Source organism: Epargyreus clarus, unplaced genomic scaffold, assembly GCF_041222505.1.
Source record: "Epargyreus clarus isolate Ecla_fem2 unplaced genomic scaffold, WU_Ecla_fem_2.2 ptg000017l, whole genome shotgun sequence".
In the NCBI taxonomy this organism is placed as follows: Eukaryota; Metazoa; Arthropoda; class Insecta; order Lepidoptera; family Hesperiidae; genus Epargyreus; species Epargyreus clarus.
The window spans coordinates 1,706,739-1,850,917 of NW_027332225.1; the positions used below are offsets into that span (position 1 = coordinate 1,706,739).

At 36.6% G+C, this 144,179-nt stretch overlaps 11 protein-coding genes across 17 annotated transcripts in view; 9 read left to right on the forward strand and 2 right to left on the reverse strand.

Moving 5' to 3' along the window:
* The first annotated feature begins 2,241 nt into the window (after positions 1 to 2,241).
* Daao2 (D-amino acid oxidase 2) lies at positions 2,242 to 5,547 on the forward strand. Its single transcript, XM_073082057.1, has 8 exons — positions 2,242 to 2,408; positions 2,857 to 2,960; positions 3,147 to 3,347; positions 3,633 to 3,858; positions 4,055 to 4,119; positions 4,234 to 4,351; positions 4,555 to 4,663; positions 5,108 to 5,547. Exons 1-8 carry the CDS (start codon positions 2,319 to 2,321, stop codon positions 5,209 to 5,211), a joined length of 1,017 nt encoding a protein of 338 aa, XP_072938158.1. The 5' UTR covers positions 2,242 to 2,318; the 3' UTR covers positions 5,212 to 5,547.
* A 557-nt stretch (positions 5,548 to 6,104) lies between these two features.
* LOC140749046 (omega-amidase NIT2) lies at positions 6,105 to 12,587 on the reverse strand. 3 transcript variants are annotated; one of them, XM_073082061.1, is made up of 6 exons: positions 12,328 to 12,587; positions 10,962 to 11,108; positions 10,275 to 10,459; positions 9,853 to 10,021; positions 9,109 to 9,342; positions 6,105 to 6,271 (listed from the first exon to the last, which is right to left on the reverse strand). In XM_073082061.1, the coding sequence occupies exons 1-6, from the start codon at positions 12,392 to 12,394 to the stop codon at positions 6,180 to 6,182; spliced, it is 894 nt and encodes a 297-aa protein (XP_072938162.1). In that variant the 5' UTR covers positions 12,395 to 12,587; the 3' UTR covers positions 6,105 to 6,179. The 3 variants fall into 3 exon arrangements, with proteins under 3 accessions (XP_072938162.1, XP_072938161.1, XP_072938159.1); XM_073082060.1 differs by lacking the exon at positions 6,105 to 6,271 and having other exon boundaries at positions 8,969 to 9,342; positions 12,429 to 12,587; XM_073082058.1 differs by lacking the exon at positions 6,105 to 6,271 and having other exon boundaries at positions 8,969 to 9,342.
* Positions 12,588 to 15,261: 2,674 nt separating this feature from the next.
* On the reverse strand, positions 15,262 to 26,596 carry LOC140748972 (uncharacterized). Its single transcript, XM_073081958.1, has 13 exons — positions 26,180 to 26,596; positions 25,543 to 25,677; positions 24,788 to 25,195; positions 24,204 to 24,383; positions 23,516 to 23,653; positions 23,028 to 23,155; positions 22,435 to 22,509; positions 21,473 to 21,605; positions 20,705 to 20,829; positions 18,828 to 18,969; positions 18,060 to 18,179; positions 16,204 to 16,401; positions 15,262 to 15,622 (listed from the first exon to the last, which is right to left on the reverse strand). The coding sequence occupies exons 1-13, from the start codon at positions 26,285 to 26,287 to the stop codon at positions 15,434 to 15,436; spliced, it is 2,079 nt and encodes a 692-aa protein (XP_072938059.1). The 5' UTR covers positions 26,288 to 26,596; the 3' UTR covers positions 15,262 to 15,433.
* Positions 26,597 to 32,305: 5,709 nt separating this feature from the next.
* On the forward strand, positions 32,306 to 66,180 carry LOC140749269 (uncharacterized). The gene is made up of 7 exons (XM_073082311.1): positions 32,306 to 33,870; positions 48,886 to 49,148; positions 53,146 to 53,262; positions 55,183 to 55,268; positions 60,171 to 60,291; positions 60,788 to 60,966; positions 61,467 to 66,180. Exons 1-7 carry the CDS (start codon positions 32,919 to 32,921, stop codon positions 61,699 to 61,701), a joined length of 1,953 nt encoding a protein of 650 aa, XP_072938412.1. The 5' UTR covers positions 32,306 to 32,918; the 3' UTR covers positions 61,702 to 66,180.
* On the forward strand, positions 39,572 to 41,768 carry LOC140749270 (uncharacterized). The gene is made up of 2 exons (XM_073082312.1): positions 39,572 to 40,692; positions 41,205 to 41,768. The coding sequence occupies exons 1-2, from the start codon at positions 40,641 to 40,643 to the stop codon at positions 41,660 to 41,662; spliced, it is 510 nt and encodes a 169-aa protein (XP_072938413.1). The 5' UTR covers positions 39,572 to 40,640; the 3' UTR covers positions 41,663 to 41,768.
* Positions 66,181 to 67,120: 940 nt separating the features above from the next.
* On the forward strand, positions 67,121 to 75,412 carry Xe7 (A-kinase anchor protein 17A). 4 transcript variants are annotated; one of them, XM_073081870.1, is made up of 9 exons: positions 67,121 to 67,310; positions 67,517 to 68,413; positions 68,804 to 69,053; positions 69,781 to 69,931; positions 70,788 to 70,937; positions 71,882 to 71,971; positions 72,794 to 72,923; positions 74,565 to 74,774; positions 75,194 to 75,412. In XM_073081870.1, exons 2-9 carry the CDS (start codon positions 67,647 to 67,649, stop codon positions 75,333 to 75,335), a joined length of 1,890 nt encoding a protein of 629 aa, XP_072937971.1. In that variant the 5' UTR covers positions 67,121 to 67,310; positions 67,517 to 67,646; the 3' UTR covers positions 75,336 to 75,412. The 4 variants fall into 4 exon arrangements, with proteins under 4 accessions (XP_072937971.1, XP_072937972.1, XP_072937969.1 ...); XM_073081871.1 differs by having other exon boundaries at positions 67,599 to 68,413; XM_073081868.1 differs by having other exon boundaries at positions 67,121 to 68,413.
* An 8,935-nt stretch (positions 75,413 to 84,347) lies between these two features.
* On the forward strand, positions 84,348 to 91,701 carry LOC140748915 (serine protease 1-like). Its single transcript, XM_073081874.1, has 8 exons — positions 84,348 to 84,494; positions 85,180 to 85,201; positions 86,036 to 86,147; positions 87,135 to 87,298; positions 88,124 to 88,219; positions 88,870 to 88,964; positions 89,999 to 90,086; positions 91,308 to 91,701. Exons 1-8 carry the CDS (start codon positions 84,450 to 84,452, stop codon positions 91,361 to 91,363), a joined length of 678 nt encoding a protein of 225 aa, XP_072937975.1. The 5' UTR covers positions 84,348 to 84,449; the 3' UTR covers positions 91,364 to 91,701.
* Positions 91,702 to 93,831: 2,130 nt separating this feature from the next.
* LOC140748914 (mast cell protease 3-like) lies at positions 93,832 to 104,885 on the forward strand. Its single transcript, XM_073081872.1, has 8 exons — positions 93,832 to 93,986; positions 97,441 to 97,462; positions 98,218 to 98,359; positions 98,893 to 99,056; positions 103,075 to 103,167; positions 103,512 to 103,603; positions 104,214 to 104,301; positions 104,710 to 104,885. Exons 1-8 carry the CDS (start codon positions 93,939 to 93,941, stop codon positions 104,808 to 104,810), a joined length of 750 nt encoding a protein of 249 aa, XP_072937973.1. The 5' UTR covers positions 93,832 to 93,938; the 3' UTR covers positions 104,811 to 104,885.
* Positions 104,886 to 111,800: 6,915 nt separating this feature from the next.
* Positions 111,801 to 127,892, forward strand: LOC140749017 (cytochrome P450 6j1). Its single transcript, XM_073082017.1, has 10 exons — positions 111,801 to 111,932; positions 113,021 to 113,352; positions 115,736 to 115,934; positions 116,266 to 116,595; positions 116,962 to 117,080; positions 118,557 to 118,658; positions 121,753 to 121,968; positions 122,344 to 122,483; positions 122,889 to 122,997; positions 126,681 to 127,892. The coding sequence occupies exons 2-10, from the start codon at positions 113,064 to 113,066 to the stop codon at positions 126,848 to 126,850; spliced, it is 1,674 nt and encodes a 557-aa protein (XP_072938118.1). The 5' UTR covers positions 111,801 to 111,932; positions 113,021 to 113,063; the 3' UTR covers positions 126,851 to 127,892.
* Positions 127,893 to 128,902: 1,010 nt separating this feature from the next.
* LOC140749159 (uncharacterized) lies at positions 128,903 to 139,317 on the forward strand. Of its 2 annotated transcripts, none has more exons than XM_073082200.1 (3): positions 128,903 to 129,033; positions 134,484 to 134,592; positions 135,309 to 139,317. In XM_073082200.1, exons 1-3 carry the CDS (start codon positions 129,031 to 129,033, stop codon positions 137,699 to 137,701), a joined length of 2,505 nt encoding a protein of 834 aa, XP_072938301.1. In that variant the 5' UTR covers positions 128,903 to 129,030; the 3' UTR covers positions 137,702 to 139,317. The 2 variants fall into 2 exon arrangements, with proteins under 2 accessions (XP_072938301.1, XP_072938302.1); XM_073082201.1 differs by lacking the exon at positions 128,903 to 129,033 and adding an exon at positions 133,337 to 133,424.
* A 4,645-nt stretch (positions 139,318 to 143,962) lies between these two features.
* The window catches only part of Or-17 (olfactory receptor 17), a 12,407-nt gene continuing 12,190 nt past the window's right edge, over positions 143,963 to 144,179 (forward strand). Inside the window, exon 1 of the mRNA XM_073082132.1 lies at positions 143,963 to 144,179. This exon is cut by the window's right edge and continues 264 nt beyond it. Coding sequence (XP_072938233.1) covers positions 143,963 to 144,179 — 217 coding nt within the window.

A 144,179-nucleotide genomic window follows, 5' to 3' on the forward strand; every position in this document is an offset into this window, starting at 1 on the left:
GGACATGATTATAAAAATATATTTGTCGAAAATCCATCCAATTTTTGTTATTCTAGTATGCTCTGCTGGCACTTTAGTGTGAGTTCTGGGATTGGTTGTATTTTTAAATTGTAGCTATATTACTTGTCTACATAAAATAGATGAGTTCTCGTCATCTGGTTACGTGGACATGATTATAAAAATATATTTGTCGAAAATCCATCTAATTTTTGTTATTCTAGTATGCTCTGCTGGCACTTTAGTGTGAGTTCTGGGCTTGGTTATATTTTTAAATTGTAGTTATGTTACTAGTCTACATAAAACCGATGAGTTCCCACTATCTGGTTATGTGGACATGATTGAAAAAAAATACTTGTCGAAAATCCATCCGATTTTTGCTATTCTAGTATGCTCTGCTGGCACTTTAGTGTGAGTTCTGGGCTTGGTTATATTTTAAAATTGTTGTTATGTTACTAGTCTATATAAAACCGATGAGTTCCCACTATCTGGTTATGTGGACATGATTGAAAAAAAATATTTGTCGAAAATCCATCCAATTTTTGTTATTCTAGTATGCTCTGCTGGCACTTTAGTGTGAGTTCTGGGATTGGTTATATTTTGAAATTGTAGCTTTGTTACTAGTCTACATAAAACCGATGAGTTCCCACTATTTTGTTACGTGGACATGATTGAAAAAAAATACTTGTCGAAAATCCATCCGATTTTTGCTATTCTAGTATGCTCTGCTGGCACTTTAGTGTGAGTTCTGGGCTTGGTTATATTTTTAAATTGTTGTTATGTTACTAGTCTACATAAAACCGATGAGTTTCCACTATCTGGTTATGTGGACATGATTGAAAAAAAATATTTGTCGAAAATCCATCCGATTTTTGTTATTCTAGTATGCTCTGCTGGCACTTTAGTGTGAGTTCTGGGATTGGTTGTATTTTTAAATTGTAGCTATGTTACTTGTCTACATAAAACGGATGAGTTCCCGCCATCTGGCTACGTGGACATGATTGAAAAAAAATATTTGTCGAAAATCCATCCGATTTTTGTTATTCTAGCATGCTCTGCTGGCACTTTAGTGTGAGTTCTGGGATTAGTTATATTTTTTAATTGTAGCTATGTTACTATTCTATATAAAACCGATGAGTTCCCGCCATCTGGTAACGTGGACATGATTGAAAAAAAAATATTTGTCGAAAATCCATCCGATTTTTGTTATTCTAGTATGCTCTGCTGGCACTTTAGTGAGAGTTCTGGGATTGGTTATATTTTTAAATTGTAGCTATGTTACTAGTCTATATAAAACCGATGAGTTCCCACTATCTGGTTACGTGGAAATAATTTAAAAAAAATATTTGTCGAAACTCCATCCGATTTTTGTTATTCTAGTATGCTCTGCTGGCACTTTAGTGTGAGTTCTAGGATTGGTTATATTTTTAAATTATAGCCATATTACTAGCCTATGTAAAACCGCTGAGTTCCTTTCCCCTGGTTACGTGAAAATAATATTAAAAAAAAATTTTTGTCGAAAATCTTTCCGATTTGTACTATTCTAGTATGCTGTGCTGGCACTTTAGTGTGAGTTCCTGGGTCAGTTATTGTACAAATGTATCATTTTATTACTAGGCTTTGCAAAATCGACGAGTTTCCACTTTTAAATAACCTTTTTGCAGATTTTTGTTGGTTACATTTTTGTCAATTTATTTTATCAATAAATTATTTTTTAAGTTTATTTCGCGAGAACTATCACTGAAAACTATTAGGAACTCCAGATATTAGCTAATTACACTAATCAATAGCTTTTTTTTCAATTTTGTAGAAAATGCTCTGCTGTGTGAAGTTAGCAGAGCATTATTCCATTCTGCTTTATCTCCGTGAAATCGCCAGAACTATTCCTGAAAACTATCAGGAACTATAGAACTCATGTGCATGCGAATAGAACTCTCATTTTTTAGTGCTCTGCTGGCAAATGCTGTGCTAAGTTCACCAACATCATTTAATCCTGGCAGAATGAAATAAGCCTAAATAATCATTGAATATAATAATAATCCAATAAATTATTCTGTCTGCCTGTTTGAATGTACACAGTTCGAATACAATTTTCTTCCATACAATTAATAATTCATGCTTTGTATGCTATATACTAGTCGGTACGTAAAACATAAGATGACAATGAATACACAATGGATATTGGATAAGACAATTAAATTGTTTACATGACCTCTGGATACTTGATAAGAAATAACATTAAATTTCCACACAGTAGACGTTCTACGACTAACGAACAATTACACCCAAATAAATAGATAGTTAAATTTAACCACCCTTAAATGAAAATGACGAAAGTGGCTGTTTTAGGTGCTGGTATTAACGGCCTGGCTTGTGCTGTAAAAATTAAGGAGAAATATCCTGATGTTGATGTAAGTTTTATCTTAAAATATAATTTGCAAATTTTAAAACCTTTTTTCTTTAATATAAAATTTAATTATAACACATTCGTCGTAATAATCTCCTAAGTACAATATGCGAAATTTCATCATCATCGTCAAATCAGCTTCTGCTGCATGCAGAATACGTGTATTTGACTACATAAACCTTTATGTTAACTTGAAAGTTCCCAAAAATAATTTCTCCATCTCGATACTTCAGTACTCATTTCGCACTTTCCGCCTTACATCTTTATTCAACGTAAATGACACAGAGGCGTTTTATTTTGTTTTATTATTAATTAATTGCACTTTTTTCGAAGTCCGAACTTTTAATATTATGTACATTTACATGTTACATAAAAAAACACGGTATTTTATAAAAAGCCCCAGCACTTTCATTATAGCACAACTGAAAATATTAATTATAACGATATTGCAGGTGACGATATTTTCGAATGATTTTACGCCTAATACAACTGGAGATGGATCTGGGGGTCTTTGGAACCCTTATTTATGCGGGAATACCCCAAAGGATCTTCTCACGTTAGTACTTCTTGGTCCTTCTTAAGCTTTTGTCATAACTTCTTCGTTTTTATTTTACTAAATTCGGTTTGGTCCTTCGAACAGGATATGTTTCAACAGGCAAAGTACTATGGCAGTTACAACCATTGTAGTTGATATATGTATTATTTATAGGCAAAATATGTATAATTTGACTAAATTTTACAGAAAGTGGGGCATCGAAACTTTCCAATACCTTCACAAGTTGTGGAAAGAAGGAGGATATGACATCTGCCTCATGCCGATGTACGAGTTGATTAGAAAGGAGAGGGAATTGCCTCAACACAGCTGGGCGAATCAGGTGTTTGGCTATAGAACAATGGGACAGAAGCAACTGGATTTCCTTAGCCGATTCGGAGTCAAATATGTGTAAGTTTAATCTTTACTTGGATTAAGAAAGTAGTATGTATATGTAAAGTGCTTAAATGAAATGTGTCCGTCGTTATAAAGTTTTCTATTAATCTATTCTGTCTTTAAGGTTAATGTCACTGTAGTACGCTTAGAATATATCAATTGCTTCTGTCATTATGAAAAGGTTTTTTAAAGGTTACTACCCCACGCAAGGGTTATGTGGCGAATTATAGCTCAATTCCTTTTTCTTATAAATAAAGGCATTTATTATAGGACATGCATTAATAACTCTTCTCATTGCAGGGCAGGTCGAACGTTCACAACTTTTGTTGTCTACCCGCCGACAATACTAGCTCATCTTTACGATAGATTTAACAAAGCTAACGGCAATGTTGTCCAAGCTAAACTATCTTCATTAGAAGATCCCAGACTGCAAGATTACGACGTGGTCATCAATTGTACAGGTCTTGGGGCAAGAGATCTTGTGCCAGATACTAATGTATTCCCAATCCGAGGACATATCATGAGGGTAAAGTAGTAAAAAACATTTCATGTATAGGTATTATCTACCAATAAGGAAGTATAAATACGATATTAAGAATGTAGGTACTACTGTTTTAGATATACCAAATGGCTCCATATTATTCAAAATAACTGTTATTAATAAGGGAGTGTTACGAGGCGCTTTCTTGCACCAATTCTATTAATTTTTATTTTATTTTTAGATGAATGCTTCCTGGATTAATTACAGCGTTGTTGATGAAGATACGGGGCATTACATTATACCAAAGTAAGTATTGCGTACGATCTTAATGTTATGAAATAGCATAGTAATCCGGTATTTTATTTTCCATCAAAAAAAACTCTTTTTAATTTTAATTTAATGATATTAACATTATTTTAGTGTAAACAATTGCGTTATTGGCGGGACTCATCAAGAAAATGATTACAGTTACAATCTCAATGAAGAAGACACTAAATTTATTACAAATGGATGCCAGGAGTTGATTCCAGGGCTGAAGGTAATCGGAAGTTTGATCTCTATAATGTGATTATTTATTTTTGAGCTCATGATAAGTGCAATGGACATCTGCATCCGCCCATGGATATCTGCAATATACCACAGATAAGATTCCTATCTAACATGTCATGGAAGCAACAAATTAGCAGAGCTCAGTTTGTAGTGTTTGCTATTTTAACTGCCAAACCTATTTTTTGTTTTCAGAACGCTGAACTTCTAAGACACTGGGTAGGTCTACGTCCAGGCAGGAATGAAATCAGGCTGGAGGCCGAGAATAAGGACGGGAAGCTCTATATTCACAACTATGGTCACGGTAAGTGTAAATTCATTGTGTAATTTCAATAGTATGCTATAAGATATACCGTAGAATTGCTATATAGCGACTAATTGGGCGCTGTGTTAGTTAACAATTATGACTTTCTTTATAACTTTCTAAGTCTTAAAAGTATATGATTTAGGCGGTTGCAGTTGTGATGAGAAAACTTAATAACCATGCCTAGAAAGCGGCCGACTTCCATTTATTAAATTATTTCAGAACTTGTATTTTACAAGACTTTTCAGCGTGATTTAGAATATTCGTGGCGCCAGCTATTGGTAAATAACGGGAAATTGATTTTCTGCTTTAATGCATAGTTCACGCGCTAGTATGAATTCTGGTTAAGTGTCTTCAAGTATGAATATAACGATAATATTATTTGTTAATGTGTAAATGCATTATTCCAAATTATTACAATATTTTTAACTTATTTTTTTCCAGGTGGTAGTGGTTTGACTTTATTCTGGGGCTGCAGTTCAGACGTGCTTGAAATTTTCGAAAAACACATGAAGGTAGAAAAACAACATGTAAAATCAAAACTTTAATAGGAAATAACAAAATATCGTCTCATATTGCTATCTGACATGCATATGTTGAGTATATAAATATCAACGTCTTATTACATAAACATTATTAAAAAAAATACAAACATATTTTATATGTAAGTGCAAATGAGAATGTTAACGATATAAATATAATTAAACCAATAAAATTAATATCAACTTTATATCTTGTAAGTCTTAACTTTTAAAGTAATAAAGATTGAAGTATGTACAAACAAAATATATTATAATATTTTAACGAAATATACGTTTGTTTTCAATTTTTGGTTTAGTTCAATTAATTGCAATAATATTTTTGTATTACCGATTTATAAGTACTAGAATGCTGAAAGGAGTTACGAGGCCGATTTTGATAAAAACCAAGACTGCATCATTCTTGGAAGTAATGTTATGTGACAAATTAAAGGAAAAAGATTTTTTTTAAAGAAAATACATATTTTTTATACATTACAAACAAAACTAATGATGCAGTTTTAGTTTTTATCAAAATCGGCCTCTTAACTTTCAGCATTTTTTGCTAATCCTTATAGTTTAAGATTTGGCCCTGAAGGCCTATTTAAAAATTCACCCTGTATATAGAAAAACACTTTCTCTTCTCACTCTAATGACGCAGACCTGCGTTCTACAGCACATATCCCAATGATGAATACATCCTACAAATCTGCATTATATTACAAAAACAACCATATGGTTGTGTATACTCGCCGTTCGTGAAAGATTTTTTTTAACAAACGTACGACACGGCGAGTGTACTAATATATATACAATGTAACACCATTTCCCACAATAATTAAGCAAGGCTTCATCATTTTGCCTTCTATTGAAAAACATGATTTTTACATCTGAAATTTAATAAATTTTACAAACAATACAGATATGTGATAAATGTTTACATTTATAATGTATAAAATATATTTGTGTACTTATAAAAATGGATATTTGGTTCGTACTTATGTGGATTTAAGTACGGTGTCGTAAATATCTGTTCTCCTCTGTCGTCTGATTGGTATTTGGCTGCGGACTTCTTCCACGGTCGAAAGTTCTGAAACATTTATAATTTATAGGAGTTTTTTATTTATATCAATTTAGTGTGTCATTATGTTTAGTAGGTAGGTGTATGTCGTGAAGTTTTTTCCACTTAATTCAGTCTATTTAAATAAGGTTCTGTTGCGACATAGATTAATGGAAATTAATAATTTACTTATACAAATAAATAACTATGAAGGTTTTTTTTTGGAAATTTAATTTATGGGAGTGTGGTAAAGGAAAGATATAGTGTGGTAGAGAGATTTTTTAATTTAATTCCGAGGGCTAGCAATGCCTGTATCGCTAACCCCAGGGAGATTTCTAATAATAGACTGATTGCAGACGTTATAGACTGGCAGCACTGACAGCCTATGTAATAAAATCATCATTATCAGTTCCCTCACAGAGTGAGTCATCCTAGCGACACCCTCACCTATATCCCCGTAGAGCGTGCCGGGCTTCTCGTCCAGCTGGTGCACGACGGCCCCCCAGGGGTCGACGAGCGCGGAGTGTCCCCAGGCCACGTAGCCGCGCTGACGTCACGGAACCCTCACCTATATCCCCGTAGAGCGTGCCGGGCTTCTCGTCCAGCTGGTGCACGACGGCCCCCCAGGGGTCGACGAGCGCGGAGTGTCCCCAGGCCACGTAGCCGCGCTGACGTCACGGAACCCTCACCTAAACCCCCGTAGAGCGTGCCGGGCTTCTCGTCCAGCTGGTGCACGACGGCCCCCCAGGGGTCGACGAGCGCGGAGTGTCCCCAGGCCACGTAGCCGCGCTGACGTCACGGAACCCTCACCTAAACCCCCGTAGAGCGTGCCGGGCTTCTCGTCCAGCTGGTGCACGACGGCCCCCCAGGGGTCGACGAGCGCGGAGTGTCCCCAGGCCACGTAGCCGCGCTGACGTCACGGAACCCTCACCTATATCCCCGTAGAGCGTGCCGGGCTTCTCGTCCAGCTGGTGCACGACGGCCCCCCAGGGGTCGACGAGCGCGGAGTGTCCCCAGGCCACGTAGCCGCGCTGACGTCACGGAACCCTCACCTATATCCCCGTAGAGCGTGCCGGGCTTCTCGTCCAGCTGGTGCACGACGGCCCCCCAGGGGTCGACGAGCGCGGAGTGTCCCCAGGCCACGTAGCCGCGCTGACGTCACGGAACCCTCACCTATATCCCCGTAGAGCGTGCCGGGCTTCTCGTCCAGCTGGTGCACGACGGCCCCCCAGGGGTCGACGAGCGCGGAGTGTCCCCAGGCCACGTAGCCGTGCTGACGTCACGGAACCCTCACCTATATCCCCGTAGAGCGTGCCGGGCTTCTCGTCCAGCTGGTGCACGACGGCCCCCCAGGGGTCGACGAGCGCGGAGTGTCCCCAGGCCACGTAGCCGCGCTGACGTCACGGAACCCTCACCTATATCCCCGTAGAGCGTGCCGGGCTTCTCGTCCAGCTGGTGCACGACGGCCCCCCAGGGGTCGACGAGCGCGGAGTGTCCCCAGGCCACGTAGCCGCGCTGACGTCACGGAACCCTCACCTATATCCCCGTAGAGCGTGCCGGGCTTCTCGTCCAGCTGGTGCACGACGGCCCCCCAGGGGTCGACGAGCGCGGAGTGTCCCCAGGCCACGTAGCCGCGCTGACGTCATGGAACCCTCACCTATATCCCCGTAGAGCGTGCCGGGCTTCTCGTCCAGCTGGTGCACGACGGCCCCCCAGGGGTCGACGAGCGCGGAGTGTCCCCAGGCCACGTAGCCGCGCTGACGTCATGGAACCCTCACCTATATCCCCGTAGAGCGTGCCGGGCTTCTCGTCCAGCTGGTGCACGACGGCCCCCCAGGGGTCGACGAGCGCGGAGTGTCCCCAGGCCACGTAGCCGCGCTGACGTCATGGAACCCTCACCTATATCCCCGTAGAGCGTGCCGGGCTTCTCGTCCAGCTGGTGCACGACGGCCCCCCAGGGGTCGACGAGCGCGGAGTGTCCCCAGGCCACGTAGCCGCGCTGACGTCACGGAACCCTCACCTATATCCCCGTAGAGCGTGCCGGGCTTCTCGTCCAGCTGGTGCACGACGGCCCCCCAGGGGTCGACGAGCGCGGAGTGTCCCCAGGCCACGTAGCCGCGCTGACGTCACGGAACCCTCACCTATATCCCCGTAGAGCGTGCCGGGCTTCTCGTCCAGCTGGTGCACGACGGCCCCCCAGGGGTCGACGAGCGCGGAGTGTCCCCAGGCCACGTAGCCGCGCTGACGTCACGGAACCCTCACCTATATCCCCGTAGAGCGTGCCGGGCTTCTCGTCCAGCTGGTGCACGACGGCCCCCCAGGGGTCGACGAGCGCGGAGTGTCCCCAGGCCACGTAGCCGCGCTGACGTCACGGAACCCTCACCTATATCCCCGTAGAGCGTGCCGGGCTTCTCGTCCAGCTGGTGCACGACGGCCCCCCAGGGGTCGACGAGCGCGGAGTGTCCCCAGGCCACGTAGCCGCGCTGACGTCACGGAACCCTCACCTATATCCCCGTAGAGCGTGCCGGGCTTCTCGTCCAGCTGGTGCACGACGGCCCCCCAGGGGTCGACGAGCGCGGAGTGTCCCCAGGCCACGTAGCCGCGCTGACGTCACGGAACCCTCACCTATATCCCCGTAGAGCGTGCCGGGCTTCTCGTCCAGCTGGTGCACGACGGCCCCCCAGGGGTCGACGAGCGCGGAGTGTCCCCAGGCCACGTAGCCGCGCTGACGTCACGGAACCCTCACCTATATCCCCGTAGAGCGTGCCGGGCTTCTCGTCCAGCTGGTGCACGACGGCCCCCCAGGGGTCGACGAGCGCGGAGTGTCCCCAGGCCACGTAGCCGCGCTGACGTCACGGAACCCTCACCTATATCCCCGTAGAGCGTGCCGGGCTTCTCGTCCAGCTGGTGCACGACGGCCCCCCAGGGGTCGACGAGCGCGGAGTGTCCCCAGGCCACGTAGCCGGCGCTGACGTCACGCGCGGGGCTCACGAGCGCCACCCACAGCTGCTGGTCCGTGGCCCGCGCTCGCGCCAGCAGCTCCCAGTGCTTAGGACCGGTCGTCATGTTGAACGCGCCCGGGTAGATCAGCAGGGAACAACCTGGTAAACTCATACGGAGTAAGGATGATGTCCACTAACTTCTTAGTCATTCGCATAGTGCCGTAGATGTCCGTAGCGTACCGAAAAAATCTTATTCTATGGCTATATTACCTATATAGATGGGAAAGACGTCATTTATATTCATTGTTTGCGCCCATTCCTTTGATTGCTTTCAAAATATTGCATTTACGAAAACTATAACTATTTTTATAAAAAAAATTGCCTCTAGACAATTTAAATAATATAACAATAAAATAATCAAATAGCTCCAATCACTTCTTTATAATACCTAAAAGCGAAATATACTTAGAAATATAATTATTTATTAATTACTCTCCTATTCTACTGTTGAGTTGAAGTTGAATAACCTTCCACAATAAGAAACATTTCGATTATACAAAATTAGTGCTAAAACTGATTTAATTTAATTTGACAATTATTGATCCTAATTTACTGTGTGGAATCCATTATGGGCTGATAACTGGTATATCATCGATGTGTTTTGCCTACCTTTCTGCGCCATGAGATGCGCCATCTCTGGAAAGCGCAGGTCGTAACAGATGCCCAGCCCGACCTTGAAACCTTCGAATTCGAACATGGTCAGCTGGTTGCCAGCGCTTAGCACCTCAGACTCCTTGAATGTTATCTTGTTCGGGATGTCGATGTCGAATAGATGCATCTGTGGTAAGACATGATAGTGAGAGATATGTATTTATTGTATTTTTTATCTGAACACTTCATGAATGCAGTTTGTGCCTTGTTTTTTTATGTTCCTTGTCTTAAGTTATGTTTACTTTTCAAAAATAATTATAACCACGCTACATATGAATACGTAAAAGAAACATTAAACATTTCTCTTCCAAAATAAACCTTTTATTCACCAAACCTAACTGTTCGTAAAATCGACATGTAACAATAGTCAATCAAGCAACCTTCCGATGTTGCGCGAGCAGCTTCCCGGAACCGTCCCAGACGGTGCATGTGTTGTAGAGGCGCTCCCCGCAGCGCTCGGGCACGGTGCCGCCCACCACGCACACGCCCGCCTCGGCCGCCGCGCGGGACAGCGCGCGGCTCGTGTCCCCCGCCGGCACCTCCTCCGCGTACTCCTCGAAGTATTCTAACACCAAATATTAAGCGCTTCTTAAAAAGGTATTGGTATTTGACGTTCAGAATTTCGTTCACACCTGGTAACCCGCCACCTTCGAAAACCTTTGACAAAGATTGACTTCAAACAGAGCACAGTGCGCACATTATTTACATCAAGTAAACAACCTCCAGGGACCAGCAACATTGGTGAAAGGGTTATTGAAATTAGGTCACCAAAGCTGACCGAATAGTCAAAGGTTGATTTCGACTGTACATTAAGACATCAAATTCCTCGATGTTTACACCAAGTTGATTGGCAATTTGAGCGGCCTAACAAATTTACCTGACGCCCTGATATAAATATATTAGAGCGTCAGGCGTATTTGTTGACTGCATATCTGGGGCCAATCTAAGATAGGACACTGATCTTATCGTATATGTGGTTAATGCTATGTCGGTGGGCGGCAGTGGCTCCCTGTCCTGCCTATTTCCATATTAAGAAACAATATTTAAATCTCATAGAGAAAACATACTGGTCCCATAGGGTGAGTTGAAGCACTCGGGCAATGCCACCAAGTGTGCTCCATTCTGCTTGGCTTTGTGGATTTCATTAACTGCCGCTGCTATATTTTTGGCCTTGTCTGGTCCCACCGACAGCTGCACCAAGGCTATCTTGATACCTGTAATTATGAAATTACTTTCCTTTATTGATTCAAATGATTAATAATAAATTACTAAAAAATTAACTATAATTCAATTATCTTACACTGATGATAATGATGAAATTAATTTTTTAAACTGTTAGTAAACATTGTATAATCATGTTATTTTGAAAGGCAATTTTTGCAATGTTTATAGTATAGAGATGGTTAGCATGTTAAAATTACTAATAACTAGCTGACACAGCAATCGGTCCAGTAGTTTTTGAGCCTATTCATTACAATCCAACAAACAAACAAAGTTTTCCTCTTTATAATATTAAGTATAGATAACATAATTAGTGGTAGTGTGTAATTAGATTAATAATGGGAAGGAACCTTACTATGCTATTACTTAATATTATTATTGCTATTATTTAATATTTCATACAAGTTATAATTACTAATATTTCTTTAGGGACCTGCTTAGCAGCATTGTAGTTATGAATAATTATTAATCATCCAGCCATTTTTGACTTACTGCTGGATATGGTTCCTCTCTCAAAGTGAAAAAAAATATTACCACCAGTCCTAATAAGAACCCACCACACTGGTCAAGTGCAGATTGTTTGATTCCAAACACTATAAAGATTTTTTAAAGAACTATCATTGATAATTAATCTATGATAATCAATTTTGAATATACATATAACTGAAAAATCTGATGTGGGTGTCTAGTTTTTAAATCTCGGACTCCAGAAATTTCATACCACTAAGCCATCACTTTATGCCTTATACAATTTTATGAGTTGAAACTGGTTGAAAGTTAAAACAACATATTATTATACACATGGATCTTAAATTATAATTTCATGATAAGATACACAATGCTAACCAGTTATCTTTCCAATTATCATCTCGCTTAAAGACACAGTTATAAGGCTACTAGACAATAATAAGGCTAAAGTTAGTAATATAGTAACACATTATGCAATAACTACAGATAAGAATACTATTTTCTGGTAGAAAATTAGGATATTATAAAATATATTGCCATGTCACTAATATATACATGAATATAAATAACTTTATAGAGATAGTGCTGTAAAAAAAAAAACAATATTTAAATAAGACTACAAAGTTTATCTATTAAATGTTAGCATAGATAAAATGTTGTTATAAGAAGTCAGTAAATAGTTATAAAGTATATATTTAAAGCATAGGCATTTTAGTATTTATCAAAGTAACCCAAATACTATACCGCTACGGAATTTCACCGGCGTTGTTGAAAATCGCGGGTGCACCGCATCTGTGAAGGTTTCAGCCATTTCAAATAATTCTTCTCAAATCAAACACAATTACCTCTTTTTAACATTCTCGCTTAGTTCTTCCTTTTCACGAGTTTTGTTGCTAACCGAAATTCGACGGAAATGTTACCTCAACCACATCAACAAAAACAAAGTTTGCTCAATTGATAATTGATAAGACCGACCGCGACCGATTCAGTTCAAATAATGTCAAATGTCATTGTCAAGCAGCTGACATTGTTTGACGTAGTTGGCATGTATGTTTTTTAAATAGCAGTCACTTTGAAGGCGGAAATATAATCAGATATGGGTACATAATACAATAATATTATTATATTTTATTATTTTTCTATAAACAATGAATGCCTGAAAATAGGTTTTATAGATGATAATTGTTGAAAATTATAGGTAATGTTTCTTTTACGTGGTATAAGTATACTCTTTGAATTTTTATATTTAATTAAAAAACCACAGACCTGTATTTATTTGTGTTCTAAACCCACATAATAAAGCTGACTTGCATGGTGTTATTGCTCGATTTTTTCTAGCATGATATTATTATTTTTCATTAATTTTAGTTCTCTGGAAACAATTATTTAAAAAAAACATATTTTTCTATAATATAATTTATTTTTAGCCTTACATAATCTTACACGTATCTAATAAATTTACATTAAGGTGCATATAAACTGAAGTACGTACTTGATACAAAGTATGTGTTAGCTACTTACATCGCGTAACATAGTTATAATAATAGTACCCACATATTTATTAGTTATAGTTTTAATAAGGCCACTATAGACGAACATCATCCAAATGTGCAGTATACAGGGTGAATTTTTCAAATAGGCCTTCAGTGCCAACTCTGAAAGTATTAGGATTAGGGAAAAATGAAAAGGAGTTATGAGGTGGTTATGAGGCCCATTTTTTTTTCAAAATAAACTCATTCGATTCTCGGCTAGTGAAAAATATATTTAAAAAAACTAATGATGCAGTTTTAGTTTTTATCAAGATCGGCCTCGTAATTTCTTTCAGCATTTTGCCGCTAATCCTCATAGTTTCGAATTTGATCCTGAAGGCCCGTTTGAAAAATTCACCCTGTATACCCACCTTGATCCGATCTTCACGCATTGAAGGCTTAGCAGACGAGCGTTATCTGTAACTGATTATACAGTTACAGATAACTATTATTAACTGAATTATTAACTGAAGCCAATTACAGATGCATTGCCCCTTTTGAGGTCTATGATGGTCGCTTATTCTTACTTCATTTAGTTCCTCTATGCCTATGATACCTAAAGGCTTATATGCTTACATATGTTACAATTAAACCTCATATGAAGTGTTCTACTTTATATGCACCCTTACTTATCACTACTTATATTATAAAATACTGTATGTTCGTTAATGTCTAAAATATTCCAAGCTAATCTAATATTAACTTATATTTATATCTAGCTAAAATATAAATAAGAAATATTATCTATCAGATTTCATTTACAATTGCACTGGACACTCATTAATTTACCTTAAACATCAACAATATAACATCGTCTCAAATTAAAACTTATTTTTTTAATTGATCTAGTCATTGTCAAAATTATATAAAACATAGAATATAAAGATATTTGTTATTGAAATTGATTTTAATTAATATCTACATTTACACACAATTGAATTAATTATAAAACTACAAGTATTGTCATTAATATTTCCATGACATCTTAGAATTATTATTAACATAATATTCGAGAATAACTCATTAGGTATAATCAGATCATACAAAAGGCAATGTAACATGATATTTACTCCTTCAGATTGTCCATGCCAGGAAACTGCATTATTTATATTCACATTTATTCTAAAACTCTACTGATACCTCAATGGCAACCACAAGACCATTCAAATTAGTTACATCATTCATGCCGTAAATACTTCAAATTAAATTATCTTACACTAAAGATTCATATTTATAATGAATAAAAGGCAATTTGGGCAGTGAGGAAATTATTAATATTGTAACAGGCAGCCAATAATGGTGAATTTTTCTACTTACACATCAAAGTTCAATAAAATGTATAATCAGTGTGAAATCAAACCTTACCTTCATATTACATGATTTAATTAAGATTATCCTCTCTGGACACCTTAATATTAGAACGTCGCCAGCAGATCATCCAGGGATGGTGGAACAATGGCTTTAATAAATAAAGAGGAACCTGCAGCCATTCACCAATAGCCTCAGTTCGAAGCTTGTATGAGCACAAGATGTTGAGAAAACCTCGACAGCGTCATTCAGGATCACATGGCGCCATCTCTCGATAATGGGCATGATGAAACATTTTGAAATCGTCTTCTATATTGTAGGTACATTGTGTCTACTGATTCCAAAAATCGTATTATTCCGGCAATAAATTCAGTATTAACGAAAATAATGGCATTTTTAAAACACATTTTGAATTAAGAGCGAAAACGTTCGCGGGTGTCATGGCGTACGCAAGTGACGTCACGCTTCGATATCCATAGAAAAGATCAAGGAATACGGTGAAACGCCAAAAAACAACGTCATTTCGCCCCGATTAGCCCTTCAGACAAGATGGCCGACTGCAGTATTTTATACTTTTATTTTATTGAAAATATAATAAATCTTATAGTTTATACATAGATTAGTAAGGATTACTCACTAACAAGAATATGTAACCAGTTTTGACAATTGAAATTGTCACTGTAATCTATTTTCGTGTTTGAACAATGTAGTTTTTTGAGCATTTACAATATTTCCCCGCACTTTTTCTTCGATTTCGTGTTTATGCACCAGTTGACTGCACATGTCGGCATTGTTTCGCGTAAATTACGCCATGACAGTCATTAAACGGCTGACACATTGTCAGCCGTTTGGCTTCCTTCAATTACAAGGCGGTGAGATATCTATACTTATCTATGAGTTTATATTAAAACTGGCTCATTATAGAGAATTGTCAACATATTGTTACTACTTAAATCAGTTATTCTTTGATTTTTGAATACTGTCTTTATGCCCATTCTTGGAAGTCTGCCCACTCAGTACAGGAAGTCAGCGGTGGGTTCCTTCTGCGCGAGCGCCTTGTTCCGCTTCTCGAGGCGGCTGCGGCTGATGTAGGGCGAGGGCTGCTTGAGGTGCACCGTGCGCACGTGCAGCTTGCGGCTGTTGGACTGCGCGAACGCCTTGCCGCACACCTCGCACTCGTACGGCTTCACGCCCGTGTGGCTCTGTGGGGTGAACATACACTTAGCATTTCGAACATGATTTTGAATTATATGACAGCCGGTCAGTTTTTATAGTAGATACGAATAGGGTCAAAGTAATTGCGTAGTATTTCCATACTTACAAAGAAACACATTTATAAAAAAAATACATATAGCCGAATATGAAACCTTCTCCTTTTCAAAGTTGGTTAAAAATGTCGCTGTTATTGTACGTGTAAGATTGGCGACTGTGATTCTTCAAACAAAAAAAGAATTTTGTGGGTACAATTTAAAACATTTACAATAACACCTTACAAGTAATGAGCAGTGCCTCTTGAGGTATATCCGGAGCGCTATGACATGAGACGCTTCAAAAAAGGTGCAAAAGCTCTCTCACCCAAATATGTCCGGCATTGACTATGTACTTTCCATCAGGTAGCATGTCTGCTTAATCTTTAGGTTAAACAATAAAAAAAAGTGCCGTATCGTCGATTCACACACCCCAGGGTAAAAATTGAATATGCCAACTTCTTTAGGAATATATGAAGAGACAATAAATTTTGCCGCCCCTTATCTTTGCCGCTCGGCATACCGGCGGTACCCACCCGGAAGTGTCGGTCCAGCGCGCCCTTGCCCTTGAACGCCTTGCAGCAGACGGAGCAGGCGTGCGGGCGCTCGTCGGAGTGCGTGCGGCGGTGCACGTGCAGGTTGGTGCGGTTGTGGAACGCCTTGCCGCACGTGCCGCACGCGTACTCCTTCTGCTCAGAGTGCGTGCGACGGTGGTACACCAGGAACGCGTTGCCCTGCAACACGTAATATTACATAATATACGCTAGCAATCCGCCGAGTAAAGACGAGTGTGTAAACACCCCGCATGAATATAGAACCTCATCCTACACATAATGAAAAACCAACAAGCATTGTACTGTGTTCTGAATAGAGATGGGCAGAGGGTTTAAACCCAATGGGTGGATACGGGTTTAAACCGGGTATTTTGGGTGAAATAGGGTTTAAACCCAAATAAACACCCAAACAGCGGGTGTAAACTATTGTCATTCATATTTTTATTTTCTTCGTGTAATATCATTTTTAAAATAATATTGTAAACAATTCACTAAATATGCACTCTAAAAGCACATATTTCATTTAACTACGCTGTTATAGTCGTTATAGTCCATTCGGATGTGTTACATTTGGGTTGCAATTTTCGAAGACCCAATTTTATTTTATAGATGTCAATGATTAGTGTACAGTTAAATCCTAATTTGTGGAGTCCCAACTGTTGTCCCTCGGCCGCCATCTTGAAAAAAGGGTCACAAAGCGTTTTTACGCTCTAACAGGCATACTATTTGTCGCACAGAAATTTAGTAAAAACAATTATGGTTTCAAATTGATTTATCTATAATTTTAGTTCTATAACTTTTTGTCGTCAAACCAAAAATAACAAAGATAATAACAATAATAGGTTACACTTTGGGAAGACTTTTTTAACTTTTTTCTACTTAATTTACAGAAAATGACATTGAAACATTTTGATAAAGGAGTTTTTATAGTCCGGTCAATTTAGACATAAAAATAGTAATCAAATAACATAAAGCTAAATTTCCGTAAAGACCTGGGGTTTACCATCACAAGTAAAGTTCCAAAAGTCCTCATCGATGTGTGTGTCGGCACTTATTCCGGGTCAAACGTCAAAATTTTCGGGTTTCTGGATTTTTCTCGAAAACGGTAAATTTTATCGAAAAGTACCTACCTTGGACCAAAGTTGTAGCACTTAAAATTTTCTATAAAATAATGTTTATATTTTTTTCTTAAAGCTATAATTATTAAGATGTTACGTAAGAATTACATTTTACATTATATGCCCATATTCCCACACCACCTGTGCAATAGTATACGAGAGGTATATTTATTTGTTTTAGTTGTGCGCTATTTGTTTCGTCAAACAAATAATAATTAAAAAGGTAATAAAAATAGATGAACCCCTAAAAATGTAATATTTAAAAATGTAAAAACATTAGAAATACAGTAAAAACCTATAGTATATCTATTAAATAAACATTTGAACTATTTTAAAAGTTTTGTGTAGATTTTATTAACTCATTTTATAAACACCCAGATAAATACCCAGTGGGAGGAAATAAACGGGTATTTATTGGGTTTAAACCCTGCACAGGGTTTAAACCGGGTTCTTTGCCCATCTCTAGTTCTGAATACTTGATTGTTTACGCAAGTATTTGAACATTGAACTATAAGTATAATTATAAAAGATCATTGATCATTGATATTGTTAGGAAATATAGCATTTGTCAATGATCAGAGATATTTATTTTTAAATTCCTGACACAAAAAGCTCATATAAGTGTAATTACTTATGTCGGTGTGTCGTTATTCCCACCCTTATTAAATCTAATGTAGGATTATACTGAGTCTAATTAAGAATTAACAATTTCTTACTTACCCGGAAGCTCTTCCCGCATATATCGCACACATAGTTCTTCTCGATGGGATAGTGCTTGTCAGGGTGCACGCGTCGGAAGTGCGTCCAGTACTCGCGGGCGTTGGCTATCACCTCCGAACACTGCGAACATTTGGAGATTGATTGTCACAAATTATTTTAATTTTAACTCATTGGCCATAGATTAACTAAGTATAATAGTCCTTTATCTGTTTTACTACTCCAATGCAACATTTAGATACTAACAATACACTAAATGACTTGGCGAATAATTACGAGTATGTAAACGCTGACGACGAATATAAACGCATATTTTGTTTAGTTAAAGTGAACCGACATTGCGCCGAAAACGAACTCTCGTGTTCAAGTTCTCGTGGGCCGTACCAAATACACCCAGGTATGTATTTCGTATCGTCGTATTCGAGATTATTTGGCTGTATTCGACGAGTTTTAAACGTTGCACAGATTAAATATTTACTGATATTTTTTGTGATCGTTTTTTATTTGCCATTCAATTGTTAGTAGGCAGTTTTTCTCATCATGTTAACTTGGAACATTTTTTTTTTCTTTTTCAATAATAACATTGGACAATTTGTGAAAGTGACCTAATCCTTAAACTTTACCAACATTGCTAAAGATTTTTACATGTGTAATGCTTTTTTTCAATAGTATACAGCGTTTGTCAAGATTTCTTCAATAGTAAAGTAACTCACGTCTTCGTCAAGGGTATATATTTTTTTCTAAATCTATTAATCTAGGCATTATACGTACATGTTCGCAGGGCGCCGGCCAGGTGGTGTTGGAGGGCGTCTTGCCGTAGTTCTTGGGCCGCTTCCTGGCGTGCGCGGTCCTGTGGTGCACCCGCAGGGCCTCCGCACTCGTGAAGGATTCGCCGCACACTCTGCACCCGTTCCTGTTATGAAACAATTATATATTTTTTAAACTTTAAGAAAATTGTACAATGAAAGGTTTTCTAAATAATAAATAAAATGCTTGATCCTCTAAGTCCTTGGTTAGATGAGTATCTTTTCAAAAAGAGGTCTATGTTCAGTGGTGGACTAATACGATTCAGATGAAGATGTCTTATAAGAATTTTAAACGTCACAATATTTGAGTGTGCCTCTAATATTGAAATAATAATATATGAGTAAAACTGCAATTTACGATGTAAAAATATTTCTTTCTCTTCATTTTAGAACTAGATTTATTATTGTGTTGATTTTTTAAAATAATTAATGTGATCATTAGTATAGTCCGCGCCAAACTTCTAGTCCGCTCTGAAGTTGTTGTGTAGTCAGAGAACCAACGGAGTCGAACACAACTACAAGCATACAGGGTGAATTTTTAAAACTGGCCTTCAGGGCCAAATCCGAAACTATAAGGATTAGCGAAAAATGCTGAAAGGAGTTACGAGGCCGATTTTGATAAAAACTAAAACTGCATCATTAGTTTTTTAAAATATCTTTTTCCCTAGCCGGGAATCGAACGAGTTCATTTAAAAAAAAATACACCCTCTATATTATTCCACCATCTGATAGTGTCGCTTATAAGGATCAAATTCTGGGAAGTAATGTTATGTGACAAATTAAAGGAAAAGGAAAATTTTGAAGAAAATACATATTTTTCCATACATTGCCATACTAATCCTTAAGGATTATACATAACAAATGATTTATGTGTAATTCTTTAGAAACATACGTAAGTCATACCATTGAAGAATTTGTTGGTTAATCAACTAATTATTCGATGTTATAACCGTGACATACGGCTTAGTATGAGTAAGTAATAGTTTGGCAAGTAAATTACCGCCGTTTTTAGGATTTATTTTTTAATAAATATAGATAAGTGATTAAATAGTAAATTGTTATTGTTTGTTGGTTATAACTACGTTTCAACAGTTAATATAATTTTCTATATCTCTTTGTTTAGTTATCACTCGGATTTGACTCGAAAAAGACATTCTCGCAAATTGTCAATTTTACATCTGTATTAAACGAAACTCCGCCCATAGCAAGATAAATCTATTATAATGGTCCTAAAAGTAACCTTAACTAATTCGGACATAAAAATATAAATTCTTGAAGAACAAAACGTCCATTTCGAATGATTTTAAACATTGAGCCAAAAAATTGTTAATACGCGAAATGTTTAAATTGATGAATGGCGGGAACTTAACTGCCAAATTAATATAAAAAAATATGTATTTTCTTAAAATTGAGGCTTTTCCTTTAGTTTGTCATTTATCATTACTTCCCAGATTTTGATCCTTATAAGCAACACTATCAGATAGTGGAATAATATAGAGGGTGTATTTTTTTCAAATTGAACTCGTTCGATTCCCGGCTAGGGAAAAAGATATTTAAAAAAAGTAATGATGCAGTTTTAGTTTTTATCAAAATCGGCCTCGTAACTCCTCTCAGAATTTTTTGCTAATCCTTATAGTTTCAGATTTGGCCCTGAAGGCCCGTTTTAAAAATTCACCCTGTATACTCCGTAGCAATGTAAGGGCACACTAACTGCGCATGTACCCGTGAGCGAAAGCGGACAGCGGAGGGTGTCGGGGGGTCCCGCGCTGTCGACTTATTTCTATATTCGGAGCGGACTAGCAGTTTGGCTTGAAGTCTATTATGTTATCTCAAAATGCTCACATGTTCTTCCCCTTAGTGTGCTTCACGGAGGTGACCATGTGCCGCTTCCACGCCTCCTCCGATATAAACTTGACGTCACACTGCTCGCAGTACGGACCCGTGTCTTGTCCTTCCTCAGTTTTCTCCTACAGATATCAAGAGTTAAATAATGTAAGTTTCTATTAAGCCATTCATGTACAAAATTAGTGGTTAATATGTCGGGATTATTGTTTCAGAGTCGCTATCGTATCGTCACATCTATTTAACGTATAATATTTATAAACAATAAATAAAAGTTCTTCTATTATATTTTCGCCATTGGTTTGTATTGTGTGATCGGTTTGTATTTCAAAAGGTAGTAGAATCCTTTCTGGTACGACTTTGACGACCTAATTCTACCTAATAACAGTAGCGTTAAGTGCTGTCGTGCTTTGGTTTGAAGGAGGTGTGGTAAGGAATACAATACTTTACCGAAGCATTCGAACTTAGATCTTAGGCGTAGCAACTAACAACGTATCTGTGGTCAACTATCATAGTCATATAAATGAGTTTTATCTGAGGTTGAATTCAAAAGTTCTTGGGTGGAAATAGCCATCTGCTGGAATATTGACAGTAATGGCGTCGCAAGGGTACAACAAGTGTTTTTCTTTTGTGTTTTTCTTTTCAACAATTCACCTCTTATTCAGTTATCAGACCACAAGTTGAATCGAAGAATAAAGTATAAGTATAAAGTAAGAGTAGGAGAACAGAAGTAGTGGAGAGAAGAGAAAAGAAGTATTGTGTACTGACAACAACGTCCTTGTGCATCATTGTCTTGTGCATGGTGAGGCCGAGCTTGCTGACGAAGGAGTAGCCGCACACGCCGCAGATGAACTCCGACGGGTGCTTGATGCGCACGTGGCTCAGGTACGACGTCCACTTGCTGCACACAACATTAACGGTACATTAACAGTTGATTGATCAACAACACAATTAAGAAAATGTTAAAGGGTAGCGTATCTTGCCGAACTAACTTCTTTTTTAGATAAATGTAAAGGAAGATACTGGAGCTAGTGCTTTGTTTATTCAGTTTCTTACCGGAATTTCTCAGTTGAGGTTGCGTTCCGATCCGGTCGTACTTTTGAAAAAAATATTGCAATTGACAATTTGTAAGTGCCACCGTAGGCCTTTACAAAATCTACATACTTCATTTAATTTCAGTTATGGCATTTTTTTATATTTGATCTAAGGATACCTAATAAAACAAAAAAGGCGCGGACTATAGGTACATTTATATTGGCACACCTATGTACCTACAAACAGGTAATAATTAAATACTATAATTGTAACGTTAAGATCCATCGTAACCATTACCGTTACAAAAATCGTTTCACCGATACTTATTCTTCTTTTACTCTTAGTATTTTTACTTTTACTATTAAAGTAATAATGAAGTAAACAAAACACGAAGTATTCTACAGTTTTAGGGCATTTGTATGAAATCTCAGAAATTACATTTTCAATCGACACTTAATTATTTTATAAAGATTTAAATGGTGAGATATATAACAAAAAATCTTAACATTTCATTGACGCATTGGTTAAATTATTATTAATAACCATTAAGTAATGCTATAATAATCGCTAGTAGGTACAATTACATAAGTCCAAAGGATGTAGAAGATAAGGCTTATTATCAATTTTTAAACATTATTGCTGTTTAGTGCTTTTATCAACATTAACTATTTTTTAATAAATCATATTATACTTACGTTGAAATCTCATCACAGTATTGACATTTGTATGTAACACCCTCGTGCCATCTTTGATGCTGCTTCGCTTGGGTTCTGTAAAAATAATCAATGGAAAAATCCTTTTTGAAAACGAATATTGCCAAAAGCAAATATAAACTCAAGTACCTACATATAATATACATATTTGAATATTTAATATTATTGTATGGTATGATCTCCGAATATTATCACTCTCTCTCCCTAAATGGGTGTATTAGAATGCGACTAAGATCACATCCAGAAGATGGACAACAGTTTTTTCCTGGCGGTTTGTTCATAATGTTACTCCGCATACTCAACTGCAATAGGTACATACATATGATAAAATCTTCTCTTTCTGGTGCGAGCTTATGCCTGCTGTCCAGCAAGTTTTCTAACTTGTTGATTGAAATGATCCTATAGGTACTATTAACATAGTAGTATTAACGTTCACAACGATAATGATATGACATGGTCACCATATCGACATACTAAATACTTTTCATCTATTGAAGAAAATTAGCTGTAGAAAGTCACTGCTCACAAGCTTAAATAAGAATTGAGAACAAGTAGGTAAAAGAAAGAATATTTACGTGGTCGTCGATACATAGGAACATGATTTGCAGGCGTATTTCTTCCCGTGGTTCGATGAATGTTTTTGCAAAGATCGTTTACTCTTGAACCGGAACTTGCATATAGGACATTCCATCTCGCCCGCTTTCTGAAACAAATGTTTGTAGTGTATGTGGGTAGGTATAACTTCTGTCATAATGTGAGTACTGGCTGTCAGTCTGTGTTCGACCGTCGGCCTGAGTGGACGTGGTGATGCGTTACGAGCCAAATAGTATGTGAGACACTAGGTCAACAAGCATTTTTTATGCTACCCAGGACCAGAGGCCTGAGGCGCACCCTACTCTGCAACCACAGACCTATATCTAAAAGGTCTGTGTCTGCAACCCTAAATCTGAAGCGAGTAAAAGTTTCCTATCAAATTCTCAAAGATGTGTCTTATTCTCGCCAAGAAGTCTGTACTTAGTAGTTTGACGTGTTGTCGATGTTAAATATAGATGTAGTCACTTACCACATCATGCTTGCCGACATGGTGGTTCCACGCATCGGTGTCTATGAAGCCTTTGTAACAGAGATTGCACTTAAACGGAGCGTTACGATAGTTGGAAGACAGCTGCCTTTTCAATATCTCCTCCTTTTGTTCTTCGATCTGGTAGAATGAGATGGGCAATATGAGCAATGAGCATAAAAATATTTTTTTCACAAAATTTATCAAACGTTATGCAACTTTCATAAATCAAAGATCTCCAGCGTCAGCGCTTGGCACTTGCCGCGAACTCCAAACATCTACTTTACGACTCTAAACTCTACAACGGTTTACCTGCACAGGTTTGCCTGTACAGGTCAACCGCACGTCGGTAGCGTGTGTAGTCCCTGACGTTCCGGTATGCCGTATGGTGTTCAATTCTGTTTGCGATGAAATCGATTAAAATCTATGACGCACCCTACGGTGGCAACCGAATAACTGTTTTTTGTCGCTTGCACAGGATCAAAAACCTGCACAGGTGTATAACTGTATACCCACAATCAGTACAGTGTACCTGAACACGTAGGCTCTCTTCGGTGTACCGTAGTGTGTATAGCAGGTATTAGACTTGTCCGGCTTTCGTTGCTAGTGAACAACTGCTAGATTTCTTATAAAGCACCTGCTTTATAAGAAATCTATGTCATAGGTATGAAGAATATTTCATTCGACTTACCGAGAGCGTGATAACAGTAACAAACTGCGATAAATCCACGTCCTCATCTACGACGCCGCCCGTGTTCTGCGTGCGGCGCGACCGCGGCTCGCGCGGCGCCGCCGCCTTGCGCGGACGACCGCGCTTCGACTTCTCCGGCTTTGATGCTAATGAACCACTGCTGGATTTTTTCTGGGACGCCTAAGAAAAATACGGAGTTGGAAATATTCTTAAAAAATATATATATTACGTCGGCCACATATTGCTATTTAAACTATTATTAATTGTTAGACAAAAATTGTCGTATATATCTTTATGAGAGCCTCGCATAACACTTGAAATTTCCTGTTCCCTTGGGAACTTCAGAATAAAGTGTATAACAAAGAATCTGAATTTTCTGCCTCCGCGCGGCATAGATTTGAAAATCTATAACCAACCACTTCATACTCTAGGTGTGCTCTTAAAAAATCTAATTGAAAAGAACTATAGAGCTCGACTATGCGGAGGTGTTACAAGGTTGTTGTTGTACCATAACAAATTCTATCATGAAACAAAATACTTTATGTTATTATTTTCTGTAAATCTACTTTATGTACTCTACTTACAATAGAACTTGTCTTTGTTTTCGTATCCCGTGAACTGTCATCTAATTTCTCAATTTTATGCACTTTATTATAAGTCTCTTTCTTGTCCTTATTACTCTTATGTATTGAAAGTGGGGCATCTTCATTATCACTGGACAATCCTCCGAAATCGTCACCGTCGTCCTCCTGCTTAATATTGTCTAAATCTTGATCACAAGAGTCAATATTTCCTGTTTTCTCAAATATACTATCTAATATTATATTACTACTAATTCCAATCTTGTCGCCTTTCTCGTGTGGTTCAGCTTTGATGTCAAAGTCCTCATGTGTGTAACAGTGTATGCTCTCCTCAGTTACCTTATGTATTACAAAGTTAGTGGACAGAAGGAAACTTTGTCTATCTATATTTTTTATGTCGTCTGTTGTAAGCTGGAAAGAAACTATGTATTAATTTCAGACATTTTCTGCGGAGGTTTTTAATTTAAAAACTTTTAAACTAAACTGTTAAAAGTTCTTGTTAGATTAAAAATTTAATTAAACAAAAATGATATTTAATTAATACTTTCATAAAAATACCTTAAATAAACATATATTTTTTTAAATTGTATAAAACTTTTCAATCATTAACAGAAACTTATAGACAACTTTAAGACTATTTTATTCAAACTGAGATTAATTTATAAATATTACACTTCACATTTTCGCATTCTTATTAATTTAACACAATTTTACATTTTTTAATGAACTATGTAACAATTGAATGAAACAATACAAACCTTGTCATTAAATTGCATTAATGCATATAAAGTGGCTTGTCCTCTTAGGCATTTCTCTCTAAAGAAGTAAAACTTCTTTATCAATATAGCACATTCATAGCAAGCATATGTGGGCAGGTTGATCTCACTTAAGGGCTAAAATAAAATAGAATTATAAGCACAATTTTGCAGTTTTTATTTACTGCAACAAAGTATATTAAGGATACATCCTTAGAAGAAAACATACATTTATATAAGAATCCTTAATAATACATTATTAAGGATTCTTATATAAATGTATGTTTTAATGATTTTTTTTAATGTGTACTTTTTACTTTTATGTAAGTAGTAGATCAGATCTGTAGACATTATTTTGAGAAAATAAATAAAAAATATATGTATTTTTCAATAATAATGGACTTTCAGAAATACTTGGACGATTATATATGAATATACAAAAGATAAATTTTTGGATTATAATATTTTTCTAAATTTCGACATTTAACTAAAAATTAAAAAGTTATTATTTTCATTTTAAACAATAAAATTAAAAACACTAAATATGCTTTATTAGATTTACATGCAATATATTAAGTAATCAACATTTAATAGTTGCATTTCATTTATTTCTATTAAACTTAAACCAAAATAAACGTACATTAGCACCAGGAATGGGTTCGTAATAAATGCTCAGTGGGTACGATCGCAAATCGTACATCCTGACATCCGTAATGAGGCATATCCTGCACACTCTTAGCTCCTCCATCGTTAAACAAATACAATAACAAACTTTTCAACTATTTTAAACCATAACAAACGGTACAAGTTCATACATTCGCGGTAAATAAAAGCACGATAGAGTTAGAAAATGTTAGAACTTCTATTTACGATGTGTAATTAAAAACACTATGTACGCGGCATCTTACAATTATTTTAACCCCACTATAATAACTACAAAAAAATTAAAATTATTCTTTCATAATATAATAAACACAAAACTATGTTACAAATAAAAATAAAGCAATAAATACGGCAAGTATGTCTAGTTTTACACAAGACGCCAACTGGCTGCCATTTTTTTACTTTTGTTGTTGACATGACATCAAAATGACAGTACGTTTAGAAAGTGGAAAAATGTATATAAACAAGAAGTTATTAACTTAAATAAATACTTTATTTAATCAACATAAAAAATAAGAAGTAATTTACAACAATTACAGATGGTTCATCTTTTTGTTTACATTACCAGTATAATAATATTATGTTGTCGTTTAGTTGCCACATCATTAAAATAGATGGCGTACATGATACTCGTAAAAAGCTCGTCTAGGATACTGTTTTGTGGCGCCAAGGTCAACACCTAAGATTCTAATTTCTAAGAAACTATTATAAATCTTAGCAGCCAATAGTTTTAGATGGATGGATTAATTTATTGCAAAAAATATATGGAAAAAGAAGGTTAATAAATTATTAAATGTTTATTTTTATCCATCCTTCACAAATTCAAGGTAGAAATAAAGATGGTAAAACCAACGGTAGAACCCTCTGTGGTTCCGCCACCACCACACCTATTTCTGCATAATAACAGAAATATACAACGCTCCTGTGTTCTGCTTTAAGAGAGACTTTTCCGAGGCATTCCAGCTCAGTCCTCAGAGGTAGCACCACATCTATGGTCGATCTCAGGGAGAAATCTAATCATTTCTGGGACTGATTACAAATGTCCATGGGCGACAGAACCTACTTACTACCTGGAAGAGAAACTCCTTTTTTAGAAAAAAAAACTAAAAGAGGCCCAAACATATAAAGGAATTAGGTGCTGAAGATGGATTCTGTTTATTTATTTTTTACTTGATTTGTTATCTGATACCTATAATATAATTCACTACTTTTAATTAATAATGGTAATGTAGCTCTTGCAACTCCATTACCGATTCTATTTTCGTTTTGACATTACATCCGCACGCTATACCTACGTAAATAAAAAAATTAGAAAAAAAAATATCTCCTTCAACCATAGATTAGTAAAGATTCAAGACTCACTCTTAACAAAAAAATGTACCCAGTTTTGAGAATTGAAATAGTTGCGTAAAAAAGTTTTGCCACGTCTCCGTGCTAAAATGTCCCTAAAATATTTGAAATTATTATTATAAATCATTTATTTATTATGTAAATTACGCAGTATTCGTTATTTATTCGTAAATTTTCTCTAAAAATGTTTTTATTTGTCAAGAATTCAAAAAAAGAACTTACTATAATAAGCCGTTTGTGGCTTCATTCAATTTCAAGGCGGCGAAGTATCTTTACTAATCTATGCCTTCAACTTTAAAGTAAAACACCGTGAAAGATTGTCTCTAAGCCAAGCAGGTGTCATAGCTACCATCCTGCATGAAGTAACAATTGGACGCGTATGTTGCTACATGCATGCAGCTTTTTTTTCATCATTTGGTACCTTCAAAAGGTACCCGATGCCGTGGGAGCGACACAGGGTTATGTGGGACTCTTACCGCACTAAAAATCCCCCGGTGGCCGTCCTCGACGCTGCGTAGAGGACTCCGGGATCTCCAAAGAACTGGAGTCCTCTTAGCGCGTTGCTCCGTCGGTCTCCGCCCAGGTGAGCTTGACGCTCGCCACACCGTCTGTTGCGTACGACGGTACGCGACCGCACATACCGCCGTCCCTCCCGGGGCAGTTGACCTGGCGGTTCGAGGTCCCGCACTTGCCACCCGCGACCCCAGATCCCCCTTTTAGACGCCTCTTGCGACAGGCAGGGTATACCGTAGCCCTATTATTGTCCCGGAACTACAGGGACCCATGCATGCAGCCTACTCATGAATAAAAAAAAATCTCAAACTTGATCCGAAGCAATAGGAATGTGAAACGGTACTATCCTACTCTACTGGAGTCCGGTGTATCTGGCTGCACATTACACGGTCAATCAGATTCCAGGTTCGAACCCAGCCAGGGTCGCCATTTAAGGGCAGGACTAGGCAAATGATAGATGTTTGCAGATTGAAGATCCATTTATTAGTGAAGTACATTCATCATCATCATCAACCCATTAGTGTCCTACTGCTGGGCACGAATCTCCTCTCAGAATGAGAAGGTTTAGACCACATAACTTTGTGAACTTTGAGATATCTCAGGTATTCTGGTTTCTTCACCCAGTTTTACTTGACCGTTAAAGCAAGTGATAATCAATTTCATACGCACGTTACTGAAAAATCAGCGGTGTCTGGGATTCGAACCGCGGACCTCTCGATCGAGTGGCCAAGTTTCAAGAAATAGGCTCACATTTGAAGGTATCTTTTAATACAGCCATGGGCTGTATACTTTCTTTGGAGCCTTCCCGGCAACAAAGCTATAGCTACGCCCACAAATACGGTCACGCCCACGAAGTCAGCAATGCAACCATTTAGAAATCTACAAATCAACCTAATCTTCGGTGGCTCATAGTGTAGGTTTATCTTGAGAATAACAACATATTGGATAGGAATATCAAACAAACGCCAAACTGAAAACAGCTTGCGGAAATCTATAGGCAGCATGGGTGAATGAGGGTGAAAGAAGGAAGGAAGATGAAGAAAAGAGAAGAGGAGAGAAGAAGAAGTGTTTTTAAACGATTCATGTAGCTGATGAGCTTGCAGATCACCTAATGGTAAGTGTCGTGCCGTCCATGGACATCTATGAACAACTTCATATATAACAGGTTCTACCTGAAGTGTTTTCATAGATGCGTTGCCACTCTTGAAGACTATTGATCTGTTTTACGCTAGGGATGAGGGTGGCGGTGGTGTCCCTCCGGAGGAACTATACTGGCGCTACCACCTGACCAGTGGCGGATTTATCAGCGGGCTGAGTAGGCTTCAGCCTAGGGCGGCAGATTTTTGGGGCGGCAAATTTGGGGACCGAATTTTTTTTTGCTAATTAGGAAATTAGTTCGTTCATGCCTTAAACGTGTCATGAACTGGCGTGACGAGCAAAAAAAAACGGGAAGCGTATCATGAGCCGGCGCGGCGAGCAAACAAAAAAGGGAACCGTGTGACGAGCCGGCGTGACGAGCAAAAAAAAAAAAAACAACGGGAACCGTATCATGAGCCGGCAGTTCAGTAAACTACCTAGTCCGATATACTACCTAGTCCGATAAACTACCTAGTCCAGAAACTACCTAGTCCGGGAAACTACCTAGTCCCTGAACCTGTTCCAGTATATACGCCTCACCTCTAGTAAGACATGATAATTGTAGAAGCAGGGGCGGCAAAAAGTGTACAGCCTAGACCTTCATTTTTTTTTAATCCGCCACTGCACCTGACCCCAAATACTGATGCGTTGCGTTATAAGCGATAGTGAGCTACTAAAGAGATAGACAGATGAGAATAATTATTAATTAGGAATGTTTGTCTGATCACCGACTTCTACGTGTACACCGAAGAAAACTTAATTACCTCAAGCTTACACCAAAAAAATTAGAAGGTGTAAAAAACTTGTGTGCTGATTTTATTTTTTAATCAGTTTCGCTAATGGCAGTTGGCTCTCTACGTCTGATAAATTAAAAGTTTTTGAACGTCCAACTTTTACAAAGCAGGCTGGCTCGCCCGGTAGCGAAACCTATCAACTTAATTAAAGAAAAAAGTTCGATAAATGGTGCTCTGTATTATGTTCATACGATTTTTTTAAATATAGTGATGTAAACATCTCGAATTTTGGAATAACCAAGATACTTAGTTCTATTAGTTATGTCTAGTATGAATAAATTGTCAAATTCGTTTTTTGTGAGCAAAACATTGGATAGATCCCTTCTGCCATCAGTTCAATCGTTGAAATCAATTTTCATGAGTAGGTTTTTATAAAAAACAAAATCACGGGCTGTTTTTGATCTCCTGGTCATATGGTTTGATTTTAGTCTATACTGAATATATTTCCAGGAGAAGAAAAAATATCAAAGAATACAATACTGACAGTATGTTCCCTTTTTCTAGAGTATTTTATCGTTGTGTAAAAGTTCTATCGAAATCGATTCAGCTGATCTTAAGATTGATCATTAGATTATATGGTTATATTCCGGTTCAAAACGGATTAGTATGTTTGTTTGTATCGTATAATATTATATATAAATTCATCTATTATATCAATTATATATCTCGTGTCACAATGCAAATTTTATACGCATATTCAGTAGGTCTGAGAATCGGCTACTATCTATTTTTCATACCCCTAAGTGATAAGGGTTGTTCACCCTTAGAATTTTTTTTATTTATATGGCAACACAACGTTTGCCGGGTAGCTAGTAGGTATATATGTATAATATTAACATAATTAATAAAATAAAATACTTTAATTAAGTAACGTTTTTGTCTTAAATGAAAGTAATTGCCTTTTTATCATTTCATTTAAGTGGTAATTAGCAGAACATGTAATTTTGTCTATACGCCCTAATCTAAATTACTAAACCAATTTTGATAGAACTTTTATAAAAATATAAGATTTTACAGATATACACAAAAATAATAATAAACTTAATACTTATGTAGAAAACTTGTAGTAATAGTAAAATATAAAATCGCTATATAAAAAAAATGAACACTAAAAAGTATGAAATGCCTGCTTTGGCTTCGAACCCGGGCTTCCAACCCATTAGGAGTATTAGGACAGAACTGCTTCAATAAAATTATGATAAGAGAATTGATAAATACCTATTATAAATCTAAATAGATTAATTGCCGGGTAATAAATGTACCTATTGTGTTTTCGAATTTCTTGAACGTTCTAAAAATTCTTATCATTCTTATGTTATCTTAATATTTCCAAGAAAAATGATATGAGAGAACTTCTCGGTACCTCGAGTTATTTTTGTTGTACATGTCTTATAATTATTATTATAGATATTCACATTTTATTTTTATTATCTTTGTTTAGATTTATATTTAGTTTCAATCATAGTAAATAAAAAATAGGAACTACTGAAAACATGATTTTTAAAGATTTTCAGAAAGAAACTACATATTTACCTACTTGTTGATAAACAACTTCTAACGAGTTTCTAATTCGTAAATTGTAATGATAATGAATGGTAATATTTAATTCGATGATAACTTATATAATTAGACAAATATAATTATTATATACTATCTATATTTCGAGTCGATGTGGAAGATAATTTAGACCAAAAACCGCTATAGGTACCTACCTACTTCTTTATAAAGTAGGTTAAAGGTGCTTACGTAAGCTCGTAATTGCATTATATACCTACCTATACGTTCTCTGTACATGTTCATAGTAAAATACCTAAACATTTGACATCTACTTTTTACATACTGCTATCTCGTTCTCTCCTGCAGGGGATTATTGTTCGTGGAATGCGCGCGTCGGCTAGTCTCGCTACACCGGCTACTAAGACCACAATTCTTATATCTTATACACTTGCGTGCACTCTACTTCGTCGCGATAAGATTCATTTTACTTCAATTGGTAACTTATGTATCCCTTAACAACGACGGCATAGTGTTACGAGACTAGCCATAGTGACTACCTACTTTGTAAAAGTACATTCATAAATCTTATTTATATTGTAACTTCGTTACGATATTTGGGTAAATTGAGCATATCTGGCAGGTGTTTTGGTGGATTTTAGGGTTTTATAGAAAATTCTGTTTCATGTTTTTGCTTCAGAAGTTTAAAAATAGATTGATAGTTTGGGAACTAAAAATGAAAAGTCCTTGAGAACTAGTCTCGTGGGGAGTGCGCATACGTCACAGACGGGATTTTTGTAGGCATGTATAGCGTTTGCAATGGCCCGATTGGCCAACAAAGCCTTGTCGGCGGCCATTTTGTTCGATGCTGAGTCACCAAAAAGTGAAAAATGTACATGAATTAACGCGCACTCCCCACGAGACTACACAACGGTATTGGGCATTTCCCTCGCGAACACAAAATTTGGGTTTCATGTTCTCTCAACCACACCGTGAAACCGAAAATATTTTAAAAATATAGTGCGAGCTGTAAACTATTTTTTGGAAGTTTAAAGTTGCCGGAAAATAGTTTTTCAAAAGTTTCTAACACTGAGCAAGACGGAAGTTTACGTCTCAGTAGAGCCGGAGGATACCCTCGGAGGAACACGCCGGAGCGATACAAAATTTGGCGGCAGTACCCGTGTGCGCTGAATGAAAATAATATTTTTATCAACAAAGTGACTCGAAAACATCGCTAATCTGTCAAATAGTGAAGTGATAATTCAGTGTCGTGTCGGTGTCGGTTTGAATGTTTACATCCCGCGTAAACTGACCGATCGAGTGCAATCAGTGACAGACAGGATGTAGCCGTGAGGCCTACCATGAGCTGCAGTTACCATAAGGACGCGAAGTGATTTTTATTTTACGAGACCAGTTCCGAACGGCAGAATGACGGAAACGCTGGTGAAGGTGAAGACGGAGCGGCCCGACGAGGCGGAGATCAGGGAGCTAGCCGCCAAGATGGTGGAGGCCAACAAGGCCAAGGCGTTGGCGGCGTCGGTGGCGGCCGCGCGGCCTCCGCCCGGCGCCATGGTGAGCACGGCACCACCCGGCGTCGGTGGTCAGATGGGCATCCTTAACTTCCTGACGCGGAAGCCGGGCGGGCCGGCCACCGAGCAGCGCCCCACCGGCGAGGACAAGAAAACGCCGGCGCCGGACGAGGCCAGCTGGAAGGGCCACTTCGGTTGGGACATGCTGGGCAAGTGCCACATCCCGTACATCTACCGGTCGGGGGAGAAGTACGTGGCGGTGCGCATGGTGGAGATCAAGCTACTCAACAAGTACCTGAACTACCTGCACGCGGACATCTACTCGTGCACGTGCATCCGCAGCTACTACATCACGGAGATCGAGGCGCGGCTGCTCAACGAGATCAACAACCGGCACTGCGACGGCCAGTTCGGCCGGGAGCCCTTCACGCAGAAGGACCTGGTCGTGCGGCTGTCGGACGCCTACGAGTTCTATAACTTCTTGGACGTGTGTTACAATAAGTTATTGCGGGGCACCACCAACAACAAGGACAAGTGTGGTTTCATTAGGATCAACAAGGAGTCGGTGGTGCCCTACACGGTGCGCGATAGTCAAAAGTTTGTACCTTTGTTCTATTTCGAGGGTGAAACGGACAACTTGAAGTTGAAGGCGGACCAGCTGAAGGGCTGGGACTTATCGTACCTGAAGTTTTGTTGCAAAGTGCAGGGCATTAGGAATGAACTGTTTGCCAGTGAGACCTGTTCAGTGATAAGTTTATCAGACATTAAAAGTTACTTTCCTCCCGGGACGGAGTTTGAGGAGTACTGGCCTAACAAAGTTGTGGAGTCACAGTTGCTGATATCTGCTAAAGGTAAGATTTTAATTGTAATTGATATATTTCCTCTCAATCATAAGTTAGAAATGGTACTATTTGTTTACATGTCCAAATGGTTCGGATTATTTAATAAGATCGAAGGTAAATCTGATACTTTGTGGGTATCACCGTCTGTATACTATTGCAACTCCATAAGATTCGCTTAAAATGTCAACTGGGTTAATCTACGCAGTCATTCTTTTTTTTTAAAATCCTTATTGTATACCTTTCTGCGTTCTATTGAAAACATTATTGTATTTCCAAAAAATTTTGAGTTTAAACTATTCCATACAAGTCGTCCACCCAAGAGATTACTATAATTTTTTTTTAATTATTGTACATTGGGATTTATATTTTCCTTTAAATATCTAACTCAATACCCTATAATCACTTGTTCGCTCGGTAAATAATTATTCTTTGATCTTATAATTTATTGTATCTGTCCGATGATTTATTCATAGATGATAAAATTAAATTTCTAATAACAATTCATAGCAAAAAAATTTGCATTACAAAAGCATTTTTTGGTTTGTATTACAAAAGAGTTAAATAATTGTAATTTTACTATTAGATACATATTTATTTAACTAATTTGAAAGAACAAAAAATATTTCTGATTAAAACTAATCTTAATTCATGTTAAAATATTCCTACTTAAAAAGTTACTTATTGCACACTTAAATTGAAATAATTGCAAAATGTACATTGCAAATCAGAATTGCATCAGTTAATTTAATGGTCTTTGCAAAAAGGTTTAAATTATTAGATGGTATAAAGTTGTTAAAATCACTTGTATTCATTGACATCAATACATAAATCATTTGGGTGATCTATTATCTACTGCTCAGTATAAGCTCCTCGTAGCAGTTCTGAAAATGTTTAGCATGATAAAATATATCGTCCTTGTAAAGTTTAAAAGGCTAACATGCAAAGGGGACTGGACTATTAGCCTTTCTAGTGACAATATTATACTCCATTGTCAATCCCAATATATCCCGCTGTTGGGCACGGGTCTTCCTTTAGTGAGATTCCTTTAGTTAGATTTGTCATATGCACATAATTTCAAAACAAGAGCTGGGAGTTGAACCACCATCCTGATTGAAAGGGTAAATTTCAATACCTTAGGACTAAGCTCAATCTAATGTTAGCTAATCATTCTTATTAAACTCATTGCAAAGTTTTTATCTTCGCAATATTATGGTACTTTCTTAATGTGTAAAAGTGTTTTCTATCGGCTTTCATCAATAAGTAAAAGTTGTAGAAATCAGTTTTTACGTTTGGTGTAATAAACAAAGCAATTTTATTATATCAAACTTCAAATTTAATTTATAAATTCAAGTGTCAGTTTATCAATATTGACACATCACAATATATCACAAATGAATCTAATGCAAAAATTATAAAAAAATCAAATGAAGAAAGTATTGTATTGCATCTAAACACATGTTGTTCTCTCAACAAGAATACTAATTATGGTTTTATTAGAATAAAAATCCTGACTGCTTAAAAATATAGCCTATGTTACTCCAACAATTTAGATGAATAAGCTAAGCTGCCTAATCTGGGCTGTAGAGCATGCCAAAGAATGAGACAGGCATACATACATGCGATAAAAAAAAAAATCCCACTGACTGTAGTGGGATTTTCTTTTATCCCATGTATGTATGCGATAAAAAAAAATGTAAAATAAAATGTTATATTTTACATGTGCTAAAAAAATCCCACTACAGTCAGATAAAATAAAATGTTATATTTTACTTATAGTAAATTGTTCCACCATTCATTATTTATTTAAGCATTTCTAAGCTATAACCATTATTTTGCTTATGTTTACCGCTAAAAAACCCCATTCGTCATAGCGCCACGGTTCCAAGGTATCCCGCTCACCATTGGTAAAAGTGTGGGGATCCTGGGAGTTGACATATCGTGTGACGTGCAGTACCGGGGCCATTTGGATGTTAAGGCGAAGTTGGCATCAAGAAAACTGGGCGTCTTGAACAGAGCGAAGCGGTACTTCAGCGCGGGGCAACTCCTTTCTGCTTTATAAGGCGCAAGTGAGACCCCACATGGAGTACTGCTCACATCTCTGGGCAGGGGCGCCTCAATACCAACTTAACCCACTTGACTCCGTGCAGAAACGCGCGGTCCGAATCGTCAACGACCCGGTGATCTCCGATCGGTTAGAACCTTTGAGTTTGCGGAGGAACATAGGTTCCATCTGTGTGTTCTACCGGCTTTACAATGGTAGGTGTTCCGAGGAACTATTTGACCTGGTGCCTACGTCACCATTCCTCCATCGTAGGATGAAGTTCCATCCACACCAACTGGACTCGCCACGAGTCCAGTTGGTGTGGATGGAACTTCATCCTTCGGCATTTGGTGCGAGGTATCCTCCTGAGGTATTCCCGGAGCGCTATGACATGGGGCTCTTCAAAAAAAGGTGCAAAAAGAGCTCTCATACAAAGCCGGCGATGCATTGGCGACTCCTCTGGTGTTGCAAATGTCCATAGGCGGCGTTGACTACTTTCCATCAGGTAGCACGTCTGCCTAATCGTTAGGTTAAACGATAAAAAAAAAAATGTAAGTGTAGAGCCCATCGATAGAATTGAATGTCATATGAATTTCCCACACTTGTTATTTTGCTTTGAAAGCAGTTCCAGTTATTTATTATTACCAGGAAATTAATACAAAACATATTAATCGGTAATTTTTCGAATTATATTTAGACGTCATGTAATTAAGTTGTTTACTGTAGTTATTTTAATACAGTGTATTTAAATAGTTTTTATTGATTTGTGTTGTATTAAGGAACAAAAGCATATAAAACTTGAAATATTTTTAAATTACTTAAGTAATTATTTTTATCTATCAACCCTTTTGACAATGAGAAGGATTTAGTTTGTTTAGGTTAGTTTACCATGCTAACCAAGTGCAGATTGGTAGAGTTAACACTTTACTTTTGGGAAGTTTAAGAGGTTTCCTTGCGACGTTTTCCTTGTCTAAGTGTGCCCGATTTTGTCTAATCATCCTTTCCGTCGTCGTCGTCGTATAAGTTAGAGTTCCTATTAGTATTTTTGTTTACCTCATCTATGGGTGGTGGATTTTCCTCTGATAGACTTGCCTATTAACTAATTCTAAGCTAAGTAATAAAAGTCTTTGTACGCCTTGTGACAGGAATATGTTTTTGTGTTACTTGTGTTTATGGCATGGGGAAAATTATATTACTATGTTGCTTACGTATATTACAATATTTTCGTAGTAAAATCGCCGTTGCAGATATAAAGTAGCCGCAAGTATTGACGCAAGACGGTTGACTCAACTGTCGACGCAAAAACTCAAGTCGTAAAATCTTCATGTTATTGCACGAGTATTTAGCAAAACTCTTTATATAGTACAGGATAATTCGGACTTCATAGAGTAAGGATAAAACTAAAACTAATTCTAATTAAAACAGCCCTGAAATATAAAAAAAAAAAATTGTAGGACAGATCTGGGAGCTGCGTTATTCAAAACAGATCATGCACGTTGTAATGTAGAGACCAAAGTTTTATCTTCCATTTTTTACTATGAAATAGTGACGTCCGATTATGTAAATAATGGACGTTTTTGTACGACATCCTGACGTTATTGTTGACGCGTGTTAATTACGATTATGTAGCACGAATGGTACTGACATCCGCGGAGGTGGTTACAGAGGACCAAATGTCGCGATAGGACGTTGATGTTATGGTTAATATAATATTTTTATGTTTTCATATTTTCTAAGATGCTCCTACCTATATAAAAAACAAAAAAAATCGAATTTCCCTGTACAATTTTCAAAAGTGATTATCGTCGATTCATGAATATGACGTTTTAAACCACTTCATGACGATATTATTTTAACTTTTTAGCATCGCTAAATTTAGGGATTTACTTATCATAGATTGCTTGAAAATATGTCATATATTTTATTAAATAACCAAAAATCTCTGAAAATCTTTGTAATGTGATCCTGGATTCCATATTTCTGATCCCTTAGGTAAAAGTCCCAATAAGGAATTCCATTGTCACATTTTGAAAAAAAAAAGACTTATTAGTTCTACTTGAATCAAATACATAGTATTGTGTGTAGTGAAAAAATGTATCAATGAGATTACGCTGCTGCGTACGTGTATGATTAACGTGTACAGATTTGCAGAGATGCGGTCACTAATGCAAACACATACCGCATATCACAAATGCCGTCACTCGACGCTTCTTACGTTTACAAACGTCAGGTCACTTGTAACAAGTTGGCTGGCTGATGAATGACACATGGAAATGAATGAGCTTTCTTACTAAGGCCCTTTAAAATTGGTTTGTGTTAAGCTTCTTGGGTTCCGTGTAATAATTAGAAAACAGTGTTCGAGACACCTGAAGAGGGGGATGTTGAGAATCGATTGTATCAGGTTTATAAATGCAAATAAGCAGTATTTATAGATGCAGTATCTATAACTTTCTCTGCGACTTATAAATTTGCATTCTTGACATTTTTTCTTATATACATTTGGTTATTTTGCAAAATCGACAGAATTTGACGGTTTCGGTTCTCAGAACCTAAGATTCTGATTTTTTTATTTACGGTGGAAAGTAATTTCTTTGAAATAGGTTTTAAAAAGTAGCATTAAAAAGTTTTTACAGACATCTTCTCTTCGTATTTTCCCAAGAAAATCCTTTCATGTGATACCCATACCATGGGGGTGCATAAAACAATGTACCGCCATCTTAGCGCGTGTGCCATATTGAATTAAGTATATCGCCGCTAATCTAATCATACATTGTCATCCAGACGAAACGTGTATGCAAAGTTTCATCTCCATCGGTTGGGGTAAACTGGTTTAAAATTCAGTTGCGACATTTGAACCTCAGCTAACGAAGTAACAAGGCGAGAACTGGTAAAAATAAATGAAAATATATTTTGACTATTTTTGAAACTCTGAAAACCGATTCTTTAGATACGGATGCAGTGCAAATGCAGTTTGCAGTTGGTAGGGTCCTTTGTGGTTTGACTCCGGCGGCACCACCGCTACACCTATTTCTACCTAATAACAGCAGTGTTAGGTGCTGCTGTGTTCCGGTTTGAAGGGTGTGGTAAGGGAGACAGACTTTTCCGAGGCGTTCCAGCTTAGTCCTCAGGGGTAGCGGCGCATCTGTGGCCGACCTCAGCTAGGAATATCCTATCTGGGGTTGATTACAGATGTCCATGGGCGGTAGTAGCCACTTACCATCAGGTGGACTGCATGCTCGTCTGCTACTCCTGTATCATAAAAAAGGTGGACTGCATGCTCGTCTGCTACTCCTATATAATATAAAAAAAGCTTAAATGCTTATTAACCATTCGCGCTCATAGATACTGGATTTAATTCTAACAACTCGCGGATTATATCTACTTGATAGTATTCCGGTTCCGGTATTGACCATTGATAAGGCAACTCGTTCTATTCTGTTATCGACATTTAGTGTCCTTAGTTTCTTAGTTTATTTCAAATGTTAACTTGTTTACTATCTGTATATCTAATTTTTGAGACAAAATAACTGCCCACTTATTTTGTTATTATTATTACTTTGGTTTTATTGATTGGTGTAAGGATAAATCCTGCTACTTTAATAATAATAATAATATAATAATAATAATTTTTAATTCACGGAATACATAGCACACACACATGACTAAAAAAACAAGAATCAAAACAAAACATAAACATAAAAAAAAACGAGTTCTTACAATATTAAAAAATAAGGAAGGTACCGCGCTGCGACATAATAAACCCTCAGCCCATGCCATGGTAGTGTAACCAAGGCGCTGATTTTCAGGGTACTGGGTACTAATGGTTATGTTTAACCTTTAATTTTTGGAAATCGTTGTAGCTTGTCGGTGCTACCAGCGTATTGTCTTACGACAGTCTCTTATGCTCCCTTGATCTGGTTTTAAGAACGTGAAACATAAATTAGGACGGAGGCTGCTTGAATTCTAATTTATCCCCAAGTGTAAAATTTTTAACGACTTCAGACTATCGAAACATGGTATGGTTATGGAACAACCGACGTCCATGGTTTTCGTTTCTTAATCATGTGGGCTGCTTTGTTTTTTAGGGTTCCGTACCCAAAGGGTGAAAACGGAACCCTATTACTAAGACTTCGCTGTCTGTCCGTCTGTCACAGGGCTATATCTCCGGAACCGTAATAGATAGAGACATGAAATTGGTACAGATGATGCATAACGATGGCCGCTATAACAACAAACACTAAAAATAAAATATAGTTGAACATTAAAAGGGTTGTCTCCATACAACAAACCGGTATTTTTCGGCATTTTTCGATCTAATTCTTAAACTGTACTAAGAAGACGGTTGAAATTTTTACAATCCGTTAACTAATAACTGGTATTATAATAAATACAAATAAGAACCATAAAACATATTTTAATGTAGTTATTGACGTGACAACGTCTTAAATTAGGTTGCGGCTGGGAGTCACTTATGAAAAAGTGTAACGCCCGGTAACGTTACGATGAGTCACCGAACGAGAGAGAGGCCCGCCGAATGCCTTGCGTCTCTCTCCCACTCAACTATGATCGGTCTGCCGCGCGCGCAGCACTAGAGAATTAGGCGCATTGAATCGGCGCATGCTTGTGTCTCTGTCTTTGTCTTTCTCGAACGTTCTTGGCGTTGGAAAAACAAGAAAGCGTCACAATACAAGTTCACACGTGTGGTTAAAGTATCGTCAGCTGTGTCTGTAGTGAAAATATGGAGTGCTTAGATTCGTCATTTATCATTTACAACAACTACAACAATAAAGGTAAATAATTGTACACTGATATTTCATTATCGTAAACTATGATTGATTGATTAATTGTTAGATTGACACAAAAGTTGAGAAACTGAGTTTATAGGTTATGTCATACTATTGATAAATGTTGATAGTGTTAAGTAAATTATTAGTTTAAAATTAATTAATTAATTAATTATTATTTTACAAATTTTCATTAATTTCAAATTTATTTAGCAAAAATTTGAACCTTCGATCTGAATAAATGTTTTGATTTTCGAATTGATTCTTTAAAATTACAAATATTAAGAAAAAGTGGCAGATATAAGAAAACTTGATTTAAACTGTGTTGAGCAAGAATTTTAACATCTAATTTAAGTAAATGTTTTAATTTTCAACTTCATCATTTACAATTACAAATTTTAATTAATTTCAAATTTATTTAGCAAAAATTTGAACCTTCGATCTGAATAAGTGTTTTGATTTTCAAATTGATTCTTTAAAATTAAAAATTCATCCATTCAATTTCAAATGTTCAACAGGAATCACCACTCTCAAAACAATGGAAACGGACGAGCAAATGCCTTCAACTTCCAGTACATCAATGGAGACGGAGGATATCGTGCCGTCAACGTCTGCAGTACCTTTCGTTGTTCCACACACCACCTCTACCGCCAGAACGAATGCTCAGCGACAACGTGAGTACAGACTACGTCAAGCATTGACCAAAACTCCTGAACAAGTAAGAGCCTTTGCAAAAGCGGCTGCGGAGAGGCAACGCAGGTTCAAGCTACGTAAATCTGCTAACATAGCCCTCACCAGCGGTACGTCAGAGTCACCTGCTTCAACGTCTTGTTCTGTGGTGGAGAGAACAAGCGTTCCTGTCGTGGCGGAGAGAACGAGCGTTCCCCTAACTAACGCTCAACGGCAACGTGCATTCCGACAACGTAGAGCAGCATCTTCTCGGACTGATGTACAACCGAAACAACTATCGACTTGACTTTCGCAAGACACATTACAGCAGAAACACTTCCTTTCATTTCATATTTCTCCTATCATCGTCCTATCCTCAACAAAATCACTCAAATAGGAATTAGTTAAGTTTAAGTTTATATGTACAATGTTTTAGTAAACAAAATATATTTCTATAGTTAAAATTTGTGCAATTCTTATTTTCATTCAATTCCTTGTTCCTATTGTGCAATTTAATTATATTCATATCAATAAATATTCTACCGAGAAAAAGACGTTGTCACGTAAAATCTTCGCCCGTAAAACCGACTTTACAGGCAACCATTTTTTTAAATTTTATTTTACGTTGTTTACGTATTATTCATCATCACCCCAACGCTATCTATTGTTGTATCATATAAAAGTATTGTTGAAAATAATAAAATGAATAAACATTACTAAAGTACGGAAGCCTCCATGTGCGAGTTCGACTCGTATTTGGCGAATTATTGCTAATTGTTTGCAATGTTTACATCATGAAACTTATAAAATCGCTGTTGGATAAAATTACAAACAGACAACAGTTTTATCCTTTTACAGCGGTAATCTATAGTGATAGATTACGCACTTTGGTCTCTTGACTTTTGTATACGCATTCTATTATATAACAGTTATATAAATACTTGACTTTAAACATTTCTTTGGAGTGTACGTGATAGCATATCACGATAACATTTCCATCCACTATTTTTTTGAACAAGGTTCTGCTCGCGATTTAGCATTTGTGCTTAATAATAATAATAATAATAATAATAAACGTTTATTGCCATAATAACACAGTTACAGAAAGAATAAATGTACATTTTACAGTAATACATACATGTATTAATATGACAAAAGGAATTCGGCTCAGCATTGCTGTCTCAGAATCAGGGATTCGAGTAGCGCTGTTTTTCAGCCGCTCCTATAATCCCTGTGGTGTTAGGTGGGATAAGAAGATAGTCAGCCGTCAGTGGGGCATCTCCTGGGTTTTAAAATCCAAGCGTGTATGTGTATGTGTGTGTGTGTGTGTGTGTGTGTGTGTGAGTGTGTATGTACGTATTTGGAGGTTAAATAATGCGTTTAATTAGCATTAAAGAACTTTTTTATTGGTAGATATTGCATGCAGGCAGGTTTCAAATTTTCACCAGCAAGTTGTCTTTTTAACAAAGCAGATTTATATTTGTGTTTAAAGCATTCCGTTCTCATTCTTCTCCTCAAAGGGGGAGGTAAGTCGTTCCAAATTTTTGCTGCTTCAAATTTGAAACAACGCCTGTATCTTGCCGATTTATGAGCTGGAATTTTTAGGAGACCTTGAGAATTTGAGCGAAGGCTCCGGTGGGTAAAGTCGTCGACCCAGTGCAATTTCTCAAATAGGTATTCAGGCTTCTTATTCCAAATTACTCGATGCACTGTACAAGCATAGTGTAGGCTCCTCCTCGCACTCATGTTAAGTATGCCTTTGCTATTTAAGTATGGTGTTATAAATGTTCGCCTAGGGACATCAAAACAAAAGCGAATACAGGCATTTTGTACTCTTTGTATAGCATTTTCTAACTTAACATTTAACCTAGGTCCAAAGATGGAGCTGCAGTAATTAAATTGAGAGAGCACTAATGACTCACAAAGTTGTACGCGTAAATCTGGTTTGATATAGGGCCTAATCTTATATAAGGTTTTAAGTTTATAAAATGCGGATTTAATTTTGCTGTTTGTATGCTCTGAAAATTTGAGCTCTCCATCTAAAATTAGGCCAAGATTGCGTGCGGTGCTTACTTTTTCTAGGGCTACGTCATTAATCTTTATTTTATCTTCACAATCCAGTACATTTTCAATTTGTTTCTTGGTGCCAATTACAATGGTTTGTGATTTTGTTGGGTTTAGGACAAGCGAGTTCTCCATTTACTCCTTTGCAAAGATGTTTAATTGTCACGTAGGTATCGGGGATAGCTCATTTCACTAATGTTAAGTAATTCTCTTAAATAAAATTAAAAGAATAATCCAAAATGATGAAATAGTTTATTAGAACTTTCTGTGGATCATCTCATAATACACTTTAAATTTATGACAATAAAACTGTTTAAACATTATTTTATTAAATTAGCAATAATTATATTACAGTCCAATTGGAAATGTATAATATTCTTTGTAATGTAATTCATATTATGTATGTAAATAATATGTAATGACTACAGTCAGAATACTTAGTTACGCGATAAAACTTCAAATTGCCTACAATCTAACTGGTAACTAACTAACCAAATCTGTGGACAGCGGACTTTTATTTATCTTCGCACTAAACAATATTTGAGAGTCTACGGCCTGAGAAATAATCTTAAACATTTCTTATCTGTTATTGTAAGTCGGCAATACGCCATTTACAACGAACTGTGTAGTTTAAACTCGTTTGAGAGCGAAGGTCGGAACCTTCGAAACAGCCTTGACACGATAAAAATAATTTGCATTAGTCCGTTTGAATAGAAAATGTTTCCTTTTATGACTGTCTGTACACGATCTCGAAATATTTGTTATTTACTTGGTGCTTTATTGTTGGATTTCGATGTGGTCTCGTGACTGCTGTTATGGATGTATGTGTTCCGCTAAGGTTAATGTTATTCTGACGTGTTGGTCTGAAGTCCGAAGTTCGAAACGAAATTAGTTAAGCCAAGTACGAGTTGCACTAGCGCTTAAGTATGCCTTATCATCACACAATATACACCTTTAGTGAAGATTCTGTCTTCCCCTTTATTTTATTTTTTGTATTCATATAATATGTATTATGGATTCTCAGCCGGTTACTAAGTAGTTATTACGATGCCATTATATCGATGGACGGAATAGGCTTAGGGATATGGGTAATTTCTGTAAGCAATCCTAAAATTATTAATTTATTATAGTTTAAGTAACACATGCAGGTGAAGCAAAATTTTCGGACACGTATTATTTAAAACTGTTCCTCGAAATGCTTATGGCATATTATCAAAATTCATTAATCAAGATTATAAAACTAAATGCTAAACCTTGTTTCTAACCGAAATCAATCTCAGTTATATGTCCTTCAGACAAAGTTGCAATTGTGACAATTAAATTATTTATTTCAAACATTTGTAAATCTCGTCGTAAACTTAATTTTAGGCATTTACCGTGAGTTCGGAGACAAATGAATAATGATATAATTACTTAATCGCTTACAGGACAAATTCTACGTCTATAAATATATATGGTAATTAAATTAGCATAAATAAAGTGATAATAATGACTAAATGCGCACGAAGTTTAGGCACTAGCACTAAGTGTTAGTGCCTAAACTTCGTGCGTGTTTCTGTCCTCCGGAGAGCATGTTAAGTAGAGGATCCCTTAACGACAGTTGTAATGATAACAATTTGGATCATTGTTATCATTGGATAGCTATCTTATGATAACAATTGGGATCACTGTTATCATTTGATAGTTATCGTTAAATGTTGTTGGAGGTATTCGGTTTGAAAATAACACGTGGGTTGACTACTAACCCGTACTTTGCTAATCCGCGTCGCAACAGACTACTGTAGGCCAGATGTTGTCAAAGTTGTACCTCCACATACTCCTATTAGATTTTGAAACGGCGAACGCTTTTAGGATACTGGCTATAAAACAAAGTAAAATATTTTATTGGTAGTGTTGCTTCTTGTCTTAAATTAAATATGTTCTAGGGACAATTTTACTATGATTTAGATGACCGTGCTAATCACCTGCCGACAAGTATAAATTTTTTCGCGTACCCCCTGAGATGAACCTGGCGTACTCAAAGGGCGTACCACACTTTGAGCAATGCATCAGACTATCAGTTGTGAAAAGAGACTCGTGCTCGGTAGGTACAACGATAATAAAAAGCGTTTACCCAGACTTGAAAATTCTAAGACGAAGTAACTTCTTTAGGTATATGGCAAAAACCGCGCTGTGACAAACAAAAGCATGAAAGAAATCAGGGGCCCTTTTTGTAAGTGACAAGAAAAGCCATGACCATCGAACCTGTCCAGCGAATCGTAACTGTTCTTCAAACAACATTGTTTATTTCCGCCCATAGTTATTTTTATCCTATGGCCTCCTAATACATCTCGTTGAAATATAACGTTTCTTAACTGTTACCATAGCATTGAGAAAAACAAATAATAATATACCTACGTAAAGCTTGTCGCGAGCAAGTACGTACATAAGGATGGTAAAGTGATCACTGTCTTCAAATGGTATGTTTTACCTAAAGTTTCTCATCGAGGCATCGGCTATCGATATATTTATAATGCCTTATATAGGTGTCTTACCTTACCTTTGCTACGGATCATAGCAGTCCTTCATTCTGCTGTTAGAAGCGAGAACTGGGGCAGTGTCATAGAGACTATTGTGTGACTGTGAACTACCACGCGCCGACGTATTCGCATTATGCTTCGTACCGCTATTTTATTTCTAACACTATTATTGAGCCATGTATACGGAGCTTGTACTGGTTCTCTCAGTACTCAGCTGTCTCTCTGAATGCATGACTCAATAAACCCCCAGATTAAAGTGCCGGACCACGATGTAAGTATGTTTAGTTCCCAGATTGAAGTGTAGTAGAGCGAACAAAGCTGCTTCTGCGGTATAAAGCAGTGACGACTTATTTTTGGGGACTTATTTGGGGTGTAACGTCCCTATATTGTCTGCTACGTTACTATCGTAGCAGTGATAGCGGTTGAAACTTGGCCTCAGTTTGGGGGTCCGAGGTTTGAACCTCTAAGTTATGGGCGTATTGTTAAAAGTCTGAAGGATAACATTAACATGAGGAAACCTGAGAGTTCTATAAAAAACATTCTCAAAGGTGTGTGAAGTTTACCAATACGCACTTGGCCAGCGCGATTGACTATGCTCATAATCCATTACTCAGAGATGAGATACATGCCCAGCAGTAGGACGGGACGCAGTAATGGGAAGACGACGACTGACTAATTTAAAACGCACATTGAAATTTCGAGATTATTGGAAATATTTCTAAAGTGCTCTGAAATTATTAAATTACACAGTAATCTTCCAGTAGGGCTTGTTTTTATCACTTATGACCATAAGTAATAAAATTACATTAAATACATATTAGGTATAATAAATCTTGATAAATTTTTGCTAACCACATTTCGAAGCTTGACTTGATTCGAAAGTATGAAAAAAATACTAAGAATAGGGGAATATTCCTATGGGAACACTATGTTTACATAGTGTTTTTAATGTTTGTGAAGTCTATCGATGTACACTTTGTAGGTATTCATGCTGAACTTCTAGCCTCAATTGTTGCCTCTTAGGATAGTTGAGCATAGCATGGGCGAAGGGCGAGGAGATACCCATGCTCAGAAATTGAAAGTACAAAAGATTGTAGACAGTCGGAAGCTTGAAATTGCTCGATTTCTGTCAGAATGAAAAGGGCTAATGATTAGGCTGTGGTTACACCACGTTAGCAAAGTTTGGATTGATAGCTTAATGGCATAGATCTTTTTTATAGAAAGTTCAGCTTAGTTTACTTGCAACGCTTTCCTTTACCGTCAAAGCAGTGATATTGATTTTCTTAAACGCACAACTGTAATTCGAACCGCGGATCCCCAGCGTGAGAGACCGAATTTCACACCACTAAACTATAGCTATTAGCTTAGCTAGCTATTTATTTGCAAATAAATTAGCGTATTACGTCATCGCTACCGATTTCTACTCAAAATGGGTAAAGTAGAATTTGCGTGTGATTACACGTCAATGCCAACACTTTTTCCACAATTATCACCTTCGATTATCCGCTAAAGTAATATCTATTTTCAGTAGGGCTATTTTAAGATAAGGTCTAATAGTAAAATATAACCTTGTGTTTATTTGTGTTCGTGAATATTAATTTACCTTGTGCGAGTGTGCGCCATTATGAAGCGCAAAGTCTTGCAGGCTCGTTGGTTCTCGTATGTTGTAAAACGATTTGTTAGGTTATGTAATTGTGTACAATTTTAGACTATGTTTATAGTTTAATTCAGTGGTTAAATGTTTGGTTAATTCTATGGTTTGTTATTATTGGGTTTAATTACAGATGTCCATGCCATTTACATGATGTCAATACAGTTTAGGCACAGTATAAGGTTATATATATTTGTACTGTGGTTTAAGCCTCAGAATTTATTTTACCTTAATTACTTTGGCCTTTAGATTTGTTTCTGTTTTCATGAAATTATACTAGGAAGCATTTTATTGATCGTTATATTTTTCTCGGCAATAACTGTAAAATTTCGAAAATTGATAAAAAATAATTAATTGCTAACGGGTTTATGCGTGTGAAAAACAAAGTATGTTTTTGAACGTTATCATCATAATTAAAAATTAAAAAATATATACGAATTCGTTAATTAACATACATAAAACCGTGAAGGTTAATCATACTAATCTATGCCAACATTAATTTACCAACCAAATTACATACGCTCGACATAACAAATGCCGGTCATTATTTTGAAGATGAATTAAAAACTAACTAAAATATTGTAATACCAGTTAAAGCTATTCATTGATCAGTGTTTTAGACGAGTGACTAGAAACACGGTTTAGGACCTTTACGTTCTAAGAGAAGACCCTTTCCCAGAAGTGATACTGTAATGGGTTGACGATGACTTACATTATAACCCATGGTAAAATTCAAATTGCATAGTAAATTGCAATTAGTAAAATTACTGAATTCCTCTTGGTTTTGAAAGTTTTTTGTATTATTTAATATTTTTTAGTAGAATGTCTGCTGTTCTTAGAAATCATCATGGGTCTATTTTTGAAACATTTGAAGAACCGTTACCTATATTTAACGCCGGGGAGATTAGGTTGGTCGATAAGGGGTGAACTATTTTTGTCTTTCTCCTACGAAGATGCAATGTCTACATATTAGGTTAAAAGAAAATGGAACATTATTTCAATATTCATAGTTACTGCTCAGCATTTGTCAGCAGAATCTGGATTAGAATGTACATTCTAAGGTCGTCGATCGCAGGAATTTCTACGTCAGAAGAAATTGCAGACTGTATTGTACTGACAGTACAACTTGGTTCTACCACCTTTCCATAAGAAATTATTCGTAAATTCATTATTAACTCTGACAAAAAATTCATAATTTTTTTGTCGGAAGAATTATTCCCTATTATCCTAATAGATTTTTTTGCAGATATTTTCCCGGAGCTTTAAAAATGCAGTACTAATATCAAACAATTGCAGGTTCGGTGTCCGGCGGCGGTCAGTGGACGCGAGCGCCGCCCGCGCCGCCCCCGGGCGCGGTGGGCGCGGTGGCGGGCGGCGTGGGCATGGGCGTGGGCGCGTCCCGCGGCCGGCGGCCCGCGCAGCGCCACTCGCCCGCCTCCGCCATGCAGATGCCGCACTCGGGGCTCGCCGCCGCCACCGTGCAGGCCATCGCCAACGGCTGGAACCTGCCCGGCACGCTCACGCAGGCGCAGACGCAACAGGTCCTCAGGCTCGCACAGGTGGGTGGAGATGGATTTATGATCATACCAATGATAAGTTGGTTGATGCTGTTGTGACTCCGTATTGTTGTCATTAGACATTACCGTGGTCGGGATTAATTTGGCTTAACTTAGAGTTATTTGCGTATACAACTCAAACACAAGCAAAAGGCAAGTTGGGTTTTCTAGACCTAAATTCCTGCGAATACTCTGTAATAGTTCCAGTGGTGACTTACAACTCCTGGTAAATTTTATTTTAATGCTTGATCCGTAGCCGGCGTTGAGATAATCATGATAATAAATTAATAACAATATTTTAAAAATACATGTTTTCATGTGAAGGCTAAGGCGCGTTAACTGCACAATTAAACTAGTTTATAATTGCTCCATACAACATTTGAAGTTAAAAAATGTAAGGTTAGTTTTAACGTGACGTTGTAAACCGGGACACCGTTAGTTCTGCAGATTCAGATAGTCGTGCAATAACGGAATTATTAGAGAGCGGTTATGGTGGAGAAATGCTGTTATGAACGTGCTCTTATGTTTTTTGGTCTATCGTTAACTTTAAACGACTCGGCACTCTTACTGACGGTGATTTGTTCTAAACTTTTTTTTATATGTACGTACAAAACCAATTTTAAAGGAACAATAATATTTTTCAAAAAAGTACATGTTCTTATGTGCTCGCGTCAAAAGGTGTACTTATGTACTACTTCTTTGGCGTCTTTAATAAAATAAATGTGTGCGTGTATAAATGTGCGCACGCGCAAGAAGTAAAACTATTACGAAACAAAATATATTGCAAAATTTTAGTACGTATTGTCATTATCATATCATGCGAGTACCTAAAAACATTTAAAAATGACTTCGTTGGCAGCCTTTTCTGTAAAACTTGCGACCTTTATAACAATGGTGTCGATTTTAAATTTTAATCTTGAAAAATCACGCTCCATTTTTCCAAACGCTCCATAAGAACTTTAGCAGTTCCTACAACGCGTCAACACATTATAGGAAATCCATAGAACCAATTCACAACACTACCACAGTAGCTCTCCAGCACTTATCTTCCGTCATTTCTGTGATCGGCAGCGAGGTTGTCAAGTATTGCCTCTATCTATTCTGTCTGCTTAACTTTGTGTACAACCACATAGGCACAGTACTGACACTAAGATAATTTTCTATTAACAGTTCTACATTGCTTTGAAAAAAATTTGAACATCATAAATATTGAAAGTGACATTTTATTGGGTACCTATATATAAATCTTTTAAGTTTCTTATATAAACGATAGGCATTGGCCTGTGGCATTGGTAGCTATAGTGTTAGATGTAGACGAATCCTTGACCATGACATGAATGTTTGTCTAGAACGGATGTCGAACCGGGACACTTGACGAGAAAGGCTAGTGCACTAGTGTGGTTCTGTTTGCCGGGCCTTAGCCGTCTGTGTACTGCTGTGTTCTAGATATAGGGATCATCGGACGCAGGAATATCATGGCTTCAGACATTATTGCAAGCTTTTGTTTATTTTGCTTTGTTAGTTCGTATGTCATGTGAGGGTCATATCTTTAAACTAAATTTGAAACCAGTGAACCCTAACGGATTGAGTCAAAGTTTCGTATGCACATTTGGTATATGACAATGCATAAATCATCAACTTGCGGTCCTCTAACCACACGGTCTAGCTCCGGTAGAATACCAATCTTATTTTATAGTTCCCATAGCTATCATCCGGTAGACATGTAATATTTCGTATGGTCCTGTCCTGACAACAGTGACGACAGATATAGATGCATGTAATTCATCTTTGATCAATGTGTGATTGACGGCAGGCATTTAATTTAGCTTCTAATAAAAACTTGCCACGTAAATGGGAGTCCTAACATATTGATTAATAGGGTTGACCGACATACAGAACATTTTAAATAACATTGACGTAACAAACGAATATGCAGACTTATTTTTCTTTTGTTTGTTTACGAGGGGGAAACCTTCAAAAGGTACCCTCTGCCGTGGGAGTGACACGGGGTCATGTGGGATACTTACCGCACTAAAACCTTCCTCGTGGCCAACCTCGGCGCTGTTTGAGGAATCCGGGATCGCAACCGGAGTCCTCTAAGCGCGTTGGCCCATCGGGCTCCTCCCAGGTGAGGCATAAGCTCGCCACATCCTCGATGTGTACAACGGCATTCGGCCACACATATTGCCGTCCTTCCCGGGGTCGCCCTTTTTCCGCCCACTACCCCGGAAGCACCCTTTTAGTCGCCTCCTACGACAGGGAGGGGATACCGTAGCCCTATTCTGGTCCCGGAACTACAGGGACAGCGAACATGCAGCCTACCTGATATTAAGTGGTCTTCACCGCACTTGGATATTTATAACATGCTCCATAAATAGAACAGGAGGACCACCTGAAGCCGAAGACTTTTGGTAGTATTTTATGTAAATCAGCTGACTTTCCACCGAAACGAAAATCCACTTCACAATGCAGGTGTGGCTGTCATATCTTCTCGGTCAAACTATACTTACTGGTTCTATAACCTTTGAAAAATGTCGCCAGTCGCTACATTACGCTGTTGTACATTGCTATTACAAGAAAATAGCGTGTCACATGAAATTGAAACTTAGTTATTTGTATAATTAAGTGAAATTGAACACGGTACATGAGAGCATTTAATTTTTAAATGGTCCGTCGGAACACCTTTTTGACGATCATAATTTTTTACTCACATATTCGATTCTCGAATTACTTGTGATAATGTGGTTCGATTATGTGAGTCTATTTTCTCTTTTTTTACTTGAGTAACCAGTCACGTACATAGAAGATAATAGTCGTCGGTTTTAATTTTTGTGTTAAATTCACGAAAAAAATATCTGCAAAAACATTTACACGTTTAAAGTGTTAAAACATACTGGGTAACTTAGTGAAACAACAGTTCATAGGTATTTTGAGTACACGTGATAAAAAATAAAATATTTTTATTTGAAATTTTCTACGCAAGTTGGAGCAATGAAATAATATGCTTTAATTGCATTCCATATTTTTAGTTTTACGTCACAGCCAAAAATAAACGACTTGATTTTTTATATTTAATCTGTTGCCGTGGAAAATAACAACCGGTTCGTCGTTGAAGTACTTTTAATTTTTAGCTCATTTTGTTTGGAAATTTTTGAGCTTAAACCCAACTCCATTACTTGGTAGGCCAATGGTTATTTATGTAAGGAATAACCATTGGCCTACCATAAGAATGCCGGGGGTATTTTTAGGGCAAAAAACAGTGTTACTACTATGGTGTGATATTTATGTTGTCTGCCAAGGTTACGTGTGGCAGCCCTACGAACCGGTACTTTTTTCTCGAATCCGTTCCAATTCGACCTTGTTAGATGCCTTCTGATATCTCGTGAGATAACCGAGCTATGGGCATGAGTACGAGTATCAATTATGATTATTTGAGGCCATTTTTCCTTATAGGATGAATCACGGAGCTGAATTTCTGATTTCAGAAATCGCTTTTCAAATGAGTAATGACTTAACAATTTACGATAAGTAAGAACTTGAGCAATAGGACAATTTGAAAATTTTAAGGCAAAGGCCGTACTGAAGCGATGTAAAGGAAGCACGGGGAGCGAACGAGACATCCGTATCATAATAATATTTTCATACAAAATATACTGAAATAAATCACTGCTCACGTCTACTCTGCCTCATCATTAATGTAATGCTATCTAGAAATTGGTCAATAGCTGACAATTCCTTCAGCCATTTAATGGCTGTCATGATGTCATTTACGCGGAACAATGCTGACATGCACAGTTAAGTGGTCCAAGAACACGAAATCGAAGAAAAAGTGCGGTGAAATATCGTTTTATTCGAAAATGATCTAAAAACTATATTTTTTTAATAATCCAAACACGAAAATAGATGACAGTGACAATTTCAATTGTCAAAACTGGTTACATTTTCTTGTTAGGAGTGACTAATGTATGCCGTAGAGTAATAAAGTTGTCCTTTGTTCCAGGCGCAAGTAGCCGCCCAGGCGCAGGCGCAGGCGGCCGCGCGGTACAACAACGCCGCGATCGCCGCCGCGGCCGCGTCCATGCCGCAGCATAGGTCACAACACCAGAGGAACGTGCAGGTAATTGTTTTTCTCTTTCACACGCGCACCAAGACGTTCAAACATACACTTAATGAGATATGTTTGTCTCTTTCACACAAAACACACGCGTGTAAAGAACTAACGCACACACGAACTCCTGAACAATACAGTTATGAACGTATTTCATAACTGTATTGTTGGTTTATTTTTGCTGTTTTAATAATTGATTGATAGATTGATTGATTTATTTTATGATAGGTTGATTTGAATAGCCGCGTGCTACTATTCTGACTGGCTGTGTAACCCAGAAAAGACGGCTAAATTTGTCAACCTGACCGGGGATCCAACTCAATTAACCCTCTGTGGAGCAGGTCACTATGTTACGTAGGTTATCTATTTCTGTATTTTAGTTCAATAAAATCTTGGTAGTACGGATGGCCAGTATTTCTGGCCATCGATCCATATTGGAGTGGCGTGGTAACATCCTACGTTTCAATCCATCCCAGGTACGGAGTAAGACACGCCAACAGTAGGAAATAATGGGTAGCAGTTACTAACTTTGGTCTTTATCATATCACGCGGGCTCGTACCTGCGTACGATTATGGTCCGCATGCGTGCCATTTGCATCCTATAATATATTGAATTACCACTTCTTCCGTCATGTACGCCTCGACCATGCGGGCATAGAAAAACTACAGCAGATTCATTCACGCATGTAGGTAACACAGGCATGCGGACATTATCCCGCGTGACAAGAGAAAACTTTTAACTCTATGTTTTACATTCAATTTAGTTGCCTATTCTTGATGAATTGAAGTTTTCAATGTCATGGATATGGCGGATGATTTATGAGGGATTAGGCTTATCTTTGAACAGCTCTTAGGGATTATTAGATATGTTATCAGGGATTTGATTAAATGCATCGAGATAAATTATTTTGTATTATAGTAGGCATTGCTAATACAATAAGTTTATATTGTGTAGTACTAGGAAACGAAATGTATTTTTTACAAAGAAGAAAAAAACATTGTAATACAAAGATTTTTTTAATTAGAATAAGTAGCAAATGAGCATGCAGTGCATAGTTTTTGAAGTTTTCCTGACCTGACCCTTTTTGAGTTTCCTTAAAATTCGTTTCATTAAGTCACAGTATAAGGATCATTAAGTCACAGTATAAGGATATTTGTACCGTGATTAAGTTATGTCGAAAAACCAAATTAATATCAGTGTATTTATCTTATTCTACCTATTTTATTGCTAATATTGTAAAATTTTGCTTTACCTGTTTACCTACGCAAAGGTTGACTAGGGAAAACCCATAACTACTTTATTTATATAGTTTAAATGTAGTTTGTTCCTTGTTCAGAAGTACACGAGTCGACATAGAGTCGATTGTTACAGGAGATTTTAAAATGACATAGTTTATGTTCATCCATAATAAAAAGGGTGCATTTTAAGTTAAAATATATATATGGCCACATAATATATAATTAAGATAGTAATCGATGGTATATATAGCAACAGTGAGGATGAAAATTATTTTCAGAAATTAAACTATTTTAGTTTCAATACAATGAAATCCGCAGTGATTTCTGGGGCCAAATTTTGTGTTAATAATATAATTTTCCTCTTGTAATACACCATGTATCAATCTATCGAATGTTTTGCCTTTCAGAGGTCAAAATTTGACAATCTCTGCCTATTAAAATTTGCCAAATTTCGATGTATAATTCCCGAACTTTGGATAGCGTTAGTACAGCAGTAACCCTATCCTTAAAATTCTAACAAAAACACTGATATACTTTTTGGTGGATACGCCGTTGCGCTCACTAACTGTGCACACGAAATCTATTGAATCTTCAATGCCTCGATAATTTGTTTTGTTGTTCCGTGTAAATGACTTGTATGATTTTTGTTTGTGTTCCGGTGACATATGTTTGTTTTGTGATTCGTTGCAGTTTCCGAACAGTGCAATAACAATGGCGATGGGTCAGCAGCCTCCCCCACCTCTGGTGAGGAGCTCGACCAACACGACGACTATGAAGTGAGCATGTACTTTCATTATTGTTATTCGAGGACCCTCCAGCACTGTCTACTAAACTTTATATATATACATAGGCTGAAATCCCATAGTACATATTAATACCTCTTAGATTTTATCTTGAATTGAAAAGAGTACTGATTAAATTAAGATGTTTCCTTGTCTCCTTATGAGAAACGCTGAATCACTGTGTCTTAGATTTTTATTCTGTCCATTACCACTAACATAATTAAGAGGCTACACTAAAATGATTATACTTCAGTATTTATTTGTTTTTTAATTGATTTTGTTTAATTACTTGTATGTTTGAGGTATCTGCTTGTATTACTGGAGCTCAGTTTATGATATAACATTTGTATGAATGCTTAACGTTTAATGTGACTAGATTGCCACACATTCAACACTCCTCATATTGTTTTCCTAGTATTAATGCGATATATGTATATACGAAAAGACGCACAATGTTTGAAGGTGGTAGGAATCCTTCGTAGTTCGACTCCGCAGAAATCACCACCTTACCTATTTCTGCCTTATTTAAGCAGTGTTAAATGTTGCTGTGTTCTGGTTTGATGGGTGTGATAAGGCAGAGACACATGTACCAGACATTTCAACTTAGTCATCACGGGTAGCGACGCATCTGTTGCCAATTACAGATTGGGTTGTAATCCAATCTGCGGTTGATTATGGATGTGCACTGCATGCTTGTTTGCTAAGTTAACGTTGCACGAATCTCACACTGGCCGCGTCTGAGCAGCCGTACTGTAAGAATATTGGGCGTGTCTGAGGAGATTGAGTGGACGGAACTGACCCCAGCATGTAAACGATATAAGAACAGCTTTGAGGCCGCTCTATGGCTACTATCGTTTGAGTGATAGCTGATAAAGACAGAGGCTGCCATCATTGCTTGAGCTATTTAACACATGCGTAAGTCGCTGCCTTACTTGAGCAATTGACGAGCGGTACAGTATGATTCTACCTTCGATTCTACTCAAGAATCTGTTAACAGTAAATTGGTTACGCGTTCGTTTTGATGCCGGCGGTATATGTGTCAACATTAGTAGGAGTCCCTGGGACAGTTTGACATTCGCGTTAAAAGCCAAAACTACAAGTTGTTCTACAGTAGCCAATTCTACTCAAGAATCTGTTAACAGTAAATTGGTTACGCGTTCGTTTTGATGCCGGCGGTATATGTGTCAACATTAGTAGGAGTCCCTGGGACAGTTTGACATTCGCGTTAAAAGCCAAAACTACAAGTTGTTCTACAGTAGCCAATGGTTGGTCAGTCTAAGCTCAACCCACTGTCCATAAAATTATTTCACATAAGCTTTTTTGTTTTTTTTCGCCCACTTAAAAATAAAACATTGACCAAAACGTAGTCTCTTAATCATACTTGAATCATAGACCGATGAGTCAAATTAATGACGTGAAGTATACGTGTCACTAAAATTATCCGTCTGCCACGCGGAGGGTACTAGATTCGATCCCTGGTCAGACGACAAGAAAAAATAAATTTAGTTTACTTTCTGGGTCTGGGTGTTGATAGTTGGCGTATTTGTCTTTGTGTTTATAACGTTTCGACATTTGTGGAAGCCAACTTATTTACATTGAGGCAATCAACTTGGTCCTCACGAGTGGAACACATCTTTGATCGACTTTAGGTAGAACACCTGTTCTATATGGATGATATAGGAAATATAGTATGAAAATGGAAAACTCATACACATTTAATTGTAAAATATAAGATGTTAAGTAAGGAAAAAGCGTTTTGCCCTTATGCCTCATGCGACTTTCTATCTTCCTGTTATTTAAGTGTGTGTGTGTGTGCGTGCGAGACATGAGATTCGAGCAGACGAGCATCGTGCGCGGCCGGTTGTATAACCTCAATACTGAACGCGCGGAAATATCGTTGAAACTTATTCTTTTTCGTTTTTTGTTTAAATACACGTGAATTAATAATACAATTATTGCATTTGCAATGAAGATTCGAGAAATGGGAATTGCAGCAAGTATGTATAGTACAATCTTAGAAAAGTAAGTTAATGAAATTGTATAACTTGATCAAGTGTTACTGTTTATTATGGGATTCGAATATTTAATAATTATATATATTCCAGGGAACAAAGGAAATCATACGCTCAGCGTCAAAGAGAATATCGAATGAGAAAAAAAATGGAAAAAGGACTTTTGCATCCGAAAAAAAGGCGAAAAACAAACGCTGAAAACCAAAAAACATTCAGGGAGAAGCAAAAAATGATAGAACAAAGTGAAACTGTTATTCTTGACAGGTATCATATATTTCTCATTAGAATAAGGAATAAGAATACTTTTCTTTTAACTTTTAACTGTTAACAATATAAAAAATATAATAATTTTAATTTGGTACATTTCAGAAAAAAAAGTAACGCCGAACGCGCCAAAAGGCATAGAGAAAAATTAAAATCAAAGAAGCAAAATTCTGTACATGACTCTTTACAGTCATCTGAAGAAGATTCATCACAAATCTTATCCATAGAATATAATAAAGAAGAAACTAGAACAAATTGTAAAGAATACGTCTTTACTGAGATTGAAATAGACATGAATCCAATTCAAATATCAGCGAAGAATTCTAGCAAGGAATGAATCCAAAAGTTAAAAGTTCAAAGCGAAACCCCATGTTGCACCATAAAACGAAATCCTTTGGCGATGGTAACTGCCTATTTTCATTATCATATTTATTGTTAATAAATGTATTTTTATTTTTCGAAAATATTAAATGAAACCTTTCGATTTGACTGACTTTATTGGGCATAACGCTTTTTCGTTACGTGACGAAGCGATACAAATTCATCGAATCACATAGTCTAGTCTATTCTCAAGTGTCAAATTCTGGCAATAATGTGAATAGTTATCTTAATCACACTTATTCGTAGGCCGTTTCGATGATGATGAATCATATTTACCACGTCTGTCAAGTACCTTATCAGCTAATCACTAAAACTATCCAGAGAGTTCTAACATCGATCCGATCAGACGATACTAAATGGTAAATTTTGAATTTTAACATAAGTTAGTCATCCAAACAACTTCAGAATTATGTATCGTTTAAAAAACTAAAAGAGTGATCGAATGGAATAGATTTATTGTTTGGATTTCGGTTCGAGTCGATAGAATAACATGCGATGATGTAACACCGAGATTGTTCGCGCTATAACGAAATAGAACGTTTTTACTTTTGCTTGCATGATTTTTAATTTCAAAAATCTCAAAAAACACTTTGTCGTTATGTAAAAGTATTAGTAGTTTCCTTACATCACATTCGAATCGGTCGTATTTCCTAGTGTCGGTGACGAAATATCGCTTTGATGTCGTTCGGATAACGACAAAAAGTTTGATTTTTTTTAAAGTCGCTCATCGGATTACAGTATGTTGCGGTTGAGACACCGACATCCATTCGCCATTGTCTTGATGTTTTACCAATGGTTTGGGTTAAGTGGATATTTTTTTTTCGTCTTATTAGAGTTCCTCTAAAGGGAAATGAACCCATGTAGTAATACTTTTTTGAAAGTTCGTAAGTCAACGCCATACTAAGATGGCAGCGATTATGTCGCATTAATTCTCGATTTCATAAGTGAATCAAAATGTATACGGTTACGGTTCTTCCCGTTTATTGAATTGATTGAATAAATATATATAAATAATAATAAAGCCATAAATATATAGATCCATAACGAGAACAAAATGCATTTTTCTATTTAAAATTTATTATTTGCGATTGGAGCTGCTATTCTTTTATTATTTGGTATTGGTACGGAAACCTCGGTGCGCGAGGCCGACTCGCACTTGGCCGTTTTTTTTTTAACTAGCAACACTGATCTTAGTTTTATTTAAACACGGAATGCGTCACCGCGCTTAATGGCTTTTCTTATTATTTTTATTTTGACATTCTATTTTTGGAGAACTTGTTTTGTGCAGGCTGAGCGTGTTAAACGATACGGATATTTTTACCACTGGATCGTTAAATTAACTTTATATATAGTTTCTTGTCGGGTACACAGTCGAACGTTGTGTATGAGAGTAAAAAAATATATAGCTGTGCAATGATAACGCTTACATACGATGACTGAGCAATATGAGTATTTTTAATCTATTTTATTTTGGATACAGACACTAATTATTTATTATATGTTAATTTCTTGTTTTATTTTAAATTATTAAAGAAATCGATCTATTGATATTTTTAACACCAGCGAATTCGCCATTGTAGTGCGGGTTTCCAATAAGTCCATTACTCCTATTTGAAAAACACCATGGCACCACACACCATAACGTTTTGTAAATACTTTTGGAAGACATTATATCATGTGATTTCTTAAATAAGCGGGTGCTCCCATATCTATTATAATATTTCGCCTTACGTAATGTTTTCCTGTTAAAACACAAAACAATCAAATTAAATAAACAATATTGTATGTAAAACAAGCGCTTCATTAAATTAAACATGACTATAGGTATATGATTCCATTTAATTATAAGTTTACAAAACAGGCAAATGAACATGAATTATAGAGAAAATTACATATACTGGTCATTCGTTCCATTTTCATAACAAAATTTTAATAATGAGAAAATTCAACTCTAATGATTTAAAACATTAATGTTAAACATTTATTGTTCAGTATTGTGGTTATACAACCGGCGGTGCATGATGCTCGTCTGCTCGAATCCGGACACTACCATACATACATATTCGAGTGTAATAGAAAGAGAAAGAGAGACATTCGCTTGGATTGGAGCAAAACTCTTTTTCCTTCCGTGACGATTTCTAGTTTCTACCATTCTAATTCCTCCAAGTCGATATCTTAGATATCACTATAGATCTATCTGTACTCTTTTTATTTAATATCATCGTTTTTTTGTTTGCAGTGTGCCGCCACAAGTCACCGCAACAATGAATGGCCACTCAACCTCTCACTCCGTGGACAGTCGCAAAAGGCTTACTCCTATCCCAGAAATCAGTATCACTGGCAACCATACGCCGTATAAGGTAACTATTATATATGATAATATGACAAACTAACGATGAAAGAAAACATTTTGAGGAAACTTGCATGCCTGAGGCTTCTTTAAGAAAAAGGTGTTTCAATAGTTAAGCAAACTCTACCAATATGTATTTGGCAAGTTTAGTGAGTATGGCCTAAATCCTCATTCTGGGGAAAGACTCGTGTCAACAGTGTCCATTATTGTATTATTGTCTAATGGGTTATTAATGTTTTTTAAGAAATGTATATAAGTTAAATAGGTATAATAAACATATCACTGTTTAACTTTTAATAAACATATAAATTGTATGTTAAGACCTGAGGGTAGTAAAAAAAAAAGAACTTTTTCTTTTGTCTGTAAATCCATAGTTTTGTATGGTGAGTTAGCTGATGACGAGTTTTTGTATTAAATAAAAAAGTCCTCCAATTTGACAATGATTGTGGTCACATATCAACCATTCATCGAACATTTCTTATATTTAATATTTGTGTCTATTCTAGGTCCAAAAAGCGCTAGTAGACAACACGATGGTGCCGTGCATCAACGCCAAGCCGTACCAGTACACCGAGCTGCTGATGACGCTGCCGGACCTCGCCAGCCACTTCTTCCCGCGCGTGTCGCTCACCACGTGCCGCGCGATGCTCGACGCGCTCAACCTCACGCTGTACAGGCCGAACGCGTGAGTACATGTACCGTATACCATTAGCTTGTGGAGCGGGTTTGGTTGTGATATTGAAGTTGTTGAGTTTATGCTGAGTGGTGACTGTCATTCATCGTATTTAAGGTTGATTACAAAAGCTTAATCAATCAAAAATATTATTGGTGTAATATTTATGGTCGGCTATAGATGTGTTTTGTTAGGTCTGAGAGTTAACTTGAGGATTCCGTGGTCTCTGATGTGACATGTTTCAATTTAAAATAAGTGTCAAACAATATATTAACAGTATATTTTAGGCTAAAATAGGTGGCGTAGTACCGCCTCATTAAATTAATTACGGGTCTTCTTCAACTTTTAAAATTTCAATTTTACTGGTTCAATTTAATTTTAGTATTTCGTAAATAAGGCTGTGATGAACAAACTAGAATTATACCTACATCTCCATATAAATATTTAACTTATTAATATTTACATGAATTTCATAGTAGTATTGTATGTACTAATATTGAATCCACTCGCAGGACGCAACTGCAAGTGCTCCGCAACTCCGGCAAGTGCAAGTCGGCGGCGGCGGGCGAGAACGGGCTCGCGCTGGTGCAGATCCGCGACGTGATGCAGCACATGCCGCAGTTCAAGTACATGCTGCGCTCGGGGCTGGCGGCGGACGAGCACGCGCACCTGCAGCCGCGGCCGGCGCACGCGCACGCGCACGCGCACGCGCCGCCCGGACACGCCAAGCGCGCGCGGGCCAACTGAGACCCGCAGCCCGCATGGGCTACGTACGACCACGACTACTACCAGACGTACGATGAACAGTGAACTCTGGTGGCTCGCGGCCGTTTTACAGACTAATGTCGAGCGTAACTAAGTGGCAGTCTGAAAGTGTAGTGTTGTGCGGGCTGGCATGGAGGCGCACGCGCCGCCCGGGCACGCGAAGCGCGCGCTAACTGAGACCCGCAGCCTGGGCCTGGGCGATATACGATCATGATTACTACCAGATGTACGATGAACAGTGAACTCGTATCGTAACAATACCTCGTGGTCTCGTAAACATCAAGTGTAACTAAGAGACAGTCCGCAAGTGTAGTGTTGTGCGAGCTGGCTTGGACGCGTGCGCGCCGACTGAGACACGCAGCCCGCCTGGGCGATATACGACCATGACTACCAAACATATGATGAACAGTGAACTCTGGTGGCTTGTGGGTTAATAAACGTTACGTGTAAAAGTGGCTGTCCGAAAACGTAGTGTTGTGCGGTTGGCATGGACTGATTCAAGCAATAATTCGTTTAGTGATGATGCACAGGCAAAGTTATTGTATGCAGCCACTAGTGAATAGAGTGAAATTAAATTGATGTGACACATTAAATTACTTAATATACTAACAATAAGCAACAGATTGTATATATAACTTTATATTCAAAAGTGCTTAATTAGTGTAAATTTAAAAGTGATTAGCTCGGACATTGGATGCCAATTTAATTGAATAGGATTTTATTTCAACATGTTATGAATAAACATTGTTCAATGTTCGAACAAAAGAGAATACTGTTCTGTATATAAAGCAAATATTAAAACGCACAGATTTTATGGTGACTTTGAAGAATGATACTTCTGAGATCAGTCTGTGTTGTTTAACAACTACTAGTGAATTATTGTGGACTTGTGACGAGAAGAAACAATAGCAAGGATTCTATCGTCGTTGCTGGCGTGAAGTATCTAATACAAGTGCTAAGGTGACACACACATATGTATACTATTATATTGTTGTGTGAACAGCAATTTGAACAGTAATAAAAATGGACATTTTTTTATTAGATATGTCAATTTTCCATAACTGTAAAAAATTGTATATTTGCATGTTGTAAATCTGGAAGATCTAATTTATAATGATCTATATTAACTATTTAATAGAAGACTGAAAATTTTATTTTTAATTATTTCCTAGATCGAAAGCTATGAGATGTTGTGAAAGTTTAGATTTAGTTGAGTTTTCTATTAGAATCTTTGTATGTATGTTTCGGCAATAATTTGCGTACGTGTTGTACATATTATTCCTGTGCTGCATTTATGCAGGCAATTTTAGCAATATGTGTCATAGAACATAATTATACATCATTTATATTTAAAATAATAATTCTCGAAACATACACTTTCTACTCAAGCATTAACTTTTTTTTTGTATTTTAAAGATCTATGGAAGGTATTGCTTTTAAATAAATAATAAAATACGCTTAACGATATCATCACAATGGTAAAATATACTTTCACAAACATGGTCACATTGACAAGTTATTGTTAATATTATATGTAAAATGTTGTCAGTACTTATAATAGAAGACTGATCTACATGGCGTCTTAAAGGATCATTTTAGCGCCTGTTTATATTTGGGGCAACCAAAATGTGGAAAAAAGTTTATTTTAATTTGTCTATGTTTCACATGCTTACATATTTATGTGTTACAAGACCAATAGCAAGACAATAGGTTGTTACTCGTTATTCACACAATTTTATTTATAGACGCCATCTATGCATCTATTCTTCTATTATCTGGTTGTTTATTAAAAATATAAATTATTGTTTTTTTTATTGATACAATCTGAGTAATTACGATTAACTATTTATGAGCGTTTATGTCGCGGGCGGGAGGCTAGAATTCCATTTCAAAATAATATCCAGTTGTCTTGGAGAAAATTATGAGATGTTTCAATAAAAACCAAAAATATTATACACATTCTATTCGTGCGCGGCAACTTAAGTTGCCTTAAGTGTGTTCGATTAAAATATGTTTAATCGAAGTACAAAATGTATCCTTTAAAATTTAAGTTGATGTATACTATTGTTAACAATGTTTTACAATGTATGAAGAACCTGACAATAGTTCTTTCATATTTTATTAACATTCCGTTGTGACGTCATCACGCTCAGGTCTCAAATTATCGCGCACGGATTGTAATTTCGTATTTATATTCACATTGACAATAATTTTGTAAATCGTTGGAATATGTAGCCTTCTGTCGATGTTGTCTGTGGCGCCATACAATACTCACGCACACTCTTACATACACGCTCACATTAATATAAAAAAGGAACCATTTATTATACCCTGGTTGTTGCACGACGGATCTTAATGTTTTTAATATCTTTGGTGAAGGATATAGTAAAAATTATATATTTCTAAACTTAATATTATGTAATGTATAAAAATAATTCTGGAGTAAGATTATTAAAGTTGTAAATTGTATTTTATAAAATACATTCCTACTCCAGATTTATATTGTAAAGGCCAGGATGATGTTTGAAGTTATCAGATACAATTTACTTAAACATGTTAAAATATTATGTAATTTTAATAGTGAAAAAGTACTGTGCCAATGTGTACATACACGCCATCTGTGGCCCACATCAGTGATAGTATCCAAAATTTTACATTTTTAATTGAAATAAAATAGATATATATCAGTGGCACTTAGACATTAAAGTTTCAGAACCAATATTATACACAAAAAGGCTATTGTCCAGAGCCTATCATTTTGATATCATAAGCACTTTTATATAAAACACTTGATTATGAGAATCAAAGTATTTTATTATAAATAAAGTACTTAATCGAGCGCAAACGAAAGACTTCTTTCAAAATTGTTAATTTATATTCGCTAGGGGCTGTGGCGATAGCACTAATTACAGTATGAAACTTTGTCATACACACAATTCTTTATTATGATTTTGTGCAGAATCTTGTAGAACATTGTTGATATGGACATATTTTAAAACATCATTACATAACATGAGTTATGTAAGTTGTTTACATTGATGATTTGCTTTTGATAATTTTGTAAGAGTTGTATTGCATCATTTATGTAAATGAGGCAATTATGTTGTAAGATAGAAACAATTTGATCCTTTTAGATAGTTTCAATTTAATTTGCAATGGAGGCCATTGAAGTTTTTAAATTGTTATACAGTACACAAGCCCATTTACTTTTAGACGACACTAAGACAGTGATTTGCATTAAGGTGGGGTTGACTGGGATTTTCAATACTCGAGGATGCCCTATAAGCGGGGCAGATTCTTAGATGATGAATACCGCCCAGATTCTTAATAATTCTTCATAATAATACAATATTATTTTAATATAAAAATAAACCAGACTGTTTCATAGGTGGTCCAATTAAAAGCATATTTTTGCATAATGTTACGACAACTACCTTCGCGGCGTTTTGTTGAACCAATGTTTGTGATACTGAGAGATTAGTCGCGATTGAAACATAAAATACGCTCTTCTTTTAATTTAATATTTTTTTCACAACATAATCTAAAATGCGTCATGTTGAAAGATGTTTTTTATAGTGTTTAAAGTACACTCGGTGATAAATGGCACATATCCTGGCCTACCAGTGACAAAGTATTGGCTAAATTAATATAATCTTTATTTAATTGTAAGTGAGTTAACCAATAATAGGAAAAATTAGAACATTGGGTTCCTATAGATAATATTAGGTGTATCAAGACAAGGTTTCATTATTATTATGTTTGGGTGATGTCAAATATAAATTTTGTTACCATATTTTTGAAAACTACAAAATAAACTGACGGTTGTTGTGAATTTTAATACTTTCATAAGTTAATTGGTTTATTTTCAAGTCTTTGTAACTGGTTTATTTGTTGCATCATAAATATTTGTTTGTAGTTCAAAGATCTTTCCCATATTATGTAAAAATACTTGTAATTACATTTAAAGTCTCAAGATTGGTGGTGTTGTAATAACTTCGATTTTTGCAATGTCAGAAATATCAGCATCGCTGTATATATTATGTATTATATATGTATTTATTATTTAAATAAGGAAGTTTAAATTCACTTGTGTAAATAGCGAAAATGTTATTGTTAAACTGTTCTGTTTGCAAGTTTTTATATTTGGTATTGTAAAAACATGAATAACATAATGAGATCTTGTCTTACTTACAGACCCTCCATAGCATTGGTGGCGTCTTTTCCATCTTCACAATTTATTTATTTTTAACATTAAAGCTAGATGTTAAGTTCGAAACAAAATCGCTAGAAAAGTTTTGTATTTCTATAAACGCAGAGCTGTGTATATTGTATGCTAAATTATTTATGATATAGTCATAAGAGACAGTATGAACTATTTGATATGTTGCAATAGCTCCACAGAGTACATTGTCTTGTGGAGCCATTGATTCTGTATTAAAGAAAATAAAATGATTCTTTATACATGCAGTTTTTTTATTTATTTCACGTTTTAGATTTAAATACTAGATTATTTATATATTTCATGATAACTATTACTATTTAACGGAAAATCTTACTGGTTAGCGTTCCTTACCAGAAATGTCTATAGGCATAGGACAGGGCTCACAGGGCTGTGGCCGCTTATGTTATTCTTATGAAGCACGAAATAAGAAAAACTTCATGAAGTGTAGAGGTAAAAAATATCATCTCTATGTATCGAAAAGTTACATTAGGGAGGTCGTAGTAGCAAGAGGGTAGATTAAAAAAAGTCTGTTAAATACTTCGATCACTAATAAGGTTAAATAATAAAATGACTTAAAGGCGGAAATATACCATTCAAACGTGTAGTATGAAGTCGTGTCGTCATGACATATGAGCTCCGTTAGGAGTATAGGTGTTCTGTGCATATGAGGTCCAAGGTGCATATCAATATACAAAAGGACTCTGGTGCACATTATCAACATACGAATAGTCCTAGAAACTTCTGTGCGTGGTTCGTCACTGCCCATTGTAATGTTGCTAGTTTATCAAAACTACTCAAGAAGTGGAACAATAAATACTGGAAGATTAGAACTTTGTAATAATAAGTTTAATATAACCATCAAACATTTTATTACAAATTTTACATATTATCACTAATAATGTAAAAAAAAAATATTGGCAAATATACATTTGTACGGAAAAATTAAAAACTTTTTACTTGCGGAAATTAAAAGATCGTTTAGGGAAATAAATACTACTATAATACCTACTTAAATTGTATCCCTCAAGGTATGTAAATATTAGAATATTAATCTGATTAGACAACATCATATTGATATCAATATTGTTGTACAATATGTATACTTGGCTGTATAAATAAGATTCTAATGCATTAAAACTGAATTTATTTTCTGTTATATTCTATGGCAAAACCATATACGTAGTCTGTGCGAATGTACATAAAATTTAAAACAAAAAACTTAATCAGAAATAAAATAGAGAAAAAGCACAATTTTTTTTCGTTTTATCAAATATTAAGCGCGATTTTTAGGTTTTTCAGAGAAGTCAATATTCGTGTATTGTGGTGCCTGCGATGGGAGCTGTTTCCAGGATAATCATTCAAGGCTTTGGTCATTTCATAATATAATATTATTTCAATTTATTAATTGTAATCTCATGAAATATGTTTCCTATTTTTGATTTCATTTATTTCGGATATCTCTTTTTTGAAGACTGTTTAATATTTAGCTGTAGGAATAAGGAATAGGGTACATCATTACATTGCATTTTATGTAGGTTAACGTAGTGTCATAATAATGAGTATCCAAGTGTGTAGGGACCCGGCAGACGCGGTGGCGCTGTATCTGCCGCAGAGTCTGTTCCTCAAATCGTTTGCAAAGCTAAACATTTCTATCCAGCTCCCCACCCACAAGGTACACGGCAAGTCGATATCCAACTGGGAACTGATGGAGAAGTTGAGAAAAATGATCCAACCTGATAGTTTTTCGTTGTTGAAAGTGTCCAAGAATAGTTCGGAAGTGATAAGATTTGACGCGGAGATCGAGAGCCGCGAGAAGCTCGGTCGGGTGCTCGGGCGGCTTGAAGATCGCGTGATACAACTCAGCGATTACCCTGACCCGCTGCGAGTGCGCGTCATGGAGGCCAAGTCCGACTTCCCCAGCCGGCACTCGTGGGACTCCTTCTTCAGAGACGCCAATGACATGGACGAAATGAAACCCGGCGAGCGACCCGACACCATCCACATAAAGAATATACCCATTCCATGGTTCGTTAACGTCAAAGACAGGGACGACGACCCGCTTCCCTCTGAGAGTATTTTCAAGAAGGCCTTTGAGAAGTATGGAGACATACGCCAAGTGGACGTGCCTGCATCTGACCCATATCGGATGCAAATGAAAGAAGCTATGCGAGGTATAACAATATCTCCACAGGAGTCCGCACTATATTTCGAAGGGTACATACAGTTCAGCGAGTATGTGGGGTTCGTGAGGTGCATGGATGCACTCAGAGGCTGCAAGCTAATGAGGAAAAAGGAAGATCTAGCCGAGTGGTGCACCATACATGTAGACTTTGACAAAACTAAGCATATGACTGATGCTGCCGTTAAACGCAGAGCAATTGTCAGAGAGAGATTGGCGAGTCGGCAGAGAGCTAAGGAGCTGGATGAGAAAGAGGAGAGGGAGAGGATTGCTAATCGGGAAGCAAGAGAAAGGTATTTAAATAATTTTCAATCTTAACTCGCAATATGTTATATGTTTATTTTTAAATAATTGTAATTCGTGTACAAGTGATTGCAATAATAAATTTTTATATTAAATACTAGCTAACCCGGCAAAATTTATACTGCCTCAGAATCTATTTATGAAATATATTTCATATTTACTCACCTTTTAAACCTTCCCTGGACTTCAACAAATTGTTCTAAACTAAAATTAGCCATATCGGTCTAGCCGTTCCTTAGTTTAGCGAGACTAACAAACAGCAATTGATTTTTATATATATAGATTGTAGTCCATATTTATAACTATTCTGTTAAAATTAAATATTATTAACCCCAACAATATGTGTGTACAAAATGAGTCTCCAATTTTTCCCCTTTCAGCCGAAAGGGCATGTTCTCACGAATAATTTTTCACTCTTTAAGACAAAGATCTGAGCGTGCGGAGCGGGAGAAATTAGAGAAGATGAGAGAAAGGGAAGAAAGACGGAAAAAGAAGCAGTTGGCTAAGCTAATGGAGAGGGATGATGTGAATTTGAATAAGCAGGTCGCTGAGGAGAAGCGTAAATTGCTGAAAATACAGAAGAAGCTGCAGGCCATAAGACTGATTGAAGAGTTGTTTAAGAGGATCGAGGTATGTTCTATGTGTCATAGTACTAAAAAAATTGAAAATTTTGATTTGATTTAGCCATAACACAATATTGTTTTTCGAATTCTGGGCTTGTTCGGTTGTAGCAGCTATAGTAATGCTAATGATAAATGCATTGGTTAATTATAAGTAATCTCAGAAACAAAAGTTTCAGTATTATTAGTAGTGTATTATTTTTGCACTATTCAAAACATAGAATGATATAAATGTAAAATGAATTTTAAACTCATACTGTAATTTCTTGGTGACATTGACTGCACTATGGGCGATGACCACATATTAAATAACCGTAAGTCGTCAGGGGTAGCGGCGTATATGTGGCCAACCTCCAGCAGGAATCTTATCAGGGGTTGATTACAGATATCCATGAGCAGCAGTAGCCACTTACCATCAGGTGGACTGTATGATTGTCTACTACTCTTATATTATATAAAAATTATATGCCAAGTACGAGTGAAACTCACACATGGAGGCTTTTGTACCTCCAAATCTTCATAATTTTCTTATTTTTAGAATTTATTGGTATAGAGGTCACTGTTATACATTATCTGTAAAAAGTTCAATTGTCTATCTATTACGGTTCAAAAGATAGAGCCCTGTGACAGATGGACAGACAGCAGAGGCTTAGTAATGGGGTTCCGCTTTTGGTAGGGAACCCTAAAAATACGTCGTCATATCCCGACTTTATCATAAGAATTGGTATATTTTCCAGCTCCGACCAGAAGCACAGTACAACGGCGGCAGGCGTACTTACTTCAGCAAGGCGGAGCACGCGGCGCGGGCGCGCACCGTGGACAGGTTGAAGCAGCAGCAGGAGAGGCTGCTGGAGACGCAGCGGGATCAACTCAAACATGCTATGAACGGTAGGTGCTCTGAAGTAGCTATATTTAACAACAGTAATATAGTCATAGTGACAGTTAGACACGGTATTATAGGTTTTTTAGAGTACTTCCATATCATGACGATTACATGTATTGTTGTTTTTGTATAATAGTGCATTTTTGTAGAATCTATGTTTAATCACGATATGTGTATTGGTATGCTGGTTAGAGTGAAGAGAGATTTTTTTCTAAATAAAAAGTATGACTGACTGAAATGTAATTATTTTCAAATAGTCGAATTTCAACCAACAAAGGATATAATGTTAGTTAATATCATTACTGTTACCCGTGCGCCGTTAAGTGTTGTTTTTGTTTGGTGTTGAGTTGGCATATCTCACGGTGTTCTTTTAGCCCATAGATTAGTAAAGATTACTCGCTCCTAATACACCTAAGTCACTGTCATCTATTTTTGTGTTTGAAGAATATTAAAAAAAATGTCGTTTTAGATCACTTACGAATGAAACGATATTTCTTCGCAATATTTCTTCGATTTCGTGTCTTAACTGCGCATGTCGGCATTATTCCGCAGAAATTACACCATGACAGCCATTAAACGGCTGACTGAATTGTCAGCGGTTTAAGTCATTTAATAGCTTCCTTCAATTACATGGCGGTGAGGTATCTATACTTATATGTTTTAGCCACAACTGGCCTTATATACACTCCACCATGCATTTGGTTAATGTATTAATATTGTATGTTAATGTTACTTATTGTGTCTATATTTTATACATTTTATTGATATTCAAACTGTAAGCTTTCCTATGTTTATACAGAATGAAGTAGGTCCAAGCTCTTTACTAAATAAAAAGAATATCATCTACTGTGATTTTTACAGGGCGCATAGTAATACGCTCGGCGCTGGAGACCAAAAAACCAAGGCGCAGTGACTCGATTAGCTCCATATCGTCTGAAGATCTTGACAATAGGAAAATAAAGACTGAGAAATTTCCTCGCCCTGATGAACATGAAATGGAAATGAAAGCTGGTGAGTAATAAAGGGTTTTAGTGAGGTTTAAACGAAGACTTTGTGATGTGGTTGTCATAGATATTCCACAAATAAAGATTTGTTATGCAAATCGTGTAAAAGCCAAACCAAAACCGATTATTCCTGGATTCTCTGAGCCACAGACTGATTGTGAAAGCTTTTTTAAAGAAAAATAACACAAATCAAAGCTTTCCACAGGGCCGGATTTAGAGGTCTATAGGCCTTGTGGCAACAAAGGAGTGGAGGCCCCCTGGCCCCAAATTATTTTCCGAATAAAATGAACAATTTTTTCAGTTGAGTTTTTCAATAAATATTCTATTGTGAAACGCAAGTAGATTCTTCTAGTATTAATGTTTGTACAAAGTACTATAGATAAAGGTAAAACAGCGAAAAAAAATATCCCGTGGAGGCCCCGGGGCTTCCGCCCCGGTTGCCCTCACTTAAATCCAGCCCTGGCTTTCCATATTTAAAATTTAATACAAACATTCCGTGTCATGGCGCCATAGATACGCGAAGATATGTAAACACCCACATCCACCTGATGGTAAGTGGCTACTGCCGCCCGTGGACATCTGCAATCAACCCCAGATAGGATTAGATATTCCTGCCTGAGGTCGGCCACAGATGCGCCGCTACCCCTGAGGACTAAGCTGCAACGCCTCGGAAAAGTCTGTCTCCCTTACCACACCCTTCAAACCGGAACACAGCAGCGCCTAACACTGCTGTTATTAGGTAGAAATAGGTGTGGCGGTGGTGCCGCCGGAGTCGAACCACAAAGGGTTCTACCACCTTCGAAATGCGGTTATAAGAAGCCTATTTGACCAGGGATTGACGGGAAACTTAGATTGATGGATGAAATCTTAATTTTATTTGCCTTAATTATATTTTAAGTTCGACTAAACGTTTCTTACAATGCTGTAACCTTCGTGTTTGTAATGTTCCAGCGGTGGGGATGTACGGCGTGCCCAATCCCTATGCGTTCGGCGCGGCGTCATCGTTCCCCTTCGCCACGCCCGGATTCGGCTTCCCGCAAAGTATGAGTATCTTTGTTTTTTAATTATGTTTAGGAAGTATACAGGGTGATTTTTTTATATGGGCCTTTAGGGACAAATCCGAATCTATAAGGATCAGCGTAAAATGCGGAAAGGAGTTGCGAGGCCGATAAGATCTGAAACTGCATCATTAGTTTTTTAAAATACCTCTTACCCTAGCTGTCAATTGATAGGGTTAATTTTGAAAAAAAAAAAAATCACTATTATTCCACTATTGGATAGTGTTGCTTATGAGGATGAAATTTTGGAAAGTAATGATAAATGACAAATTAAAGGAAAAGGCACATTTTTCTGGTCTTATAGTTTGGGATTTGGCCCTGAAGGTCTATTTGAAAGATTCACCCTGTATATTATGGCCTCTTGGTAACGGGCGTGTTATCGTTTGTCATCGTCGCTTCCGTCGTTTACATAGCGTGATTTGCCAGCGTCTTTATACACGGCCCTGTATCGCCAATACGTACGTACGTACGTCTGCGCCAAACTTCTAGTCCGTAGTTGTTGCTCGCAAGTTTAGTTAGCATAGATACTCCGTAACGTAAGGGCACACTAACTGCGCTATGTACCCGTGGGCGAGAGCGGTCAGTGGGCCCCCTATTGCGACGCGACTCATTTCTATATTCGGAGTGGACTAGCAGTGTGGCGCGGGCGTTTGTGCGGTGTGGTGGTGTGTGTGTGGCGTGTGTCGTGCAGCGTCGCTGTATGTACATACGGTAACGTTAACGTGCGTGTCGTGCCAGTGTCCGTTGTACACAGTTTACACGGCCTCTACCTACGTGCGGTGTGGTTGACGCGTGTGTTCCGCAGCGTCGCTGTACTACGGGCGCGGCGGCTGGGGCGAGGCGTGGCGGCGCGCGCGCGGGCGGGCGCGGGCGCGCGGCCGCGGCCTGCGGATGCCGTTCTACGACGGCCCCGACGCCAGCCGCAGATACTACAGGTGAACACACTTACGATATATTATAGTCGGGCCATTGCGAACGTGCGAAGTGAGGCATAAAGCCATAGATTAGTAAAGATACTTCGCCGCCTTGAAAGTGAATGAAGCCGCAAATGGCTTATTATAGTAAGTTCTTTTTTTGAATTCTTGACAATTAAAAACATTTTTAGAGAAAATTTACGAATAAATAACTAATACTGCGTAATTTACATGATAATTAAATAATTTATAATAATAATTTCAAATATTTTAAGGACATTTTAGCACGAAGACGTGGCAAAACTTTTTTGCGCAACTATTTCAATTCACATTTTCTTGTTAGGAGTGAGTAATCTTTACTAATCTATGCATAAAGCATATACAAAAAAAACAAAAATATTTATTTCTTTAATAATAAATTGGTTTACATAATAAGTGATTTGGAGCCGCCTAGCAAACAAATGTCTGTGTTATCAGATCTCTCATTCACATTTATGGGCATGTCGGAACTCTCGCTCGCATTTCTAGTGTTGTGCGTAAATTGTTACGCACAACACTAGAAACGGATTCGTCGATAATCAATAGTAAGTAATCAAGGAAATGTTTAGGAAATAATGCAAACAATTTTTAGCATGTATTTTAAAACGTCCTTTAATAAAATCCGTATTTATATATTTGCATAATTACATTAGTCATCAAATATCGCGTCCTTTAATAACATCCATTTTTATATTTTTGCATAATTATATTAGTCATCAAAGATAGCGCCTTTAATTATAGCTACCTGTGTCCGAGCGGCATCCCTTTATTGATATCGAGTTGTGCGTCATTGTCACATTACTCTGACGTCTTTTATGACTAGGGCCGCACGTTTATAATAACCCGACTATAGTACTTAGCACGAACCCTTACGTACAAATTTTATTTTATATAAACCTATCTACAGTGAAACTTGGTTAAGTGGGTTAAGTGGTTGTATTTAATAAAACTGAGTGATGTATAACAGAAATGCTTAACCTGAATGAATTTTAAGAGTTCCTTCACACGAGCGTTTTTTCAGCTTAGGCTTTCTATGTACATGTACACTCGTGGCAACCATCTTGTAAGGATCTACTAAATCATTTAACAACTTTATATTAAAAGTTCTTGTATACACTTAGTTGAACAATTTAACTTTATCTTCATTAGAAAACGAGTTCATGTCGAAAAATCTTATGGGTCTTATACACCTGCACGAAATCATCATCACCAACCCATTACTGTCCCACTGCTGGGCACGGGTCTGCTCTCATGATGAGAAGGATTAGGCCATAGTCCACCGCGCTGGCCAAGTGCGTATTGGTAGACTTCACATACCTTTAAGTTTTATTTATTATTTTTTTTATAACTCTCAGGTATGCAGGTTTCCTCACGATGTTTTCCTTCACCTTTTAGCAAGTGATAATTTATTTATAATACGCACATAACTTTGAAAAATCAGAGGTGCGTGCCTGGGATTTGAAGCTCGGGACCCCTCGATCGAGAGGCCGAGTTTCTTAACCACTAGGCTATCACTGCACGAAATACTAATTTTTAATATTACATTATGTTTATAACTATAGCACCTTAATTATAAGGAATTTTAATATGAAGCTGTATGGACACTAATGTCTTAATTACCAGATACTTCAAGCGTCTAACAGAGACTGAGTACGAGCGGCCGCGGTCCCGCTCTCGCTCTCGCTCCCGCTCGCGCTCGCGGCGGCGCTCCTACAGCCGCTCCCGGTCCCGCTCTCGCCGCCGCTCCCGCTCCCGTTCACGTCGGTCTCGAAGTCGCCGCAGTCGGAGTCGCAGTAGGAGTAGGCGGTCAAGATCTAGGGGCAGGCGGTCTAGGTAATATTTAATTTTTAATACTGTCTATTTATTTTAAACATCTTATTGAAATGGAACGCGAGCAACCACTTTTCACTCCCGCTCATTGCATCGCGAAGCAGCTGGAGCCGTTGTATGAGCTGGCGTTCCAGGTCTACGGACAAATAGTATCTGTTTTAATTTCCATGCTATGTGTTAAATTTAAATACATTTTCTTATCTAATTAGTACCAGTGTAACCAGTCTTGGTGCCTTGTGAATCTACCATTTGCCTGCTTTTTTTCGGTTGCTGTGTTCTAAGTCGAACCGGGAGGCGATTATTTTGCTTAAACTTGGTCACCACACAAGGACCTTTTTTATAATGACCCTAATAATAATAATCGTAATTAAATAAAAATAAATAATACTCCATGTAATATAAAATTCGTATTGTTTGTCCAGGTCGAGCCACCACAGCCGGTCTCGCTCCCGCTCCCGCTCGCGCTCCCGCTCCCGCTCCCGCTCCCGGCCCGCGTCGCCGCCCGCGCCGCCGCCCGGCTCGCCGCCGACCAGACGCTCCTGGTCCAAGACGCCCGAAAAGTGACGGAGATACCCGAGAAATAACCGACATATTTATATTGTACATTGTACAGCATGGATTAAATGATAAGCTATATTTTAGGGGGTGTTTTTATTTTTAACCGAGTTGAAAAAGGAGGAGGTTTTTAATATGTTACTCGATCTGTTCATTATCTATGAATCGATTTGGATTTTTTTACCTATCGTCATGACTGTTGAAACGATACGATTTTTGTTTTGCAGTAGTTTCAATTCTTGGGCGTGTACTTATACTAATTAGGTATAAGTGACACACTGACAAACTATGCATTTTTCCGTTCATTGTGTGTAGTAAATTTACGCAAGTCCCGTTTTAGTGCCCTTATCATTGTTTTCACATAAAATATTGCCTAATACCAAAAATATCTTTATAACATAAACAGGTATGATGGTAATAAAATTACTAATCTTATTTCCCTACATGATAATCCTATAACCGACTCCACACTATCAGCGGATGTCGTAAGATAAACGAAAATATACGGATGTGATATGCCTATATAAAATCGGTTCTATTCTTGACCGATATTAGATTGACGTCAATTTGATCGTGTAATACCTACTATGATCGAAGTACGGAATATTTCTATTATTTACATAATTAATATTTATAACGTCTTTTTGTAATGTAAAATAATATTACACTATAATAGAAATATTATGTAACTATAAGTTTTTGTCTGTCTGTTTGTTCCGACGACATCCTGAGTTACTCTTTATTAGCTGATGTTAATAAAAAGTAACTTAGGCTACTTTATTTTGAAAAATTAAGAATTGCTCGCAAAATAAAACCTGTGTAATCTCCCGGTTGTTTACACTTAAGCACGGGTGACACCGCGGGACACAGCTTGTGTTTTATAAAAAATAGTACATTACAATACGAGGACATTTTTCGTCCGCGTGTTGTATAAAATTTTATATTACGGGGTCGGAAATGGGGGTTTTGCGCACGCGAAGCGTGCGTAAAACGTCAATTTACGCACGCCGTGATATAAAAGTATATTCATCTACTATTTTTATTAACCACGAGCTTTTGCCCGCGGCTTCCCTCGCGTTACGAAGTAATATTATTAACTAAGAAGATTTATGCAAACTTTCATCCCCTATTTTATTTTTATTTTATAGGGTACAATTGATCAAAATCCTTTCTTAGCGGATGCCTACGTCATAACATCTACCTGCACGCCAAATTTCAGGCCGATCCGTCCAGTGGTTTGGGCTGTGCGTTGATAGATCACTATGTCAGTCAGTCACGTTTGAGTTATATATATTTTTATTAACCATGACCGTTTACGTACAGTAAACCATTATTGTTGTTTTTGGTCCCGGCAATAGGACGGACCAGGGTATAGTCAATAGTCCCTGATTGTTATTTTTGAATATTGGTAGTTTAAGCACTAAAGCTTTCCGTTCATCACAGATTAATTTAATATTGTAACGGTTTTGTCTTTTTCCGGATGAATGGTGGTGGGAAGTGGCAAATGACCTGTGTTTGACATTCACATCTGTGTGCATTGCAAATTCGTACAGAGTACCTATATGAAAAGTTATGCACACGAACGGTGTCTATGTTTGCGCAGTTGTTTTTTGAGTTTTTAATTATTTACTATTTGAAACGCAATATGCAATGGTCTGTACCCGGAATAACCTATATATACATACCTACAAAACAGAAATGTTTTGTTTGCATAGTGCCTAAAGTTGGGCCCTCACTAAGGGTCCTCGGCGACCACGATAATGTAAAAAATGTACAGTTCGAGCTTAACGGGGCGGATCGACAGCCTGAAGAAGATTGCGGTTAACTGCTGAATTTGAAGGGCACAGGACCGGTTGGAGTGTCGTCAATTAGGAGAGAAGTATGTCCAGCAGTGGACCTTAAAAGACTGAGGGATGGTACAATTTTAATGGTCAACAAACTTTACAGTTAGTGGTTAAACCATTTTGTAACTGTACAACTGTAACTCTTTAACTGTACAACTGTAACTCTTCTCTTGTTGCCAAAAAAAAGTATGAGAGTGGGTTTGCACGGGCGTAGCCAACGCAATGCACGCGGTGCAGTACCTAGCCTTAGTACGAGTTTTTACGTATACTCGAAAACGTTCCGTAAAATTCCGCCGTAAAAGTTTAAATAACGGAACTATAACGCTATCAAAATGAAATTAAAAATATAAAAATAAATGCATTCTATTTATATTTGTAAAATTAAATGTCGTTATAATTGACTATTCAGTTTTTTAAAACTCATAATGCGAAATTTCAGTTCTGTTAAGGTCCACGGGAGTGCTGTACGAGCGAATTCGGAAACGTTGAACGTTTTCGAGCAAACGTAAAAACTCATACTAAGGGTACAGAGCGAGCCTACGACATTCGTTATCAATTTGTGTGATGAGTACCCAACCTTAAATGCCGTGTAAGGTTAAGGGTAAGGTGTAAGTGTAAAGTGTAAAGAAAGCGGTAGGCAGAGCGGTTAACTAAACTTCAATAGAAATAATTTGTATTTAACAATTGATGAAAACACTAAACCACTGTTCACGAAAAACACACTTTAAAACATTACAGTTTTAATTTGTTCAAATTTAATATTTAACTTGCATACGTGACAGGTTAAAGTAATTTAGATAACGTAGGTATATGAAGTTACATATTAAGAAAAGTAATCATATAAAAAAAGGAATAAAGGGCTAATAAAGACTACTGTGTCATGAGCCTTAAACAACAGTTACCTATCATTATTTTTGCAGTTTTTCTGCAGTTGCAGTTATTCATACTTACCACCCACAACAACACTACGTGAATCTGGTAATTATCTTTATTTTGCACTGCAGATTAATTTAATATAATATACTGAAATCTGTCACAAATGCATCACTACCCTTGAGGACCAAGCTAGAAGGCCTCGTGAGCCTGTCTCTCTCTGTCTTAAGCCAGAACACGGTAATAACAAGATCGTATTTCGCTGCTGTTTTGGTTTGAAGAGTGTGGCAAGGAATCTAAGGTGTTACAATTTACAACTTAGTCCTCAGGGGTAGTAACGTATTTGGGCCCGACCCCAAGAAGGATTTCTTTTTCATGGGGTTGATTGCAGATGTCCATGAGTGTAAAGCGGTAAGTAAGTTTCTTTAACTCGAAAACAAAATAGGAATCGTGCATAAAGTTGTATAAGAAGTAAATTCGGTTGATTAAAAAAAAAAAAATTGACGCAGCTCATTTTTGAAAACTCTGATTTTGCTGAAATGAAACTCCACGTATTTCTAGTTTAATTACAAATCGTTAATTACAGCCATTAGAATAAAATAGTGAAAGCATTTCAGAATGACACTGTCTATTTCCAATCTTCACGTCTACCGTTCTTCCGCACTTGTCTATTTGCGACTTCAGACCTCATCGAGTGGTTGAGATCTGAGCATTCATGAGATTTTAAGTGATTTTCCTTTTGCAGCGCCGCAGCACTGGCATACAATGTAAGCGTCTGTTTTTTTTACCCTGTAACAGTTGAACAGACAGCGGAGGCTTAGTACCTAATAGGGTTCCGTTTTTACACTTTAAGTACGGAATCCTAAAAACGTTTCATTGCTACCTGAGAAACTCGCCAGACAATTTAATTATGTTCTCACAGATCTAGTTCCTTATGGATCCGCGCCGGCGTCTTAGACTCTACCCCGCCCGGCCTACTGACGGAGATCAGCGCTGACGTAGTCCACCTGCACCCCGACTACAACAACGACACCGGTAACAATGACATCGCTCTCATCCGCTTTAATAGTGTCATTAAAAGTCCCGGTAAGTTATCCATATACAAATGAAAAGTTTTTTAAATTATTCTTTTAGGGAGGGGAAAAGTATTGGTGAAACGTTTTTTAACAACACTGAAAAAATATAAGGGGCAAAAGATCCTTCTTGGTTTCACCGCCGTAACACATCCGCCAGGTCTGTTTCTGTGATAACCTAGTGGTTAGAAACTCGACTTCAGTCACTTTATACGAGATTCGATAACAGGCCCGCAAGTCCCAATTTTTCAAATTAATGTGCGTATTATAAATTCAAATTATAACGTGCTTGAACTGTGAGGAAAGCTACACTTTGAGTTCAAAATAAAAGTTCTCAAGGATGTGTGAAATCTATCAATTTGCATTGGCCAGTTCGATGGGCTATTGCCTTTATCCCTCTCTCTGAGAAGAGACCTACATCCAGCAGAGGAACAGTGATGAGTTAACGAAGTATTATACGAGTACTTTCTTCTTCACAGACTACGATGTGTGGTGGCCCGTGCATCTCCCTCCTGGTGGAGTTGCCGTCCCGTCCTTGGCCAGTTCTGTAGCTTTGGAATCGGCAACGACTCTTCTAGTAAGTTAAATACCTGGTGATTAATGTTATAATATCTTGGACAACAGCTCGATTGAAAAAAAATAAGAAATAGGGAAGATGGTGTTTTTTTGTATAACTTAGATTTAGTAAACGAAAAATAACGTATGCCACTGTCAAAATGCTGGCATCTGTGCTTCTAGCGTATAAAAACTTCTTGTTTTGAGTTTTGACTTCCACTACAACTTTTTCTATAAGGGCTCGTTCACATGTCAAGCCTGACAGTTTTAGGTATTCACCGACTGATTTTGCTCTCTGTACTAAGCGATCTAACGTAAACCGGCCTTAAGGCCATTTTATTGAATCTCCATAATCGAGTCTCAGTGTTTTGTCTCGTTTAAATGTCCTCGGAATTTACCACTTGCTATTTTAGAGAAACGGAAAAAAGACTGTTAAGACCAATGAATAATACATTTTCCAGCTCCTGGTGACACCTTGAACTGCTATAATGTTACCGTCAAGGAGGTTAACAATGACCGCTTAGAGGACTTCAGCGACGAGCTTATTGCTACAGAGGTATAATATTTCATAGTAAATAGTTTCAGGACCTTTGCTTTTTTAATGTTTCTTATATTTTTTGAGGGGCAAAAATAATAAGAAATTATTGTTTTTTTTATTATATAAGAGTAGCAGATGAGCATGCAGTCCACCTGATGGTAAGTGGCTACTGCCGCCTATGGACATCTGTGATCAACCCCAGATAGAATTAGATATTCCTAACTGAGGTCGGCTCTGTAGCCGGGGGAATAAAGATCATTAGTATGATTATGTTACAATGACAAAAATCCTTTTTCAAATATACCGGTTTGTATAGATTCGTTGAAAGGCATCGAAGTTGATTTGTTCAGATAGTTTAACTTTCAGTTTTCAGAGTTTAACGATTGTTTATGATGTCATACAATTCTTTTACAGTTACATAAACTTTCATATTTTGGCTCTGTTTTCATATCTATTAATAACAGCATCTAACATTTTTTCAGCGTTCCTTCGCGTTTCAAACTACGTGAACTGGATTAACACTGAAAATGGTCTGTAAGATTCTTTTGGAAAACGGGCCTAAAACCTAATTACATTTCTTTTTTCAATACAAGGTACTGTTATCTTGTTGGTTGTTTGAATATACTGTTTGAAATTAAACTTGTTTTATTTGTTTACTTTCTTCAGAAACATAAGCTAAAACTCCATGAACCATTGACTCCTAAAACTAGCTCCATGTGAAACAAGGGTTCTACCTGTAGTCGGCCACAGAAGCGCTACCCACTCCTATTAAGATCATCGCCATTCATCGAAACAACCGAATTGCTTCGTTTTTTTATCTAATGCAATACCATTTCTGTAGCAGTAAACAGGATTTTAATAGTAAATTTATAGTAGTTTTATTTTCCTACATGATAATGATAAAAACAGGTACATGTAATCAGCGGATGTCGTGAGATAAACGAAAACACATGGAGACGATACATACATACCTATCTACAATTTGAAAAAAGTTCAATTCGTAGACGAGATTAGATTTATGTCTAATTATTTATCGTGTAATACCTACTATGATCGAATGAATGAAAGTTCCTATTGAGTATCTAATACAAATAAATAAAATTGAACTGTCTGTTTTACGTCGCAATAGCTTTTTTTCACAAAATTTACGTGCAAGATTAGGTGCTTAATAACAAAAAAACAAAAACAATAATTATGTGTTCTTCTGTGACTGTTCCGGCTATTTTCCGAAATGGCTGGACTAATTTTGATGGGATTTTCATGGGCGATTAGCTAAGCTAGCTAGGGAGCTTAAAAGTAACTTAGGCAGCTTTTGTTGTCGAAAAGAAACCCATGAAATTTAGACCAATTATTTACACTTAATTCGGTTAAAACTGTGGGACAAACCGTCCCAGGACGTCTCCAACACAGTTGTGCTTCCGAATTCCGAACCCTTCCAAACTAGTACATCGTCCTAAAAAGAATAATCCTTAAAATGTATATTTATCAGCGAAAAGAAAGTAGGTAGGTATCTTTAAAACATTTGTAAAAGCTAGTAAAATTACATCAGCTTTTTAGCCAGGGGGCCTCATTCAACCTTCCGCCCTGGGCTTCGTTCAGCGTTTCTTCCCTGGGGCTCCGATGAGCTTAGTCCGCCTTTGGTCGCGGGCTTTTGCTCTATTGTTGCTGCCCTGTACCCTTACCATGAGTTTTAACGTTTAGACAAATATGACTGTTTTGGTTATTGTTTACGTATTGGCCCGTACGATTTCCTACTGACACAATCCGCTAGGGGCGCTGATTGAAAATTGTATGGGCAAATACATAGACTTAGAATTTTTTCGCTACCAAAACGTAAAAAATACCAAAACAGTCATATTTGTCAAAACGTAAAAACTCATGGTAAGGGTACTGTGGTTACAGTCCCTGCTTACTTTTTTTGGACATTAGTAAAGTTTGGTGCTTGTGTTGGCTTAGTTTACCTATGGAGATCGATGAAAGAGTATTTCTTTTGCATGCTGACGATGATGCTTCTATAAGCATACTTCTATAATATATATTACACATCTATATGTGTACATGCATTGATTGTCGCTAATAATATTTATAGCCTGCCAGTGACATCTTGCCGTTAATTTTAAGGCCCTTTAATGTTTTTAAAATAATTTAAATAAAGTTATACTGCTGATAATAATATTTTAGTCTATAAAATATAATATGATACGAGATTTTTCATTACTTTTTAGACACATTTCTCTGTGACGTCATCATAGGTCTCAAGTTTTCGCGCATGCAAGTAAACAACCACGTTAATTTCAATGATGTTGTCATTCCCGGATATACCTATGTCTGGTAATGGCAGGTGGTAGGTGACAATGAAAACTGGAAATTGGAAAATTATGCATATAAATAGTCTACGTTTGCGCAGTTGTTTGTTGTTTTCCTTATTATTAATGTTATGAAAATGAAATTGCAAAAAATTCCATGATAATATTCGACACACTTGCAAAAGAGAAGTGTTTATTTATGTGCAGCGCCTAAAGTCGGGTACTCACTAGCGAGTCCTAGGTACCTCGGTAACTATTACACGTTCACCGTTTGTTATTGTACTAGAACCAGGCTCCAGCGACGCTGTGAAAATCTGTACCCCTACCATGAGTTTTTACGTTTTGACAAATATGACTGTTTTTGTATTTGTTTACGTATTTGCCCATACAAAATCCAATCAGCGCCCCTAGCGATTGTATCAGAACTATAGTGTCAATAACGTAACATTAAATGTCTAAATTTACAAATGGCGCTTTATGTTTTGTCTCCCTTTTTGCGAACATGTGAGGGAGACAAAAAGACTTGAGCACTTACTTATTGTTACGTTTACAAAGTCTACTAAGCAAACGGAACAGAATAATGGATTGAGTAAAGGTAACGTAAAATTGTGGGATGTTTTGAAAACTCATGGTAAGGGTAGGTACTGGTGACGTAGGTTTTGTCGGCACGCTATGGAGTTCCGAAACCCGGCGCCGTAGAAGTCTACGGCGGCGCTACATGGGTTTGTATTTTCCTACTTCCATAGCGGCGAGAGATGGACATGTCGCACGCAATTTACAAATATATTGTTTTCTTTAGTTCCACCCCTGTGGTCGAATCACAAAACATATTACATACCTACCTTTAAAAAATATCAGGCTGACACTCGTAGTACCGATAAATGATAGGGAGGAAAAGTTCTCGAGTAGCAATCACGCTGGATTCGGAGAGCACGGGGCCAGATGTGTGTACGGGGTATGTCCAATAATGGGCCTAAAAATGCTGACGGATGGTACCATCTACATTTAAAGGCTATCGCCATTGTAACGTGCAACACTACTGAGTCTACGATAATCGGGTACTACGTCTGTCACTGCAACCGTTATTCTTTCTTCACCATTACCAAAAACATAGTTTTGGGTCGCGTGAACATCACGAGCGTAAAGCATGCGGTTCAGTACCATTACCAGGAGTTTTTACGTTTCGACAAATATGACTGTTTTGGTATTTGTTTACGTATTTGCCCATACAAATTCCAAGCAGCGTCCCTAGCGGATCGTGTCAGAACTAGGAAATCGTATAGGCCAATACGTAAACAAATACCAAAACAGTCATATTTGTCGAAACGTAAAAACTCCTGGTAAGGGTACAGAGCGAACCGGCGACATTCGATATTAACTTGTTAGTTCGGTTACAGTTACAGTTTGTGAATGAGAACCCAGCTTTAATTACTGTGCACATACTACTAAGCGCAGCGGTAGGCGGAGCGGTTAAATAAACTTCGATAGAAATAACTTACATTTAACCATTAATAAAATAACTAACCACTACTCGTGAAACACGCACTTAAATATTTACAATTTTAATTTGATCAAATATATATTTACACTTTTTATGTAGGGAAATTGCAAAATTGCTCACGAAGGTGGCAATAAATGACCGTTTCCGAAGAAATCGCCACACGCATAGAAAAGTTTGTTGGACTATAACTTGAATGTATCACCCAGATTTCAATAATAGGATACTTTGGTATACATGTAGAAAAAAATTAAAGAATTACCTTTTATTTTAAAAAATACAACAAGGAGCTACCATATATAATCATTATTCACTACTGTGCCACGAGCTTTACATAACAATTATCATTATATAAGCAGTTTTTTTGCAGTTGCAGTTATTAATTCTTACTACCCTCTACAACTCTACGGGACTCTGGTAATTATTTTTGTTTAAGATGAAAGCCTTCGCTGTTGTTCTCTTGTGCCTCTTCGCCTTACAGGTAAGTTATCTCTTTTCAATTTTATAATTTGCTGTAACTTTTGTGTTTCTATTTAGAAATTATTACCGCACATCTATTTTTGTCTTATGACAGCAGCTTTAACCATTGCGGTGGTTCGAAGGTTGTAGTAAGGGAGAGACACATCACACGATGCCAATATAAACCCATCTGCGTTTGATATATTACTACAGTGGACCCCCGATAATATATACATAAATTAAGTATGATTTTCACTTCAAAGTATGTACATATGTACCTATAACATATAGAATCTTATCATTGGATATGTAATTTGTCGGATTACAAGGTACTCTTTTGTAAAAAAATCTGGACTATAGGGGGGTCTTAGGCAGTGCTCTATAATCCGACAAATTCGATAGTCCGACACTGCCCTGCATGTTTGTCGGATTACCGGAGGTCCACTGAAATTTTTAATTGAGGCACGCCTTCAATAATGAAGATAACACGCCAACTTTGAATTCAATGAAATTATGTTGGTAGGCTATGGTGCATCTTAACATGATCATAAATAACACTTTAAATGTTTAAGACCTAGATTAAGTTGAAATGAAACTCGATGTATTAAATTTCTAATTTAAGAACAAATTGTCCTATATCGCAATTTAAGTCATCATTATATTAAATAAGATTTTATGTAATTATAACATATTCTTACCTTTTGCAGGTCCGAAGCACCTTTGCACTATGTAAGTTGTTTTTTTTTTGCCTTTTTAACACGATTATATTAGCTTGGGTTGTATATATGTATGTATGTAGATATGAATGTATGTAACGGAATTTTTGAGCTAAATTTTCACCCGTTTCTAAAAGCTTGGAAATTTTAAACTTTGCATACGTATTAAGGACCGATGGCAATGCAATAATTGGATAACAATTTCCCATTATAACAAATCACATTATCACAAAATCCTTATTAGATTAATTAATTACCCAATTTATGAGTTAGTCACAGACTAAAAATGAAAAAAAAAACCCGCTTTTATTGTTAATCGAACTAAAAACTAGAAAATTATTCAATCAATCATGATGAACTAAATTATAATAAAATTTAAGTTTTTAAAATAATAATTCAATTCAGAGTGAAAAGCGTGGGGTGCATTTTAGTGTGGTTCATAACTATTCTCTCATAGATAATTACCAATAGAATGATTGTAACATTTAAAATATCAAGGGCCCCACGCTTTTTATTCTGAATTGAATTATTATTTTAATAACTTAAATTTTATCATAAAAAACTAGAAAAATAATTTTTTAGTTTTTTTAAACTACTTATTCATTTAACATTCATTTAACTATTTATCCGAGTTGGCAACCTGAAAATGTTGCCAGAACCGATTCGTACTAAGCATAGAGTATTTTGGGAAAAGAAAAAGATTAACAACGAAATGTCCACACTTTTGTTATATCTTTGTTATATTTTATCTTTTATGTTTATTTTCTAGCGTGAAAGATTGATTTATTTACAATTTGAGAATGATGTCCGATAACGATTATATAATGATATTTTTTTTGTTTTGTAGCATCCAGTTACCCATGGACGGTGGAGGTCCAAATAGATGTCGGCCTCCACTTCTGTGGAGGTAGCCTCATCGACAAGGACTGGGTACTTACCGCTGCTCACTGCATCAAGAAGTGAGTATTAATCTGCATATATCTACAAACGTAACGTGTCAGACACGTGTCAGGCAGGCTATACAATGTGTATGAACTTCGTTCAGAAACAGTACCCATACGCTGTTTGTCCACCGACTTCCGATACCGAGCCGATACCGGTAATTAATGACGACGCCGAAGTAGCGTACATACATTTACTATAGCAGCTTGTCCACCGCACGTCCGTCACCCGAGCACCGTCATCCTGGCTGCCGATATTCCGAGTAGATCGGCGTGACCGCTAAATCGGCACCGAGTTTTTGACAGGCCGATGGGCCGGCAATGTAAAACACATTGGAACTTGTCCATTCACTGCCGTTACAGGAGTGACAGCTGGAACAACATAAACCGCCGATATCGGTCGCGGTGGACAAACTATCTTCGTCACGACATAATTAAAATCGGCCCGAAATAATCTCGTTCTCGGTATCGGCTCGGTGACAATGGACAAGCAGCCTTGAGATTTTAAAAACGTAAAAACTTGGGTACAGTTCGTGTTTGTCCAAATATTTTATAGAAAGTATAGTTTTGTCTGATGGTACACTGTAGATAGATTTAAGACTTTCTTTTACCACTTTAAATAGACGATCAGAAGCACACACCAGTATTCGTTTGTGATTTGAAGATGATAAACAGGTATACATATTATGTAAAAAAAATCAAGTGTCTATCTGCTTATTACGGTACTGACTACAGGTGTGATCGTAGCATAAGATTTGGGCCCCCCTCACAAATTTCACAGGGGACATTTGGTTAAATTAGACCACTTTTTTCTAAGTTTCTAACTTTAGTATTTATAGTAAAGTCCGGCATATCCCCTCCGCCACCCCCGCAGCAGAGAATCATCCACGCAGGGTTTCCTCGTGAAAAAAAGTGACGAAGTAAGAGTCGGACTCGATGGGTTTGGATAACGCCCGTAAAGATTCGTGTTACAGATTGCCATTAAATTTGATTTTCTTCCCACAGTTCTAATTCCATAACGTTAGGCGTCGGGCTTGTAAACGCTACGGTCTCCACACCGCTGTTTCAGTTGGCCATCGGCGCAGTCTACATTCACCCCGACTTCAACGAAACCACCGGCGCCAATGACATCGGTCTCATCAAATTAAAAACAAGCATTATTAATATCAGTAAGTAATGGAAGTGGCGGACTAAAGTTGGTAACCCAGGGCGGAAAGTTGAATAAAGCGCCTAGTAAGAAATTATATCATAATTTTAAAGACTGAAAGCTTAAATTTAACTAAAATTAATCTTAAAATTTAAAACTGAAAGCCCCCCCAGGGGGCCTACCACCATCTTATAAAAACCATTATAGTTCAGGAAAGTTTTATTTCCTCCTTAAAACAGTAAAATATTCCGTCATACACGTTGAACAAACTTAAACCCTTATTGATTTTTCGCTTATCCATTCCATAAAACCAACTGAAATTGACATATTTTGCTTAAAAAGTTAAATTTCTTGCAAAAAATGTATAAGTATGATTAAAATAATATTGTTTTAAGAGATGGTACATTTCTTTAGACGCAGAATAAAAATACCTATCGGTGAAACGGTGTTGTGACGGAAACGGTTACGCTGGAGCATTACCTCATGACAGAAATACGAATTAAATTAATATCGAATTATACACACGATAAGAAGACGACGTAGTGGAATCACTATCACTACATAGTATAAAACAAAGTCGCTTTCTCTGTCCCTATATCCCTAAGTATGCTTAAATCTTTAAAACTACGCAACGGATTTTGATGCAGATTTTTTTTAATAGATAGAGTGATTCAACAGGAAGGTTTTTATGAATAATACAATTTCCAAAAGCTGATTCACTACGAGATCACTACGAAAAAATTGACATTTATTCTATTGTGCCCGTGCGAAGCGCGGGCGGGTTGCTAGTATGTAAGAAACCGTATATAATCGTATATCGTAGTATATCTATATATCTTTTTTACAGACTTCTTTATTCTGCCCGTGAAACTCCCTATCATTGGATCTACGATCCCGTCCTCTGGCCAGTTCTGCGGCTATGGAGTCAGCACTAACTCTTCAAGTAAGTTTACTTGGTGATCAATAATCAGTCTTATTTCTTGGATGGCTGTTGAAACTTTCAATATAAGGACTATGGTTATGGTGTTAAATACGTATTCTTCGTGAGATTGTCGTCTTCTTAGAAATTCTGAAATCAGGTACTTATGCTACACTTATAAAATTCTGATTTTTCAGCTGCTTCTTGCAAGTGTAGAAAAAAATCTATGATTTAGGTAGCTAACTAAAGATAGGAATGTCTTGCTTTGAGTTTTGACTTTCCCTATCATCTGTTTTCTATAAGGGCTTTCACATTTTAAGCGCGATAGTTTTAGCGTTCACTGATTGGTTTTGACTGTTCACACTAAGCGACAAGAGTGAGTCAGACATCTGATTATCATTATAATGTGATTATCCCTACAACTTGGTTGGTTTCGTTAATTTCGTTTCTTGTTATGTATACTTCAAAGAACCGCCAACTCACCCATACACATATGAGCACAAAAGTATGCACAAGCATACGTCATTAATTCTACTTATACCCTCTGTTTGTCCTGATTTGACTAAGATACTCAGTTTTATCCTGCTTGCATTTCTTTAATCGACCACTTAACATCGGTTAGCAAACGGCGAGACGTAATGTATATTAATCTAGCTAATTATGTATAATTCTAGCTCCTGGTCTAACCTTGAAATGCTTCGATGTAAACATCACGGTGGCTGTCGGCGGCTTATTAACGGGCAGTAGCAACGTTGGATTTGTTACACAGGTACATTGTCTCACAGTTTACAGTACTCTTTTTTAGGGTTCCGAACGCAAAGGGTAAAAACGGAACCCTACTAAGACTTTGCTGTCTGTCTGTCTGAGAGGGTTTCCATATTTATAATATAAGAGCCGCAGACGAGCATGCAGTCCACCTAAGTGCCTACTGCCGCCCATTGATATCTATAATCAACCCCAGATAAAATTAGAATTCCTACTTGAGGGTGCCCACAAATGTACCGCTACCCCTGAAGACTATGCTAGAATGTGTCAGACAAGTATGTCTCACTCACCAGACCCTTCAAACCAGAATACCTCGGTGCCTCCGGAGTCGAAAAGGGGTGAAGAATCCGTTCTCATACTTTTTAAATCTGACGAAGTTGATCACAATATCTAGCTTCCTTAATACACACCGCGAAATAGGATTTAAATCTGCTGGAGTAATAATAAAATGGCTACTGATTACGATGGTAAATACTTTATAAATACTTGGTAAAGTATATCTTACCTTCACAAGGCTCGAAAAGGAACTCAACTGGGGAGCTGGCCTATTATCAAAATATACGTATAAAATGCAGTTAAGCTTTTTTACATTTATACCTAAATGATGAGGCAGAAGGACCTGATGGAAAGCACTCGCCATCGCCTATGGACACTTGCAACATCAGAGGAGTTGCTAATGCATCGCCGGCTATGGAGTAGAGCTCTTTTTGCACCTTTTCTGAAGAGCCCCATGTCATAGCACTCCAGGAATACCTCAGGAAGAAGTTCATTCCACATCTTGCAAGTCCTCATAAAGAACGTGCGTGCAAACCGAACCGTGGAGGACCGCTACAAGTCTAGCTTGTGTGGATGGAACTTCATCCTTTGGCGAGTGGTGCGATGGCGGGATGGTGACGTAGGCACCAGGTAAACTAGTTCCTCGGAACACTAACCATTGTAATCGGTACAACATTCAGAGGGAACCCTATGTTACTCCGCAAGCTTAAGTATTAAGAAAGTGGACTTAGAAGCAGATTTTTTGAAAATGCAATGTTACAGTTGGACATCGGCGGTGGTCTCGTCAGTAACGGGACACAGATCGGCGTGCTGATTAGCGTTCCCCTCGGCCTTAACATTAAAGTTGCAAGTGAGTCATTTAATATAACCGCAGAATCCAACAGTTTCATTTTTTTATAATATAGGAGTAGTAGACGAGCATGCAGTCCATCTGATGGCAAGTGGCTACTGCCGCCTATGGACATCTGTAATCAACTCCAGATAGGTTTAAATATTCCTACCAGAGGTCGGCCACAGATGCGCCGCTACCCCTCAGGATTAAGCTGGAACGCCTCGGAAAAGTATGTCCCTTGCCACACCCTTCAACCCAGAACACAGCAGCGCTTAACACTGCTGTTATGAGGCAGACATAGGAGTGGCAATGGTGCCGCCGGAGTCGAACCACAAAGGGTTCTACCACCTAGGGTTGCTCTACTGGTGTTTTTAGCGATCCGTATTCAAACGGTACTTACGGAACCGAGACAGGCTTTGCTCTGCCAGTGTTTTATGGTTCTGTATACAAGGGGTAAAAACGGAACCCTGTTTCTAAGCCTCCGCTATCTGTTCGTCTGCCAAAGGGCTCTTTATCTTGATCTGTAAGAATACTTGAAATAAATGAAAAACATCAATGGAAATTTGGTGGTACGAAACCGCCCGGGGACATGTGTAATCAACCCGATACGAAAAGATTCCTACATGAGGTCAGCCACTGATGCGTTAGACCTGGGGACTAATCTGGAATGCCCAGGAATAGTATCGTAAGTTTAACTTATCACACCCTTTAAACCAGAATATAGCAGCGCTTAACACTGCTGTCATTAGGCAGAAATAGATTCATACAGTACCCTTGTTATGTGTTTTCAAAACATCCCACAATGTTACGTTACGTTTACTCAATACATTATTCTGTTCCGTTTGCTTAGTAGACTGAGTAAACGCAATAATAAGTAAGTGCTCAAGTATTTTGTCTACCTCACATGTTCGCAAAGAGAGACAAAACATAAAGCTCCATTTTGCCAATTTAGACATTTAATGTTACGTTACTGACACTATGGTTCTGATACAATCCGCTAGGGGCGCAGATTGGAAATTGTATGGGCAAATACGTAAACAAATACCAAAATAGTCATATTTGTCAAAACGTAAAAACTCATGGTAAGGGTGTACCCTTACCATCAGATTTTTTACCACGATTTTTTTTGTTTTTTTTTACCACGATTTTTTTTGATCTCTTAGTAAATCACTTTAACTTTTAAAATTGCCCCTAAGATTTTTTTCACACCTGTTAACAAAAGCTTGTAATTATTTTCAGCGTTCCTCAACCTGATACCCTTCACGAGTTGGATAAAAGATAAAATTGGTCACTAAGATCATTTTGAAAAACGATCATACAACAGCATAAGTACATTTTTTTCAAATAAGGTACTATTATCAACTGAATAATTTATTCGCCAATTTTCTAACTTCACCATCAGATGAACTGTAGTAAGAACGGAAGAAGAAGTTTGTGATACAAACTACTAATAATTCGGTTATATGTACCTTTAAGTAAATATAAGGATATATATTTTTTATAACATTATGTAAAAGGGTCTTAAAGTTCCTTTAGCTGTCTGTATGGTCGTTCAGTTTTTCAGTTTTCTTCATTTAATACCAATGTAACTTATCTTAAATAAGTTCTTGAAATATATTGTTTTGAAAATAAACTTGTTTTATTTATAACTATACATCCTATTACATTTCAATCTAATTTGTTCAGTGTCTTCGGTAAATACGAGTATAAGGGTATCCCTAGCACTAGCCAACTTCACGTGGAAAAGGACCTGAAGACGACCACAAAAGAGTTAGGTACTCTCATAGACAAGTTTAGATATCTCACCGCCTTGTAATTGAAGGAAGCCATTAAATGGCTTAAACGGTTGACAAATGTGTAAGTCACTTAATGGCTGTCATGGTGTAATTTACGCGGAACAATGCCGTCATGTGCAGTTAGGTGGTACAAAAACACGAAATCGAAGAAAGTGCGGAGAAATAACTTTTCATTCGTAAATGATATAAAAATTACATATTTTAAATATTTTTCAAACACGAAAATAGATGACAGTGACAATTTCAATTGTCAAAACTGGTTACATTTTCTTGTTAGGAGTTATGTTTACTAATCTATGGGTACTCTATTAAAATTATCGCCTCTTATGTAAGTCAGTTGCGATCAAAGAGTAAAATAATATATGGTTGCGATCCTCTTTCACCGAAACACAACCTTGCTTTTTTAGCTAGAAATAAACGCAATACCATTTCAGTAGCATAAACAGGATACTAATCGTAAAAAACTTATAAGTTTTATTTCTCACGTGATAATATATAAAGAGCTACACGTAATAAGCGGATGTCGTGAGATAACACATGGAGATGATACACTCAATTTGAAATTAGTTCAATTCGTAGCCGATATTAGATTTACGTCTAATTGACCGTGTAATGCGATGATGTTGATGATGATGATGCGATAACCTGAATTTTTTTTTTCGTAATTTAATAGTACCGTATAATATTTCACAGTAAAATATAATAGTATGTACCTAACATGTAAAATTGTGTAAAATTATGCATGACAGAGATGTATCGTGAACATAAGACACCTTTTTTTTTTGTTTACGAGGGGGAAACCTTCAAAAGGTACCCTATGCCGTGGGAGCGGCACGGGGTTATGTGGGATTCTTACCGCACTAAAACCCCCCCGGTGGCCGTCCTCGGCGCTGCGCAGAGGACTCCGGGATCTCCAAAGGAATGCAACCGGAGTCTTCTTAGCGCGTTGCCCCATCGGGCTCTGCCCAGGTGAGCTTGACGCTCGCCACACCGTCTGGTGGTCACGACGGTATGCGACCACACATACCGCCGTCCTTCCCGGGGTCACTAGCCGGGCGGTTCGAGCTCCCACTATTGACGCCCGCAACCCCGGAAGCCCCTTTTAGTCGCCTCTTACGACAGGCAGGGGATACCGTAGCCCTATTCTGGTCCCGGAACTACAGGGACAGAACATAAGACTCCTAGATTGGAAGTTAAGTGTAGATGCCTTTAAATATGCACATCAGTGTAACGTGAAATTACATTTTTTTTCGATTTTCACTTCAGACGGAGCTCTAGTTCTTAATACAGTTACAGATGCTCATGAGCAGTGACCAGTAATCAAGCTAAAAAAAAATAAAAACCACGCTTCTATAGTTAATAAAACTTAAAAGTAATATTTAATTGGTGCAATGAAAAAGTTCTTGCAAAAGTTACTAGAGTCTTGGCATGAACTTTCTCTAAGGCGCTCGAACACCGTTTCGAAAATTGTTAATCTGATTCTGATAAGGACAATGACAGAAAACAATTAAAATCATACATTGTCATCCTTTCTAGATAATTGTTCAAAATTTTGAATTAAACTGACCGTTCAAAGTGGGTAAAAATGGATTTCAAAGATTCCGGTACATAAATAACGGGTCAAGCTTATATAATTATAGTTTAAAAACTAAAAACCACGCTAAAGTCGCACAATTTCCTTGTGTCAATCGTTAATCCTGATTCCTGACGATCCTGACAAGGAGAATGGGATAGAATTATTAAAATCGTGTATAGTCATCGGTTCTTCATAATTTTTTTAAATGTTCAATTAATCGGAACGTTCAATGTGGGTAAAAATCGAGTTCAAAGATTCATAATAAAAACAGGTCAAGCTAATAAAAGCGTGGTAAAAAGCGTAGTAAAAAAAGTAAAGACATAAATGTGTTCAAATGTAAAAAGAACACTTGTAATCTATCAGTGGATTAATCTGCTACTTAATTATAAATCTATCGTGTCGAGATATCACAGTGACGTAGACGATATGGATAAGACAAAAATAATTATTAAGGTAATTAGGTTTCGTATTCCTTTAGTGGTTCGCTGACCGTTGAAGATGAAAGCCTTCGCAGTTGTTCTTTTGTGCTTCTTCGCCGCCGTTCATGTAAGTTAATTTTATATTAAGGTTGAATCTAAAAAGATGGGGGCACCACCGCTACACTTATTTCTATGTTGCAGTAGGGTTAAGCGCTATGTTCTGTTTTGACACTTTTAGCCAATGCCCACGCGTGCGAGGCGTTCCAACTTAGTTTTCAGAAGTAGCGCGCCACCTAAGTGCGGTACAAAACCTATGCCAGACTAGGGTATTTATTACAGAGGTCCATGATCGACCTACCATGAAGTGGACTGTACGCTCACTTGCGACTTCAATATTATAAAAAAATGTTTTATGTCATTATTGAAATGTATACATTAATTAATTTACTGTATATTATTACATTAACCTTCCATCCCGTATGCAAACTAGGCATTAGGTAGTATATGAATATAAAATTAATAGGAATCCTACAGAGACATATTTATTCAGGCTAACCCGCTCCACAGCTCCCGAGAGGGAGATACGTCAATACCCTTTTAGATTAATTATAAGAAGGCTAACTTATTTGAATAATTCTATTCGTTCTACAATAATACATACCTGTATGATTTTAATATTATATCTACTGAGGATTAAGGACAAAAGAAATTCGATTATAGTTACAAGGTCATATACTTAATTAATTATGAGTTGTTTCATTTACACAAGGTCAAAAACAACTGTACCCATTTTTATAACACTTTCCTGGAAGAAGAGTGTAAATTAAGAAGATATGAGCCGTTCTGTTCAAAATAATACATTTTGTTTAAAATATATAATTTAATGCAAGGCATTTTAGACATAGATTTGTAATAGGGGGACACGAAGAATATTTAAAGCCAGTAATTACAGTTTTGAAACTGCTTGCTACAAAAATATACCCAAAAAACAAAATATTCTTATACAAGAAACTGTAAAATAAGGTTTACTTTGTTACTATGCAGCACAGCTTATACTCATAAAATTAATTAAAACATTAACCGAGACAATCATCCAGACATATTCCCTTCCCGGAAAGTAGAATTCCCTGTAAGGTAATCCGATTTGCCGCGTCCTGTTTGCGTATCGTACAAGCAGCGGAGACAGGCTCTCATAATTTTCAAAGCTCCATGTTATCTTCCAGCTCATGACAATGTATGCTAATTACTTAGTTTGCTTTGCGTTATGAGAATTCTTTATTTTATTTTTAAAATCTGTGCAAGGTAATCCGATTTTGAAATTTAATTTTATAACGAAACGAATAAAAGAAAGATACAAACTTAAAAATAGAAGCGGCGTCCACTCCCCAGATGATGACGCATGGTATTTAAAAATTATTTTACTTTTTTAGTATGTCGTAAGGATTTTTAACTAAGATAGGATGATAATTATGGTACTGCAAAGCAAGCGGGAGTACCATCCGACTGCAGAATTGCAAGTGGATGGTACTCAATTTTCATTTCCCCTCCTGTCGGAATATGTGAACATTTTTAAGGATTATATAGAGTTATGACTGTAATATGAGTTGTTATTATAAGTATCTTATTACATTATTACTAAATACAAAAATATATAGATTAACAACTAGGATTTGTAAAAAAATTTAAGGGTAAAAAATATTTTTTTCAATAATTTTAGGTCCCTTGAAATTGTTTTTTTTTTTATAATATAAGAGTAGCAGACGAGCATGCAGTCCACCTGATGGTAAGTGGCTACTGCCGCCCATAGACATCTGTAATCAACCCCAGATAGGATTAAATATTCCTACCTGAGGTCGGCCACAGATGCGCCGCTACCCATGAGGACTAAGCTGGAACGCCTCGGAAAAGTCTGTCTCCGGAAATATTTCAGTTAAGTACTTAAATACTACCACTGATAATTTTTCACAGTTTTAGCTACTAAGTAGGCAAGCATGGAACACGTGTGTAAGCATGGAACACATGTTCGGATCTTGTATGACAAACATGTCTGCAATTGTATGATGGTTGCTGAAATATGATAAAAATGAAATAATTTATTAAAAAAGTGACCGTACTTCATATCATCACGACTACGATAATGCAACAACTTTGCTAAAATAATATTTCTGAAAATCTCTGCATGTGCAATCAAATTGTAGGTAAAATATCGGTTGACGTGAATCTTATGACGAATTAGACCCCATCTTATCAAAATAATCAGCTTACAACACCTAATCTTGTTAATTCTGTTATCTGCTTAAATACAAAATATCAGTCTAATCCATCCGGTGGCTATATTATATTATTCCATTATATAATCTACCATTTTATCAAATGACACCGTTTCCTGTTGTTAGAACAGGAATATTTTAAAGTATTAAATATTATTACATTCAACTTTACATTTATGGTAGAAATACTGCAAAAAGTTATGCAGTCTCCGAAATAAATGAAAATTCGGCTAAAAAAGGTCATCCTACTTCTGATGCCGTTATCTTGAGACTTAGGTAAAATCATAACTTTAGAGTTTGGGTGGTCTTGAGTTTTCTAGCCATTCTTTGGATTCGCCATAGAAATCTACAACCTAATCCTAATCTAATGATGATTACAATAATAACACCTAATTTTGAGACATACATCATCATCCCATTACTGTCCCACTGCTGGGCACGGGTCTCCTTTTCATGATGAGAAGAATTAGGCCACAGTCTACCGCGCTGGCCAAGTGCGTATTGGTAGACTTCAGATGCCGTTGAGATATTTTTTTATAAATCTCACAGGTATGAAGGTTTCCTCACGATGTTTTCCTTCACCGTCTAGCAAGTGATAATTTCTAATACGCACATAACTTTGAAAAATCAGAGGTGGCCTGGGATTTGAACCTCGGATTCGAATCGAACCTCGATTGAGAGGCCGAGTTTCTTTACCACTAGGCTATTAGTGCACACAAAGAGACATACAAACAAAACTATTGGTGGTACATTAGAACCAGAAGTTCAACTCGCCGGTTGATTTGTTTGAGAGATAGCAAATAGGAATGCCATTTACCAAATCCAAACAGGATAGGGGACACATAAACTTAATAAGGGATTAAGTTTCTATGAGTCAACGTAACTGTGCCTTCAAAACTAAACTCAGTTTAACTGAAAATCAAGTAATGTAGGACAGGTAAAATTTAGACGGTGCACCTTAATTAAAACAACTTCAAAAGTTTTAAAATTCTAAGGTTCTGCTGAAACTCTATGTATGGTATATATTGTATGTATATATGTATGTATGTATGTGTGTATGTATGTACGTATGTATATATGTATGTATGTATGTATGCATTGTATTATAGCATTGATTTAACAACAAATCGGTAGATATTGCAATTTCAAGAGAATAAAATTACTTAACAGCGAGAGCATTCTAGAATTACGGAAAGTCTGTCTATTTCCACAGTCCTCAAGTCTAGCGTTCTTTTACACTTGTCTATCCGCCACTTCAGACCCCATCCACTCGCATTCATGAGATTTCAACAGTTTTTTTTCCTTTTGCAGGGCCGCAGCACCGGCGTACAAGGTAAGTGTCTGTTTTTTACCTTTTTCAACCATTTAGCCGAGTTGGCAACTTGACAACGCCAGAACCAACGTGTGCTTAGGTGTGGAGTATTTTTGGAAACGCTACAGCAATTTTTGTAATTTTTCTTTTGATGTTTTTGTACCGTTTTAAGATGTTTGTAAGTATGAATAACGGTTGAGGTTTTATTTCTCATCTTGGCCATTTGGTTATGAAAAGTAATTATTATCGAAATTCCAATAATTGATAACATGGCCTCGGCTAGTGAGAAATTCTGCATATATTTTATTTGACCTTGAAAACAAAGTAAAGTAAAATAAAGAAGGTAAATTAACAGAGCCCTTAACGGTTCGACTCCGTGGTGCTACCACTAAAATGCTTTATTTTTAGTTTAGCGCAGAAATCGTCGATTTCAGGGGCTTGTTCGGGGCCATTTCATTTAGTCCTCAGGAGAAGCATCGCATCTGTGGCTGACTACAGATAATGCTTTAATCCATAGACAGCTGTTGCCACTTACAATACTATGCTCGTCTATATATTTATAAATTAGTATACTGAATTTCTCATAAGTATTTGGCAAAGGGAGATCTCTCGCCAGTCTTGTGATCATGCCCGGGGAGCGTCCGTGCTGACAGTCTCCTTTCGGAACTTGCATATATATGCAAGAAATTTAGAAAACTTCGATAGCGTGATTCAGCAGCGCGATCTCTTGACGAATAGGGGGAGTCGCTACAAGTATATTAACTTTTATTGTACAGTGCGTACGGCAGCAGCGCTCGGCGAGAACCCATGGGTGGTGCACATCCGTACCGCAGTCTCCACCAGCGGCTTGCTCAACTCCTGCACGGGTACCCTGATCGACAGCTCCTGGGTGCTCACCTCCGCTAACTGCCTCAGGGAGTGAGTCATATTTGGACTATTTAAAAAAATACTTAAAATATTTTCGGATAACAAAGATCCATTTGGCTAGATACAGTTTGGTTAGTTAAAGGGTATAGGGCAAGCGAGTTTTTTTGGTAAATCTGTTAATTTTAAGCGAGCACTATTAAAAATTTGGTACGGTAATTTAGAAATCATGAAATATTATGTTTAGAAAATCAAGCCCTTTAAATAGGAATTGAACGTTGAGGAACTGCGTTAGATTTCGAGTTACAAATGTGAAGGTTTAACCCTAATTTTGGTTAGAACTAAAAACAAAGATATTTCACTATTTTGAAAATTCAAAAGAGGATTGAATATTCGTTACGCTGTAGTGTACACGAACGAATTTGCGATCAACAGCTAGTAATCGCAAAATCCTTAAACAATATATACTTACTATTTGTATTATTTCTTTTTACTTATATTGAAAGTACAGGGAAGGCAAAACGCCCTAAGAACCTTCTGTTACTTCAAATTATAACTCCTCTGATCACATAATTCTGTTTTCACAGTGCTCGTTTCGTATGGATCCGTTACGGTGCTATCGACGTGACCCGCCCCGAGCTGGTGACTGAGTCTGGGGCCGGCCCTATCACATTCCACCCCGAGTTCAACCCCGAGACCGGCGCTAACGACATCGCTGTCATCAACACCAACAGATTCGTTCAACCTACTGGTAAGTTATAAGTGGACTGATTGATGGAAGTCGTAGGAATACTAACAAACTAAATAGAATACTCCAAATAAACATAGAATACTCCGTGTCTATCTATCTAATAGTATCTATTTATATAAAATCTGTTCCTTATAACAGCCATATTAGGCTTGAACCCAGAACATAGCAGTTTTGGTTTCAAGGTTGATAAGGGAAAGTTATCCTCAGATGTAGCCATGCATCTAATGATTGAAGGATAATCTGAAGGGGGAACTCCAATCCTATCTGTCGTAGTATACCTAGAACCTTGCCTAGAACTTACCATTAAACGGACTCCATGCTCGTTACTTTGATTCTTTATCACAAGAAGTTAGAATGCCGGATGATTCCAATCGTTTTGCTATAGACACATTTATTGAATTTGATTTAGGTATTTTCCTTTTGCAAATCATTCAATTGATTTTATCACTTCTATTTGCTTCCAACAGCATTTTGCTTGTGTGTTTAAAAATACATACACAGACGTCCAAAACATATAACTTAGACTGAAAACAAAAGCATCTTCGTAATGTTATGCTTCGCGAGGAATAAATTATGGTGCCTCAGAGAGCAATTTCCAACAGGTGGGGACCAGCCCGACGAAATAGGAACGGGTGATAAATAAACTTCGAACGTACTAACTTTAGGGTGAATGTACTTCGGGTATAATGATTCACACGGGGACTATTTATGAATGTGTGTTAAACTGTTAACAATGAAAACAATATATTAATTTAGAGAAAGTTAAAGATACGAGATATTTGATAGGTGGGGCGGTTCAAACATATCTGCAAATTAAAGGTAGAATCCTTTGTGGTTCGACTTCGGCGGCACCACCGCCACACCTATTTCTGCCTAATTACAATAATGTTTTGGGCTGTTGTCTTCCGGTTCGAAGGGAAGGGTAAGGGAGACATTGGACAAAACTAAGTATATCAGAAAAGTATTTCCATTGCATTCTTTAGACAGGGGAAGCGGCGTGTGTATGGCCGACCTCAGGTAGGAATCAAATCCTATCTGGGGTTGATTACGGATGTTCATAAGCGGCAATAGCTATTTATCAGATGGACTGTATACTATAATTACGTCAATTATTTTTAATAATACCCGTTTACTCCTCCATTTATTTCATTTTCCAGAAGATCCCAAAGTTATTAAACCTTAGCCACATTTCTCTTTCATTTACTTCAGCTAGATAAATGGTATAAAACGTGTAATTGGTTTCGGACATCAAAGGAGACCAGTTAGCTGCCTAATAGGGGCGTTCTGTCAGGATATTAATTGGATAGATTCCACTTGACTACTGGGAGATCCGTGCGGTGGTAATATTATTAATTTAAATTAAATTAAATATATTTTAATAAGATTGGTAATAACTTAATGAATGAGCGTAACTAACGATAAAAATACTTCTATTCAAGTTTTGAATCAGTTAATCTAATATAATTCCCATATTTGCTGTTGATTAGATTTTTTTAGTCCATAATTCTGTCCTAACGCCTGGCTTTGGCTTTGCTTTGTGGTGGTGCCGCCGGAGTCGAACCACAAAGGGTTCTACCACCTTCAAAATTTAAATTGAAATAAACGATTTATAAAAGCCGGAATTACGTATTTACATTGTACTGCGATTAATTTGATTTATTTAATGGACCAACCTGATTTCGAATGTTTACAGGGGATTTTAATATACTCGTACTAGGAATCTAAATTAAAACGGAAAATCTAATTTACTTTGTAAAGTAAGTTCCCACTTTTACTTATTTATAAGCTCAAGGCTAATTACTATTATAATAAACGTTTGATTTAATCTAAATAAAACTCTAGGCATGCGATAAATAAAATGCATGGATACAATTTGGTCATCAAAATTTAATATTGCTAAAGCCTAAATTTTTTTTATAAACAAAAGTGTGAAATTTATTATTGCTTTGTGTTGCTTATTATTTTTTCCAACATCTTACTTACGTAGTAACTATTTATTAATCTGTGATGTTATCACTATTTCTGTATTCTTAACAAATCATGTACAAGATTTAATTAATCACAGTAAAAGTTAATAACAGTAGACAGACAGAAATTCGAAAGATAATTGAATGCTATTCACAATTAAAAATAATTACAAAAACAAAAAAAAAAAACAAGTTTCAAGTTGCAAAAAAGTTATATAAAATTTGATTGCACTAACTTGAACGACGAAATTAAAGAAGCGAAAGCACTTCTAACTGTGGTCCGGGAGGTCGACAATTAAACCGTTCCAGCGAGACTGCTGTGTTAATTACTGTAGTGCTATTCTGTGAACTACTGAATTATTATACAAAACCCGACTGCTCAAAATATAAACTATGTTATAGTCCACATAAAACTGCTAGTCCGGTTATAATATAGAAACGAATCGTGTCGCCATAGTAAATTGCTTGACTGCACCTGCTCGCAACAACTTCAGAGCGGACTAGTAGTTTAGCGCGGACTATACCAAATCACTTATTATGTAAACCAATTTATTGTTAAAGAAATAAATATTTTTGACTTTGATTTTGATACCTACCAAAGTTTTGTCGAATCGACATCTCATATGATATGAAATGTTATAACTTCTATATCTGGTAAAAATAATTTTGAGCCTCGATAGATTCGTATCTCGATTTTTCGGAGACTACAAGAAAAGCCAGACTTCTTTTAAAATATTTTATATTTAATTAGCCTAGTGGTTGAGAAACTCGGCCTCTCGATCGAGGGGTCCGAGGTTCAAATCCCAGGCACGCACCTCTGATTTTTCAAAAGTATGTGCGTATTAGAAATTAATTACCAATTGCTAAACGGTGAAGGAAAACATCGTGAGGGAACCTGTATACCTGAGACATTTATAAAAAAAATCTCAAAGGTATGTGAAGTCTACCAATACGCACTTGGCCAGAGCGGTAGACTATGACCTAATCCTTCTCATTATGAGGGGAGACCCGTGCCCAGCAGTGGGACAGTAATGGGTTGATGATAATGATGATGATGACGTAAATAAAACATCTACCTCTGCAGTCTGGTAAAAAGGATTTTGTATCTTGATAGGTCAACTTCGACTGTGAATTCCTTTTTTGGAAACAATTAGGCCATAGCTAAGGCCTTAGCTACTTTGCTCAACTTTGTTCAAAAGGTAACAAGAATATGAATCTGTTACTAAATCACAGCATTCAGATTTCGAAATTATAAAATGATTTTACAGAATAGCACTCTAGCTTTTAAAACTCGCCACTGTGCGGCCGGGACGGACGACTGATTTTGATACTAATTCGTTTATTACTGACTGATCTACTGATATTACTACTGAGAATTTACTAATAAACAAATACCCGTTCTGATTTCATTATTAGAGGTACGTCGACAATGTATTCATCCTAAGCCTTTTAAGGTCCATCACTGGACATAGCCCTCTTTAAATTGACGAGACTCCAACCTACACATCCCTTCCGAAGTTTCCCGCTGTCTTCTTCAAGTCCAATGACTTATATTGCTTAGTACGTATCAGGCTTCTCCAATCAAGTGGGGTAACCAGTATCCAACAGATGGACAAAAATGAAATCAAAATAAATACTTTAGCCGTCATCTGGCCAAGGATGCATGATCCAAGATTAATTAATTTTATATATGTAACGGAGCCATTATCAAAAGAAGAAAATAATTATACTGATTATTATTAAAAAAAGACAATCCCGCTGAGTTTCTTAGTTGATCTTCTCAATAGTGGACGCGTTCCTTATGGGATAACGTAATAACTTATGGGAAAAATTATTGTAACTGACAATTTTTAAGTGCATCCGCAGGCATATATAAATTAATTATATTCCATTCATTTTTTTATTTCATTTTATTTAGCAGTGGAAGTTAGCTCAAAATGACTTAGTAGATTATAAAAAAATCATTTTATGAAAAATATGATTGATCAACACTGATAGACATTTATTTTCTTAAAACTATGTATGGTACAAAATTTGTATTTTTTTAACAGACAATGTCAGCCCCGTGGTTCTTGCTGGTGCTGACGACGAGGTCCCGTCCGCTGGCCAGTTCTGCGGCTTCGGAGCCGGCGATGACTCCTCTGGTAACTGGCGATACTTTGGCATCGCATCCACTTTGCTCTTAGAACCTTGAGGCAATAATCAGTGCTATCTCTGGTACACTGATCGACTGGAACTGTTTCAGCAATAAGAACCATATTCTTATGAGTTATAATTTCATAAAAAAAATGTGAGATCAAGTATGCCGTAAGGCAGCTTCCATTCAAGGGAAGACAGAAAAGTAATAAAAGCTTCCCATTTTGTCTTCCGCCATATCGTACATATAATATACTATAACAATTACAATTAAACCTCATTTATTTGTCAATGATACTTAATATGAGGAAGCGTTAAGAAAAAGTAAAATTAATCAATAATAATTTTCCAGTTCCTGGAGAAACTCTGAACTGCTACGAAGTTACCGTTGAGGAGTCTGATGGCAGCTTAGTGGCCTCCAGCGATGAGGGAGCTGCTACCCAGGTATGCTGTTATAGTTCTATAGTTCTGGCAACTAGTTCTTTGGTATGCTTTCTTCGCTCACTTTTCTACACATATGTTTATACTCTGTCTGTCCTTATGAATTATGCAAGAACTTTAAATATTATAGTTTTCTGGGTTAAATATAACGTATTAACGTATGTCACTCCCTGTCAAGTCTCATAATTGAGTATACGCACGTCCTGTAAAATGCGTAAAACAATTAGCTTTATTTCTTTTTAAAATCTGATGAACGAAGATCTGACGAACGATGAACAAAGTTGATTTTATACTCTGATCAGACTTACACATGCTGATCTAATGAGAAAATTGCCACTGATTATCATTGCCAAGTACGAGTATATATACATTTTAACCCCATAAGCTATAAAAGAAACTTAGTTGAAAAGCTGACCCATAATGATTACTGTGCTTCTCTTACCGCAAGGCAACAGCTATTGATCATTCTCGAATTTAATTACCACTTTAAAAAATCAGAGGTCTTTGGGATTTGAACCTCAGACCCCTTGATCGAGAGGCCCTGTTTCAACCGCCACACTATCCGCCTTTAACCGCAAGTAATCGACCATTCTAACCACATATAATGTTACAGTTCGACATCGGCGCAGCTCTCGTGAGTGACGGCGTGCAGTACGGCGTGCTGGTCGGCTACCCCGGTGATGACGACACCACCGCTGCCAGTGAGTCACACTTTTGGATATACTTGCTAAGAATCCCCTCTTGTTTCGAATTTGGAGGAAGGCAACCAACGAATGCTACCATTTTTATCACCCAAGTATATAAATATTAGGGTTCCATCAGGAATGGACCACTACATCACCCATTTCTAATGAAAAACAGTTCGAGGTTTCGGTGGGAGTGTGTGTATTACATATCAGGCGGCCATTCTAATTCTCAGAAGTACCATGTGATCGGCTTCTAACAGAATAGGTTAATATTTAATTGGTTACAGATGTCCACGGGCGGCTCATTACTATCAGATGGACTGCCTACTTTGCGGCTTCAATCTTATATAAAAAAAACTGTAATGTTTGTAATAACTAGTATTTTACTCCAGTCTACTTACTGACTATTAACGTGTTTTTCAGGTTTCCTCAGCCTTAGCGCCTACAAGGAATGGATCGCCTCTGTAACTGGTATTGGTGCTGCCGACGCCGGCTTCGGAAGTGACGTCATGGTTGTCAACTAAGATTCTTCTCGGAAACGGTCATACAACAACTAGGCACTAACTTAATAACTCGTTGAAATTTTTCTTTTGGGGCAAAGTAACTAAGTCAAAAGACTAAAATCTTCGCTTTGATTGTACCACGGCTACACTTATCTTTGCCTTAAAGCGGTGTTAAGTGCAGGAGACATACTTTTCCGGGGCATTCTAGCTTAATCCTCAGGGGTACTGGCGCATCTGTGGACGACCTTGGGTAGGAATCGGATGTCTATGAGCTGCAGTAGCCACTTACCATTACTTTGTGATGTCAATACTTCTAAAGTTATTATATAAAAGTGGCTCGATTCTAAGTGCCTTTGGTTGGTTGTATGACGGTTTAATTGTCTAAGGTTATTGTCATCTGTAACCTATTTAAATTAGTTGGTTAAATATATTATTTTGAATCTAAACTTGTTTTTTTGACAATTAAGTTTATTGCGGAAAACAATTCATTAGTATAATTAGCATAATAAAATTTTATCACATAGACATTGTGTTAATCTTTTATGTATTTAACTAGTTTTTGAATATGATTTTTTATTTTGATTTTTCTTATTATTTTTAACTCTATTCAGCACAATCTCCCAATTTGATGAAAAATCATAAACCATCATTATTAGCCTTCGGATAATGAGACGTATTTAGGCCATTTTATATCCTGTTCAAGTGGGATATACTTCATACACTTGCTAATTAATCGTCAAATCTTCGTAAAAATAAGTGAATAAAAAAAAACAGCGTACGATCCGAACCTCGGACCTTCAACAACATTTTTTTTTGTTTTCGCGGGGGAATCCTTCAAAAGGTACCCGACGCCGTGGGAGCGACGACGGGTTATGTGGGACTTTTACCGCACTTAAACCCCCCCGGTGACCGTCTTCAGCGCTGCGTAGATGACTCCGGGATCTCCAAAGGAACGCAACCGGAGTCCTCTTGGCGCGTGGCCCCGTCTGGCTCCGCCCAGATGATTATGAAGCCCGCCACTCCGTGTGGAGCGTACGACGGTATGAGGTCACTCATACCATCGTTCTTCCCGGGGTCGCTAGCCAGGCGGTTAGAGCTCCCGCTCTTGCCGCCCGCAACTCCGAAAGCCCCCTTTTAGTCGCCTCTTACGACAGGCAGAGGATACGGAACTACATATTGATATACCTACTTCACACACTTGCTAATTTTATGAGGAATTTTCATGTCATTTTCAATCCTCGTAAAAATAAGTAAATAAAAAATGGTTGCCTGTAAAGTCGGTTTTACGGGCGAAGATTTTACGTGACAACGTCTTTTTCTCGGTAGAATATTTATTGATATGAATATAATTAAATTGCACAATAGGAACAAGGAATTGAATGAAAATAAGAATTGCACAAATTTTAACTATAGAAATATATTTTGTTTAGTCTCTAGTGCTGCGCGCGCGGCAGACCGATCATAGTTGAGTGGGAGAGAGACGCAAGGCATTCGGCGGGCCTCTCTCTCGTTCGGTGACTCATCGTAACGTTACCGGGCGTTACACTTTTTCATAAGTGACTCCCAGCCGCAACCTAATTTAAGACGTTGTCACGTCAAAAATAAAAAACAGCGTACGATTCGAACCTTGGGCCTTCAACATGAACCAAAACTCATACACACGAGCTATCACAATTTATATCGTAACACATTCGTAAAAACACCAAACATAGCTGCCGATTTCAACAATAGCATAACGTTATATAATGTTTCACATACGTGTAACATTTATACAGTAAACTGTGTGTATAGGGTGGCCATTCTTTTCAAACAGAACGAGACATGGATATGTTTAAATATCACTCTAAAACACCAAGTATAGGGGTAACGGAATCAAGTAATATTTGATTATGATACATATAAATACTGGCTTATGTATATTTTACTAATTTAAAAAATTAAACAACGCCGCGCATGGATGATTGTTGAATGGGTGACTGCTAGTACCATACACGAATTCTATTGGCGCTTCTGGGCCTAGGGGGTACGTAAGCTGGTAATCATTCCATAGCAGTTTTACTATAATTTGTCGGAGGCTGGGCTGATGTGGAAAAGCGTGGCGTAGTACGTCTCTCCTAGATCTAGGTCTATCTTGTTTGTGTGGTGACATTCCTAGCAGGGATATTCCTAAAAATTCTTTGCAGCCAAAAAATAAATAATGTGGGACATTTTAATGCACTTTTAATATGTGACCGAAAAAATTGATACAGGATATTTTAATACGTTTTCATTAAGTTTAATATGTAACGGTTATCACGATACTATAAAACGGTACATTCCACATCAGCGCTGAACGCATGGCCACATTAATTACGAAGCCGACTTAACGGGGACAAAATAATCTCGGAACTTGAAATCGCTGACCCAGTAAGAACGTTATGCAAGCTACGCCGTAACAGTGACCGCTGCCGTTCAAACCGGTACCTAATAACATAGTTATAGTGGAAATATAATTGTTGACGATATTTGGCGGAGCGGTCACCATACCGGTCTGATACGCTGCAGGTCCCCGGTTCGATTTCCGGCCAGACAGAAATCCTAATGGTGAATTTAGGATTCTGTTTCTGGGTTTGGGTGGTTGTGTATGTCTCTGTGTCTATTTTAAATGGGGGGCAGCAGTCAAAATAAGATTGGCTGCATGCATGGTTTTGGTTACTGCCGAATACGGAAATCTGCTATAAATCTCACATTAGATTAGACTCCTACCTTTTTTTTATAATGTAAGAGTAGTAGACGAGCATGCAGTCCACCTGATGGTAAGTGGCTACTGCCGCCCATGGACATCTGTAATCAACCCCAGATAAGATAAGATATTCCTACCTGAGGTCGGCCGCAGATGCGCCGCTACCCCTGAGGACTAAGCTGGAACGCCTCGGAAAAGTCTGTCTCCCTTACCACACCTTTCAAACCGGAGCACAGCAGCTCCTAATACTGCTGTTATAAGGTAGAAATAGTTATGGCGGTGGTGACGCCGGAGTCGAACTACAAAGGGTTCTACCACCTTCAGACTTCAACCTCAGGTTGGCAACAGATGCATTGCTACCCGAAAGGACACCCTTGAAACCAGAATGCAGCAGCGCTTAATACTCCTGTTATTCGGCAGATATATATAGGTGTTACGGTGATGTCTTCGGAGTTGAACCACAAAGGGTCACCTTGTTGATTGTGCGTCCCTTTAAGTAAAGATTTATTTTTTAACGAGCTTTTGCCCGCGGCTTCGCTCGCGTTACGAAGTAATATTTTCATCCCCTATTTTATCCCCTTGGGGGTAGAATTGATCAAAATCCTTTCTTACGGATGCCTACGTCATAACATCTACCTACATGCCAAATTTCAGCCCGATCCGTCCAGTGGTTTGGGCTGTGCGTTGATAGATCACTATGTCAGTCAGCCACCTTTGAGTTATATATATTTAGAAGAAGAAGATAGATTTCAGTTGATTTGATAAACATTAACCATTTTATTGCCTTGTATAAATATTGCTCGGGTTGTCCCTAGCGGAAGTATAGTTTACTCAATAGTTATCTTCGTATAATGTCAGGGATAGACTGGGACTTTCCGGTCTCAAAACTAATCTAAACTCAATGTTGATAAAGGCTTGTAGATATTGCGGGGATATCCTTTTATCGCAGGCATGATTAATTAATGGATATATTTGACGAAGTTTTATTTATCTTGCTTTAATAATAATTTGTTAAGTGGGACAATTTTTTTTCACTCTCATAACCCCACACTAGGATTCACTGCGTCAAGAACAGGAAAAATTATCTATATTTACTATTTAGATTTCTCCCCCCTGGGAAACGAACCCTGGACAACTTGTACGGCGGATCGGCGTGATCGCTGCGCCATACAGGTCGTCTTGCATTGAATTTCAAAATCACTCACCCCGAACCCATAACAGAAAAAATAAACACTGCATCACCATATTTGTACACGCAGTTAACGAAATAAGATGAACAGGGCTAAATTTTTAGAAAAATATAAAACAATCGATAGTGCAAAAGCAGTGACACTTTTATTAAGGTTTTTTTTCTCAGAGAGGTCAGACCCTAACCTATCTTCTCCCCAAGTACGTCTTGGTACTTACGGGACACCCTGTATAAAAAATAAAACTGTCATTGGATACTACTTTTGAGTAACATAAACACATTACATTCTCATATACTGTAACATTACTCATAGCTTTGATTGCCAATTTAATGAAATTAATATACTTAATTGCAAAATTATAGGATTCTCAGTAAAATCCGCTAACATATTGAAACGTGTTACGTTTGGCAATCGAACTCAATTACTGCCCATAATTCGTTTTGCAATTGGCACTACACACCGCTTTACAGTGCTTTCGCACTATCCGAGCCGATATTTGCAGCGAAGTCTGTAAAAAGCGATGAAAAAACCGTGTAAAAGCGGTGCATTTCAGGCGACACTTTGGTGCGCGACAAAATTTAGCGAATTTCATTTTTAAACAAGAGTTTAATTTTTAGCGTTGTAAAAGGACAAACTATTTATATTCCTTTCCTTTTGGATAAACTTGCATTAAATATAAATTCTATTTAGAATGTAGGTACAATCTCGAATCTTTTTACCTATTTATGACAATATCAAATTATGCTAAAGGACGATGAACAGTAAAGCGACATGTAGATATGCGTCAAAACTAACAGATATTCGGTAGTAGATTGTATTCGGTGCTCACGATAAATACTCATCCGTTCTCCGCGCGGTGTTAGTTTTGTATCGGGAATCAAGGTATGTGCGTCCCAATTCGGAGCATTTAGATATTCGTCATTGTTCAGCAAGTTGGTAGGTGGTAGCTGAAGGTGGCGACGGCACCACCGCCACACCTATTTCTACCTAATAACAGCAGTGTTAGGCGCTGCTGAGTTCCGGTTTGAAGGGTGTGGTAAGGGAGACAGACATTTCCGAGGCGTTCCAGCTTAGTCCTCAGGGGTAGCGGCGCATTTGTGGCCAACCTCAGGTAGGAATATCTAATCCTATCTGTGGTTGATTACATATGTCCATGGGCGGCAGTAGCCACTTACCATCAGGTGGACTGCATACTCGTCTGCTACTCTTATATTATAAAAAAAAATAAAAAAAAAGTTATTCGAGTCATAGTCTACCATGTTGCTTAAATCTATTCTGTTCGAGGCATTTACTAGAAAAGTTAATAATGTCGGACATCGGATACAATAAAATGTCGGATATCGGATTGGACAGCGTAAAACACCTTTTAGGTACTTCACAAAACAGGATCTCGTGAAATGTTGCAAATTCCGTGAAAAAATTGTGTTAATTTTTATTAATAATTCAATGAGCGCTGTTAATACTAACCTAATCTGGATATACATCCAGGTTAGAAACTAAAATTGCTAAGTATCCAACAACATCAGAATTGAAGGTAGTAGAAACCTTTGTGGGTCGACACCTTTTTCTGCTTCATAACAGCAGTGTTCAGCGCTGCTGTGTTCCGGTTTGAAGGGTTTGGTAAGGGAGACATACTTTTTCAAGGCGTTCCAGCTTAGTCCTCAGGGGTAGCGGCGCACCTGTGGCCGATTCCAGGTAGGAATATTTAATCCTATCTGGTGTTAATTACACATGTCCATAGGCGGCAGTAGCCATTTACCATCAGGTGGACTGCATGCTCGTCTGCTACTCCCATACTGTAAAAAAATCCAGTATTAAAGGTGTATATCGATTCGAAGAGTCAAAATTATGTCCTGACTACTAGGGATGCTACTCGTATTAGAAAGAAAGAAACATTTATTCGTAGTGGCACTACAATACAATAATAAAAAAGAAAATATTAGATAGATGAGCATATAAAAAAATACAAAAAATACGACATACTATATGTCGTCGTACACTACTATATGCTGGGCACGGATCTTTTGGATTGAGAGGGCCTTAGTCTATAGTCCACGGCGCTGGACGACGACTAATCACACATTTGCTATGCATAAAAGCATTATGCTATTTTGCCATTATTAAAAGCCATATTTATAAAATAAGAAACCTCCATCCCACCTGTGAACAATAAATAAAGACTTTATATAATTTTAGCTCATAATTCGGCCTGGTAATCCTTGAGTATCTTTGGAAATTTGGGCATTTAACAAATTTATTTAATTACGAAATTCGAAATTGGGTTAAAGTGACGAACTAACTTCGAAAACAATGATGTAATTTACCGCATCGAGAGTAAACAGACGCATTAAAGATTATTGCTATTATTTACGTATTTATATAACTTGAGTAATAATGAAAAAATATTTTTGAACAAAAAAAAAAATTAAATTTTTTAATATCGTATTTTCACTAAATAACTTTATTTAGTGAAAATACGATATTAAAAAATTTAATTTGAACTTTTTAATTTTCTGACTGTATTTACCGTGTTATCCATAAATTTTACTTACGAATATTTTGGAAAACTACTATGCGGGTGAAGCTTCAAATTAATTTACTATGTCGAAAAAAATATACCTACATAATATGTAGCAAATAAAATTTAGGTTTCAAGAATTGTTGTATAAACCATTTTAAACTAAGGAGCATTTATTTATCTGAATACCGTTTTAATGATATCCTTTATTGTTAAGTAATGTCAAAAATCGTAAAATAGTATGCTAAAATGGTATAAAAAATGTGTATTTTTTATATTCTAGCACTAGCTGACCCGGCAAATTTTTCATATAAAATATAGCCTTTGTTACTCGTGAATAAAGGAGCTTTCGAATGGTGAAAGAATTTTTAAAATCGGTCCAGTAGTTTTTGAGCCTATTCATGACAACCAAACAAACAAACAAAGTTTTCCTCTTTATAATATTAGTGTAGATAAGTAAACAGAGGCAAAGATGAACTAAAACGTATCAAATATATTGAAATCCCCCAGTACTCTAGTATTATGTGTCCGTTGCAGACAGATGTATCCGCGGCCCTTCCACTTTCACTGTTACAGCATCAGTTGCGTGCCAGTCGCGGTGCGCGCGCGCCGGCAAGCTGCGCTATGTTAGTACGGCCCTGTGTTATGTGTGTGTTGTGTTGCCAATTTAAATATACCGTTAAAGTGGTTCATTAACCGACTTCAAAAAGGAGGTGGTTATTTTAATATTAAAGAGGGGTTTTGTGTTTCGGCTGGTTAATGATTTGATATAATGTTGCCGATTTTATAAGCATGTTAAAGTGTTACACTTTTAAATTAATGAATAACCTTTCATCCTCGGTCGGTTAAAGTTATTTTCAATTATGTTCGAAATCTCTAAAAGTCTACATCATTTAAATCAATATTTTAATTTTAATAATTAGGAGGGAAAATTATTCAGTTGTTTATATCCAAATTTGAAGATTAACAGTTACCGTCAAATTAGAATTTAATGTTTATATTTATAAACAATGCCGTTAGGATTTTGTATAGCTAGATTTTTGAATTGTTTTATATTCTTTCCTTTTAAATTCAACTAAGATTATCATCCATAATATAAAAGTGGGTAATATACATGTAAATGATTATTTCAATGTAGCATGACGGTGATAGGAATTGTGGGTCAAATCCGCATTGAATTTTACGACCAAATACTCGTACACTTGTAGACAACAGTGATCTAGATTTTATAAAAACAGAATACTTTCATTTTAACACATTATTATAGTTAAGCGGTCTTACGGATTATTTTAGTAAAGCGAACCTATTGTTGAGCGATTTTAGTGAGGTATTGGCGAACCTGGCAGAAGCAGAACCGATGTAGGGTGAAATTCGGGGTTGTACCTAGAGTATAAAATATATTGGGGTGACATTTTTGAAACACGGCTTTTGCGTTTCGCAAGGTGGTAGAACCCTCTAAATTTCGACTTCGGAGGAACCACCGAGAACAAAACTTCTATGGTCAACTTCAGATACGTATCTTATTAAGGATTGATTACAGATGTCCATTAGGGATGATTGTCTCAGATTGGGCGGCAGTAGCCACTTAACATCAGGTGGATTGCATGCTCGTCTGCTACTTCTATATTAAAAAAAAACTATTCATATAAATCACGCATCACTATTTTCGTACCTACTTATCTCCAAAACCGCTAGACCGATTTCAATGAAATTTCTGTGAGTGTTAGGAGTTGTTGATTTTGGACCCAATAGGTGGCGCTGTTGTCAAGACTCGAGTGCCTTAATAAAACAACAATTTCAGGTGGTTTCAACTCTGAAAACGATGATTTATCTGTGATATCAAAATGTTGGGTTTCAAGCGGTCTATGGTGCAAACAGTTATATTCTTAACATGGGCTGTTCAAAATTCTACCTACGGGAGTTTACTATGGTATATTTTCGCTGTAACCCTGGGTAGTGCAACTGTTTTGGCTCTATTGACATATGACCATGACTATTGGTCCCGTCGGGGGATATTCTCTCCTCCAGCGTGGCCTCTGGTAGGCCACATCAGGACCGTGGCGACCTTCAAGGAGCAGGGAGGGATGTGCTTCAAGAGGATCTATGATAAATACAAGCATTTGAGATTTTTGGGTAAGTTTTCGGCAATTTACTTATAAATAGATTATGATTTATTTACTTAACCTATTGTGGTATATTTATATGGTGGTAGGTATGTTTTTGTGTCTTCTATTTCTGAATGTTTCGTGTTCCGGAACTTCAGAAGGGATAATATTTTTATAAAACGAGTAAATAAAACTGATGATTAGATCTACAAAATGTTTATATTTTGGTTTGTATAAAGCTTTAAAAAAATGCGTAATATTGCGTTACGTTAAAAAACGTTAAAGTTACGCTATATCAATTATCAGTGGCTTTGACCATGCTGATAACTCAAAGGGACACAATGGCACTCGTAGTTCGATTTTATTTGAAAATTCGCGCATGAATCTATCAAAATTTGCATGTTGATTAAATTTATGAATTTACATTGCAAAAGTGTGGGTCTATATTTTTATGCAGATTTATATACCTATTTACCTACAATTCTAGCTAGATGTACATGGATTTTTGGTATATATTAAAATCATGCAATAAGGTTTTTGTTCTGGTTGTGGGTTCTTAGTGTATCCATCGTTTTTTATAAGTATATAATATTTTTTATAAAGATAAGTTTTTTTATAACGATAAGGCAGACGGGCTACCTGGTGGAAAGCAGTCACAGTCGCCTATAGACATTTGCAACACCAGAGGAGTTGCCAATGTACCGCCGGCTTTCGACGACGATTACTAATAATGAGGAGTTCTTCTATGCGAGTAGAAAATATTATACGTGTTTGGGATAATACAGATGTTTGAGGCTAGCATGAATGGGCATTTACTAGACAAGAGCTATCTTAGACCACATGAGTTAACATCAGAGATTTTAGTCGAAAGCAAAATAATAAGGTAGGGAGGTTTAAAGGTGGTAGAACCCTTTGCGGTTCGACTCCGGCGGCACCACCGCCACACCTATATCTACCTAATAACAGCAGTGTTAGGCGCTGCTGTGTTCCGATTTGAAGGGTGTGGTAAGGGAGACAGACTTTTCGGAGGCGTTCCAGCTTAGTCCTCAGGGGTAGCGGCGCATCTGTGGGGGACCTCAGGTAGGAATATCTAATCCTATCTGGGATTGATTACAAATGTCCATGGGCGGCAGTAGCCACTTACCATCAGGTGGACTGCATGCTCGTCTGCTACTCCTATATTATAAAAAAAGTAAAAATAGTCCGTGGGTACCAGTGACCACGATTAATCTCGTAAAAGTGTGTATGAACATAATTTTAAAATAATTAAAAAACTCATATGTTGAGACGGCGAGCGTGGACGTAAAATTACGTCATACGTTTAAGCAACATGGCGAAATTTCGAATCTGCTAGTAGAAATGTTTAAACAGTAATTTTCTGTAATATAACCGGTTCCTAACTGGGTTACCGACATGTGTCGTTTACTCATCTAAGATGGTCATATCTAAACGATACGATATAATAAAATTAACGTATCTGTCTGTAATCAATGATTTAACATTAGTCTTTAATACGAATAGTTTTTTTTGAAACGGTAACCCTTGTTTATTTGTGCTATCTTGGTATAATCACTTCTTCCATTCTCGTAGATGGCGTAGGAAGTGACTAATCATTCCACAACATAAACATGATCAGATTTTTGAATCTGACTCTGATTGTCATAGTAACTTAAAATAACTAAAGAAGATATAAGTAAAACGTTGCTCTGGCTCTTGATTTATTTACTGTTTACTTCGGTAATCTTCAAGCAGAAATATTCAAGCAGTCCCAATCAGGAAATTGGGTAAAGTTTCGTATGCGATAGCAAATGCGATAATTTTCCTTAAGTGCCAATGACCATGTACTAGTCATGTAAGAATGATAATTTATGAAAAAATAAACAGGATGAGCAGGTTTATACATTGCAAAAGGAAACAGTGTGTTGCACATACCCTGTTTACAGTTTAGAAAATAGACATACCTTCAAATGCGAGCTCTTTATAGCAACTATGTTAGGCCGATCTCTTTCTAGCCACATTTTGAATACAGATTTTATTCATCATTCATTATTGTTCCACTGCTGGGCTCGGGTCTCCTTTCAGAATGAGAAGGATTAGGCTACAGTCCACAGCGCTCGTCAAGTGCGTATTGGTAGACTTGACAAACCTTTGAAAACATTTTTGTTTATGTCTCATTTTTTCTCACGATGGTTTCCTTCACCGTCTAAGCAAGTTATAATTAATTTCTAATGCGTATTATTAAAGTTATGTGCGTACATAACTTTGAAAAATCAGAGCTGCGTGCCTGAGATTTGAACCTCGAACCCTTCGACCAAGCGGCCGAATTTCTTAACCAATAGCCTAACTCTGCTTGCTATAGATTTTATTACTGTTATACATTTAAAATAGAGTATAATTCCAAATAATTCCAGGCACGCATCAGTTCTTCCAACGCACGCTGGTGGTGCAGGATCCGGAGCTGATCAAGCGGATCTGCGTGAACGATTTCCACCACTTCACTGACCGAGGGTTCTTCTTCAATAAGGAGCTGGACCCTCTGGCGGGGTCTGTGCTGTTCCTCCGTGGCAATGAGTGGAAGAAGCTCCGTGCGAAGATTTCGCCGATTTTTTCGTGAGTTTAGAACAAGAAAAATATTATCTCCCAAAGTCACGATAAAATTAAATTTCTTTTGAGCATTTCTTTTCTTTTCTTTAAATTTCTTGGCTAAAGTAGAACTTCTACTGCAAAGTACAGCAAAAGTTATCTTTAAAGGACTATCTTTATAATTCTAAAAGTTATTTTCGTATAATTTGCTGGATATTTTTAGCGATATTAATTTATTTAATATTATTCAAATTAATGAATTTTGAAATTTAATTGTATTTCATTTAATTGGATTTCATCAGGATTTTTTTCGTTTTAAGAACATTATTTTAACAACACTAAAACATTATCTTTTCAGGCCGAATAAATTAAGAGGAATGTTCCCATTAATAGAGAACACAGCAAACGAATTCATCATACGTATACGTAACATCGTTACTAAGACCAAAAACACAGCCAAAAATAGGGTTGAAGTAGAAGATAATCATACTGACAAACTCAAAGAAAATGTCAAAGAAGTTTCTTCAGCTATGGTGGTGTCGGAGGAGCTGGTTGGAGGGTATACCGCTGATGCGATAGTACCCTGTGCTTTTGGACTCAAAAGTGGTGTAATGGACAATCCTAATGATCCCTTTGCAGTTGCACTGCATGCGTTCTACGAAATGACACCATGGAATATATTTGAGAAGTAAGTGGTATTGTTTATGAGTTTCAGCACTTTTACGCTAAGTTATATCATAATCGGGTAAGCCAAATATTCGACGGATACAAATAAAAAATGTGCGATATCATGCAAATAAACTGGGGAATTTAGAAAGTGGCCAAATTCTGAAGCAATATATATATATTATTTATTTGTGTATTCATATTGAATAGTTCTGTTTTACCTAATTTGACAAGTTTATGGGAGAAAAAGTTAAGTGGGGATCCTGCTTATTTATTTTACTTTTTGTACTTAAATTAAATTATTGGTTTATAATATTAGCCAAATTATTTAAGTACTATTTCCACGACTTTTCGCGTTTCTGTCTTCGAATTTTAATTTCGTTTTCAGGACTATGCGTCAGTTTTGGCCGGCCTTCGTCCTGTTCTTCCGTATGAGAATCATACCGAAAAAAACACACGACTTCTTCTATAACATAGTTACGAGCGTCCTGAGAGCACGAGAGAATGGTATGTATGATAAATAGGTATTGCACATATGAAAATAATAACAATATTTTTTTCATATTGTTCACTTTTAATTTTGTATTTTAATCATACTAGCTATTTTATTATACTTTTTTTCTCTTGTAATATATGAGTAGCAGACGAGCATGCAGTTCATCTGATGGTAAGTGGCTACTGCCGCCCAAGGACATCTCTGTAATCATAGTTAATTGTATCACGCGTTACTTTGCGGAAATCCATGCTATTAAGTTAAGATTAAAACTACTTCGCAACAATCCGCTACAAATATGTATGATGGTATATATTTTAAACCATGCAGTATGTACCACCCTCCCTCCAGGATAGTCAGTCCATCATCCATCATCATCCATTCCATCATCCATCATCAGGGTAAGTCGTAGAGGCAACTTACCCTGATGATGCTCCGTTTTGGAGCGAAACACGTGTTGGTGGTGGTATGTATGGTGGTGTATATTTTAAATTTTTGCATCTGCATGCATCTTTTGAGGGAGGGAGGGTGGTACATACTGCATGGTTTAAAATATATACCATCATACATATTTGTAGCGGATTGGTTCGAAGTAGTTTTAATCTTAACTTAATATCTCTGTAATCTCTGTAATCAACCCAAATAGGATAAGATTCCTATCTAAGGTCGGCCACAGGCTGCTACCTCTGAGGACTATGCTGGAACGAATTGGTAAAGTATGCCACCCTTACCGTGTGGTAAGGGTGGCATACTTCAAACCAGAATATAACAGCTTTTAACACTGCTGTTATTAGTTAGAAATAGGTATGGCGGTGGTGCTGCCGTAGTCTAACCACAAAGAGTTCTTTCTACCATCCTCAAAATACTTGTATCAGCGCTAGGATCGTTCTTTTTGTGATAAACTTATTTGCTTAAAGTATTCTAGTTTAGTTCTCACGGCTAATTAGGAGTTGGTTACAATTGTGGTCGGCAGTGGCTGATCAAGATTAGTGGACTAAATTTCCGTTTGCAGTTTCTATAACAGATATCTCAGAATTAGCCTGTTTAATGTCGACTACAATATGCATTGCTGCCCTTAAGCTATTAGTTAAGTAATACGTCTTGTGTAGTATTACCACTCCTATGTAATAACATAGTAGCATTTAACTCTGCTGTAACAGATAGAAATAGGTAAAGTTGTTGTGCCGCCATTGTACAAACCATAAAGGTTTATATTACAGTTAAAACGACACAATCTTAAATATAAAATTCTCGTGTCACAATGTTTCTTACCGTACTCCTCCGAAACGGCTTTGCTGATTTTCACCAAATTTTATATGCATATTCAGTAGATCTGAGAATCGGCTACTATCTATTTTTCATACCCCTAAGTGATAAGGGTTGTTCACCCTTAACATTTTTTTATTTATATGGCAACACGTTTGCCGGGTCAGCTAGTATCCATATATACGAAACAACTATTATAATTATTTGCTATTATAATGTTTCAGGCGAGCAAGAGAAGCGGGGAGACTTCATCGACATGATGATGGCTCTGCAGACTGATGACCGAAACAATAACGCCAAAGCAGATGACAATGACGTGGAAATCAGTAAGGAATTAAATCGTATCAAATCAAATCAAATTTATTTTGTAAAATGCTTCATATACCTACATATTTCATCAATATAATACTATGCATTTTGTCATCACTGACGTACAAAATTATTATATAATTACAGGATGAATTATTATTATTTAAATATAAAATAATACACCCAAATATCATAATTAATAAATTAGAATAGATTATAATTACAAAATCAAGACTTTTCGCCATTTATACAACAATAAAATTTCAATTTCATAAAACTTTAATATTACATACTGAATAAATTGATCATCTTATGTCAAGAAATTGTTGCACATTGTAAAAACATTAAGATTGATTGTACAAAAGTGCAAGTCACTTAACAAAAGTATGTGGTACAAAAGCTTGTACGTACCTACGAACCTTCTGTCGGAGCGGTCACCTTACCGATCTGACGTGTTGAGGGTTCCAGGTTCGATCCCCGGCCAGGCATCTTAATTATGAGATTAGATTTCTGTTCCGCGTCTGAGTGTTTGTGTATTAATGTTAGTATGTATCCAGCAGCCACGACAGACGGAATCCTAGTATAAAAGTAAGTAAAAGGTAGCTAAAGTATAAAATTCGAGTTCTATTACTTACGATAAGTCGGTGTGGATTATATATTTACAAATATTTTATGTTTATTGTAAAGTAGACGCAAACAATTATTATAGGCATTACGTGGTGGACAGTAACTATCTTACGAATTAAAATTATATATATCTAATATGTAGCCTACAAACCACACATAATTATCTCGTATCCATCATATAATATCACGTTCCACGTCGCATAGTCTAATTTGAGGGAACGCTGGATAAATTGCGTTATCTCAGATATATTTTAGCCAGATTGAGAACTCTGATAAAACTTGTAATAAGTTGGGCCTAAGTTGTGAACTTCAATTTCCTAAAGAGTTTTCACTCTCGTTTGCAAGAATTTTAAGTGCTCACTCGAAAAATGAAACTTCTCTTCTTACTTATGCTATTCTGTAAGTTCGTTTTATAATCTCGAAGGCTATCCTACTAAAATTAAAAGACACTTATGTGAAAATAGAGCCAAATTCCTATACAAAAATCTCGATCTCATCATCAACCCATTATTGTCTCACTGCTGGCTGGACTCTTCTCAGAATGAGAAGGATTAGGCCATAGTCTACCGCGCTGGCCAAATACGCATAGACCTAAACTAAAGTTAGACCAAGTCCTGATCACATTTCCGAAAAAGGTTTGGTACATAATCAGCGCACTCTTCCTGTGTCTCGGATGTACGCATATGTATGAGAATCTACGTTTTACGTGTGTAGAATTAAAAATTCTATTGGTTGCTAGTAATTATTTCGTCCTTCTACGGATGTAATTGTATTGATTCACTTTTTAATACAGCTGTCTGTTTGTATTAAGTTTACTATAATACATATAATAGAGAAACGTTTACCTTAATATTCTCTGGGATCTCCAAAGACTCTTCTTGTATTTTGTTTATATATATAATCAGCAGCTTTTTGCCACAAATCGTTGTTTATCTTAAGTAAAATAAACAACAGTAACTTAAGATGTTACTGCATTTCAGTTTTCAGCAGTCCACTTAACAGTTGTTTACGGTGAGATCCGAGACCCTTGACTGGACCCTTAGCATAAAATGGGTGGCTTACGACTGGGTCTACGCCTTTTCCGAGTTAAGGATATTTTCTCGAAAATTAAAAGGGATCGCTGCTCCATTTTCTAAACATTTTACATATACGCCCTAAACATGCTATGTATTGTGTTATAATAATAAATAACAATGAAGTGTAATTTAAAAATTGATTATAATTTTGTTTTTTTTCTCATTCTCTTTTGGTTCTATAAGTAAATTAGAGAGCTTTTTTTAAGAGATATAATTAAGAACTTTGCTATAAAAATGAAATACACTTTTAATTGAAAAAAAAAAACGATTTTCGCGCGAACAAGTCATTTAACTAAATTAAGTATTTTGCAGTAGGATTGAATAAACTCTGTGCATATCAACATGACATTTCATTTTAAATTTAAATGAAACTAAATTAATTCGAACAAGCAGAAAACAATCCAAGGGAAAAGAACTCCTCTAGCGAACGATTTGAAACATTTCATAGGCCACAAACATTTCATGACATGCAAAGTGTGAAAAATTGTGGGGAATTAAATGCCAAACTAATACTTCTGAACATAGCTCGATCCCGGCAACCTCCCAAATAATAACCGGCACCCATTTTTCCGAGTATAACCATTTCTACTCAAAGTAGGTAATGTAGATAGCTGGGGCAAGATATCCAGTTAAACCGCCATTCAGATACTGTGATGAGCGCCTTGGGTCAGGTCTGGTTATCTTGAATCCAAGCCAGTTTAACTGGAACCATTTCAACGGAACCATTATAGCTAAATTATCTTTTAGATTCGAATTCGCTAAAGAAAGAGCGTTTAGAAGTGCGATCGCTGTTCCGGTGTAGTTTAGGTTAGAATGGTCAGCAAAGACGCAGTTACCATTGTACAGAACCATTAAAATCTTCCATTGAATCTAGTAATACTTAGATTAATGTGATGTCTAATTTTCAGTTATCATGGGAATAACTGCATCAATTTCTTTTTATGATTTATAGAAAAAGACGTTTACATTTTACTGACTTAATTTCAATTGATCTTGATGTGATGCTTGAGGTCTGGATTAGAAAATTGAGAAATATTTTTTTGATTTTTCGAAAATGATGCGCGAAAAATAAATATACAATGCAAACATGTACTTGATTCAGAAGTTAAACATCGCGAGGAAACTCGTGTCTGAGAGAGTTTTATGAAACATTCTAAAGCGTAAAGTCAACTACAGCACTTTTGGCTAGTATGGTCTACTCGTAATTTGACCCAAATCTTCCTTTATCTGAGAAAAACTCCGCTTTGGGATAGAAATAGGCTGTTGTCAACCCATTACTGTCCCACTGTAAGACACGGGTCCACTCTCAGACTGACTCGGATTACCCGATTGAGAGGCTGATCTACTATCCATAAGACTATCACTGCTAAGAAGGAATTCAAGAGGAATAACAAGAATTTCTTTCCAGCGGACATGGTGATAGCAGCGAACGCCTTCATAATATTCCTCGGTGGGTACGAGACCACGTCTTCGACCCTGGCCTTCCTGTTCCTGGAGCTAGCAGCGCACCCGCACGTCCAGGAAACGATGAGGCAGGAGATCGAGGAAGTGATGGAGAGGCACGGTGGTAAAGCCAGCTACGAGGTTCTACAGGAGCTGACGTATATGGAAATGGTTATACAAGGTTAGACAACATCTTTGGAGCAGCAACAAGATTGGAGCAGCGACCGACCATGCAGTTCATCTGTTGGTACATGGTCACTGCTGAATATAGATATTTTAATAATATTGCTAGTACTACTCCATGCTTACTAGAAACACTTGATGGAAAGTGGCCACTGCCGCCCATGGTCATCTATAATCAACCACTCATAAAATTAGATTCCTACATAAAGTTGGCAACTGATGCGTACCTACCCTTGAGGACTAATTTGGAACGTCTTGTATACGTATCTCCCTTACTACTAAAATTAAAGTTATTCAAATTCAAAATTCAAATACTTACTGGATATTATAATAAATATAAGATTGAATAAAACAGCAAAACGTGTATTTGCAGAAACACTCCGGCTCTACCCACCCTTCCCGAGCATACAGCGTCTTTGCACAAAGGATTACATGATACCCAATTCCGACAGGGTCATTGAGAAGGGCACCGTGGTGCTCTTCCCAACGCTGGGCATCCAGAGGGACGACCAGGTAACTTAAGCTTAAGGAAAGGAAAAAATTGGCCAAGTGCAAGTCGAATTCGCAATAAGAGGGTTCTGTACCAACAAATTCTCATTTATTTAATTTTCAGTATTTGTTAATTCATTGTTCAATAATTAGTATGAAAAATGCCGAGAAATAACGGTTTATTGTATGAAGACTACCTTTTATTTTTTTGTTTATTCAAGTATTTATTATTATAGCGGAATTAGCAATACACACTTTGTAGAAACTTCAAATGTCTATCTGTTACACTTCATGAAATGGAGCTGTGAAAGATGGACAGACAGTGGAGGCTTAGTAATATGCTTCCGTTTTCACCATTTAGGTACAGAACCCTGAAAAGCATATTGAATAGTATAGGAAGTTTATCGAATAATTATTAAATAATTGCAGTTCTTCGAAAAAGCATCAAAGTTTCTTCCCGAGAGGTGGTCAGAAGGGCAGCCCTCTCCCCCTCCAGGTGTCTACATGCCCTTCGGCGATGGACCACGGTACTGCATTGGTATGTTAATTTATCTCAGTCCACTTTATTATTAGTTTATAATTAATTAAGTCATTCAAGTAAACTATTTAATATCATATTAGTGGACGTGATAGTACATAAAATAATAAAATATTATGTCAACGCTTTGTAACTCTTTCTGCACTCATAACCCTACACTAGCACCCTCTATATTATAATGATGCCATTAACACACACAAAACCCTGAATACAATATTTAGCAAATAAGCATGTAGGTAGCCTGATTGTAAGTGACAACTTCTAGCAATGGCAATATCTAATCAACGCCAGGTAAGATTACAGCTCTATCTGAGGTCGGCCACAGATGTGCCCGTGAGAACTAAGTTGGAATGCCTAGGATAAGTACCTATGTCTCTTTTATCCGACCCGACGACCCGAGTGGCGGAGCGGTCATCATGCCGGTCTGACGCGCAGAGGGTCCCGGGTTCGATCCCCGGCCAGACAGATTTCTAAATGATGAATTTAGATTTCTGTTTCTGGGTCTGGGTGTTTGTGTATTTGTCCCTGTGTGTGTCCATAGCACCCACGATACAGGGAATCCTAGTGTGGGGCTGTGAGTGTAGAACGCGTTTTTTTTTTTGGAGTTTACTCCTTAAGAAACGATTTGAGTTATAAGGCCCGGTACGGAAATTTTATGAGGAGTAAAATCAAGTGTAACACGAAAAGTTGAGGCGTAACGGTAACCAAAATATGAATCAAGAGTGTTTTTATTAATTTAAAATACAGTAAGTTCAAATCCCATATGAAAGTAATTATTACAATAAAAATAATTAGCAATATATAAAACATTAAAACGTCATTAACTAATTTGTTTACATTTTTGCATAAATTAAGTTATAGGTTTGATCATTTATAAACACTGTGAAAAATATGAACATTGGCGCCATAATATGATTAACAATCTTTTATGAACGTTTTTAAAGAAGAGTAACATATAAAATCAGTAAGCAATTGAATAAGATATAATATTAGCAAAATAAGTTTTTAACATAAAGAGGCTTTTGTAAGTTACTGATATATTAATTTAACTTATAAAAATGGATGCATTATTGATCAGCACCATCTATCAACGATAAACGGGCAAAATCAAAACAGTATTATTTAATATTTATTACAGAATTATTGCTAATGAATTATGTTCAAAATAAGTTATATAAAATTATCAATACGTTTTAAATGAATTCTAGAATTATAAAACATTCAGAAACAATCCAAATTACATATAATAACATGTTTATTATGAGATATCTCATATAAATTTCATCCGTAAATTGCAACAAGGATATTTTATAGATGGCAAAGAAATTATAATTATTAAGTTTTAAGTTATAAAACGTTTAACATTGTTTTAAATATAAATAATTATATTATATTAAAATTTACTTTAATATAAACAATTATATTAAGTTACCATTATAATATTTGGAACCAAAATACATAGATTGATAAACTTGCAAACTTACAATTTATAAAACTTGCCACTAGATGGCGCTATTTTATATTATTTTGTAACATACTTTATGTAATACGCATTATTGAAGTAATATAAATAATCCGAATAATTACAGATATATGTTTGTTTCTCTTATCATTTTAGCAGATGCGTTCATTTACCTACCCTTTTTTCTATTCGATATATATCATAATTATCATTCGTAAGGAGTAAACTCCAATCGTGCGTCGTAGCTGACACACACACACTTTTTTTTTTTTTTTTTACCGTATTTTTCAAATCGATCACAGCAGCGCTTAACACTGCTGTTATTAGGCAGAATAGCTGTGGCGGTGGTGCCGCCGGAGTCAAACCACGAAGTCCTACGACCTTCAAATTACTTCGTATAAATGTTTGCCCCTTTTTTAATGCTACAAAGAATACAAAATAGATGCATAATTTTCATGTGTAGGCATAGATTAGTAAAGATTACTCACTCCTAACTAGAAAATGTACCCAGTTTTGAGAATTGACATACTTGCGTAAAAAGTTTTGCCACGTCTCCGTGCTAAAATATCCCTAAAATATTTGAAATAATTATTTATTTATTATGTAAATTCATGTAAATTACGCAGTATTAGTTATTTATTCGTAAATTTGCCCGAAAAATGTTTTTATTTGTCAAGAATTCAAAAAAAGAACTTACGATAATAAGCCATTTGTGGCTTCATTCAATTTCAAGGCGGCGAAGTATCTTTACTAATCTATGATGTGTAGGTTGTAAGATGACCCTAAAGTAATGCACTCTCAACAAATTCTCAGGTGCGAGTGTCGGAGTTAAGTTACACTACTTAGCGATTTGATGGCGTTGTGTTATTCAAGTGAATTGTATCTTCAGTTTATATTTACAGAAATAATCAAATTGATCTAGTGTTTGTGTTTGAATTATATTTGCTACTTTCTGTTATTGACGCAAAGGCAATAGGGTATCATAGGAAACGTTCGTAGAGTTACTGTTTTTGACGTAAATATTATGGATTTTATTATAAAACTAGCGGACCCGGCAAACGTTGTGTTGCCATATAAATAAAAAAATGTTATGGGTGAACAACCCTTATCAGTGAGGGGTATGATAAATAGATAGTAGCTGTTGGGAAATGGCCACAGGAGAACGAGAAAATAAACTATGAAATATAATAAAATAAAATTCACTCCAAAAAGATACTTTTTATTATATCGAATCATTGACAAGAATAACTAATCAGAAGAAGTAAAATATATGTTTTTCAGCTGCCAGCTTTATCATATACAACCTACTTGAATATTATACATTATGAGAGGCTTGGATTTTTGCTATATTCCAACAGTAGCCGATTCTCAGACCTACTGAATATGCATATAAAATTTGGTGAAAATCGGTAAAGCCGTTTCGGAGGAGTACGGTAACTAACATTGTGACACGAGCATTTTATATATAAGATAAGATAAATAATGTGTAGTTAAATAGTACTTTTAGATGTTTGCTTCGCCCGGAATCGGATTCTGGCACATTTGCATGTCAGATCAACGTGTGACACCGCTGATCATGTCATGTTAACTCTGAATATACCTCCTATTTTAGTTAATTTTGATTACTGTGCATTCGAAGGCAAAATAAAAATGCTAGATAAAATAACCTACATTAGTATTGCAAAATAGCACCTTATATTATAGCGTATGATCTAATTACGAAACATAGGCTACAGTTATAAAGCTGGTGTGGCGAATTTTATTATAATGACCAATCTTATAAAGTAAAATGTATACCTATATGGCAGTGGTGATAAAATGTGTCAAGTAAATCAATTGAAAAAATTAAAATAAATTCCGTCAGTCCAAGAAATTTAATTTTCGTGCTCGTGAAGTACTCTGGAGAGGTTCGGAGACACATCGCTACAGCTATTTCTGTCTTATAAAAGCACTGTTAAGTGCTGCTATGTTTTGGTTTAAAGGGTATACTGATATGAGGCGTTACTTAATCTTCAAGGGTCCGCATCTGTTGTTGACCTTAAGTAGGACTTTAATCCTATCTAGGGTTTATTGTTGATAACCATGGGTGGCAAGGATCATTTATTACAAGTGGACTGCATTGTAGTTTGCTACTTATTTATTGTAAAAAAAAATATTTTTTTTATACTTTATTTAAAAATATAAACTTTTTTTTTAATATTCTTATTCTGCATTTTTTTAGGTAAAAGATTCGCAGTTATCCAGATGAAGAGTTGTCTTCTCCATCTACTACGGAATATCCGTATAAGTCCAGTCAGCTCCAAGCCCAGGGAAGGGCCCTTTGAGGCAGACCCTCGGTTCCCTCTCACTTTACACCCCGCAGACTCCAGGGTCAAACTTAGTTTGTTATGACGTTACGAAAACCTTAAGTTGTAGGGCCTAACCTAACCTAACCTCTCTGTGAGATGTTTCGCAGGCTTGTTCTGCACTTTTTACAAGAGGTTCGAGCGGAAATATCAGAATTATGCTTTTAATTTTTATGTCACGTGATGTGCAAGGTTGCAAGCGAAATTATAAAAACTTATTGAGATTTGAGAAGATTTGATTTGTAGTACTGTATCAAATCGTATCGTAGTTCGAATATATGTAGATAATAATATTAATACCACAGATAAATAAGAAACAAAGTATCAATAAAACAAACTTGTGATTAAATCTATTTTAGAAGATAAAGTAACCTAACTCTGTAACGTGTTTAATTAAGCCCAAATATTGCAGAGAAATAATTTAATGCATTACCTAATAAAAACAATTTCTAGTAGGATTTTGAGCTACAATTCTATTATGATAATTTATTATTATAATAATAACCATTTTTTCTTTCATAAAAAATCAAAATATTATTCACTTGTAACTGTGTTATGCCACGATGAAAGAGAAAGTTATACCTCGATGTAAACAAGAGTAAAAGAGACAACTAATATTTTACATGTTACGTGTCTATATGATTTTAAATGATAAGTACGTATTTCAACTAATATAAAGTAATATAAATGCATAGATTAGTGAAGATACTGAATGAATGAAAAAGAAATTGAATGAGGCAACGAACGGCTTATTTGTAATTTCTTTTTTTTAATTCTTGACAAATAAAACATTTTTAGAGAAAATTTACGAATTAATAACTAATACTGAGTAATTTATATAGTAATTAAATAATTATTTCAAATATTTTAGGGACATTTTTGCACGGAGATGTGGCAAAACTTTTTTACTCAACTATTTCAATTGTCAAAACTGGTTACATTTTCTTGTTAGGAGTGAGTAATCTTTACTAATCTATGTATTAATGTGAAATAAAATGAGTAGGATTTTAAGTTTACTTTGCCAAGATTGTACATTTCCAAAATATTTTCTAGTAGCAGTTACGTAAATAAACGCTTATTTGTTACAACTTGTTTCATTAATTTACTTTGTCCTTGTATTATCCTTTTATATAGTCCTTTTGTATAGTAGTTATGGCACTCAGTGTTAACTGTTAAACTTATTCATCATCTGTAGTTTTTAGTTCCATTTATTATCTGTGCACTATTATGTGGCGGGAAAACAAAAAGCCAAAGCCATAAAACACCATTTAAAAAAAATGTGGCGGGAAAAGGGATAGCGGGGGAACGGATATTATACAACAATAATTACTACGCCGGATTTATATTTAGGTCAATATTTCTGTTTGTATATTATTTGTAACAAAATTAGCGATCTTATAAAGTTTTATTTGCTTTTAATATGTAATCCACATTTTAAATAATAATATCTAAGCATCTAATATATATTTGATTAGAAGTCTTTACTAATTATTAAAACAAGACAGTGCGTTGGACTAATTCTATGTATACTTATGTACAGTCAGGTTCAAAAGTAGATGAACATATTAAAGGTAGCATAAGTAGATGAACACAACTAGCACCATAATGAGATGAACGTCGTAAAGTTTCAAAAGTAGATGAACACTGCAGTGTCAAGAGTAGCTGATCAATGACATATCATATTAGTGACATATTTAATTTTGTACATATGGTATTCAGCTACTTTTGAAGCGATGTTTATCTAATTTTGACGCTTTACAATGTTCATCTAATAGGTGATAGGGTGATAGGGATTCAACTATTTATACGCTTGGGTGTATTTTTGAAACCTTAATCTGTTTATCTATAATTGAAGCTGACTGTACATTTGAAAACGTTAAACAAATATAATACAGAGTCCATTGTTATACGATCTCTGATAAACTTGAGCTTACTAACATAAACATTGCTAACTCAGCTTTTAAACTTTACACCAATACCAACCTTAACACCAATCTTTAACAAACATAATACATTTTTGTAGTCTACAAAACAAATTCGAAACACACTGCAAATTAAAGTAAGCACCTTGTTTGTTCAGTGTGGTTCAAAGGGAAGGACTTCTCAAATTAGCGTCGTGTCGTAAAAAATGTTTTGCATGGGCTAAGAAACTTTAAGTTATCATTCCTTGCCGTTGTGTCACTGTGTCGAGATTGGTTATCCCAGTGTTGAAGTTGCAGTTCAGTTATGGTAAGTGCAATTTTTATTTTATTTAAAAACAAAACAAATATTTGATTTTAAAAATTAAATACAATTAAAATAAAATAAATTAAACCTTTTTAAAAAAAATATTATGTTGAATCATTTTAATTTAGACTAAAAAAAAGTTTTTTTTTAAGATTGAAGTAGCAAGAATACTGTTCATTTGATGGTAAGTCGTCACATTCCGCACATGAATACCTGTTGTCGTCAACCCAATACTGTCCCAATAATGGGCACAGGTCTCATCTCAGAATGAGGATTGGGCCATAGTCCACCGCCCCGATTAAGTGCGTATTGGTAGACATTACAAACCCGTGAGAACTTTTTGTTTAAGATCTGTCATGTATGCAGGTTTCCTCGCGATGTTTTCTTTTAAAGCAATTGACCATAATTTCAAATACCTTGAAAAATCAGAAGTACCTGGGATTCGAACCTCGGACCATTCGATCGAGGCCGAGTTTCAACCTATCATAATCTTTGCGACATCTGTAACCGACTCTGCATAAAATTTTAACCTGGAGTTGTTCATAGTTGCGTTGCCTGGCCTGAACCCTTAGTATGACTTTTATGTTTTTACAAAAACTGTTTTTGTATTGGTTTACGTATTTCCCATATATTTCCAGTCAGTTCTGATGCAGTCCGCTAGGGGTGCTGATTGGAAATGTATGGGGAAATACGCAATGAAATACAAAAACAGTCATTTTTGTAAAAACGTAAAAACTCATGGTAAGGGTATTGAGGTCAAGATGATATTAAGCTGAATGCGGCCTAAATTTATAATTAGCGGATAATACTAGTGGAATACTTTGTTTTTGGAAAAAAACACTTGTTGCTGGTATTACTTGGTATTATATTCGTTTGTATTAAATATTTTAATATACGTATTGTGTATTCATGTATATAAATGTACGAGACAAAAAATGTCACAGACTCTCGCCAAGCAGTTTATCTTAGTTTTTTTAGAGTGGTCTCCGCCACTTGAAACTCTCGACACTTCAAATCGACACAAATCAACTAAAAATAGGAGGGATGTAGGGGCAAAAAATGACAAATTTATTGCTAACATTCGGTCGAAATTGACACGTATGTGTAATAGCACGTTGGCTTTGCACAATTCGCCTATTTGGTGATTTTATGAATAAACGATCTATCCGATGTTTTGCTTAACAAAGATCGACATTGGACAACATCTTCATACTAGACAACGTCAAAGTTTGATTTTTGGTTGGCAAAATTAGGATAGATTGATTATCAATAGCGGACGTATATCGTTCACTATTGTTCAACACGTTGGGTATCCACGTCGTTAGGGTTCCGTACCTAAGGGGTGAAAACGAAACCCGATTACTAAGCCTCCACTGTCAGTCCGTTTGTCCATCTGTCCGTCTGTTACAGGGCTCTATTTCTTGAACGGAACACTTGATTTTTTTTGTAAAGTAACAATCTTAACACTACAGATTTTTTTGTAATGTTACAAGACCCTTGTAACCGCCAGAGTAACGATAGTTCGTAGAGTAATAATGAGCGAAGCAGTACAGATGAATAGGCCTGAACGTATTCAGAGTCCCGGCGCCTCCCGGGACCAGCTACCTCGGGCCTGGAACATCAGATTGCCATTACGATACGCCGCTGCTGAGAGCGCGCCTTTCTTCCCGGGGTTTGCATCCGTATTGCGTGTGGGGTGTCTAGGCTACAGGCATTTGATCGGACACTTTAACTCTTGCAACAGAAGTAACAGGTCGAAATGAATCCACTTTTAGTCAGTTGGAAATCTGTTCAAGCAAAATTTAGCCATACACATGTGTGTCGTAACATCCCCCCTACAAAATATTTTTTTTGTGATTTTGCAAAACCCTTGTATTCGAATAGTTCTTAGTAACTTATAATGAGTGAAACGGTACTGATGAATAGGCCGCCTGTATTCAGAGTCCCGGCGCCTCCCGGGACCAGCTACCTCGGGCCTGGAACATAAGATTGCCATTACGATACGCCGCTGCTGAGAGCGCGCCTTTCTTCCCGGGGTTTGCATCCGTATTGCGTGTGAGGTGACCAGGCTATAAGCATGTTATCGGACACTTCAGCTGTTGCAACATAAGTAACAGGTCGTAAAAAACTATAGATTAGATTCGATTTTTTCCGAACATCAACAAACTTCCGCTTTGGAAAGTGGTTCATTTTATGGAGGGGAAGTGGCGAAAGAAACTCCGTATGTGCGCAATTTAAGATCTTTTAAAAGTAAATACTCGTATTATACAATATTATGGGATGAATATATTGCTTTATATTCCGTTTGTACGGGATGATATGTTCGCCCAGCGAAAAAATCCCACTATAAATTTAAAAAAAAGTAATAGGTCGAAGGCAACCCACTTTTGGTCGGTGGAAAACTTGTGCAAGCAAAATTTAGTCCTACACATGTGTAAGTCTTGCGTGTGGAGTGAGTAGGCTATAGGCATTTGATCGGATATTTATGTTACGGAAATAGTAATGATATAAGTACACTTTTGTTGTAACTAAGCTTCAGTCACGATTTTGATTTTGTCGTCATCTGCACTAGTAGGCACTGTAGTAGCCAATCAAGTATAAATTAAAAAAGTGATAAATTTTACAAACTATCCTTACCTATTTGACACTGTATCCATTTATAAATAATCCTTCTTATTGCTCATTTAAGTTAAAAAAAAGAAAATTTGCAAAATTTCATAGTTGTACACCCAGTAGTTTTTGCTTCCTTTGAAGATTTCACTCTGACAATGCCCTAAGTTGTTTTCTATAAACATCGTTATGTTTGACGTTTCAATGACAGGATAAATTCCTACCTTACTTTTTTTGAACTACTTAATCAATAAACTAAGTTTTAAAGTACTTAGTACTTATCCTAAAAGATTGGCGCGATATGGCCACCCTTCTCCTGCCATCATAAGCAAGGCGAGAATGCCAGTGACATGTTTATCTTTTTTTCTTTGGCCGACATTTTTAAGTAGAGACCGATCTAGATCGGAATATCAAATAACACCGACAAATTGAAGGAGGAAGGGAAATTTCTATTATATATTCTACTACAGATCCGTGGTGTAGTGGTTAAAATATTAGTGTGACATGCGGTGGGTTGTGGGTTCAAATGCCGTATCCACACGCTTGGCATTTGCCGCAAACTCCTAACTTATACATATAATTTGTCTTGATCAAAAGCTATGCTACAAGCGCTTGCAGACCTACACTATCCAAGTCAAACCGTTCATCCACATGTTTGAATGTTCCCGGCTGAGCTTTGAGATGACCACCAAAACCCGGTGAACGAAAAAAAAACAATGTGTGATGATTTGGCAAGGATGACTATGTTATTATTTTTTTTTTATAATATAGGAGTAGCAGACGAGCATACAGTCCACCTGACGGTAAGTGGCTACTGCCGCCCATGGACATCTGTAATCAACCCCAGATAGGATTAGATTATCCCACCTGAGGTCGGCCACAGATGCGCCGCTACCCCTGAGGACTAAGCTGGGACGCCTCGGAAAAGTTTGTCTCCCTTACCACGCCCTTCAAACCGGAACACAGCAGTACCTAACACTGCTGTTATTAGGTAGAAATAGGTGTGCCGCTGGAGTCGAAACACAAAGGGTTCTACCACCTTCAAAATGTTGTATTTTAGGAGTAGCATACGAGCGCGCAATTTATCTCATGGTAAGTGGCCATTGCTGACAGCTGTAATCAACCCTAGATCGGATTGGAGTTCTAACTGAAGTCGGCCACGGTTTCATTTTCTACACAGTCGAACCATGAAGATTTATATTACCATTCAAACATTACAAAGTATATAATGTTTGTACGAATTACAATAATCAATAATTATCAACCAATCTTCATAGATTAATTTAATCTATGCTATACCTTATGTTTTGCTAATCAACATGGAATTTTTTACAGCCGCTTAATAGACATATTTCGATTGATGGTCTGCAAAAAAAGGATAGATTGCTCTTTAATAATGTCCAATACTGGTCAATCTATTGATTGTACTATTTATGGACAAACAAGAATATAATTAAGTAATAAGAGGGTATTTTAAAAATAAAATCATTCTGGGTAGGTAGGTAGCAAACGGTGAAAATAATTATGAGAATATACAACTACCCCCCTAACCTGTAAAAACCGGTTATTTATTTTTTCGATTACCTACCTACCATAGATATATTATCCTACTGAAATATATCTATGCTACCTACTGTATTTTACTTAAATTTAAATAAAGGCGGGTAGTTTTAGTGAGGGTAGAATAGTTGGTTTTAGGTGGTCTGTTAGTAAATTATTAAATTTACCAAGTTAATAAATGTGAAAACATTCGAAATATAAATAAGTTATTGAATAATTTATCGGTGAGTTTTGGTTTATATATTTTTGAGAGAATTCTACCATTATACGACAAGCAGTTAAATTGCACATTTTCCTACACTTCCTACATTTTCTAACCCTACAGGATAATTAGTGAATTTACATTTTCTTTATCAACCCATTGTCCCACTGCCAGCCACGGGTCTTTCAGAATGAGAAGGATTATTACACTCCATAGTCCGTTTTGGCAAGTGTGAATTGGTATTCCTTTGAAAACTTTTTAAAAGATCTCTTAGATATGTAGGTTTTGTCATAATGTTTTGTCTCGGCTTTTTAGCAAGTGATAAGTAATTTCTGATACGCACATAAATTTGAAAAATTGAAGAAGATTGACGTGCCAGGGAATCGAACCTCGGACCCCTCGATTGAAAGGCCGCATCAACCATTATACTGTTGTTCCTTTATTAATATGTACAGTCATAAAACGTATCAGACAAGAGCCGTGCATTCCATAGACTTTTTTTCGCTATGACATCCTATATCTATGATGCATTCTATGAAATGTATATCAATATGTTTATATCTTCCGTAATACGACCTGTCTGTACCGGTCAAAATATTGTATAGAAAATATAATTTTTATAAAAAGTATTTTTTTGTGTGGTACTTATTTTTAAGTGTGAAGTATTTATTCGGTTTTGTAAAAGTAATTATTATTCTAATGTCACTTGTCATTTATTGCGTGTCACTAGAAATAACAATATTGTAATTACAATTTTAATATATTTATAACAGTTAAAATAAAAAAGGTACCTATTCCGTGGTTATTATAATTAAATTTACAATATTTGAAACATGAGACAAAATAAATTAATAACTGTAATATTAATAACGTATAATGTTAGATATTAAATTAATAAATTCAATGTGTGAAGTGAAGTAAAGATGTTTAATGTCTAATACACGAGAATTAATTTCTAATACGCATAAACTGAAAAATCTGAGTCCTGGGATTCGAATCTCGGACTCCCTGATTGAGAGGGAGTGTTTCAACTCCTAGGTGTCTGATCACCGCTATTATTAAATTACTTCTTTATTTACAGGATATAATGACAACTTTTATTGACGACGGTTTGTTAGAAGAGTGTCTTAATAAGACGATTACAATAACTGACTATGAGAAAATACCAATCATAGACCTAGATGATATAGGTAAGTCCTACTTTTATGTTTATTTGATGAAAGATTTTTTTTTTATAACATAGTAGCAGCAGACGAGCATACAGTCCACCTGATGGTTAGTGGCTACTGCCGCGCATGGACATCTGTAATCAACATAGATAGAATTAGATATTCCTACCTGGGGTCGGTCAAAGATGCGCCGCTACCCCTGAGGACTAAGTTGGAACAGCTCGGAAAAGTCTGTCTCCCTTACCACACCCACATTATAAAATTATGCATTATTAAAAGATGTGACACGGCATATTTTGGGTCTGGTTGGTTGTGTTCTTACCTTTGGGGTACCTACGAGATTACGACATGAATAAACTCAAATTAGTTTGATTGTTATATTAATTATGCAAGTAAGAATTCAACCCCCCCATTTGCCTTTGAACCTTAGGTCCTTGACACTACTAATAATATTTAAAGTAATTTATTAGTTAATTATTAGGCTATATTTTATTTTTTTTAAGCACTATAATACAGTCTATGTAAAAATAAAGTGTACATTTTGACGCAAATACCCGACTAAGGTTCAGGTCATGCTGAAGAGACGTTCCATATTAATTATAATCACATGAATTCAACGTATAAAAGCGTAATCGTCATCATCCGACGTACCTTTAGTGTGTCCTCTGATAACTTTTGTTATCAGGTTTTGATAGGACATCAAGATACACATAAATCATTGTATATTTTTATTTCAGACGCAACTATCGAAGATCCCGGTTGTATTTTGGATGAGCCTCTGACTATATGTGAGAAAACTGAAGAACATACTTCTTCTTATGGAAAACAATCATGTGCATTACCTGTACGATTTTTCGACATTAATAGAAATGTTAGCCTCTTAAAGAAATGTAGGCCTATTAGTATAAAAATTGTTGATTGTAATATTTATCCATGGTACTACAAACAGCTCAAATATGATACCACGAATGATATGGATACTAATAAGGATAAAGATAGGGATAGGCTGAAGAATGCTTTAGCAGATTTCATTAGTTTCAACAGTACAGACAATGAAAAAAATTCTTCAACAAATGAGTCAAACTCTGGTAAAATTAAACTTTCTTCAGAACAAAGTTTAGCTGTTTCAAAACTAAGAGAAGATATTGCAGAAAAAATAAATGATATAAACGAAACTTATGATTTGGATACGTACGGCGATGAGGATATAAATAATGTAAAAAGCCACGAAAGTATCACAGATAGTTTGTTATATAAAATGGATAAAATTATCAACGAATGCCATAGTGATAAAAATAATGTCATCGTTGACCCAAACGATTTAAAAGCATATGAAGCAATAGCGCAGACTATAGTCCGTAACCTTGATTATGGTGCAGTAACCGGTAGAAACGATAAGAAACTTATATGTAATCAAAAATCAGAAGAAAATACAATTAATGTCGACACATACGTTGGGGATGTTGAATTGGTAGGAATAATGAAGAACGATGACTCAGGAAGAACAGAGAGAAATGGAAAAGCAAGCGAAAAAAGAACTACTTCGCCTATATTACCGTGCACAGTTAGACCGAAGAAAAAAAGAAAAGAAAAGATGACCAAACCATACACCACACCAAATACTATTTTTGAAAAATGCAATGATCCAACCAGAAATTGTCATAAGTTTGTATCTGCAAATAAAGTAATACCACATTATCATTACATCCTACCAAATTCTACATCTACTTATAATAGTTTTAATAACAATTTTAATATTATCGAAAACAGTCGAGTGCCACAATATAATATCACAAGGGATACACATCCATATTACGTGCAACGAAACGATATAGTTAACAGGACACAGCCAAAGCAATATACAAATAATAACAAGTATCCACCTATCAGCGAGCCTCCTCCATATAACCCTCTGATGAGAATCGAAACGTATGCAAATCGTGTTGCTTATACATCAGGTCTGGAGTATAACCCGTTAACATACAATAATCCTCATTTACAGTATCCACCTTTACGTCCAACGCCATCGTCTCGAGTTAGAAAGCCTAATGTTTTAAAAAATAACATCCATTCTAACGCATACGTACCATATCCGTCACCTCAGTTAAATTATCTTGATACATACCCTCAAGACAATAGGTGCCCTGTACCCTGTACCACGTGCCTAGCGGACCCTAATGTAGCCAATATTAGAGGTCCTGGTTTAAGTAAGGAAAATTATCGCGTGTTTTCACAAAATTCCGCACCACCATTAACAACCAGTTCCTTGCACCCAAGAAATGAACATGTTAATACTAAAACGTTGCTAAATCCGATACAAATGACCGTTGCTTATGTACAGAAGAAAAAGAATTATCCATTACTAACAAAACTCTTGGATAGTGAACGGACTTCTTTAATTACAATAACAGAAAATAATATAAATAGTACTGATATAGCATACACTCATCAATTTAGCGGGCCACCTAGCTCTGCGCCTGACACTCCAAATAAAGTGAACCTCGACGCTTTGATAACCGTTCTAGCTAAAAAGAATTGTGAAAGGTTTAATTTAAAAGAACATAATACTCATAATTTTAGACATAAAAAATACACAGAACCAAAGATGGTAAAAAATCCTATGCATCAATTTAACACGAATCAAGGCGAGACTAAACTTGTTAATAATATATCTGAGAAAATGATAGAACCTACACAACATGACTTTGAGATAAATATTGTGGCTTCTGAAATCCCACGTAACATAAATCGGTATTCACCTCCAATTTTGCCAATACCTACCATTAAGAAAGGTTTGGAAATATTATCAAAATTACAGCCTAATGTTCCTAATGCTACCAGTGATGGGTCTTCAATGAATAAAATTAATACTAAGTCGCATATGGATAAGAGTAGAAAAGAATATAATGAAATGAATAGTATGAAACGAAAGCGAATTGTTAATTCTGATGAGAAAATATGTTCGAAAAGTCGGAAGATATCTTTGGAACAGTATAAGCAAAGAAAGTTTGAGTTGGACTCATACGTTAATAGCGAAGGGGAAAATATTACAAAAATGCAAAATGAAGACAGAAATATACAATGTCACGGTATAGGTATGGATATTTCTTACTTAGGATGCAAGTCCTGATTTGAACACTTCATTGACCTTTATTGAAAACCTGGATGGTAAAAATGATATTTTAAGGAAGTTTGGTATTTAGTCAGGATATTTACTGTATTGTTAAAGGTTGTGGATAAAAAAAGAACAATTTTATTTTCGTTGTTGGTGTCACTGCTTCAACTGTTGTTGTGTTCTTTTTACCGGACTACGGAAGGTAATGTATATATTTTATATATGTATGAGCGTATGTTTTTACATGTGTCTTTGGTGTGCCGTGCAGCCCAAACGTATTCATCTAAATTGTACCAGTAACAAAGGCTACATTTTTAAGCGGTCGAGTTTGTTGTTTTCATAATATTTCTATAGTTAATTAGGAACAATTAAAGTAATATTTCTTTCCATTTTCTCTTAAATCTGGTGGATAAAGATTTAACCACTTGTTGACAGTGTAGATTAGGTTTTTGCTCAAGCAATAACAATTACGATTGAATTAGCATTATTGTTTTGTTTAAGAAAAACCTTTTTATACTAAGTAATTGGGTTTTATGTTTAATGTTATTTCTCTTTTACGGGTCTGTTATACATTGCTATTAAAGTAAGCTCGTTTTGTTTATAACTATCACAGATTTCTATTATACATTTGTAATATTCATAAAATATTAAATTGCTATTAAGTACTTCATTAGAACATTAATATTTTATATGAATATTCGTTAGGTAGAGGATGACCTAAATCTATACTAATATTATAAAGAGGAAAACTTTGTTTGTTTGTTTGATTGTAATGAATAGGCTCAAAAACTACTGGACCAATTTTAAAAATTCTTTCACCATTCGAAAGCTACATTATCCACGAGTAACATAGGCTATATTTTATATGAAATATATTTGATAGATAGATTTTGAGGCGGTAAAAAATTTGCCGGGTCAGCTAGTTAAATATATACTCGTGTGAGCTCAATTTCAATGTCTTATTTAACATTTTGCTTATCACGTGAGAATTTATAATCTGATTCATGTACAGTGTCAGTTGCAAATACTCCAGATCAAATTACTGTCTGGTAAGTGTTAGTGGGAATTTAATAGTGTAGTTAATTTAGAGCATTTCTTACAATAGGGGAATATTTTTAGGGAGTCCATGATCTCGTTTTTTGGCATTTGGCCCATCCCAAGTTGTTTAATTTACTATTAGGGAAATCTTTATGTCGGTTATATTTAAGTTTTAGTTTTGTTATTTTACGCCTGCCATTAGGTCCTGCCATAGTCTATGTTGATGTGTAAGGTGAGATTGAATTTGCAGAAGTAAGATCAAGTGCATGGCCTCAGAAGATCTTTATTAAAGCGCCTATTATTACTGTATGTGAGTGTGAGTGACGTGTTACGAATTTAGCCGGCGTTAGAAAGTGTATTATTTTCAGATAACAAAATGCTTATAACTTTAACATAATGTATTCCACACATGCGTGCACACACACACACACACACACGCACGCACACAATACAATTATTTTTTGTATTTATACAAAGTTTACTCATGTATCACACAAGTGAGCGATGGAATTAATCACTTACTTATTATTTTCATAAGTGTTTTTGTTATTACTTTGTAAGTTCTATGTTTGAATAAAGAACTGTTATTACAATGTGTTTTATTTTTTATGTGCTTCCCTTTTTATAATTTTTTTATGAACTTAATTTATCAATGAGATGTACCTAACCGGAGATCGAACTCGTAATACGAGTTACATATGAGATGACCATATTTCTCCTCAGGAGAACGTATCTGCGTTCGGCTTCAGGCAGAACCCCTGTTCTTTGTGAAGTTGGTTACAGGTGTCTTTGGGCGGCTTTATCACTTACCATCAGATGGACTGAACGCTCGCACGAAAAAACCCTGCTGTCAGACGGGTATAGCTACCTCTGTGTCATGCGGTAAAAAATACATTAAAAAAATGTTCAAAAAGTGAAACTAACTACTTATCTGATCTTAGAAGTAGGTCATCAATTTGAAATACTAAGAATTTTTGAAAAGATTTTCGAATTCGGATATGTCTTAAGTCATATTTATCTTTGCGTTACTTTGGGGTTATACGTGAAATACGTGGGTTCGGACTTGGGGTTAACAGTTTGAAGGGGTATTCATATTCGGATATGAGCCCCATACAAATGGTTCTTGGCAAACTCACAGAGTAATTTATACGAGAGATGTTACTGTCTTAAATGTGCGATAGAGGGCGTTATTTTCTCTGGATGTCACATTTATTAATTTAAAAAGTCATTTTTTTAAGTAATAGACTAAATTTCATAGTGATTTTATCGAGTTTTCATATGAAATATGAGATACTAAGAAATGAGCATGCATAATTGCATACATACTGATGGCGTTACTCATATGTAAGGTATTGTATCACATTGCATCGTACCTTACCTAAAAATATTTTATTCTGCAAAGTTTGCAGATTTACTAGCCAACTTAATGGTGTCGATTTTTTATCTATCGGTTTTGTGAATATTATTTAATAAATTCCCCAAAAGAAGTAAACTTAATAAATATAGTTCAAAAAACTAAAAAACACGCTTTTATGATAAAATCAACTAAAAAGTACAAAAGTATTCTATTTTATTCTTTCATGCGGGGTAAGATAAGGATGTATGTTGTCTCTTTCTCCTGAAAAACGGAGTTACTCACTGACAAACATACAAGTGAAGCTAATATAAAGCGTGTAAAAATAATCATTACGTAAAAGCGTTCTGTACCCTTACCAGGAGCTTTTTACGTTTCGACAAATATGACTGTTTTGGTAGGTATTTGTTTACGTATTGGCCCATAGGATTTCCTAGTTCTGACACAATCCGCTAGGGGGGCGCTGATTGGAATTAGTATGGGTAAATACGTAAACAAATACCAAAACAGTCATATTTGTCGAAACGTAAAAACTCCTGGTAAGGGTACTGTTCACGTTACATGTTTTAACATAAGTGGAAAAAATACCCAAATATAAATACAGGTATTGCCTCTGGGTGTCTATTATTCTGTGGTTAAAAGTGTGGCAGCCACAACCGGAAAGTCGAACTTGTATTCCGTACTCTCCGTGCACATCCGGAAACTTCTGGATTCTTAAAATAGGAAAAAAATAGTGCCACTTCTGATTTTGTTCTTGGAAACTATTTCGTGAACCTACTCGTACTTTCAGTACGTTTTTTACATGTGAAGGTTTCTAGGCTAAGATTCTATTCTTAATCTATTCTTATCTATGTTCTAACTCGACTGTGGAGGGAAGTGTTAATCAAGCAGATGTATTTTTTATAATATAAGCCGTAGCAGACGAGCATGCAGTCCACCTGATGTTAAGTGGCTACTGCCGCCCATGGACTTCTGTAATTAACAGGTCGGCTACAGATGCGTGGCTACCCTGAGGACTAAGGTTTCCGCCTCGGAAGTATGTCTTCACCACACCCTTCAAACCAGAACACAGTAGCGCCTAACACAACTGTTACTAGGCAGAAAACGGTGTGGCGGTGGTGCCGCCGGGGTCGAACCACAAAGGGTTCTACCACAACAAATATATGTATATCTTAACCTTTGGCATGTCCAGCAGCCCTGATGGATTTAAACACATGAAGTATAGTTGGATTCCCTTGTTGTGGGAGTGACATAGGCTTATTTTCAGACAGTCCGGTTTTTGTCTAATCTAGACAGCCTAGCTGACCCGGCAATCTTTGTACCGCCTCAAAATCTATTTATCAAATATATTTCATATCATATAAAATATAGCCAATTTTACTCGTGAATAACGTAGCTTTCGAATGGTGAAAGAATTTTTAAAATCGGTCCAGTAGTTTTTGAGCCTATTCATTACAATCAAACAAACAAACAAAGATTTCCTCTTTATAATTTTAGTATTATGTTATAATTTTGGTAGATGTTAGTTATTTGATCACCTATAATATGTCCTTCGTTTAATCTAAATCATTGTTAATTAAATTTCATTGCATATAAGTAATTAATTTTAAAAATGTATCGTAATTTAATACCTCGCTAAGCTAAGATCTTTTTCTCACATCAATTAATTATCTTGAAATGAACAAGGCCCTTTTTCCTTATCCTAACAAATCTAGGCTAAAAGTAAAACAATACGTTAATTAAAAGGAATTAGCTGAATAAAGATTATTAGGAGGTAAAGACGAATCTAAGGATTCTTTATATTTGGAAACTAGCTGACCCGGCAAACTTTGTACCGCCTCAAAATCTATTTATCACATATATTTCATATAAAATATAGCCTATGTTAATCGTGGATAATGTAGCTTTCGAATGGTGAAATAATTTTTAAAATCGGTCCATTAGTTTTTAAACCTATTCATTACAATCAGACAAACAAAAAAAGTTTTCCTCTTTATAATATTAGTATAGATATATCTAAGTCGTTGTTAGTTTAGTTTAGGCTATAGTCTTATGTCTAAGGCTATTGTGGCTATAGCTACAAGCTAATAGAGCTAGCCGTGGTTAGGAAATAGACTTACTCTTACATGCGTTCATTTAAAAATAATGATGAGCTGCGTGATCGAGCAGTCAATATACTCTGACACATGGGTTCCGGGTTCGATCCCCCGTCAGGCAAATATGTAATTTAGATTCCTGTCCTGGGGCTAGGTGTTTGTGTACCCGTCTCTGTGTGTGTCCATGGCACCCACGACATAGGAACAATCCTAGTGAATGCTTATATTATACAAGTGTCTTATACATTTGAAAGTCTTATATATTTGAAAAACATAATATTCCTATCGCTCTCGAGTAAAAAACTTTCAATAGAAAAAATTAAGATCAATCAAAAAACAGCCGACCGAAACTAGTGCACCTAATCACTAAAAACTCAACATTTTATTAACTTGCAAACTTTGTAAAGTTTCATAAACTTTAATTACTCCATTCTACAGAATGCGGCAAGATGAACGCCTAGAAAACTTTTGTATTTTTCACTTTTGCCCTCGTTATTGGAAGTTCGACATCTCGAACTTTATGTTCAGTGACGGTTTCAATTAAGATGGTCTAAAATGAAAATAGAATTTTGGGTTTCTTATTGTTTAAAAAAATATATATTTTGAAATTGCAAATGATCATGCAGTCCCCCTGATGTTAAGTGGTTATTGCCGCTAATGGGCTGTAATCAATTTCAGATAAGATTACAATCTCCTTAGGTCTCAGGATCTAGGTCTTAGGTCTTAGGATCTAGGAGGAGGTCTAATCTTATCCGGGTTTGTTTACAGATGACCATCGGCGGCAGTAGCCACTTACCATCAGGTGGACAGCATGATCGTCTGCTACTTTACAAAAACTTATATATTATAAAAAACCTTGACAAATATCTAAATCAGGCGTAGTAAAGTTTCTGGAGTTCACTAAAGGACGAATTATTCAGTTAAGTTTCAGTTTACGCAATTATTTACTCAAAAACTTCCAAGTTCAGAAACTTGTTCGTCTCCACATTAACTAAATTGTATAATTGGCTCGAAACTCTCCTTTAAACGCCATTTCAGGAAAACTAACGTTTTAATTATAAACTTGTCTTGTTAACTAGTTTGTGTCTGTGACTTCAGTTTTTAAGTCTGTCGTTACGTTAACTTTAGCTGTGTTTACGTTATTTGTTTTTGTTTGTTCAAGATCAGTTGTAGCTGATTAAAAAGTTATAAAAGTTTCTGTAGTCACCTAATTTGCAAGTACTAGTTATTTCTTCATCTTTATTTTGTGTTATCTAATATAACAGGTGACATTGAGTTAATACGAGTATATGAGCGACAGCCTGTGCCAGCTACAGTCGATGGCAGCTGCCGGTGGTCGCTTGCGACGGATGGCGATAGTCGACGGCCTTTCGTATGACTTTAACACTCTTACAGTGGTCAATATCGTTAAAGAATATTTGGAATATTCTATCAAATCCAAATTCAAGAATCATTTTAGTATTCTAGCCCTCAAGTTTGTATTAACTCAATTTTTTGTCACATTTTCTTGTATGTAGTGAAAATCAAATCGTAAAGTTTTTAAAAGAAGTTGGTAAAGTTGTTGAAAATGCGCGATCTAAGTAATTACATATCATTGGGTAATTTAACTTTGGTTTAAGTTAAAGTAATTAATAAAAACCTTTATAAGGCTTACTTTTCTATCTTTCGTGCAGTACAGTTAATATTAACAACGGAATCATAAAAGAATTATTGTGCAATATAAATTGTAACTTGTACATCATCAAGTTCTTAAAGATGGAAGTACCACTCAGTAACACAACGAGAGTTATGAGCAATATAACATTAAGACAAACCCATCCTCAGAAATACTGGCTTAAAATGGTCTGCAAATGTATCTACTACCTTGGATTAGGTGAATTCTGGTACGAAGCCCGCCATTCAAGATTCCAGAGATTTTACCCAATTTGGGCGATCATTTCCAACTTTTATATCATCATTCTCATAGTTGATGAGCTCTTTAGTTATATCCGACAAGATCTGACGA

What these genes read in the sequence shown, in the direction of transcription:
- LOC140749270 (XM_073082312.1), top strand. Translation starts at nt 40,641, where the DNA reads ATGGAGTGCTTAGATTCGTCATTTATCATTTACAACAACTACAACAAT. An exon ending in CAACAACTACAACAATAAAG is followed by an intron (nt 40,693 to 41,204) that starts GTAAATAATTGT and finishes AATGTTCAACAG; the next exon opens with GAATCACCACTCTCAAAACA.
- LOC140748914 (XM_073081872.1), top strand. Translation starts at nt 93,939, where the DNA reads ATGAAAGCCTTCGCAGTTGTTCTTTTGTGCTTCTTCGCCGCCGTTCAT. An exon ending in CCGCAGCACCGGCGTACAAG is followed by an intron (nt 97,463 to 98,217) that starts GTAAGTGTCTGT and finishes TTTATTGTACAG; the next exon opens with TGCGTACGGCAGCAGCGCTC. An exon ending in CAGATTCGTTCAACCTACTG is followed by an intron (nt 99,057 to 103,074) that starts GTAAGTTATAAG and finishes TTTTTTTAACAG; the next exon opens with ACAATGTCAGCCCCGTGGTT.
- LOC140749269 (XM_073082311.1), top strand. Translation starts at nt 32,919, where the DNA reads ATGACGGAAACGCTGGTGAAGGTGAAGACGGAGCGGCCCGACGAGGCG. An exon ending in GTTGCTGATATCTGCTAAAG is followed by an intron (nt 33,871 to 48,885) that starts GTAAGATTTTAA and finishes AAACAATTGCAG; the next exon opens with GTTCGGTGTCCGGCGGCGGT. An exon ending in AACACCAGAGGAACGTGCAG is followed by an intron (nt 53,263 to 55,182) that starts GTAATTGTTTTT and finishes GATTCGTTGCAG; the next exon opens with TTTCCGAACAGTGCAATAAC.
- LOC140748915 (XM_073081874.1), top strand. Translation starts at nt 84,450, where the DNA reads ATGAAAGCCTTCGCTGTTGTTCTCTTGTGCCTCTTCGCCTTACAG. An exon ending in AACAAGCATTATTAATATCA is followed by an intron (nt 87,299 to 88,123) that starts GTAAGTAATGGA and finishes TCTTTTTTACAG; the next exon opens with ACTTCTTTATTCTGCCCGTG. An exon ending in AGTCAGCACTAACTCTTCAA is followed by an intron (nt 88,220 to 88,869) that starts GTAAGTTTACTT and finishes GTATAATTCTAG; the next exon opens with CTCCTGGTCTAACCTTGAAA.
- LOC140749159 (XM_073082200.1), top strand. An exon ending in CATAGACCTAGATGATATAG is followed by an intron (nt 134,593 to 135,308) that starts GTAAGTCCTACT and finishes TTTTTATTTCAG; the next exon opens with ACGCAACTATCGAAGATCCC.
- Daao2 (XM_073082057.1), top strand. Translation starts at nt 2,319, where the DNA reads ATGAAAATGACGAAAGTGGCTGTTTTAGGTGCTGGTATTAACGGCCTG. An exon ending in AGTTGATTCCAGGGCTGAAG is followed by an intron (nt 4,352 to 4,554) that starts GTAATCGGAAGT and finishes TTTTGTTTTCAG; the next exon opens with AACGCTGAACTTCTAAGACA. An exon ending in TATTCACAACTATGGTCACG is followed by an intron (nt 4,664 to 5,107) that starts GTAAGTGTAAAT and finishes ATTTTTTTCCAG; the next exon opens with GTGGTAGTGGTTTGACTTTA.
- LOC140749046 (XM_073082058.1), bottom strand. Translation starts at nt 12,394, where the DNA reads ATGGCTGAAACCTTCACAGATGCGGTGCACCCGCGATTTTCAACAACG. An exon ending in GCCGGTGAAATTCCGTAGCG is followed by an intron (nt 11,109 to 12,327) that starts GTATAGTATTTG and finishes TCATAATTACAG; the next exon opens with GTATCAAGATAGCCTTGGTG. An exon ending in CAACTCACCCTATGGGACCA is followed by an intron (nt 10,460 to 10,961) that starts GTATGTTTTCTC and finishes ATTTGGTGTTAG; the next exon opens with AATACTTCGAGGAGTACGCG.
- LOC140749017 (XM_073082017.1), top strand. Translation starts at nt 113,064, where the DNA reads ATGTTGGGTTTCAAGCGGTCTATGGTGCAAACAGTTATATTCTTAACA. An exon ending in CAAGCATTTGAGATTTTTGG is followed by an intron (nt 113,353 to 115,735) that starts GTAAGTTTTCGG and finishes AAATAATTCCAG; the next exon opens with GCACGCATCAGTTCTTCCAA. An exon ending in CCTGAGAGCACGAGAGAATG is followed by an intron (nt 117,081 to 118,556) that starts GTATGTATGATA and finishes ATAATGTTTCAG; the next exon opens with GCGAGCAAGAGAAGCGGGGA.
- Xe7 (XM_073081868.1), top strand. Translation starts at nt 67,497, where the DNA reads ATGAGTATCCAAGTGTGTAGGGACCCGGCAGACGCGGTGGCGCTGTAT. An exon ending in TGAAATGGAAATGAAAGCTG is followed by an intron (nt 70,938 to 71,881) that starts GTGAGTAATAAA and finishes GTAATGTTCCAG; the next exon opens with CGGTGGGGATGTACGGCGTG. An exon ending in TCTAGGGGCAGGCGGTCTAG is followed by an intron (nt 74,775 to 75,193) that starts GTAATATTTAAT and finishes TTGTTTGTCCAG; the next exon opens with GTCGAGCCACCACAGCCGGT.
- LOC140748972 (XM_073081958.1), bottom strand. Translation starts at nt 26,287, where the DNA reads ATGGAGGAGCTAAGAGTGTGCAGGATATGCCTCATTACGGATGTCAGG. An exon ending in TAATGCAATTTAATGACAAG is followed by an intron (nt 25,196 to 25,542) that starts GTTTGTATTGTT and finishes GTTTCTTTCCAG; the next exon opens with CTTACAACAGACGACATAAA. An exon ending in TCCTATGTATCGACGACCAC is followed by an intron (nt 22,510 to 23,027) that starts GTAAATATTCTT and finishes TTATTTTTACAG; the next exon opens with AACCCAAGCGAAGCAGCATC.